Source organism: Cryptomeria japonica, chromosome 10 (assembly GCF_030272615.1).
Source record: "Cryptomeria japonica chromosome 10, Sugi_1.0, whole genome shotgun sequence".
NCBI classification, from domain to species: domain Eukaryota; kingdom Viridiplantae; phylum Streptophyta; class Pinopsida; order Cupressales; family Cupressaceae; genus Cryptomeria; species Cryptomeria japonica.
In genome coordinates, this window is record NC_081414.1 from 761,264,466 (window position 1) to 761,408,644 (window position 144,179).

At 36.9% G+C, this 144,179-nt stretch overlaps 2 protein-coding genes across 3 annotated transcripts; both read right to left on the reverse strand.

Moving 5' to 3' along the window:
- Positions 1–2,556: 2,556 nt before the first annotated feature.
- LOC131030720 (apyrase 2) lies at positions 2,557–53,119 on the reverse strand. Of its 2 annotated transcripts, none has more exons than XM_057961614.2 (9): positions 52,299–53,119; positions 10,825–10,953; positions 10,631–10,687; positions 10,314–10,406; positions 8,342–8,547; positions 7,886–7,977; positions 3,454–3,665; positions 3,118–3,307; positions 2,557–3,009 (listed from the first exon to the last, which is right to left on the reverse strand). In XM_057961614.2, exons 1-9 carry the CDS (start codon positions 52,614–52,616, stop codon positions 2,903–2,905), a joined length of 1,404 nt encoding a protein of 467 aa, XP_057817597.2. In that variant the 5' UTR covers positions 52,617–53,119; the 3' UTR covers positions 2,557–2,902. The 2 variants fall into 2 exon arrangements, with proteins under 2 accessions (XP_057817597.2, XP_057817596.1); XM_057961613.2 differs by lacking the exon at positions 52,299–53,119 and adding an exon at positions 15,353–16,145.
- LOC131030721 (uncharacterized) lies at positions 45,698–47,402 on the reverse strand. The gene is made up of 2 exons (XM_057961615.2): positions 46,549–47,402; positions 45,698–46,433 (listed from the first exon to the last, which is right to left on the reverse strand). The coding sequence occupies exons 1-2, from the start codon at positions 46,897–46,899 to the stop codon at positions 46,260–46,262; spliced, it is 525 nt and encodes a 174-aa protein (XP_057817598.2). The 5' UTR covers positions 46,900–47,402; the 3' UTR covers positions 45,698–46,259.
- Positions 53,120–144,179: the final 91,060 nt, after the last annotated feature.

A 144,179-nucleotide genomic window follows, 5' to 3' on the forward strand; every position in this document is an offset into this window, starting at 1 on the left:
TGAGACATAAAAAAATAAACATACAGATCATCCTAAATGTATAATCCAAGTTCCAATTGTCACTAGTCATATTGCCAAGTTTACATATAAGAACTCGAATGTTCTAAATTACACACTTTTAAAAGAGAACAATAGATAATTCACTCCAGCTACTACATCATAAGATCCTTGGACATGCTCTAATATATTCCAAAAAATTAGTGGGCTCATTTGGTGGTTCAACAACTCTGAACCATGTGAAAACCTAACCCTCTCGATTAAGAGACCGCTAACTAGGTAATCATTCAACAGACATCACACACAAGATAGTCTAAATATATACAAATCCACATAAATGAATCCAAAATACATTATCCATACACATCCATATGATCAAATGTAAGCATGATAATAGTATCAATATAAGATGAACCCAAATATATACAAATCCACAAGCATGAAGAAAAAATGTATTCATAACCCTTAAATATAAGATGAACCCAAACATATACAAATCCACAAGCATGAATAAATAATATATTCATAAACCTTAAATATAAGATGAACCCAAATATATACAAATCCACAAGCATGAATAAAAAATATATTCATTAGCCTTAATGGCATTCCACAAAAGATATTATCAATAAGTATAATCATAGTATCATTACAAAATGAGTCCAAATTTAATACCAATAACATAGATGAATCCAAAATACAATATGCATACATTTCAATGATAATCCACAAAAATATCAATAAATATGAAATATAAAATAAATTCAAATATATACAAATCCACATACATGAGTCCAACATACATTATCAATGGCTAATCCACAACAACATTTATGATAGTATCAATAAAAAATGAATACAAATTCCAAATAATTACATTATTCATACACCTTAATGGTAATCCCTGAGAACACCGTCAATAAATATGATAGTACATAATACAAAATGAACTCCAATACATATAAATCCTTCACATACATCAACGAGTAAGCATATACACCCAAGCCTTATCTAAGACAAGCAATCCATAACATCATCCTGGTTACAACATAACAAGATAAGAAAACACACATGCTTAATCAATTAAACTTTGAGAATGAATGGCAATACATACATTCTAACCTTTTGGCACCCTAATGACCATTTATGATAATAGTATCAATAAAAATGAATCAAAATTCAAAATATATTATCCATTTATCCGTACACTTTTAAGGATAATCCTCAAGAAAATCATCGATAAATATAAAAATAGTCCAACATACAAAATGACCTCCAATACATATAAATCCACATACATGAACAAAGAGGAACAAGATGAGGCATATAGACAAGTCCGTATATAAGACAAGCAATCCATATAATCATCCACACATAAGAATGTTACTACACGACAAGATAAGAATACTCACACGTGCCTAATCAATTAAACCTTCAGAATATGAGAAGCCATTAACTTAAACAAGTCAATGCATACATTCTAACCCTTTGGCACCCTAAGGTAATTCAATTTTAATAGCCATTAACTAGATGGTTGTGACCTTCCTTTAATGTCAAATAGTAAGGTCTTTTCTATACATTTCTATCGTTGAAGTAAAGCGAAAACAAAATCATCTCTGGATGATCTTTAAAATTCCAAGACTTCCATCAAAACAAAATGTAAGCATTGGCATCAGCCAAGCAGAAAAAAAAATGGCATTGAATGAAATAAAACAGTGAGTCCAACTACAATATGGGAAAATGATGGTCTGTGACGACCCTTTGAAGTCTGCTTTACACTACTTGGCAGGAAGTTACTGGAGCTTATGAGACCCTGATTGTGTGCGTGTTAACACTACTCAATAATTTATGAATAGGGACAATTCGAACAATTTGTTGTTCAACAAATAGATTCTTGGAGATTGCTTCTTTAAAGAACAAATTAACAATGCCAGACCACATCAGAAAGATGGGCAATAGAGAAACATAAAGTTCTGCTATGGCTACAAAGCAAGGTCTTTCTCCTTTTTATGACATATAAGGTTAAGAGGTCTCTTATCTCAATTTGGTTGAAAGAAATAAAAAGAGAACCTGGAGAGCTAATAAAACTCCTCCCAAAATATTTAGATGGCTTAAATTACTTCAAAACTGATATGGTCAGGAATGAATTGTAAACTATCCTCGGCATCAAGCCGTTTGGAAAAGAAAAATACTTTGATGATGAGGGATAATGCTCTCCAGTTCAGCTTGGAAAGCTTTTTTACGAAAAATTGACAATGCCTAGCTCTCTTGATGCTTGGGAGGAAGCGGATCACAAGTTATAACGTATATGTTTAGTACTTTTGTCTGCAGGGAAGCAATAATAGAGATGTGTGTGCATGTGTACATATGAAAATACAATCGTGTACATCTCTGCCAATACTTGCCCCAAAAATATTTGCCAGCATCCAGTGCCTTAGTTTACCCTGCTTTCACCAACACTTTGGTCTGCCACAGATGTGTGCGTGTGTGTGTGTGTACACAAATGATTCTGCAGAAAATCTTTATGACAGACAATCAATTCCAGTTTACAATCAAATATGTTGCACAATACCGAAGACAAGCTTTATGCCTTGCAAGCTTTGGAATTAAATAGATTAGAAAATACATGAGGTTTATCGAATTGTTTGGTAGGGCTCAATCTTGCTAACCAGCTAGTACAAATTGTTAGAAGAATGACTGAAATGGTCATGTATCAGACCTATCTTTGGCATATTGATTTGAATGAATATGATATGGAAGATTTGAATGAATATGATATGGAAACTGACATCACAGTAATAATGTCATTGTGTAGCTCAAAATTTGGGGGAAAGGATGTTTTGCTAGAAACTTGATGAGTGCTTTTAATTGCTCTGAGTAATTCGAGCATAATGCCATACATCAATCAGGAAACAAGTTCAATAGCACTACCAAGTGGCCATGCAGCTTCAACTAGGGAATTCTTGTACTTCACTTGTTTCACCAGAGTAATTTCATGTGCAGGACTAAGATCTGCAAATGAAAACAGGAGACAAATAAATAAGTTCAAACGAGACTTCCACATATTGAATTACCAAATAAGTTTCTCGATTGAAAACAATAAAAACATTAAAATCTTACCGAATCCATCAGTGAGCAGAGCATACTGGTATGCGAGGTCCATACAAAGATAGGGCAATTGAATTGGATCTACATTAGGGAATTTTTTCCCCGCATTTTCATAACTACTACTGCAAGCCTTTTTGGCTGCTTTCTTAAAATCTTCAGGTTTTACCTTTGCCACTGGTGCACTTGAATCAACAAAACCAGCCTGAAAATACAAACATATAAGGCACTGTAATAAATAGCTGCCTTAAGTATTCTAGATTTAGTGTACTTGAACACCTACAGACATCTTGGGTGAGATAATAGCTTTCAGATATATTGAATGAGAAACAATTTGAAGGATAATGTTACCTCTGCAGCCCTATCAAAGAAAAAAGATGCTACGAACAGATTCTTCTGTCCATCCCCCCCACCACCATTCCAGACACCTCCAAAGGTACATTTCATGTGGGTGCATGCTTGATCATGTTTTAGCGCATCAATAACAACCTTGTGGCATTCATTGAAATCAGCTGTAGATGTTGCTGATGCCTTGTATGTGGATCCACCATAAGTATAGGAACCTGTAAAATACATCTATTCAACCATTATACATGAAAATTTACAGAGCTATATATTCATTATGATTCTTAATTTGTAATAAAAACAGTTTCATGCAGTTCCTAAATCTAATTTTGACTGATTTGCATTGGATTTAAAAGCAATAAACTTAATCAGATGGAATACTCATGAAAATATTCGTGCAATTTATTAAAAGAGTATTATCAACTAGAACAGATATCTTGCTGAAACTTTGCACAGTTAATTATTGACTTCCTTAAAACTTATCGCCTAGAGAAGCTTATTTGATAAACATGTGGGTGTCATATGCACTAAGAAATCAAAATCTTCACTTGAAGGTTGCATTTAAGAGTACAAATAAAATAGTATTACAGCAGTCTTTGTCAAGCCCAATTTCATCTATTTCATTAGTCCTTATGTATTGTTCAAAGTTCAAACTATACTCCCCTGTTTATTATGTCTCTATCTGTAACAAGTAACTTCAAAAGTTAAGTATTTAGCCCTATGGTATATATAAGTTTTTCAACTTTTTCCTACATATGAATTTCTCCATTTGGAATGCTGATTTCCATCTCTCCAATTCTATACCACCATGACAATGGTAATCAAAACCTTGACATAGTCTGCATCTAGTTTTCCACAACTCTAGAGTCTATATCAATGCATCTCTATACCCAACACATTTTAACCAACTTTGTAATACAATGTTCGTTTTCATGATTGTTCCTAGATGCTAAATTGCATTTTCAGTTGCACTTGGCATGAATAAAAGTAAAAGAACCACTCATCTCTACAGCCCCCTGGGCATTCCTGGGATTCATTTGTTTCTTTCCAATGCCCAACTAAAATTTAAAAACAAAACTTCTTTAATCACAGTTTAGCAACAAGGATCTGCAAACCCTAAATGAGCCTTACACACTGCTATCAAAATGATATATAAAATTTGGATCTTGGATCTTGGTGGTGTAGGAGCACCCATGGCGTAAGGAGAATATATGGTCAAATTCATCATTTGAAATATAATTTATATTTGAAGGTCATTTATAATGTATTTGAATCCATTTGGAATGATTTGTAAGACTTGGAAGCCTAAAAATGTAAGCAAGTCCTAATTATGTCCTAGTTGTCCATATAGGCCCTTATAGGTCAAGATGGTCAAAATTGTATAAAAGGCCATGAGAAGGCTATCAAGTATGTAAAAGGTATTAAATAGATTATTTGGACATGTTTATGAGGTTTTTACAATTTGGAGAGTCATTAGGAAAAAGTGTCAAAGTTGCAAGAAAATTGCAAAAGTGCAACATTTGCAAAAATGTAAAAGTGCAATAATTGCACATAAAGTTGTAAAAGGGAAGATGAAGGGTCATAAAGGTAGTTGGATGGTTTATAACTACCAAAGAGTCTATAAATATGTTGTATTGGTCGAACCAAATCATGATTGGAAGAATAGAGAAGAAAGGAGAACATTTTGAATACATTTTGGTGCATTCTACTATTGTTATTTTGGTTGGCTTTCCAGTTTTTGTGTTGGTTCCAGGCCTTGTACGACCATGTATGGCCTGGAAACCTTTGTATATGTATAATGGATAGTTAGATATGTCAATTACCTTTCTTTTCCTTTTTTGTTTGGAGTTATTATGTTTAGAAATGAAGAAGATATGGAAGTTTTGGTGAAAGTTGTTAATTGCAGATTTGATACTTCCTGAGAACAGTCACATTGCAACGTATGGTATGAACTCATATGATATTATTAAGACCTCTAAATAGACTTATTGGAAAGATATGTGAATCATCTTTCTTTTCCCTTTGGTTTGAGGCATTTTTGTTTATATTTGTGGAAGTTATGAAGATTTTGGTGAAAACTGGTTTTAAACTGTCTTAAATGGAGTTGTTGGAAAGAGTTTGTACTTATCTTGTGATTTCACCATTGGAAAAATTAATGAATTGAATATTATGAAAGTAGACTCAGAGGGCTTTTATTTGAGTATGGTATTGTTTTAGTTTGGTTAAGTATTTGTTGTGAAATATGATGCCTTAGCAGGCAGCAAGCATACATTTTCCAGATTTATGACAGTCAAAATTGGTCTCGGTGCAGAGATGATAACTTTTTATTGCACCGTTGGATCGTTCTCAATTTTGGATATGGTTTTAGAAACCTAGTTTTCTACAGCCTCACCGAAGCGATCTTCCAAATATGCTCAGGTTTTAAAGTTATTAATAACTGAGTGCGGGTATATCAAACTGTCATTAACCGGGACAGCATAATGCATTGTTCTGGTCTTGATTAATGTTCAAAGGGTTGTAAAATGATATGATGGATTTGATATTGTATTGGTTGGTTGATATTAATATTGTTTTGGACTGTAGAATAATGATTATGATCAGATTATGCCTCTAATACAAGTGAAGATGTTGTGTTGAGATTGAAACTCCATGTTGATTTGGGGTTCTTGAAGGGTTTTTCATGATGCTCCGCATCACTTGGATCTTGGAAAAACTATTATTGCGCCTTTAACTTTACCAAGGATTCACTTCCCTTATGAGGACACCTGGTAGAAATCGTTAGTGATATGTATGTGGGGGCATTGTGTACTTGACCCAAATCCAACCCAAAGCATACATTTCAACCTTGAGTCTACAGAGGATATGCCATCTTTGTCTTTCTCCACAAGATGTCTCCAGGATGTTCAGTAAAACATGAAGCTCTTGGACTCTCTCTCATAATAAACAATAACTCTCTATGGATCAGATATTTGTGTTCCTAGTCTTGGACACACAGATGAAGCTCATATTTAAAGGTTTCAAGCTATCATGCTACAGAGGATTATCAAAGCTATTGCGAACATAGAATTTGAGGCCTACAAATACTTTTTAGTTTGCTACTTACCTATACATGTAATAGCTAATACATGATGAGAAATAGTTCTTGGGCAGCACAATGTTCATTCTTGACTGTTCGGTCCTCATAGAGATAACTATAAGCACCCTTAGATCAACCACCAAAGACATTGTTGATATGCTGAGGTTTGTTTGCCTCTATTGGATGCATTCCATTATACAGAACCTCTTTTAATGCCCTTCTCCTTCAGCAAATACGGGAGAATTCAATGCTGTTGTCCAGGATGACTCTGAGCTTCATTGAGATCTTTTTGACTGAGTTGTTAAGCCTATTACAACTCACATGAACTTTAAATTAACCAGTTTCTCTGGATTTCTGATGGCCTTGTTACCTGACCAGGCCATAATCACACCATTGTAGATTCCAGATATCTATATCAGATCCAAGTATGTACTTGCCAATTAAGAGATGAGATAAACCATCAAATTGCACAAGAAGATCAAATGTGCATGCTTTGTTTCTTTCAGGAGATGGGAAAAGAAGATCATACCATTCTTTCTCTATAACAAGGTATAGTTGGTTATATACAAGCATCACACTGTGTATGGTGTCTCCATTAGGTGATTCAGATCTGTTTTATCTCCCATGAACATGAATGTTCTCTAGAAAAATCTTTCAATACTGCTATTGATTCAAATTATATAAAACAATGGGGATCTCTCTCTCCTTGTATTCTTTAAATATCCTGATTGGATATGTCTCTCTTTAGTCTTTAGGGTGATAGTTTTCAAACAAATCACCCAGCTCTCTCACCACTATGTTTCAAACAAATCACCCAGTTCTCTCACCACATCCCTATTTCATCACCATCCCAAGCATAATCCCAAGTGCCCTACAATAGGTTATGATTCTCAGCATAATTGTTTCAATTTACAAAAATGTAAAACACTGCTAATTGACTTGGTTACAAGGGAACAGATGTACCTTTATCTCCCTTCAGAAAACATTACTTTGAGTTTGATTTTATTGAGGACTCTCCCCTTTCAATCTAAACCATTGTTAAATGGATATTCCTCAAGAGATATTTAAAAAATTTCCTCTTCATAAAGCGATATCATAAAAGATTTATAAAATTATCTTAAACCAAAGGATCCTAAAAGTGAACGGTATCTGAAATGCATATTATGAGATCCTCAAAAGTAGTAACATTTATTTCATGAGAAGATCAAAATAAATAATGACTAGTAACACAAACATTAACAATTTCACACTTAGCATAAACAAGGAAGAAATACAAAAACAAACTTTCAGCAAATATTTCATATTGATTTAAAAACAAGTCCTTTGGGACCTTTAGGCCTTTGGGAAGTATTTTATGATTACCTTGATAACCCTTTAAAATGCAAGGGGAATTTCCATTCCCTGTGACTTTCAGAATTTCAACACGAGCTGCCAACAGACCGTAATGTAAATAGCTGCAATTGAAAAGCATAACACCACAAACTGCAATTTATTTCTGGTCTTGACGTTAAATAAAGGAGATTTAAACCAAAACAATGCAATGCGATCTAGACCAAAACAATGCAATGCACATGCTTTCTTGCATCCATAAATGCCCATTTTTAAGATATACAGGTACTAATTCTAAAAACAACACTAACTCGCTTCATGGAACTGAGAAAAACAATCAGTGATGTCAAGGATAAACCAACAAATGAAATTTATGAAGATTTACCAAAGTATCAAAAAAAAAAACAGATGATCATCTATTATGTTGATTGTTCTCACCATTTCTTCTACTTAATATGATTCAGAAATTCTAGAAAGAGTTGAGAATACCTATGAACATAAAGATGGTATCTTTTACCCTTGAGGGTCAATTCCTTTATATATGAATCTTCTCCTTTAGGGGGCTTTGGTGCATTTTTGACATCGTCGTCTGAGACTGCATATGCCATCTGAACGGAACCACCTCCAAGGTCAACAATTCCAACTGTATCTGAATAGTCGTTACCTATGTTTCCTAGCAGGTAGTTTATAGTAACCTACACCACAAACAAACATCAAGTAACTTAGTAGCTCAAAGTTTTACTGACCATCTAAATAACAAAAACTAAGAATATATGAACGAATGAAGAAATAGCAAAACCCAGATATAATTATTTAGCCACAAAAATTTCCCTATTATCACATCTTCATAGGTAACAACCTGTACCAACACTAAATGCCTCAACATCTAAAATCAAAAGATCACTACGCAATGCAGGAAAAAACATCCAGAATATTCTTTCGGAAATTTTATCACTCCAACACAACAAGACATTTCAATATTACCCTATAAAATATAAATTGGTTATGAGCAGATGTTTAAAAATACGAAGATAAGATGATTGTAACGAAGGGTCTAAGATTATTTAAGACTAAAAATATCAAAAAGAATATGGAGGCTTTACTACTTATCACAACCATGTGGTATGAAGATGACGGCAAATTTATTGAAAATTCTATCAAAAAAAAAAAAATCACATGGTGTCAACACTTACATAATCAGGACAGCATAGGGATATACCAAGAAATGCTCATATTGTGGCTTCTCTAGTATGCTGTAGCAGATTGGTTTGACCACTGACAGCTTTATCATAATATGCACGAATCAGACGGTTCTTTTTCCCCATCTACTACTGCAGATAGTATTTAGCCCGTACTACCTTGGTTTCAGATTGTGCACATAAAGTTACTCAATTGAAAACAAATACCAATCAAAGGTCATAAGAAGTAACAAAAGACAATGTCAATGACATCTCACACATGCAATCACAAAGCTTACAATGAACAAAATCAGACATATGATGCAACAGAAGATATGCCCCACACTGCAGATTGAATCCTAATATCAAGAAACCATACACTACCATCCCATGAATTTGTCTCAGAAAGTTCAATCTCTTGCATTTGTGCTATCAAAGGATGAACCGCTGTTTTAATTGTCCAATATCGTATTACAAGAGACAGGACCTTTGCATTGGCATATATTCTAGGAGAATAGCCTCAAAGCATATGGATATCTTCCTTTCTCATGCATTTCTTAGAAGCACTAAAGTATAAAACTTTTTAGTGAACCTGCTTCCCAAATATTTTGTATAATATTTAATGAAGATGTTAAAGTAAGGAAGAGCATACACTCTATCTAATCAACCACACAAAGCATACAAAGAAAGTTATTACACCATAAAATCTTACTGGCATGGAAAATAACACATCCATCCATGCTCCATACAGATAACCACATATACTTGTTGTAAATCTTCTAACATAACATGTACCAGGAAGTTTGACAAAAGTCAAGGACATCTTTCTTCCACGGAGAGCTCACATGCATACACGCCCTATCCTACATGCATATTCCTGTTGCAATCACACTAAATTGCCAATAAAGACAGCACAAAGAACTGAAGAAGGTATAGAAAGGGTAGAATACATTTGCAGATAATAGGGTCATACCTAACACATTACTTTTTGATTAAAGAGGAATGTAAAGACACTGTGATTCCAAGGATTTATAAAATGACATGACTTACGTAGATGATGTTTAATAGTGCTTGACTAGTTTATGCTTATAGGTCTGGATGGATTGTTGGTTACAATTACATATGATTCTATATTTTTCTATGTTTATCTCATGTGCATTTCAGGTTTCATTTATGTATCTTTCTTGAAACTAAGAGCAAAATGTTGTAGAACGGCTAACAGTAATATATGATCATCTCCAAAAGGGAAGATCTATCAATAAGGCAGATAAGTAGAAGTATACCCATTGAAACGATCCTTCTTGAGCTCCATCTAAAACAGTAACCCACTCTGGTTTAAATTCCAATGAGCTTTTGTCAGTCAAAAAATCCTTCACCTGCAGTTAAAATAATACTCGAAGAATTGTAAAGTGCTTCAAATTTATATTTGAGTGAACATGAAATATTAACAACCTGAAAGGCACAAGAATAATTTTGATGAGCTTTTTCATAATAGTCTTGTTAAAATCACAAACTGACAATACATGCAGAAAGTAACTTTGTTGACTTATGAAAAGAAATCATTTTTTACTGTATGGTGCATGCAGGCAGAAATGCTTACCTCTTGTAGAATTTTGTCAGCAGAGTCACCAGGCAATTGTCTTAAACCTGCTGTTGCCTGAAATATATATATAAATGAAATTAGGCTTTTCTTTGAACTATTACACTAGTGAGGATTAATCTAACTTTACAAATCACTTCATCAATTTGCATAAAAGACAATCTAGAGTTAGACTGTAGAAAGGCTGCCTTTACCCCAACTCTAACAGGTGTACTCTTGAGCAGTGTTTCAGGCACAACTGCCTCAGCTGCCTCTAAAAGGGATTTCAGAGAATTTGCAGCCTCCTTTGGATTTGCTGCATAGGCACTCAAACCAGGCTTTTTCTGCAATTCAAACACAAGAATTCACAAGAATGAAAACACAAACATGCTAATTGGCTAAAATGATGTTAAATTTTCATTATGTATTAAACAATTACTTTTACAAATGCCAGTTTCCTAGAGCACAGGAAGAGTTGCCAAGATGCAAATTGTACTGAATTTTGGGTTAATAGTACACTTAGACACTACATAGACTATATAGATATAAGTACAGATCACATCAATAGTTTTGTTTTGCAACCTTATGTTTGAATGACACATACAGAAGATCATACAACTCAAATGTTTATGCCAGAAGGCAGTCACATGGCATGAACTTACAATCCACATTCTCAAAATTGTTGACATAACTTACTCAGGATGCATGATAGATAACTTAAAGAAAATGCACAAATAGCTAAAGACATACGAGAGATATACCACCAAAACTGGTAGGTTTACAGTCTCAATTAGCACAATAGATAAGATTAACGGGCCATTATGAAGGCTTGTGCTTGCTGGACAAATACATGTGAAATGCTAAATACTGATAACTAACTGTAATTAATGAATTTTTGCACGAGTAAACCTCATTTTTTTCTCCCTGCTTAAAGGGCATTATTCTATGAATATATTGGAATCTCCTGTAGCTTCCTAGATGATATAAAAATAAATCTGGCAAATTATAGAGTAAATGCAGTCCACAAACAGTGATGATGTAGTATCAAGATGGATAAATTTTAAATGTAAAAGGAGAAGATTTGAATCAGATGGGAATCATATATACTGGAGAGCAATATGCATTTTCAAGACCAAGTGGACTCTTATAATAAAATTCATGATCCAGAAATTGATGACCTGCATGTAAAATCTTCATCCTAGGGAGCTAGCAATGTAAAGGCAGGAGGTTTTCTCCAAGGCGTAGAAATCCCATCACATGTAGAGTTGTCACATGTTAATCTGCCAGGTATCCTCTCTCTTTATGTAGGCAATGGATCAGTAGGAGAAGTTGAAGTTCAAGCCATTAGGCCTCTAAACAGGGACTCAAAAACTGTGGTTGTGGAACTATCAAGTGCAGACCTGAATTTAGCTCTGAAGCAGCTAATATAAGCCCCTTGCACAAAAGAAACTGAATATGCATAAACAACCCATAAAATGAGCAACGTGCAAGTAATATTGTTATGTTTACTCTCTTCATTGACATTGATTAAATAGATGTAAGTGATGAAGGTGAGTGCTGGCTGGATGAAGGCTTAAGCTTATTAATATATTTTGGTCTTGAAAATGCTTATAGACAATGTTTAAGCATGGGATTGGTCCCCCCCACCACCGCAAAGGGGGGCCTTCCCCAAGATGGCCCTAGAGCACAGTTAACATCCTGGGGAATAGTATCCTCAAGGGGGTGAAGTGGGGAGAAAGGCAAGGCAGCGTGGGGCATGGAAGGGCTCTCTGGAGTTAAAAACATTGCAAAATGACATCCCAGAGACTGCTATTGTCTTCCCACAGAAAATGTATTATAATGATTCTAAAACATATTTTAAAGAAAAATAGTAAATTGTACAAGTTTATTGGATTAACAATAAAAAGACAATCAAAGTGAATGCTACCGAAAATTGTAGTTTGTTTTAAAATGCATATTGCACATGGTATTGTGGGGGCATATGATGATTATTTAAAACTCCTGTTGGAGGACTCACAAATTTCTGTTGACGCCATCTCAACCTAGATGCAGAGATCTTCCAATATAAGTGGTGTTCAATTTGAACTAGGCAGTGATTGTGTTCTTGAATAGTGCTAATATCTCATTTAACATTTAAAATCTCATAATTTCCATTAGATTAGGATTGATAACTTAGCAACGATTTCAATTGCTTTAATGATTAATACCAAAACATCTTTTCACCTTGGACACATCTACCATTTTGACCTTGAGGGACTGTGGCAAGATCTTAACTTGGACCCAAAATGACAAAATAAATTCATTTGAACTAAAGTCAATAATATAATCAACTTCATTATTTTATTATTTAATAATTGACAAGAAAGTGGGTTTCAACTTGTACAAATCTTCTGTTTGATTCTTAAAGAGTCATGCGAAGATTATATCATGCAATCAAAATGTCACTATTTCAGTGAGATCGGAGATAATAACCTAGAAACAATTTCAATTGTTATTATTATTAACTGAATAATGTGTTTCACAGTGAACAATAAAACTATCTAATTATTGAAGACTTTTGACAAGATCTCATTTTGCACTCAGAACAAACAATTTTGGAATGTTAATTTTGATACCTTGCAAAGTTGCAAACATTTCATTCTTTTTACAATTGCTTACAATATGGATTCACCTTGAAAAGGAGTTTCAATCATAAACATAAGCTTTTCACAGTTTGTTAAAATGATTGAAATGTTTCTGAAATCAATTGTGTGAGTTTTGTTTGCATCGACATTTAAGATCACATTCCATAATCTACAATCACAATGAGGAAATGTAATAAAATGGACTGATTCTTGAGTGTCATAACGAGATCTCATCTCAGATCAGATTGAAAAACAAACAGAAAACACTGAGAAGGGGAGCGATGAATCATTGTTTTAACACAATTAACAACTTAAACAAAAATTAAAAGCTTGAAACTAGAGAGACTGAGACACAGATATTTATCTCATGGAAAACCCAACAGGGTAAAAAACAACAGTTCTCACTAACAAAAATGGGCTCCAACCCAGTTACATCAAAGAGCACCCACTCTTACTGCCTAAGGCTTCAACCTTTACAAACAAATTTTTAAAAATGAAACACACTGGTAAGCTCAGTGTTTTATACTGAAATGTATAAAAGTCATAACAGCAACGAACTCAATGAAAGACGCATTCCACAAATCAGAACTTGTACAAGAACTTAAGACTGATTAAATTATCTGCTCATTTCTTTCTCTAATTACCAAAGACCTGAACATTAAGAAATATAACTGGAAAACTTGGTCTCAGTATGACAGCATTTAAACAAAGGACAAGACAGCGGCTGTTGTGCACATAGTTGTTTCTGAGAACACTTGCAGACAGACATAACTTCTTCCACACCAACTCTCCCCACACTTCCTTTACACACAGGTTCAAAAATTGATCACTATTCAGCAGCAACAAAAGGAATAATCAGAAGAACGTATTGATCATTATGCCTTAAGAATTTGACTCAGAAATCTGATCATATCATGAAGAATCCAATGCCACGTTCAAGATACAAGTCATGCCTCTGTAGAAGACTAGCAGCACATACAAAACTCTGCCTTAAAAAATTGAGACTAATGACTGATGAAACGTCCAACATGTACTCCTTACGCTTCAGCACTCTTTGCCTTAATAATGCTTTCAGAATTTTACGACACTCCCAAAACTTCATGAAGCGATAATCACCCTACACACACACACTCAACAATAGATGAAAAAACACGCCCAGCTATCAAGAAGAAAATGCAAGATACTCATCTTCCTATATCACGACCTTAGCATCAGTTACAAACGCCCAACCACCAAATGAAGAGCACACAAATCGAGAGGAGAGAAAAAAACGTCTCTGTGCAGCACTCTGAACACGCACAGGATACTTGGCCAACAAACACAGCAAACATCATATTAACAGAAAAAACGTCTTCTAACACATTTGCCAACTGTCAATCATCTGGGAAAGCTTTGCCAGAAATGCAGAGAAAGCAAACAGTCATAAAAAAATCTTGATCTGCAAATACTGAAAATATGATTCCACCTGGTCTTGCACAAACAGTGTAACTGCCCTGACAAGATGAAGAATAAACGGTTCTAAACACACCACCCAAACAGAACAACTGAAAACGCAGAGGAATTTCAGACATCTCTGCCATTACAAACCGACACAAATAAACTGAAATGGTATTGCCACATGGAATCATACGAACTAGGAGAAAAGATACCGACACTTGGAGTCATACGAACTGCAAGAACAAACTGAGCAAAAAGATCTCAGATCAAAGAGCATTGGAAACATGCTGACATAAAAACAACGCTCAGCTGAGGGATGTCAAAAAGCATCAATGACAAAATATTGTCTACACAGATCACATTCTGTGATACAATATCAAGATGAGGAAATTTTTTTCCTATATTGATAACAACAAGGGCTGAAGAGTGAGCGTTGAAACAAGATCTCATCTCACACTCAGAAGGTCCCATCTGTTCCTGCTAGAGGTGATAACACCTAAACACTTTCATTATCTTTTTAAGATTTTAAATGAAATGGGATTCACATTGCAGTGTTGAGCAGTTCAAATCCCAGTCAGTCAATGCGTAACCATAACACGTATCAAAGCCTGATTTGTTCCATTTATACTAAAAAATAAATTTTCAAAGCCTAAGTTGTTCCAACCATACTAAGCAAACTTACTTGCACAAATAATTCGAGGCCGTTTCCAATTGGCATGAGCTTGAGATTGTGGTCAAAACAGTAAACATGGACTCTACTTCCAGAGCTCCCGGCATCAAAAACAACAGCATAGCTCTTGGATCGGGCTGATAACTTTTTCTCGACACTGTGATGATACGTAATTTCCTCTTGAATCATAGGATTCGTTTCAGCAGAAACTCTAGGCATGAGTAACGGCAAAAAACAAATCAACAGAAGAGGAACAGACACCACAAATATCGCGCCCCTGACCCTGTATATCTTCTCCATCAGCGTCTCCTGCTGCATTCTCAAAGTCATCTTCTCCTACTCTAAATCTCCGTCAATTGCCGGATTCAGGCCTTACAGCTCTACACGCGAGCTTGATCGATAGCGTATTCGGCTTTATCTGGCGACGTCGTGAAAGCCTAATAATCCACGTAAGCGACGGCAGGAACATGCTAATAATCCACTTCTCTTTAACATGGTTTTTTTGTTACATTGGGATTAGCAGCTAAAAACCAACGGCTCTGTTTTAGTGTCAGAGCGTAAAGTAAGTAAAAGCATATTCTCGCGGATACACGCAAAACATGCCAGAGGATACACCGAAAAAAAGCATGTTCTCGCGGATACACGAAAAACGTGCCACAGCAGGAATATAATTTGAATCCCCCAATATAAGAATATAATATTTTTTATTGTTTTTTTAAAATATGTTTACGACTCCTGATGTTTCTTCAGGATTCACGTGTTTTAATTCATGATGTTAATATCCAGGCACCTACATGTGCTCACAATTCTAAATAATAGCTTGGAATTCAATATACCTATATCCTCTTCCCTATAGAAATAATTTTTACTTGAAGAGTGATCTTCACCTTGGAGGTTAAAAATAGTTAGATTAATATCTTAGAAATAGTGTATATAACATTTATAGTGCAAATATAATTTAATGTTTTAGGGTTAGGAATGGTGAATATAATTCAATATTTGGATTTTTTCTACCATTAACATTTGTTTATAGAGAATAAGAATAGTGACATGAGCTGTGAGAATTTTTAGTTGAGTAGTAATTTAAAAAGGCAAATTTTTAGGTGAAAAGACATATTTGAAAAGTTTGTAGTTAGAGTTTTTATTACTTCAACTTTTTTTATTGAGAAGGTTTAAAATTTGTAGAGGTGACATCACTAGTGGTTTTTCTCATTCATTTTTGATAAACTTTGACTTCATCCCTAAAACAATAGTATGGTGTCTAAATGACATATTTGTGTACATAAATTGGAATTTGACTAGTCAACAATAACTAATACTTTGGATATTCTAGAGCTGGCGTGCACAATATCAAGGTCCAAATTGGCTATGCACACGACCAAATACGTCATGACTCGGCCTTCTGCTACCCCTCCTTGGATTCCTAAGGATTGGAGGGAAATTAAACATGGTTGCCCCTTTGGCATTAGAGTGTCTATTAAGGACATGTGGAGTTAGTTCATGGCCAAAATAAATAAAAAGTTTTTACATTGGTCCAATCGTTTTCTTTCAATGGCAGGACGTATCCAGGTGGCCAACAAGATTCTTCTTGCTAGCCATGTCTTTAGTTTGTCTTATTGGCTCCCTTCCATGAATTGTTAAAATCAACTTACCCAGCTAGTTAGAAACTCCAATTGGGCCAAATGGGGCAATTAAAAAGGCTCCCTTGCCACCTCCTAGCTACATTATATTCAACCAAAAGATAAACATGGTTTGGGTATCATAGACCCTTTTACACAAGGGATTTGCCTCACTACGAAATGGTTGGTGACAGCGATGGAAGGAAACTCACCATGGAAGTAATTGAATAGACATTGCATTCATACTAGTACAACAAGAGGCCCTTGGAAATCAATCAATTGGCAAGATAAAATTCTTATGGCCCCATTTTTTATAACCAATGGTTCTACCTCTTTTAAGACCATATGGAGAGCTTGACAAATTACTTCCAAAAAACTTGTTTGGTATGACCAGTCTCTTAGACATCCCTGAGTTTTGCAAGGTATTCCATCTAGTGGAATAGACTAATTCAACTTGAAAGTAAGCACTTGGGGCTTATCCAACAAGTCAAAGGTAAAAAACTTTCCAAAATAGGAATCCAAACTTTCAAAGACCTTTCGGAACCCACAAGCTTCAACTGGAAAGCTTGGCAGCTTCTTAAATTCCAATACAACTTGGCCTCGTCTAATAAACAAAGAATAGAGGGTATTCAACAACTTGTGTCCCCACAATTATTTAGTCTCATTTCCATCCTTTGTTATGACAACTTTTGTTGTGATTAGAGATGGACTTCTATGCATAACCTTCATTCTTTCCCCCTCAAGACTATTTAAGACAACTTCTACCACCTCTCACCACTTAAACTCAATTTAGAAATGTTGTTTTAGTAAAGAGTAAATGGAATAAACTCCATCAACAAATATGGATATTGAAGGCCAATGCTCAAGCCCAACTTTTGACTTGGAGGACCCTTCATGTGCAGCTCCCCATTTGTAGTCATCTCACCTTCATCCATCCCTCGCCTCCTTGTCAGTTCTACGCCCAAACTAAGTCCATTATGCATGCTTTTAGATATTGCTACCACTCTAAATAATTGTGGTTTTCTCTTTTCTTCACTCTCCCTACTCTTTTCTCCTTTAGATAGTCTTGGAAAACTGCTCTCTTGGGGTCCTCTAAAGCTCATAATATAATCACTCGAACCTACAGGCAAGTGATCCTTAAGCATCTTTGGGACTTTAGATGTTTGGCCTTGTTCTCCAACACTCATTACCCTACTTCCATTGAGCTTTAACCATTTTGCTCCAACTTGAGTCTCCATATGGTCCACTGACACTCCTTAATAGGCCCCACTTCTGAGATTGTCAATCTCCATAATCTTCGTATTCAACTCCAAAACTTTGAAGACCCTATTGTGATCTCTCAACACCCCTGGAAGAACATGCTACCACCATTTCCCCCATGAATTTTTCCCATTGGTCATTTGTGATTCCTCCAACGAGCTAGAGTTGTTCTTTTTGTTTTGTTGATTGGTTCATGATCTGCTCTTATAGTGGCTACAACTATTTCAAGTCACGCATACTGGGAAGACTGTGGGCTTCGATTTGTATCAATGATTGGCTAACGTGGTTGAGGCTGCTCACTCCTTCAGATTAATAAAATGTGTAATGTTCCTTTTCTAGATTACCTTGTAATTTGCCCTAAATTCACAAATCCAAATGAAACAAGGAACATAATATAGTTAGAGATATAACCCTTACTCATGAATAAAATGAGATAAGTTTGCCTTGGAAACCTACAACCAAGTCCAATAATGATGTAGATATAATTCATAGAATATTTCCATCTTTAGGGCTAAGGAATATATATATACTTATAACACATAACAAATCTAAATGATTACATGGGGGTTCAACCATAATGAGGGCAGAGTTGGGAGACATGATAAGCTGCCCCAAATATCCCCTACCCTAGGCCCATGGGCAGAAATTATATCCCCCTTGGCCTCATGTAGTCCTTGACCATTCTCATGAGGTGGTGTATCCAGTCGTGTTTGTACGTCGCTTCCCTCTATTGTGCCATCCTTCTCTCCTCTTATGATTGAGTATCCCTTCTAGCTCATGTCAACAATTGATCAATATGGGGTTCGTAGGGGAGACATGCAATAGGGTGCCCCTAAACTGACCCTCAACACTCAGCCCAAGGGCGAAAACTATGTCCCCCTTGGCTTCATGCAGTCCTTAATCATTCTCATGAGATGGCATGCCTAGTGAGGTATCCCTCACCGTTCCCCCTCCTTGCATTCCCTACCTTTCCCACAACATGATCAATTATTGCAAAGAAAAATTCACATTATTAAATACATAGATATTTATGTTAAATTCAAATATTCAGATCACAATAATAGGGGCCATTTTCTTGTGCCCTAGTCAGCCCTTTTCTTTTCAAATCACTACCATCACTATTAATAGGGGCTGCGATCAAGGGTCATGACAAAATGAACTTGCTACAACAATATACTCCTGCAGCTCCAGTTCTGATCAAGTCACTATGCAAATACAATCTACTTTTCATGATAAGTGTAGCTTCTTTGACCTGTTATTTGGTGGACTGCTCTTTTGAAATGATCTACTGTTTCAAAACAGCCTCCACAATAATCATTGTATATTTTTAAATTTGGGATTTGAGTTCCTTTTGCCATTCTGTTGTGGTAGTTTTGGACTGAGTACACCATTGCTTCTTTGTCTCAGCCCTTGTGTATGCTGTAGTAATTTTTTTTTCTGCTGTTGCTTGTAAGTTTTTTCTTTCTTCAATAAAAAAAATATATATTTGTGTACGAGGGATGATATTCAGCTTGTGTCATGTCAAAATTTAAATCATTATTCACTAATGGTTTAGACTCGTTAAATATGTTGTTTTTAGTCCTAATTCAAGATAGTAGGTATTGTTCTAAAAGTATTCAACATTGCATGTGTTGGCTTGACTCTTGCTTTCCTAATTTAAATTTAATTATGGACCCAAGCCAACTTGCCTCTTACTAGTCCTTGCTAGTCAACTCAAGCACAAAATATTCAAATGTGTATATGAGGTCTTATGTAAAAGGGCATATCCCTAGTTTATTTTTAGATTTTTATTCAATTTTTTAATTTTATTCTAATCCACTATCTTGGTTTAGGTATCAAACCATTGGTTGGGATTAAAGAATCAGTGGAGAGGAATAAAACCCCATGGTGCTTTGTATTGAGCAAAAGACAGTTTAGTATTTGTTTGGGTTGAATAGAAATAAATGCGAGCCTGTATGACACATTATTGAATAAAGGTGAAATCAACAACTCCACCAACACACTGACTCAAAGAATATAACAAGTTGACATATAAGTGTTTGAATGGCATGTAAAGAAGGTAGAGGGGCAAGAGACACAACATGTGCTTGATCTCCACAACATTGATCTATGCTGATATTGGATTGTTATTGATGTGAATCTGATGTTTAGAGTTAATGAGATAGTAATTTGGTCTGAAAGACAACTGAATGACAAGCGACTATGGCAGCATATGAGGAGGCAAAAGGAATGGTTAACACGCCATCAGATGTGCTCATCACATACACATATTTAATGCATACTTAAAGCTCTTGTTCAAAATCTTGTCAAGGACGATGCATCTATACCATTTAGTTGGAGGACACCCACATAGTGGCAGTTTTGTCATGTCCCCTCTTTGAGATTAAAGGACTTAATCCAACCACCCGGGACTTGCATATTTTACACAAGGGATGCAAAGACATACACGAAAAGGATAATGAGTTCATGCATTAACTAAAGTAACGAAAAAAGCTATATAAACTAATATCAAAGGAAATATAGTCATACAAGAATGCTAATATCAAAGATATCGATTTCTTCATAAAACAGAAATGAGCAGGCAGTGTTACTAAAGGCAGCGATAAAGTAGTGTTTATTAATAATAAACACTAATAAGATCTGACTCACCAGTTATAATGAGCACCTAGCAAAACAGTAATTATAATTACTTTAGGACAGGAACTAAACATTGTTTAAAGCAGACCCATGCATATAGTATGGCCAGCGATTGTGATAAGTAAAACAAAGATTATGATGGCAGTATAAATGCAATGAATTTTATATTCATATTAAAGGCAGCGCTGATATAAAGAACAGAAAAGACAGCGATTAGTTTAAAGAGAGGTTATAAACTAAAGGTGATGTCCTCTGAAAGGATTGTTACTCTTCAAAGAGATGCCTCTCTTCATGGAAGCTTGAGGATATAAAAGAAATCAAGTGGGGAGGAATGAGGGGGAAGGAATTCAGAAATTCAGTAACAACTAATAAATAGAAATCAGATCATCAATCATCAGTCTGGAAATAATAATTATCTCAAAGGGCAGTAACGAAAAGTGATGACTCATTTCTTATGAAGAGGCGTGACTTTCCACAATTGAAGATATGCTAGAGCAGATCAATTCAATTGAGAAGTGGGAATTTTAGGAATCATCCATAAGAAATAAAAGGAATTCAGATCAGCAACTCAGAAGATAAATCCATGAAGGTTCAATGGCATCAAGGGAGGATCAGATTAGATTGAATATAAGATATCAACATTCAGGCAAAACAGCAGACTTGTGAATTAACAAGTATTTTGTATGCAATGTGGATAAATGTTATTACACATCTATACTCTTTAATATATCTTTGATCAAGATATTACTAAGCTTTGCCAATCTACTATGTTTCTTTAACTAATAAATTTATCTATTCCTTGTCTCCACACACAATCATATATGGAATGGAAGGAAATATGACAGTTCCCTCGAATTAAGTAGGCCACTCAAAGTGGATGGAATTGTCGTAGTTGGATGTTCCTGCCATTTGTGGGCCAAGTCGGATGCTCTGCACTCTTGGGCATTTAATTGGGTTGAACAGTCTTCGGGCACCCTTTCATGATTTTCCTCTCCAAACTATACTATGGTTGGTTATAGGGAATGAGCTAGGGTTTAGGTTCTAGTAGCAAACTTATTTGTCATTTCATATGAACATTAACTTTAGAATGCTATTGGTAAAATGAATTATATTGTTGGAATTGTTAATTTTGGGCAAAAATAGGCCAATCCCAATTTGGGGGCATTACAATTGGTATCAGAGCATTAATCATGCCAACCTACAAGATAAACCTACTTAACTGCCATACAATTAGGGTTAACTATTCAACCCCTCCTTAAGTGAATCAAAGAATAAAATCAAATAGGCCAACATTGAACTTCTATAGGTCTGTGCCTTTCAAATGTATATTGCATGCCTTACATGTATTCATGTGTATACTTAATGTTTTATGTGCATTGTGTATGCTTCATGCCTTGCATGTATTAATGTGTATGCTTCATGCCTTATACCTTATGTGTATTCATGTGAATGATTTGTGTGTATACTTCATACTTTACATGTATGCTTCATGCCTTGCATGTAATCATGTGTATACTTTATGCCTTATGCCTTGCATGTATTCATGTGTACGATTCATGCCTTACGTGCATTCATGTGTAAGATTTTGTCATGCACCTATCATGACGCTTACACTTGCACACTTAGGACAAAATTGTCATGGACACAAGACATCACAATTTTATCAAAAACCCCACTTTCGGACTAAGCAGAAAAAAATGGATGAACTGGTTGATGATAATTATGAGGAACAGATTTACTAAGGAATGTTCTCCATGAGACCCCGTGAGATGACAACAAGGGCAGCAATCTTACAAAAAAAGATAGTAATACTCAGTTAATATGTTAATTAATGTCTGACTGATATATCCATTGATTAGTTCCCAGATTGATGTATTAACTAATCACCAATTAGGTGTGAATAAACCAAGGAGCCGCTCGGTTACGAAAGGATGGGATACATGAGATATGGAGACGTCTTTTGAGGCGAGGGTTGTAACTTTATGAATGGGCAGACATGACTCTTCACCAACGAGGGAGAAGATATATATACAACAGTCTATCCCTCCAAGGAGGAGGGAAGCATCCAACTTGGCATTGGATAGTACATAAAACACTCAGAAGATTGATTGAACATTACAGTTTTGGTACGAGTCTCATATGCATAATATACTCAATAGTACACTGATATACATAAACCTCTGCATGCTAATAATTACAATGCACTGCTGTTACAATTATATATTATATCTGATTCATGATTTTTCTGCAGTTTACAGAGTATATGTAGAATGTCTATTAATACCGGATCTTTCATATGTTTTGAATGTTCTCAATCATGGTAGAGGTAATAAGGATTAAAAGAGGATTATGGTGATGAGGCACTCACCTAGGTACGCCACCTCAAGATGGGAACCTGATAGTCCCATGAGGCCAAGGGGATACAGAGGGTACTGCCTTTGGGCTTAGGAAGGATGGGTTTCCAGGGCACCCTGTTGTAACCTCATCCCCCTATCATGGTGAATCAACACAAGAAGTCCAATCATAGGGAGAGGGAAATGATTAGCAACATGAGGGGGAACAGAAAGTGGACACCTCACTGGGTAGACCACCTCATATGGATGGCATGGGCCACATGATGCCAAGAGGGATGGTATATCCACTCTTGGGCCTAGGACAGAGGATCCGAGACACCCCATCAAAGTCACTTTCTCCCATGCTCTCCTATGGTTGAGCCTTCCAAACATATTTAAATGCTTTAAGATTAGACTGATAAATCTGCCATTGATCTAATTATGATAATTTGCTTATTCAAGTTATTGTTGTAAATGGTTTCTAATTTGTTTGCAGGGTTTCAATCAGGTGAAAGGTATTTTCTAACCCCGCTTGTTTGTTTGGAAATTGGAAATTAGGGCATTCCCAATTAGGGGACATTACAGCTTCATGCTTTATGCCTTATGTGTATTCATGTGTATGATTCATGCCTTACGTGTGTGCTTCATGCTTTATGCCTTACATGTATTCATGTGTATGATTCATGCCTTACATGTATTCATGTGTATGCTTCATGCTTTGCGCCTTACATATATTTGTGTGTATGATTCATGCCTTGTGCATTCATGAGTATACGTCATGCTTTACCTGTTTGCTTCATACTGAATGTGTTTCAGCATGTTACTCCATGTGCATTTTATGTGTACCTTTCCCAAGTATGCTTTGTGTCTTGTATGTATGCTTCATATCCTACGTGTTTGCCCCATGTTTGTTGTGTTTTCAGCATGATTACTTCATGGATGTATGTGCCTTCCTAATGTATACAATATGTCTCAAATAGGCTTTGCGTCATATGTTGAACAAAGTTTATTCCATGAATGTTTTTATGAGTACTTACAAATATTTCAAGAGCCATATTATTGCAATCAAATTAAAAATGGGGTGCATGTTTTAGATTATCAAGACCCTTCTTTCTGCATGTCTCACAACCCCATATACAATGTTGGTAAGACACTAGTAAAAACAACATAGGGATTGTTGATCACAACAATGCCATGAAGATCTATAAGGTGTATGCCAAAGGTTGGGAAGGAAGAATGTATGAGAATATAGATGCTCAAACACCATAAAGTGAGGGTGTAAGAACTTAATGAGTATAGTTGATTTGCCTATAAACTGAGAAAGGACAAGTGTTGAGATTAATAACCACTCACAATATCCTTGACTGACAATAAGGCACTAAGTCATAAAATCATGTGAGGAGCAGTCTATAATAACAGTACCATCTTCTAGGGCACCCCTATGACAAGTTTACAACACAAGAAATCGTAGTACTCTTTTGAAATCCACCTGATTGAAACCTTATTACCCAAAATTCAAATACATAGCGCAGTAAGCTTATAGAATTTATTGTCATATAAAGCATATAGGGAAGTTATTGGGCATTTCCAAACTCTTGTAGTGCAAGGTTCCTAATGCAATCTGGATCTCTTCTTCATAGCCAGACATCTCAGTATCAAAGTTAAATGGTAATTCAGTCATGTCCTAGATATCAACATGACATTCAATAAGTATCAAACATTCTATATATAGAAAATATTGACATCAAGTTTTCACAGCATCTTCTAGACCTAATAGGATCAAACTTCTTTCTTAAATAATGCAACCCCTCACCAATTGTCATATGATCTCTTAACTATTGACTTCGAAATAATCATACAACAACTTATCATGAACAGCATGTAACGCATTAAAGCATCATTTAGGGTTTCCTCAAAATTACTGTTACAGTCACAAGTTGTACTTAATAACTCTTTGTACCAAAAGCTCTTCTATTCTCTACCTTCAAACAGTAATTATCATTTCACAAACTGCTTATCACACATTGTGAAACATCACTAAAACCATATTCAAAAATTGTACAGAGCATGATTGAACATAATAATCTGTCACTACGTCAAGCTTCCTTACAAATGTTATACAGACAATCTCATAACATTTTTACCCTCTCAAACAATCGTGTTAGGGTAATACTACCATACAAACAATGAGATTCAGTGAACTAATTCCTGGTCTCCATCTTATAATGTATAGTTAGCATGATCATTCCACAATTAAGGTCATAGATGTGTGGCATGCTTCTAGTCCTCATCTTAATATGTGGAAAGCTTGCCCTTGCTTTGACCCAAAGAGATATCCATGACAAATGACCTTGTTCCGAAAGATGAGAGAAAACTTATCTTAAACTGCCTTAGTTAAGTTAATCAAATTGACAACTTATGATAATATCAGAGTAGCACAGCGGAAGTGAATTGTGTGATAGATTTTGTAAAAAGGAAAACTACAAATTTCAAAAACCCAAGCCCTTTCATAATGGGAATTGTCTTGAACACTTACCCCATGATCATTGCTTGAGGACAAGCGATTTCAGGAAAGGCAGACTGACATGTCCCCTCTTTGAGATTAAGGACTTAATCCAACCGCCCATGGAACTTGCATATTTTACACAAGGGATACAAAGCATACACGAAAAGGATGATGAGTTCATGCATTAACTAAAGTGATGAATAAAGCTATACAAACTAATATCAAAGGAAATGTAGTCATACAAGCATGCTAATATCAAAGATATTGATTTCTTCATAAAACAGAAATGAGCAGGCAGCGATTTATTACCAAAGGCAGCAATTAAGTAATTTTATTAATTAGCCGATAGGCATATTGCGTGGGGTTTTTACTAAAACCTGTCTCACGCCAGTATATGGTATTTTTCTACTGGTTTACGGTTTAATTATCTGAAGTCATCAGAAAACAAGGTTAGAATATCTCTCTTTTGCCCGCTAAACTCCACAAAACACTCTGGGAAAATAAACTGGGAAATAGTATGCAGATTTCCAATCAAATCAAATTTCCTATAGATAAGAAATCAAATCAAATCTTGCAATCAAATCAAATCTTTAGCGATCAATACTTTAATTTAAAATTCTTGTCTATAGCTCAAGAATCCCATATAGATTTGCTTTTATCTTATTAGTTGATAGATTGAAGCAGCATATAAACAGAGATTAGTTTGGTTTAATCTGAAGATGGAAGCACAACACAGCTTTGAAGGCTGTGGTGGAGCACCTTCACACAACGCTCTGAAATCTGGATTCATGGCTAAGCTGCTTGCCTAAGAGAAGCATGAGGGCACTGAGAATGCGATTGGCCATCACTCACTATATGTACATTTTGTTCATGTTGTTGAGATGAAAGTATGCGTGTGGCCTCCCCATTAATTTTATATCTATCTGCTTTTGTAACGATCAAACAAATTTGTTTCCTTTCTTTTTTGGGTTTCATTTTTAGACCACCACCATGACAAGAATGGGTTCATCTTTTCCAGTAGTGGGGTAGTCGTACAGGTACTCACTGGTCCCAACTGGGTTCTTAATCTGCACCACCATATTTACATCTGTAAATCATTTTCGACTTGCCTAAACATTATATATCAAGGCCGCATAGTCTACAACATGGCTGCCACACATACTTGTCATTCCCTGCAAACATTCCCACCACATTTTCCTATTACTTTTGTTGCAACATGATCTGCTTGACTTCTGCCAACCTTTCAATCTTTAGTTTTTAGGTTTATTACACTGCAGTCGCTACAAACCCTGGTAAAGCAGATCCAACTCAGAAAATTAAAACGAGGTGGAACCTTCCAAGTCCAGGCATTACGGTGTGAAGGAAGAGGATTCCACAACACACATAAATTTTTTGTCATCATCTATGAATTAATATTTACCAATTTTAGGATCCAGATGAATGAAGGACGAATCTTCTGGCTTACTTTGCTCTCTTGTTTCCACGCCCTTAGAAATTGAAATTGCTTCTTCACATAATCAATTTTACATGGAATCTTCATTTGTATTTGCAAATCTTATGACTTCACACCGACAGATTACGAAATTCATAGTCCAGGTACATTTTGTTTGTCGAGGCAAACCAGTCAAATGCATAGCAATTCAATCTGCAAAAGATGTGTTTGCTTTATTGAGTTCAGAACCATAATATTACATATTTATTTTAATTGACTGTTTGATTACAATTTGTTGTCACCCTTCAGTGAAATTTTGTGGATTATACAAAGGTTTGATATGATGAGATATTACTTGTTTTTTTTTTGGTAAAAAGGTTCTTGAGCACATGATGTTTTTGATAGTCAAAGGGTTAGCACTTTCATTTTGTGTAGTTGATTTCGAGTGAATTTCTCATTGCATGACAGCATTAGTGGAAGATATATCTGCAATTATTGTTGGTGGGGGAAGTATCTCAGCATGACATAAAAATCAAGATAGTATAGCAACAATCAATATATCATGACAATAATATAGCAACAATAAATATGTCATGACAACCGTATAACATCAACAAAATTAATTGACTGCGGTAGAACATCAATATAAAGGAATAAGACTAATCATGACAACAATGACAATAGTATAAGGACAATCTACATTAAATCTATTAACATAAGATGGACAATGGCATGCTAAATTCGCCTCTAAAGTAATATGAGTAGGGTGACTAATATGACTTTACTATATGTGAGAAGTATGCATACCCAATGGTCTTTGGCTGGTGGATGGATGAGCGAAGTAATAGATTAATTTGTTTGCAAAATATATTCAAGGTGGATGGTTCTATTCTAAACAATTCCCAAAAAAGTAACATAAGCTTCACCTATTCCTATATGTGCTATGTAACTTGCAAGCACATTTCATTTGCTCTAGCATCAAGCCTAATTTTAAATATTTAGGATCTTATGACTTGCAATATATGGTAATTTTATATGGCAAGATTTTATTTTCTAATATAACACACACACACACATATCTTCTAGAATTTTAAAATAGAAAGGATGGAAAACTCATATAAGAACATCCATATTTTATGTCTTTCTCATCTTCACTATAGTAAATATCATGGTGGATGTTTTTAAAAAGTCTAAATCTAAATAAATTGTATAATTAATTATATTGTTTTGTACTTTTTATCTGTTCAAACAATTCCTTTATGGTTTCAAATATCAATAGGGAAATTTTATGAGTCATCCCTACAAGATTATGTAGGTGATATTCCAAGGATTGAAGTTTAAACTAAACTGTTTTGTCTTCATTATTCTTTTGATCTTCTTTTGTGCCCTCTCATTCTAAGCTTAGAGTTAAAACTAAAAGCAAAGTGTGAAAACATGACAACTCAAGCCCCACCATTAACAATTAGGATCTCAAATAACTAGCCCTAAAAAAATATTATATGAATTTTAAAATTTAATTTCAAAATTGTATATACAAAAAATGTTATTTTATATGTAAAATGTTGTACATTAAACATCTTCTATGCATATATCAAATTGTGCTCTCTAAAATATTAACTCATATATAATACTCTATCGGCGTAACCCTTGCACCTCCCTTGGGTGCAAGTGCTAGTAATAAACACTAATAAGATCTGACTCAATAAATATAATTAGCAGCGATCAAAACAGTAATTATAATTACTTTAGGACAACAACTAGACATTGTTTAGAGCAGACACATACATATAGTATGGCCAGCGACTGTGATTAGTAAAAAAAAGATTATGATGGCAGCATAAATGCAATGAATTGTATAGCCACTATATTCATGTTAAAGGCGGCGCTAATATAAAGAACAGCAAAGACAGTGATCGGTTTAAAGATAAGTTATAAACTAAAGGTGATGTCCTTTGAAAGGGTTGTCACTCTTCAAAGAGATGCCTCTCTTCATGGAGGCTTGAGGATATAAAAAGAGATCAAGTGGGGAGGAATACAGGGGAAGGAATTCAGAAATTCATTGAGTGACAACTAATAAATAGAAATCAGATTATCAATCATCAGTCAGCAATGAAAAGTGACGACTCATTTCTTAAGAAGAGGTGTGACTTCCCACAATTGAAGATATAATCATATACTAGAGAAGATCAATTCAATTAAGAAGGGGGAATTTTAGGAATCATCCATAAGAAAGAAAAGGAATTCAGATCAGCGACTCGGAAGATAAATCCATGAAGGATCAATGGCATCAAGGAAGGATCAGGTCAGATTGGATAAGATATTGACATTCAGGCAAAATAGCAGACTTGTGAATTAACAAGTATTTGGTATGCATTGTGGATAAACCTTTTGCTTCTAGTGCTCTCTTTCATCCTGATGATGGATCACGGAGTGTGATCCGAAACATTGATTCAAAAACTCGCACACAATCAATTCCAAAAGTTTGCTCACAAATGAATTCTATGGATTGCGGAAATCTCATATCATCGACATCTATAATCTTTAATATATCTTTGACCAAGATATTAATAAGTTTTGTCAATCTATTATCTTTCTTTAATTTATCTATTCCTTATCCCCACAAGCAACCATACGTGGAATGAAAGGAAATATGTTAGGGAGAGGCAGTAGACTGGTTCCCTCAAATTAAGTAGATCACCCCAAGTGGATGGAATTGTCTTAGTTGGATGTTCTTGCCATTTGGGGGCCAAGGGGCAAGTAGAGTGGTTCCCTCAAATTAAGTAGATCACCCCAAGTGGATGGAATTGTCTTAGTTGGATATTCTTGCCATTTGGGGGCCAAGGGGCGAGTTGTCTTAGTTGGATATTCCGCGCTCTTGGACTTAATTGGGTTGAACAATCTCTGGGCGCCCTTTCATGGTTTTCCTATCCAAACTCTACTATGGTTGGTTATGTGGAATAAGCTAGGGTTTAGGTTCTAGTAACAAACTTATTTATCATTTCATATGAACATTAACTTTAGAATGCTATTGGTAAAATGAATTATAATGTTGGAATTGTTAATTTTGAGCGAAAACAGATCTATCCTAAATTGGGGACATTACAAGTTTTTATTATTAAAATATTCGATGTTGTGATATATTAAACAATGGAGACAAAGTCTCCTTATATAGATTTACAAAGACGATGTTTCTAAAAGAAACAATCATGAACTAAAACCAGAAATATAAACTACCTAAGCAAACTAAACAACTAGATGACCATACCGAGCAAAAAAAAAAAAAAACAAGATGACCATTAAAGAAACAATACATTATTCTAACACCCTCCCTTAATGGTCATTGTAAAAACCAACCGAGAGAAAAACAAAGAAGGTTGCCCCCTTCTGCTCAGAACGTTTTGCAACAAGAGCCTGCCACTAACCCTCCCAGAATCTGCAAAACTTCTGGATATCTCCACAAATCAAAAATCATCACAAATCGTCCAACTTGATGTTGGGTAAAAAATGTTGTTTGTAACTAGGGCTATATATGGGTTCGGATTGCCTTAAGGCAACATCCGAACCCTTTTAGGTCTGGCCCTATCCTAAAGGGTGACGTGACCCCAAGTCTATGCCCAGCCCTATTCTTCACGCTATCCTAAATACACACGCCACAATAATATATATTGGTGCCAAAATTTAAAGGAGGCGGACTTGCAAATAAGAGTTAAAGGTGCATATAAATGAAAGACACTTTGCAAGTCAAACACACTCATTCAATTGCAAGTAAAGCGAATTAGCTCTGCCTGATAAGGTGCGAATTCACAAGGAGGAGTGCGAAATTATTCAGACTTGTGCGAAATTGTCCAAGAGGACTGTTGTGACGTTTTCACACATCGCCCCATTGCAAATGGGGACCCATGTTTTTTTTGCTTTTTAGGGTTTGTTTTCTAGGTCTTTTAGGGTTTTGTTAGTTAGCCTTTGTATTTTGAGTGTCGCCCAGGGGATCACATGGATAGCAAGTCCGGCTTGAGTGATGCCCTAGTCCTGAAATTTGGCTAAGTCTGGAATGTCCTGATCCTGAATTTGACTAAGTCTGGAAACTAAAAAAACCTCCAAAAACTAGATTTTGCAATATAACTCCTAGAGGTCTGAAACCACTCTCAAACATCCTGAAAGTATATATGGAATATAACTTAAAGTATAAGTGTCACTTATACTTAAATGTTATATTCCATAAAAATTATCCTGATAGAGAGTGCGAAAAGTCAAATTTCGCTCGTGTCCTTCTCCAAGGGTCCAGAGCGAAAAGCGCTCCTGTCCCTCTCCAAGGGACCAAGGTGAATCGCTCGTGTCCCTCACCAAGGGTCCAGAGCGAAAATGCTTAGTTGAGCCATTCCTGACCTTGTTTGGACGAATCGAGACATCAAAGGCATGGTGAAGGACGAAATGAGCATGATAGAGCATCCAGACTTGATCAAAAACAATGAAATGATGAAGTTTTTTGCCTAGAGGGTCAATTTCGCTCCTGTCCCTCACTGAAGGACCAGAGCGAAATTCTTCATAAGGTACGATCTGGGCAAAGATCAAGCAAGTTTTATGTTTGAAGGCAAGAAAGGAGATGAATTGAACCCATTGAAGATAAATTGAAGATTATGAAACATCAACAAGGGACCCAAATGCCCAAGTTCGCTCCTGTCCCTCAGGCAGGGACCAGAGCGATTTTTGTCTAAGACAAATTTCTTGCTAAATTACAATCAAACCCAAGGCATGGATGAATGGAATGGAACATTACGAGACCGTTGAAGATAAATTTGGAAGCTGGCGAAGTGTGATGGAGACTACGAGTACAAATTCGCTCTTGTCCCTCTCCAAGGGACCAGGGCGATATCTTAGTTATGTTGCCTTTTCCTCCAAATTCAAGACACTTCAAGGCGAAGTACAAGGTGGTGAAGACATTTTAAGACATCTCCATCAAGCGCAAAGTATCAAAAATTGCCAAAGATGAAGGATTTGCACCAAGACATCTAATTCGCTCCTGTCCCTCAGGAAGGGACCAGAGCGATATTTCCATAAAGGCATAGATTTCAAAAGTTAAGCAAGTGTCAAGCGACCAAGGGGATCAAAAAGACTACGTTTTACACGATGAGGACAATTGCAAGTTGGAGAACGCAAGCATGAACCCAAAGACTTGAAGTTCGCTCCTGTCCCTCTCCAAGGGCCCAGAGCGATGTTTATTATATTAGCCAAATCCCTCAAAAATCACGTAAGGTCAAGGTTTTGCAAGGTCGTATGAGGTCCAAGGCATGATTAGAAGGTGATATACAAAGACTTCAAACGTTAAAAGATCCTTAAATTGAACACAGAAGCTATATCGCTCCTGTCCCTCTCCAAGGGACCAGGGCGATTTGTATGGGATCCTTCATTTTCCTTCAAGTTCATGCCAAGTCAGGGTTTTTCGGGGTCACACAAGGTATAAGGTGTCATTTGAAGATGATATGCAAGAGTTTTGAACGTCAAAGTGTTACCAATTTGTGCAAGGAACTTATATCGCTCCTGTCCTTTGGACAAGGACCAAAGCGATTTTTATTAAAACACTTATGTTCCGTCAAAACCAAGACAAAGGCAAGGATAGGCAACGTCAAAGATGCTATTAGGAAGATGATGAACGTAGAGTTAAGATCAAGAACGAAGTAATTTGAGCCAAGACACATGGATCGCTCCTGTCCCTCTCCAAGGGACAAGGGCGATGATCCTTTCAATGTCTAAACGCCTTGTAGAATTCAAGTGGAACGAAAGGGGAACGAAAGAATAGCATTGTTTGTCCATCACAACAAAGATTAAAGTTCGAAGTCACAAAGATTAAGGAGAAATTATGAGGATCGCTCCTGTCCCTCTCCAAGGGACCAGGGCGATAATACATCCAAGGCACCCATTCACACATGCAAGTCGATCTAGCTCGAAGGACTCAACGAACATGGCAAATCCAACGTAGAGATGAAGACCTGGGACGTAAAAATTGCAAGAATCAAGACAAAAGTGATGAATCGCTCCTGTCCCTCAGTCAGGGACCAGGGCGATGAGGTTTGAATCTTCCCATTTTTTCAATTTTGGCGTTCAAACAAGTTTTTTTTGAATTTATTTTAAATGCTAAAATTCGATATGTTTTGAAAATTCAATTAAATGGCATTTAAATATTGCACTTAATATTAATTAATTGTTTTTGCCTTCTAAAAAAATCGAAATTGTTAAATCAAAAAACGTTGGCAAATAATAATTAATTATTTTAATTAAAATTGAATGAAGCGCTTGGTATTTTAAAGGTCGGCTTTGTTATTTGTTTTAAAATCGTTCAAATTGCCTTATTAATTACCAAGTCGGCCTTAATGAATTGATGGTGTAAGCGCTTATATAAGGAGGGTGAAAGATTTCATTTTTACATCACCATTTTATCATTCAAATGCGATTAAAGGGAGAAGTGCGAAGTTGTATTCAAAGGAGCGAATTTCAAAGGGAAGGTGCAAGCATTATCAAAGGAGTTCGAGTTTCAAGTTAGGCGAACTTGCCAAGGACATTGAAGAACACATCAAGAACATATCAAAGGTGGTGAAGTTGCTATTTTGAAGGAGAGATCACGTTGAAGACTATATAACATTAATTTTGCCTAGGCAAATTCCTTGTTTTGCATTCTAGAGTTAGCTCTCAAGTGAGGTATGGCGATATGGATTTATTGTTTTGATTTTGATCGTTGATCGTCATAGCTTAACTTTTGAATTTTGAAATTTTGAATTCCAGTAGCCCAATCGTTTTTTAGGAAATAATAACTCAAGGATTTATTATGAGGTTTCCTAAAATTAATTTAATCTATGTTATATATTGCAAAATCATGTTTCTAATTTTGAAATGTTGTGTAGGCATCAAATGGAGATCTCATCAAGGAAAATCAAGCCGGATCAAGGACGGTCTTCGCCAGGACGATCAAGCCAGGACAGGGGCGACCTTTTCCAATCCAGCGTTCCAAGGCGAGGTACATCATCTTCCTGCACATCAAGGACACAAGGAGTTAGAACAAGGGCTCGTTGAAGAAGCAAATAATTCCAGATGAATTAATTAAAGATAGCCTCTCAACGACATCAAATTGAATATCTAGCAAGCTACAAGTGTCAGATGAGGTGGCATCCCAGTCATCACTCCTCCAATCAGTGTGGTCCACCTCAGCATGCCCAGATTCAATGTACTTAACTCATGGAAGGTGGCACAAACTCCGATGTACCTACTCCGGCTATCCATTGGTCGATTTTTCTAGAAGGGACATGTGTCCAAGCAATACAATTTTGTCATTGGTCAAGCATTAAATGTTATGTAATGGTTGTAACAAACCCTAATTAGGGTTTTCATTGTAAAATCTTGGCCATTGATCTTGAATTGATCTAAGCCATCAAATTGTATTGTGGGCACTATATAAGCCCAGGCATTTCATTTGTAAAAGCTAATTAGCAATAGCTAGAGAGTTAGAAGATAGAAAGTAGTTAGAAGGTGATTAGAATAGCAATTAGAGTAGAATAGGAGGACAAGGCAAGAAATTGTTGCCATTGATTGTAAACAAACTCCATTTTCATTGAAGTAATGGTGAAATATGTCGTTTTCTTGCAATTTGCATGGTTTCTTGTTGAGTCTTCAATCCTAGATGGTAGATGATTAGATGAATGGAGGAAATGTGATTGATTGATGGTGGAATTCGTATATCCATACTACTAGCAGTTTGTTGATTGCAGACTTGCCTTGTGTAGTCAACTGGAATCGTTCAGTTTAAGCTCAATTTCAATTTGTCGCCTCTTCATTGATATGCATCAACTTGGATGGTATCTATGCCTGCGGTGATGATTTGAACATCATAAAGCTTCCCTTAGAAGATCGCACTAGCCTTGTGTAGATGTTCCATTGATGTCAAAACAAGATCTAGTTGAAGTTTCATCAAAAATCAAGTCATTGCTCCTACATTCTTAGTATTAGGATTAGATCCTCTCTTCGCCCTTATCCTTTTTTCATTTTTTTCAAATCCAAGTTAGTAAGAGCCTGTGTCCAGCAAAACAGATCGGAAGTTCAATCATCACATGTAAGTCCCCTTGTGATCCCAGCAAATCACATCATACCACTGGAGCTTGTCCACACGTAGAGACCCTACCAAAAAGAACCTTGGAGTCTTCCTAACTGATCCTTTTATGCGAATCTTCAGCAGTTAGAGACTATTTTCTCAAGAGAGGATAAGATGCCTATTGGTATTTTATTCTGTGTATGATTGTGTATAAAATACACGTCAACAGAATTGGCGCTAGAAGGAGGGCTTGATCGCGATGAATGCCTAACACCTGAAAATCCAGATTCTATCAATTCATAATTTACAAGGAGCAATCTTAAGGACCTTTTCACCCTCCTCCCGCGTCAACAGAATTGGCGCTAGAAGGAGGGCTGAGCATTTGAAAGTTCGATCCTGTCAAGTCACATAGCATTTGAAGAAATTTTCCAGAGCTTTTTACCCTCCTCCACGCTCGACAGAATTGAATTAGGAGTGCCTGACAGCGAACACGAACTCTTGAATCCAAGGAAGATCAGTGGAAAGCTTTTTCTCAAACACTCGAAGGAAGGTGACTGCTGGATCGTCAGTTGGACTTACGCAAGAAGGAATCAAGCTGGAACCAGTTGAACGTTCAAGTTGAATCCGAGATATTCAAGATCTCTCTTATTCCAGAAAATCAAAAAAAATCAAAAAATCAAAAAATCAAAAAAAGAAAGATTTCTCCATGGAGCGGCAACAGTTTCACGAGGAGCAACAAGTTGATTTTCCTGAACTTTGGTGGAGATTAGATACACAACTTTATCCACGCAGATTATCCGAGTTTGCAAGACCAGGGCAGTGTCGAGTTCACGAGACAGAAAAACATGATGAGATGCATTGCTTGAAGTACTTATCAAGGATGGAATCGGCAGCACAGGGAAAGATCTTCTTTTGGGATGTCCCCAGGCCAGAAATAGAAGAAGGCAACTTCAGTGTCCCAGAAACCAAAGATCCTCTTCTAAGCTTCATATGGATGATCGAGAGTCAACTCATTTTGGATGACGAAATGCGTCTTGAGAACATATTGCTACCATTGTGGTGTAGAATTCACAACTCACCTCACTCTGAATTTACTTGCTCAGTATGTGAAATGGCTATCAATCAAGTCAGAAACCAGTTTGGAATGCCAGCCTTGTCCGAGGAAGAGTGTATTATTAACAAATCTTGGGGTGCACATCTCACAGCCGAATTCAGAAGAACCTATGAACAAGACATTGCTCCAACATCTGAATATGAGAAGGATCAATTGTACGTTGACGACACAAATGCACCTGAGGAACAATGTATTACAGTGGATAGCTCGCCATGCCTTGCACCTGAAAAAGAATACCATGAAACAAAAGTTGAAGAATCAGTTGAGAATGCCCAAACAGTGATAAAGGAAGATCCAGGAGTTGAACAAGCAATTAAAGAAGAGGACGACTCATTCCTTGAAGAATTCTCACTTATGCTACAAAAGGAAATCCTTGAGGTTGAACTGCAGGAGTTTTCAAATGGCCTCATTGAAGAAGACAATCAAGTTGAGATGTTAAACAAAGAGATACAAATCATCATAAGTGAGCCCAGGTATGAAAAACAATTCGAAGGGGCGCTTGAAGATTTCATCACCATTATGCTATTTGAGGAAACATTGAAGGATCTTGTAGAGGAAATACAAATGGAATCACTGCCAAATTTTTTTCTAGATAAGCAAGTTACTGGGAGTGATATGATCCACCATCAGCTCCGACCTCCCGAGACTATACTTGAAGAAGAAAGGCCACCTGAGATTATCTTTGATCCACTGGAGAAAATGCGATTGATTAATGGTGGAATTCGTATATCCATACTACTAGCAGTTTGTTGATTGCAGACTTGCCTTGTGTAGTCAACTGGAATCATTCAGCTTAAGCTCAATTTCAATTTGTCGCTTCTTCATTGATATGCATCAACTTGATGGTGTCTATGCTTGCGGTGATGATTTGAACACCATAAAGCTTCCCTTAGAAGATCGCACTAGCCTTGTGGAGATGGTCCATTGATGTCAAAACAAGACCTAGTTAGAGTTTCATCAAAAATCAAATCATTGCTCCTACATTCTTAGTATTAGGATTAGATCTTCTCTTCGCCCTCATCCTTTTTCCATTTTTTCAAATCTAAGCCAGTAAGAGCCTGTGTTCCAGCAAAGTAGATCGGAAGTTCAATCATCAGATGTAAGTCCCCTTGTGATTCCAGCAAATCACATCATACCACTGGAGTTTATCCACACGTAGAGACCCTACTAACCAGAACATTGGAGTCATCCTAACTGATCCTTCATGCGAATCTTCAGCAGTTAGAGACTTTATTCAAGAGAGGATAAGATGCCTTTAGGTATTTTATTCTGTGTATGATGGTGTACAAAATACACGTCAACAAGGACATAGGCTGTTTTGGTACAGACTTGGAGAACTTAGAAGTACAGATCTGCCATACAAAAGGATCAGATCTGACAAAGAAGCTAAGAATTGTACTCGTGATTTTAGAGGAGAATATATAATCTGACCTGTGGGTCTTTAATGATGGATTTTTCCTCCTTGGAGGTTTTCCCAGGGTATGTGTGTTTGTCTCCTGTTTACTTACTTCATTTCTAATTTTTCTGAATGTTAACTTATTAAAATACTACAAATCTGATTAGAATCTAGGGCATAAACAAAGGATATAAATCTGATTAACAAACCTAGGGTATAAAATTACATGGTATCAGAGTCAAGGTGTCACTAACTTCTGATTTTAGCAAATCAATTGTTGCATATAGCTGTTGTTTGTTTTCAGATTAAAATGTCAAGTTTGAAGGCTGAAGATAGACTTGAGGGAGCCATTGATTTTGCTGCTTGGAAAGTCCGTATTCTATTGATCCTTGAAGAGAATGATTTGCTGAAATTTGTAGAAGAAGAAAGACCATCTCCTCCAGAAGATGCTGAAGAGCTGAAACAGTTCAAGAAAGATTCCCTCAAGGCTAGAAGGATCATAATTGAGTCTGTCAAGAATCATCTTGTCATTGTCATATCAAAGTTTGTGTCTACCAAGGAAATGATCAAACACTTGGAAGGGATGTATGAAGTCAACAACCTCAGCAGGGCCCTTGCTCTAAGACAGCAGCTTCTTCACATGAAAATGAAAGAAGAAGACTCAATCATAGCCTACTTCATGAAGATCAATGAACTAAAGGACAAGCTAAGCACTCTTGATTGCCAAATCTCGGATAAAGATCTTGTTATGATTGCATTAAATGGTCTACCTGATGAATGGGAACCATTCATTCGTAGCATTGGTGGAAGAACCGATCATCCCAACTTTGAGCGTCTTCAATCTGATTGCATCAAAGAGGAATCTCGAATTGAGGTAAGAGGAAAACTCAAGAACTCTCACAAAGATAATTATGTTCTCTTAGCTAAATCTAGGAAAGGTGGACATTGGAAGAAAGAAAAGAGAAGGAAAGATTTTAGATCCTCCTCCTCTGATCCAAGGAAAAAGTCAAGAGATTCCTCTCACATTCATTGCTTCAGATGTGATAAGTATGGTCACTATGCCAGAGATTGTCAGAATGACCCAAAGAAAGAGAAGCCAACTTAAATGAAGTTGCCGAACAAAGTGAAGATTACCTTCTTATCTCTGCTCTATCCAGCAATGTTCCTACGGACAGCAATGCGTGGATACTTGACAGTGGTGCCTCCAGACACATCTCAGGATTTCGTGAACATCTCTCAGATCTGATTGAAAAAGACACCAACCTTCATGTAGTAATCGGTGATGATGCTCAATACTCGGTAAAAGGTTCTGGCACTACCTCTTTAAAACTAGATTCTAGTATTTCCTTAAAACTCTGTGATATTCTCTTTGTACTGGTATTAAAAGAAATCTTATTTCCATTTCTGCCTTAGAAGATAAGGGTTTGCAAATAGCATTTTCTGAAGGGAAAGTACTCGCTTGGCCTAAGAAATCTAATTTCAAATCTACTCGTATTATTGGAAATAGATGTGATAGTTTATATAAGCTTGCAACTAATCCAATTCAAGCTCTCATTCATGAGACCCCTGAATCATGCGAGCTATGGCATAGAAGATTGGATCACCTACACTTCCAAGCTCTTCCCACTCTCGGTAAAATGGTTAAAGGTATGCCTAAACTCAGTTTATCTCATGATGATGCTTGTAAAGGTTGTACAATGGGTAAGAATGTAAAGAATCCTTTTCATAAAAGCGATAGTAGGGCTAAAGAAAGGTTAGAACTTATTCATTCAGATTTATGTGGTCCTATGTCTATAGCATCTCCTAGCGGTTTCCTATATTATGTTATCTTCATAGATGATTTCTCTAGGAAAACATGGATCTATTTTCTTAAATCTAAAGAGTCTGAAGAAGTCCTAAACATATTTAAAGAATTCAAAGCCTTATTTGAAAATACTACAAGAAATCGAATTAAATGTTTGAGGTCTGACAATGCAGGTGAATACACCTCAGGTAGTTTCTATGACTTTTGTGTTAAAGCAGGAATTAAGAGGGAGTTCTGCGTTCCCTACAATCCTCAGCAAAATGGAATTGCCGAAAGAAAGAACAAGACCATTGTTGAAGTTGCAAGAGCCATGATCCATGATCAAGACCTGCAACCTTTTCTATGGGCGGAAGCATCCAAAATAGCAGTTTACATTCAGAATAGATGTCCTCATCGCGCCCTAAAGGATGTGACTCTTGAAGAAGCCTTTACAGGAATCAAACCTGACATTAGTCACCTAAGGATACTCGGGAGCCCTGTGTATGTTCATGTGCCTAAAGAAAAACGAACCAAGTTGGATCCATCTGGAAAGAAAGACATCTTAGTGGGATACAACGAATCTTCCAAAGCCTTCAGGATCTACATTCCAAGTCAAAGGTATGTTGAGGTAAGTAGAGATGTAACTTTTGAAGAAGATATTGCTTTCAAAAGATCTAAAGGTTCATTAACCAACAATAATGATATGGTGATTGAAAATCAAGATTCAATAGTTGATGCTAACCCTGAGTTACAGGATGAGTCTACTGACCTTCCAAATCAGGAAGTTCAGAATGACCCATCAGAACCTATGCACTCTACCAATATACATCAGGATATTGTGGTCTACAAGAAGAGACCACTTTGGGTTAGAAACACGATTCAAGATGCTGAAGGATTTGTTGCTCCCAGAGGAACCTTTAGAGATAGCAAGAGATTCCAAAATCACGCCAACTACATTTCTATGATGTGCAATATCATTGAGTCTGAACCTCACAATGTCGAAGAAGCTATGTCCCATCATGCTTGGAAATTAGCCATAGATGAAGAGTATGGGTCTATCATCAAGAATGATGTTTGGGGCATTGTACCCAAACCCAAAGGTAAGTCTGTTGTTTCCTCTAAATGGTTGTTTAAAATTAAACATAATGCTGATGGTAGTATTGAAAAATATAAAGCTAGGTTTGTAGCTCGTAGTTTTTCTCAAAAAGAAGGAATAGATTATGAAGAAACCTTTGCCCCTGTTGCTAGATATACTTCTATTAGATCTATAATAGCTATTGCTGCAGCCAAAGGTTGGGAGCTGCATCAAATGGACGTTAAGACAGCCTTCCTCAATGGTGTCATTGAGGAGGAAGTCTATATTGAGCAACCAGAAGGTTATGTAATCCATAAAAGAGATTCTCATGTTTGCAGGTTGAAGAAAGCCTTATCTAGGCTCAAACAAGCTCCTCGTGCTTGGTATGAAAGAATTGATAAGTACTTACTAAGCTTAGGATTTTGCAAGAATGATGTTGATGCTAACATTTACTTGAAAGTTTATAATGATGAGATGCTTATTTTAGTTTTGTATGTGGATGATTTATTTCTCATTGGTGAAAGTAAATTAATCATACGATGTAAGAAGGAATTAGCCTCAGAATTTGAAATGAAGGACTTAGGTTTAATGCATTACTTCCTAGGGCTAGAAGTATGGCAAAGATCCAATGAAATTTTTCTAAGTCAAGGAAAATATACTATTGATATTTTGAAAAGATTTAGGATGATAGATTGTAAACCTATGCATACTCCTATGGAATCTAACTTAAAGAAGTTAAATGTTTCTGCAGCTAACTCTGGTTTTGCAGATCCATCTGAGTACAGGCAGTTGATTGGCTCCCTGATGTACCTAGTCAATACTAGGCCAGATATATGTTATGCTGTGAATGCTCTCAGTCAATTCATGAGCTTACCTAAACTTGTTCACCTGGTTGCTGCCAAGCACATTCTAAGATACCTGCGTGGCACGATTGGTTATGGGCTAAAGTATTCACTTAATACCTCAATCCTCTTGGAAGGCTACTCAAATTCAGATTGGGCAAGAAGTGTCAAAGACAGGAAAAGTACTTCAGGTATCTGCTTCAACTTGGGCTCTACAGTGATCTCTTGCGCATGTAGAAAGCAATCTTCAGTAGCATTAAGCACTGCAAAAGCTAAGTACATTGCCGCATCTATTGCATCCAAAGAAGCAGTGTGGCTTCGTAAGCTCCTTGTTGGATTATTTGGTCAAGCTAGTGGTCCTACCACCATTCATTGTGATAATCAAAGCTGTATAAAAATGTCAGTAAATCCTGTATTCCATGATCGGTCCAAACATGTGGAAACACACTATCATTTCATTCAGGACATGGTGCAAAGAGGCGCCATTCATCTAAAGTACATTAGCACAGATGAACAGATTGCAGACATCCTTACCAAACCTTTATCCAGAGTGAAGTTCGAATACTTCAGAGACAGACTTGGTGTTGTGGAAAATGGAACCCTGATTGAGAGGGAGCTTCAATCTCAATGACTCTATCTGCAGCACTTTGAATCATTCTATGCTTGTGTGCAAGAATGAATTATATCCAATCTATGCTTGTGTGCTAGATGGATAATTGTACTTATGTAAAGACCCACTGGTGTATTACACTTTCTATGCTTGTGTACTAGAACCATCCTATGCTTGTGTGCTAGGTGGAAGATGTAATTCTATGCTTGTGTGCTAGATGGAACTCTAAAGGTTCATATTATGTATTCTCCTCTTCCCTAGTTAAGAGGGAGTGTTGTTTGTAACTAGGGCTATATATGGGTTCGGATTGCCTTAAGGCAACATCCGAACCCTTTTAGGTCTGGGCCCTATCCTAAAGGGTGACGTGACCCCAAGTCTATGCCCAGCCCTATTCTTCACGCTATCCTAAATACACACGCCACAATAATATATATTGGCGCCAAAATTTAAAGGAGGCCGACTTGCAAATAAGAGTTAAAGGTGCATATAAATGAAAGACACTTTGCAAGTCAAACACACTCATTCAATTGCAAGTAAAGCGAATTAGCTCTGCCTGATAAGGTGCGAATTCACAAGGAGGAGTGCGAAATTATTCAGACTTGTGTGAAATTGTCCAAGAGGACATAGGCTGTTTTGGTACAGACTTGGAGAACTTAGAAGTGCAGATCTGCCATACAAAAGGATCAGATCTGACAAAGAAGCTAAGAATTGTACTTGTGATTTTAGAGGAGAATATATAATCTGACCTGTGGGTCTTTAATGATGGGTTTTTCCTCCTTGGAGGTTTTCCCAGGGTATGTGTGTTTGTCTCCTGTTTACTTACTTCATTTCTGATTTTATTGAATGTTAACTTATTAAAATACTACAAATCTGATTACAATCTAGGGCATAAACAAAGGATATAAATCTGATTAACAAACCTAGGGTATAAAATTACAAAAAAGGTATTACTCCCTGTAGCCAGAGACATCGAGATGAAGATGAAACTGAAACCACGATTTTGAGGAAAAATCAGCAAACCCTCAACCTTTGCAGATGAGCACGACGCCCCAAAACAAACTGCAAGAAGCCACAACTTTTGAGGAAAAAATTGTCATGTCTAATTAAATAAATATCTTTATTTATTTAATTATTTTTAGCCTAATTCTTCTATTAATTAAATAAATCTTTATTTATTTAATTAATTCGTTTACCCACTTCTAGCCTTATTTCTTATTTAAATAAATACGTTTATTTATTTAAATTATCCTTTTCCTAAATTAAATAAATACTTTTATTTATTTAATTGATCCTCCTCCTTCTATTAATTAAATAAATCTTTATTTATTTAATTAATTCATTAACCTTTTCTACCCATGACACATGTCATTCATCTCTTAATTCATACACTACCTACCCTCTCATTATTTTCTTATTTCCTCTACCTACCCTTTAATCATAGCCGACCATTTATCTTTTACACCTCTCAATCTTATCCCTCCATTTCTTATAGTGTCCTTTATATAAGGAGATGCTTCATTCATTATCAAACCCCCGCTAACTAATCAAGCATCCTAGCATTCGAACTTTCTTATGCGATCAAGTCTACTTGCAACCACATTTCCGTTCTTTGTTGAGCTCTTGTGCACACATAAAATCTGAGAGCAAATAAATCAAGCAAGATCAATGGAGATAGGAAGAATGGAGATCCAAAACCTATTGGACATGTGATGGTATAATCTTTGTGATTTCATTTGATTTGCATTGTCTTAGGTAATCTTCATATGTTATGGTGGATCTTTGTTGTTATTAGGCTAGGGTTTTGTGGTTGAATTCATTTAGTCTTTCAATATTGTTTTATCCATTTTCACTATAAACAGGTATTACTCCCTGTAGCCAGAGACATCGAGATGAAGATGAAACCGAAACCACGATTTTGAAGAAAAATCAGCAAACCCTCAACCTTTGCAGATGAGCACGATGCCCCAAAACAGACTGCAAGAAGCCACAACTTTTGAGGAAAAAATTGCCAAACCCTAAAACCGAAGATTACAAAGCATCATTTTTTTGGAAAAAACAGTAAAAGCCCTAAGACAGAAACACTTGTAAACCATGATTTTGAGGAAAAAATCAAGCAAAACCCAGAATCCCATGCGAACATCGCAAATTACAGATGACCAAACATGATTTTTGAGGTGAAAAAACGATCAAAACCAAACACGGTTTTTTAGGTTAAAAATCGATCAAAACCCAAGACACAAAATCCGAGACATAGATCAGAATACAAAACTTCGTTTTTTGAGGAAAAATGGTAAAACCCAACATAGTTTCCCATCACAAATTTTTTCAGGAAAAAAATTTATAAAAACCCCACCAATAATTTTTTTAGGGGCAAAATCATAAACCCATCAAATAATTTTTTATGGGAAACCCTTCAAATTGTAAAAATCAAGAATCTGGAAACCCTAGCCGTAGTGTAGAACAACAACAAATCGACGAAATCCAGAAGAAGCCGCCGCCGTCGAGAATAGAAAAATCCCGAGTCGAAACCAAACATAGATCTGCCACCAAGAACCACTCTGTGGATGGGTAAAAACCCTTCATGGGTTTGAACACAAAAACCCGCCCCCCTTTTTTTCACACAGATCACACTGAAACCCTAGAAAAATGGTTTTCCCAAACTCCTGAGCTCTCCCATGAGGGAGACAGGCTCAGACCCACTCTGATACCATATTATTAAAATATTTGATGTTCTGATATATTAAACAATGGAGACGAAGTCTCCTTATATAGATTTACAAAGACGATGTTTCTAAAAGAAACAATCATGAACTAAAACGAGAAATAGACACTACCTAAGCAAACTAGACAGCTAGATGACCAATAAAGAAAGAATAAATTATTCTAACAATTTTGAGCTAAGTTGCCGATACGGGTACGTGGGTACGGTACGCTGGTATGGCAATTTTGGGGGGGGGTTGGGTACATATGGGTACGTTGGTACAAAAAAATGTAAAAATCATAAATATATACATATATGAAATCTAATAAATAAATAGAAACAAAAATTAAATTTAGAATCCCACATATCATCCATATGCTAAACAAAACTTGGAACTATCATATATGATTCATATAACTATAACAAAATTACAAATTTACTATAAGTCTAATCTAATATGAAATATCCATTTGTCAAACTTTGAATGTTATGATAGATATCGAATTCATTGTTCATTGGTTCAACAATAAAATAACACAACTAATAATCAGCAATAGCATCGTATGGGTCACTAGAAAGATCAAGATCAACATCATCATTGACATTAGATGATGTAGGTAGAGTACAGGAACCACATGCAGCCTCACTGCCACTTGCACTAGCAACAAATTGGCTATCAAACTCCCTAGAAAGTAAAGATTGTGTGGCAGCTGAAAAATCCAAATCAGTTCGCTCTGGATCTACATCCCAAAACTTTGTGCTCCCATCCTTGTACTCATTTTGTTTATGAGTAAGAAGGCGCAAGTTTGAATGCACATAAACGAGCTCTTCCGCCTTACTTGTTGCCAGTCGGTTGCGTTTCACTGAGTGGATAAAGGAGTATGTGCTCCATTTTCGCTCAGATGAAGAGGAACTAGCAACCTATTGAATAAATGACACAAAGTGAGAGGGCGACAATTATAAATTAGTAAAAAATATAAATTTAGAGACCAATAAAAATTAAGAAACTTACTTGCGATAAAACTTTGATTGCAAGAGTTTGAAGGTTTGGTGATGTATGGCCATTGAGGTACCACCAAGCATGAGAATCCTTTTTATACTTGTCACGGAGAGCGGAAACACTTTGACCATTGGAGGCTACAAAATCAGCAAACTCACTTGTCATTAAATCCTCCATTTTAGAATCGAGGAAGAGTTTAGTAAGTGTTGTCCTACACCCTTCACTGACTTCTGAATCTCTATATGGTGGTACCTTTGATGGCTTAGCAAGCATTTCATCACTATAAAATTTGGGAGTCAATGCAAATGCAAGAAGATGTAGTGGGGTGGTCATTTTGTTCCACCGCTCAACACAAATTGTCTAAACCTCTTTGAAGAAAGTTTCTTCGGGATCTTGCTCTTTTGCATTGATACTGGCTTTCATTTTCTCAATCATCGAGTCAATGCCATCATATACCTCTCCCAAACATGGGTGATTCATGTCAATATAACGGATCATACTCATGAAGGGCTCAGTGAAACTCAAAAGATATTACACTCAATCCCACCAAGTGTCATCTAGGATCATGTGCTTTACATTTGTTGCCCTTTCAGTATTGGATTGCCTCCATAGGGACCACCTTTGACTAATTACCATGCTAGCAAGTGGCTCCCGCACCTTCACAAGTCGCCTCAAGACGATTGTGTTGGATGCAAATCGAGTCTCAGCAACCTATTCAAAAATTAAAAATAAAATTTAGAATACAAAGAAGACATGATTAAAAAAAATAAAAATAATGATTAACAAAGTGAAATGTAGATTTTAAAAATTGAAGTGTTTCAATTACCTTTAGCAACTCCAACTGTGAAAATGATCTGAAAATGGCCTGTGACATGTTATGGTTTGTGATGAACATTTGGATCTCTTCAGCCTCAACATAAATTTGTTTGATCCAATGTATTTTCCTACCCATCTTTTGTAGCATGAGGTTGAGAGAGTGGACAGCACAAGGTGTCCAAAATATGTGTTCAAACTGTGTCTCAATCAACATACCTGCAGCTCTACAATTCTTTGCATTGTCTGTTATTACTTGGACAACATTTTGAGGTCCCACATCCTGAATGCATTGTATAAGGATGTTAGCAATAAATTGTGCATCCTTCACCTGTCCCTCACAATCCACAGCTTTCAGAAACATTGCCCCTTTAGGGCACACTGCAATTACATTAATTACTGGCCGATTTTTGGTATCCTTTCATCCATCTGAAATGATGGACACACCTGTTTGTTTCCATGAATTTCTAATGGGAGCCAATGCATTGTCTGTGTTTTTTACCTCCTTTGCCAATAAGGTGCTACGCACCTTCTCATAACCAGGCCCTGTGTACCCTTCTGGAGCCTCATTTACCTTTCTCAACATATCCTGCCAATATGGTGATCGTACCACATTAAATGACAAACCGTTTGCATATAGACATCTTCCAACGGATTGATCTGCAATCTCTCTAGCATCATTCTGAAATGCTCTCTCTAATGGTCCCCTGCTTCTCTTCACAATTAAAATAGACAAATATGATTTTAGATTTTAAATATAAACATTTAACAAACATTTGAAAACAATTAACAAACTATAGAAAAAGTCTAAAAGAGTTAAATTTTTTTTATTTCTTACCTCCTTAGCCCCTATGTCGTCACTGGTCGTGCTGGTCATATTGCCTCCCGCCGCGCCTCCCGTCGTGCTAGTCGTTGCGTCTCCCGTCGCGCCTCCCGTAACGCCTTCTGGCCTTCTCCCATCACACCTTCTGACCTTCTCTGTGTCGACGTTGCGTGCCTTCTTTGTGCCCTCGCGCCGTCACAAGAATGGGTTTTCACTGCCCCTTCTCTGTGCCCTCGCGCCTGTCGTTTTCACTGCATTTTTAACTTCGCCTTTACGGTTTAAAACTTATTCGCCACGATTACATCCCGTGAAAAGTCAGTAAAAACCCCTTGAAATTCATGCACGACGCGGATTCGTGTAAAAAACCCAATGGAATCGTCACGTCTACAGCGGATGCGTCAGAATTCGTGACTCAAAATGTAGATTCGTTTCAGTAGGGAAAAACAAAACCCTGTCCGAATCCACAGGGATTCTAGGTCGAATCCGAATCGGATACGTACTGTACCCGGATTTGGGGGAAAAAGGTGACGTACCAGTAACTTAGGTTTTGAGCTATAGTCATAGAAGAAATGTATGATTTGTAATTTCTATTAATATTGAAACTTGAAGTTTTAATGTATTGACCCTGTTTTTTTATGTATGATGTGTGTTGAACTCTAATTGTCATTTACAAATGAAGAAAATTAGTAATATATTCTAGGAGTTCAATAATATACATGTTTTTGAAAAATATTTTTAGAAATTTGTGTTGTTATTGTTTAATCGATATGCCAACCCTTTTTTTAAATTTTCCTAAGTCCCAAATTCAAAATAAAATTAATCAATCAAATTATTGCGGAAATTGAGTTTTTAAACTTTAGACACAAGTTCCTCAACTACCTCTTAAGCACCTCCTTTGGATTTGCCACATAGACTCCATCAAATTCAAACTGGAAGAAAACACACACATGTCAATTGGCTAACATGATGTTAAATTTGCATCATCTATTAAACAGTAAATTTTACCAATTCCAGTTTCCTAAAGCATAGGAAGAGTTGTCAAGGTTCAAATTTTACTGTAATTAGGTTAACGGTACGTTTTAAGTACAGATCATATCAACAGTTTTATTTTGCAACCTTAAGCCTGAACAACACAGACGAAAAGATCATTCATCTCAACTGTCTAAGTTGGCAGGCAGTCACATGGCATGAACAAACAATCGACCCTCCAAAAATTGATGGCATAACTCACTCAGAATGCACAATAGAAACTAAGAAAAAAAATACACAAATAGATAAGAACACATGAGATATATCAGCAAAACTGTTATGTCTGCAATCTCAATTAACATCTAAATAAAACATATGTACCATCTCAAGTAATATCTAAATAAAACATATGTACCATGATGAGAGTGTGAGCTCGCAGGACAAAGCCTAGCATATGTGAAAAGCTAAAAGCTGATAACAAATTAGCAAAAATTTGTATCAGTGAACCTCATCATTTCCTCCCAGCTTAAAGGATATTGTTGGCAATTTTTGTGAACAAATTAGAATATATTGTAGCTTCCCAAGATAACCTAGCAGAGAATAGAACCTAACATTATATAGAGTAAATGCAACCCACAAACAATGATGATGTGACTTGAGATGGATTTTATATGTCAAATGACAAAATTCGAATGAGATAGGAATGATATATATTGGGTTGTTATATGCATGACTGATGCCAAGAGGATTTTATGCTCCAGAAATTGATGGCCTGCGTGAAAGATCTTCATACAAGGGAGATAGTATTGTAGTTTACACTCTTTGTTGATGTTGATTAATACATGTGAAATGACAAAGTCACATGTTGGCTAGATGAAGGCTTTGAGTGTAGTAGAGCCTTAAAAATGTTTGTAGAAATGTGTAAGTATGGGATTGGGATGAGGAACAAATTACATTGATCCACGGTGATGCATCCCCAGCAAAATCCCTTCCCTTTTAGGGATGGGAACATCTGAGGTTTGGTGGAAAGGATACAAAAAAAACCCTCTGCCATCCCCAAAGGTGTCGTTCCCTGAGATGGCTTTATAGAGCAAGGAACATCCTCGGGAATGTTCTCCTCTTAGGGGACGAAATGGGAAGCAGGGCAGGGTGTTGTGGGGTGTGGCGTGGTGGAGTGAGGGATACCCTGCCTACCTTAGGATAACCAGAGATGTCAAGACATCCCACAACATTTCAAGGAAAGCAAGCCATTCACATGCCCTTGCAAAACAAATAATAGTAATTTTAAAAGGAAGAGGGTGGGGAAAAGGAAGTCCTTTGCATATTGTAAAACAATAATCATTTAACATATCAAAAGTTTAAAAAAAAAATTGAAAAGTGCCATGAAGGGTCCAATTGCCTCCAAAGCTTTAATTTGGGTTTGTGGTAGAGGCTCTGCCTCTTGACCCTACCAAAATCATGACAAAAGACATGGCAGGGGCACTACCCTTGTCCATGTTGAAGCTTCTTAACGATATTATAAAATGGCCCATTGAAAATTTAGTTGGAATTGATGTATCTACTTTTATTTATTTAATTACTAATGTTGAAGCCTGGCAATCCTTTTTCAAATGATGAATGGTAACAGGTTTTATCTTTTTTAAAATAACAGTTGCAGAAATAGTGCCAGAATTTTCTCAAATTGTTTACAGCATGACTGACACATTATCTCACTAATTCTAACAGTAGAGTCTTGGTCAATGGTACAATTTCTGCTCAAGGTAGGGATGAAGACATTAAAATTTCTTATCTCTACTGCAAAATGATATACATAAAAATAACTTTGTATAGATTTTAACTTCTTTTAATCATATTGTCAAATTTGTTTTCAAATTTTAGTTTTATATATTATTTTAATAACCACCCTTGTCCTCAAATTTTATAAAAATAAAGTTGTCCCAGAAACTTGTCCCCCTGTCCCCTAGACTCCATGAAACACTATATCACTAGTTGCATAAGGTAAAGAGACAAACTATCATGTCAAATTTCAGCCAAGCTTTCGCTAAGAAAATAAAGTAAATTGTGGGTGTTAATTTCTCGATTGAAGCCTAGAATTTTCTTCCACTAGCATCGGACTGCAAGCAAAATATTGGAAGGGAAAGATTTACTTCATGGAGTCCAAGGCTCTCTGGAATTAAAAACATTGCAAAACCACATCACATTGACCACTATTGTCTTCCCACAGAAAGTGTGTTCTGTTTGACAATTCTAAAGCATATTTTAAAGAAAACTAGTAAATTGTACAGTTTTATTGTAGTTACTTATAGCCAATTGCACATTGTTTAAATACTTATTGCACATGTCATTGTACAGTATTGCAGCGTCAAATGATTTTTGTTTAAAACTTCCATCTATTGGAGGACTCACATTCAAATATCTGTTGAGACCATCTCAACCTGGATGCAAACATCTTCCGATGGAAGTGGGGTTCACATTCCAATATCTGTTAAGACTTAAGACCATCTCGACCTGGATGCAAATATCTTCCAATGGAAGTGGGGTTCACCTTGAGCTAGTCAATGGTTGGATTCTTGGGGAGTCGTGATGAAATCTCATTTCACAATCAGAGAATCTTACAATTCCAATAGAATTAGGGTTAAAAAGCTAGAAACAATTTCAATTGTTTTTCTTTTTTAAATTGGGGGTAAACACTTCTGAACACTAAGCAACAACATCCCAGTAGAGGTTTGAACCTTAATGACAAAAATCACACCACCACAATTAAACCATCACCCTATGCCATTACGCATTTCAATTGTTTTAATGATCAATAAAAAATGAAAAAATCATCTTAATCATTTCTGCCATTTGATCCTTGAAGAACTGTGACAAAATCTCAATTCAGACTCAAATCACAAATTCAGTTGGATTAAAGTCAATAATCTAATCAACTTCATTTTTTAATGATTGCTGAGAAAGTGGGTTTCAATATGAACAAGTCAGCTGCTTGATTCTTGAAGAGTCATGGCAAGATCTCATTATGTGATCAACATGTCACTATTTCAGTGGGGTTAAGTCGATAACCTAGAAACAATTTCGACTGATATTATGATTAATAACTATACTATTTTAACATAATATGATTAATAACAATTTCAATTGATATGATTAACATTATATGAAATCTCAGGCTCTGCCGTTTACCGACCAAAAAACAAAAATAACAATACTATATTCACCATGAACAAGAAAACTATCTAATAATTGAGCACATGTGACAAGATCTCATTTTGCGCTCAGAACAAGCAATTTTGCAAGTCTTGAGCACATGTAACAAGATCTCATTGTACGATCAGAACAAACAATTTTGCAAGTGTTGAGGTTGATGATTTGGAAGAACATTTCATTCTTTTTACAATTGCTCACAAAATGGTTTTCACCTTGAACCAGCATCGAGATTTTCGCAGTCCATTAAAATGATTGAAATGTTTTTGAATAAAATTCTGTGACTTTTGTTTGTGTCAATGTTTTGAATTATCTTCTATGATCCATTATCATGGGAGGAATTGATCTGTCCAATGTAACAAAATGGGCCGATTCTTTGAATGTCACGACAAAATCTCATCTCCTCTTATAGATCACACTCCGTGATGGACTCTCTGATCCATCATTGAGAAGAAGAATTTTTTCCTAATATTAATAAGGAAATGGAGTGATTCTTGAGAGTCATTAAAGATCTCATCTCACATTTAGAATATCCCAATTGTTGCTGTTAGAGATGATAACACCTAAACAATTTCCAGGTTTCTTTATGATTTGCAACAAAATGGCATTCACATTACAGTGTTAAGGAGTTAAAATCCCAATCAGTCATGCCTATATCTCAAAGTGCAATGACATGTCACCATGGCACAGATCAAACCTAATTTGATCCAATTAAACAAAAAATACTTCAAAGCCCAAATTATTTCAACAATATTAAATAAACTTACTTGATCGAATAATTCGAGGTCCTTTCCAATTGGCATAAGCTCGAGATTGTGATCAAAGCAGTAGACATGGACTCTGCTTCCAGAGCTGCCAGCATCGAAAACAACCGCAAAACGCTGGGATCCGGACGATACTTTTTTGCCACCACTATGATGATCCATAAATTCCTCTTGCATCATAGTATTCAATTCAGAAGGAACTCTAGGCATGAGCAACAGCACAAAACAAATCAGCAAAAGAGGAACAGAGACCACAAATATCACGCCCCTGAACCTGTACATCTTCTCCGTCATCGTCTCCTGCCGCATTCTCAATTTCATCTTCTCCTGCTCTAAATCTTCGTCAATTGACGGATTCTGGCCTTCTAGCTCAGCACACGAGCTCGATCGATAGCGGATCTCGGCGTTATTTGATGGCGCCGTGAAAGCCTTCACCTCTATCGACTCCAGCTCGCCAGATCGTTCCAATCCCCACAGGAAATTTTCTCGTCTTTTGACGGTAGTTTCCTATATTGCATAGGGGTTCGTTAAGAATGCTTGTGGAGAACAGAGCCCCATTAGCTCGCATGTAAAATGGATTTGTTCTGCAGAAGCGACGCAGAAACAGCTAATAAGAGAATTTCCTGTTAAATGTTTTTGTCTGTAATTATGGCATTAACCACTAAAACCTAACAGAACCTAGCGCCCACATGTACAAAGAAAAATTGATTAATTTGAGGAAACCCTTAAACTCGCATCTAAACATGCAGAGGAGAAGTCATCTGCAGAATCTCTCTTCTGCAAGACGAAGTGGAGTCATGTTTTCGAGAAACCAAATTATAATTCTGTGTTTTTAATAAAACATGATTATAACTTGATGTTGTAGGATTATTATTTATAAAAAATTAAAAATAAATTAAGGTAGATTGAGGTGGATTATGGTAAAATAAAATTGAATGCTTTTAAGAGAGGTCATAAGTTTGAGTCTTCTACAATATAGGGTACCTATCCTTGAATTGAAGCAAGTTAAGTGTCTTTTTTGAAATAAAGCGAAGTCAAGTGTAATTTTTATTATTACGAGGTAGTTGTATATGTTGTGAGGTACTTATAAGCTAGGTTGGTTAGCATTGTTAACTATAAGGGTTAAGAATGATATTTGCCAACATTTGTTAGTAAAGAATAAGAATAACGAAGCTTGGGGTTTAAGAGTAACAATTGTTAGTATTTGTTAATAGAGAAAAAGAATAGTGAACCTTGGGGATTAAGAATAATATTTATATGTAATTGATAGTAGAGAATAAGAATAGTGATATGAGATATGGTACAAGGATTCTTTATTTGTAGAAATAATATCAAGGGAAAGGAAAATTAATCTATTATTAAAGTTTTTATTTTCTCTCCTCTCTTTTTTACCAGGCAAGGTTTTAGAATTGTAGGAATGGAAAGTGCATCACTCATGATTGATAGGGATTTTTTTATTATGCTTGGTGTGTCTTCAAACTTGTTAAGATTATTGAATCGCTTAAGGGGGCTTAAACAAGGTGCAAGATGTGAAGTTGGGACTTAACTTTCCTTCCATAAGATAGCAATTTTTAATGGTGCTTTTAAGCATCACCCTTTTAGACACACAAAGTTAAACATGAATCTAAAGACATGAAGTACACAAAATGTTACATAAACAAGTTAAAAGCACAGAATTGGGTTTCGGGTTGTAAGTGTCCACATTAGAATGACAAGTGTAGGATTGAACCAAAATAGGGTGCAAGTCATTTCTTAGGTTGTTGGGCACACATAGTTGCAAATTTGATAACAAAATGTTGAATTGGATTCTTTTTTTATTTAGTATTTATTTTATTTCTTATTTGGGCTCAAACCTTATCTAAGTTGATAGTAATTATGAATTATGTATTGTGTTAATTAGTTCTAGATATACTTAGATATTCATTTCCACTTTATATTTAGTGACATGACCTATCTTGCACCCCTTGAGATTGAACCGTAACATTCATCCTTCTACTTGTTGTTTCAATTATAGTATTTTGTATTTCTTTCATCTTTCATTTTAGATCTTATTTGTTGATTAGGGTTTGTATACATCCTTATGTGCATAGATTGTTAAATCCTTAATGCATGTATTTTTCCCTTCTTGTAACCAAGCACACTACTTATGCTACTATGTAACAATGATCTGATAATACTTCTTTTGTGGCTAATAGCGGTTTACCTCTTATCTCAAATTTTATTTATTTGATGCCTCTAGAGGGATGGTTCTTTAAATGATGATATTCTAGTTTTAATAACTACTCATGTTGTTTTATGCTTAATGACGCAACCATGACTCGGAGGATTCTCAAGGAGAACAATTTGGATCATGCAGCAAGAGTTACACAACGGAAGAAACAACATAGAATGTAGAAAATGCAAAATTAGTCATTCACAATATCATAGATTCATTACAAGCTAACCGACAACATCCGGTATACATATAGGCTTACAAGCCTAGAACAACATACATTCCTGATTACAATCCATTTGGACCTCTAGAGGAGTTCAAATTACAAATCATGAAACTAAATCATCATCTATCTTCACTCATGCCTCAAAGGATCGAATACAACAACATGTATAGCATTCAGAACACATCTGGGTTGCCCACTAAAGATTGCATTCTCCAATGACAGGAAAATGAAACGTGTAAAGTAGGTCACACCCAAAACGTGAAGATCTCCTCTGCCAAAGGCAACAATGAAGTGTGGACCACCAAGGAAGGTCAGCCAAGGGCCTAGGAACATCGTATGTGGTGCCCAATAGATCAACAAGTCAAGAGATCACTCCGCAAGAGAAGAAATCTCCAACTAGTCGTTAAGCTCAAAACTACTTCGAAAATCAAGAAACAACCAATCCAGAAGCGATAACTTGCTGGAAAAGGATCCAAATGAACTGAAAAATATGGAATATGAAATAAGAACATGCCTGGAAGTCGTGAATCTAATTCACAACAGAAAATAAACAACTACTAGAGAATGTCAAAAGAAACACAGAAACTGCAACACAGAACTGAACAGAAAATAAAACTAAAACAAATATTTTTGGTTGATGCAAGATTGCTCATCGACCGGGGATTCTCTTGCATCAAACACCCCAGGTATGAAAAGATGTTCCATGAGAGGAAGCTCATGAACATTGAAAAGGATTTAGAATACAGACCCCGTGCTCTTTTTTTATCCAAATGTCCTCTTTGTCTGCAAAGTTCTTCCTCCTTACATCTTCCAGTAACTCGGCTGAATTTTCCAACTTCTTTTCCACTTCTCCACTTTTATTTCCTTGCTTCATATTTGCACACTGTCTCTTATTACCACTCTCTTTCTTTTGCAAATCCGATTTACTTCTTCCATCGAAACTCTTCTTATCTGCCACCACAACTATAACCTTACTGTCATCTAGTACTATCTTGCTAACAGATTCATCCACAAGATCCATCTTCAAATCCACACCATCATCCGATATAACCTCTACAACCTACTTCTCAGCACTACAACTCTTCACAAGACTCACACTCTTCACTTCCTTCTCCTTCTCCTTCAAAGAAGCCGAAGTGAACTTTTTCCCATCCTTTTCAATAGTGATCAGGTTTCTTCTACAATCATAGATAGCTCCTCTATCATATTGCCAAGGTCTACCCAACAAAACATGGCAAGCACTCATAGGCAAAACATCACACAAGACTTCATCTTTGTAAGGTCCAATATTAAAACTCACTGAGCATTGCTCTCTCACCTCTGCCACATGATCATCTTGCAACCAACTCACCTTGTAAGGACAAGGACTCTCAAGCCTCTTCAAACCAAGCTTCTCTACCATCTCCTCTGATACCAAATTTTAAATACTACCACCATCTACAATAACCTTACAACACTTGCCACTTGATTTTCAAATAGTCCAAAAAAGTTTATTCCTTTGAGTAGGTCTGATTTTTTCTTCACTCTCCACCAAGATCTGATTTTTTCTTCACTCTCCACCAAGACTCTTCTAAACACAAGGGATTCTCCCTACCCCGGTGTTATCATGCTCTCATCTACAACTCCAGCATATGGTTCCTCACATGCCATGAAATTTCTTGCCATTCCTATGTTACCAATTCCCTGAGAACACTCATAAGATCTATGTCTGGTTTCTCCGCACTTGAAACATTTACCTAAGAACTCTTTGTTGCTACTGCCATTCCCTTTTCTTTGTGTCTTCTACTCCATTTAGATTTTGGTTCCTCATTAGTCTGTTTCTCCATACTTCTACTCATCTTCCCTCTATCCGCTACATATCTTTCTCTTCCCTTAGAGCTATTCTATTGTCTTCTCTTCACTTTATCTTTCACCTTCAGAGCATATTGGTAATCCCCCTTGACTGTAGAAATCTTCAACATACTCATCTCATCCTGAATGTTAAATCGGAGTCCATTTATGTATCTAACCACCTTCTCCCACCCTTCTCCCTATCCATCTCTTGATCTCTGGATCTAATCATCACTTTGTAGAATTCCTTATTATACTCTTTCACACTCATGTCAATCTGCTTTAGGTTTTACAACTTCTTGAACAACTCCAACTCATAGTCTCCCAAAATGAATTTAGCCTTCAACCTCACAACATTCTGCCTCCATCAGGTGATTTTCATCTTACCACTTCTCCACTCTATCTCTCAGCTACTCTTTCCATCATAAAGAAACATGCCCTTTCAACTTAGTTTGTGCTAACCAAACCCTTATGGGTCTTTAACATCTTCAAACTCAAAGTAGTCCTCCAATTCTCCGATCCAATCTATCAAGTCTTTCGGATTCAATGTACTTGAAAAGTTAGAAACCTCCACTTTATGAATTCTACTCACTTGTGTCACCGCTCTAAGAAATCTTTCTTCTCCCTCATCTACTGCTCCTTCAATCTCTTCGGCCTCAAGCTCTTCCCCTGCCTCTTCATACTCATCCTCTGATTTCGGATTCCTCCACAAACCAGCCAATGCATTCCAAATCTCATTCCTCATCTCATTCTTGAAATCCTCCATCATCTTCTCTACCCTTATAGGGTTCATCCTTCTTGATGACATCTCCTCCTTTGATCCAGTGCAACTACCTCAACTCGGCGATCTGACTACAAAGTTCTAATTGCCTCTCCATCAGTGATCTATTGAACACACTTGTAGCTTGCCTCAATTCAACGCTATGTTCACCCAAAGGAATGCCTCAAGGTTCGCAACCAACTCTGATACCATCTGATGCAGCCATGATCGGGAGGATCCTCAAGGAGAATAATCCAAATCATACAACAATAGTTACACAACAAAAGCAACAACACAAAATGTAGAAAATGCAAAATCAAACATCCACATTGATACATAGATTCATTACAAGCTAGCCGACAACATCCGGTATAAATACAGGCTTACAAGCCTAGAACAACATACATTCCTAATTACAATCCATTCGAACCTCCAAAAGAGTTCAAATTATAAATCACAAAACTAAATCATCATCTTTCACTCATGCCTGAAAGGATTGAATACAACAACATATATACCATCTGAAACACATCTGGGTCGGCCACAAAAAATTACATTCTCCAATGACAGGAAAATGAAACGTGTAAAGTAGGTCAGACCCAAAATGTGGAGATCTCCTTTGCCAAAGGCAACAACAAAGTGCAAACCACCAAGGAAGGTCGACCAAGGGCTTAGGAACATCGTATGTGGTGCCAAATAGATTCGCAAGTTGATAAATCACTCCGCAAGAGAAGAAATCTCCAACAAGTCGTTAAGCTCAAAACTACTCTAGGAATCAAGAAACAACCAATCCGAAAGCAATTACTTGCTAGAAAAGGATCCAAATGAACTGAAAATATGGAATAAGAACACGTTTGGAAGTGATGAATCTGATCCACAACAGAAAATAAAAAACTATTGGAGAATGTCGGAAGAAACATAAAAACTGCAACACGGAACTGAACAAAAACAAAACTAAAACAAATATTTTTGGTTGATGCAAGATTGCTCATCGGCCAGGGATGCTCCTACATCACTTAATGATGACATTCTTCCTATATTTTGTAATATTTTAAATTCATCCTTAGGGTTACATATTTTTTATGTTTCTTCTTATGATAAGCCTAGGGATATTTATGTAAGAGCTTCATTTTTTCTGTGTGAGCATCCATGGTTGATTGGAAATCCTCATCAAAAAAATAAAATAAATGAGAAAGAATAATAAGGTCTTGACTTTGTCTTCATATCATTCTCTTGCATTTATCCTGACTTTTATGATTCAAGGAGGGACTCAACTTTTTTGGAATCTAATAACAACATCAATAATTATGAATAAAAGATTTGCAACCTAGGAAACAAATATAGGCAAGCAACTAGGCTACACTAAAGATGGGTTAGAAAAAAGACGCTACTAGTCATATTCAAGGAGAGGAGTAAGTCTATACTAGGAAAAAATAGTGAAACTAAAATTTCCCCATTCTACATTGGTTTTGGGAGAAATTAAAAATGTTTGTAAATTTATTTGAAAGGGGATATATGCTAAACAAAACGGATTTGAATATCAAATATCCAAGGTTTTCTAGTGCTACTAAATTTTTATCCCTCCATGTTAAAATATATAAGCAATCTACCCTTATTATAATGGTCTAATGGTAATGTCTATGAATGTGCATGGCATTTAAAATATTGTATGTTAGTTTAATTCCTAAAAAACAGACAAGGTGCTAGAAAGAATCAAGACTAGAAAGGAGTTGAATATAGTACGTTACAAGACTAAAATTATCCACCAAGAGGAAGAGCAATGTATAATAGAGTATGAGGTAGATCATTTGGTGGCACATGTTTTATATGTGCTTAATATAGTCATAGAGAATTTGAAAATCCACAAGTACGAGATGATGTGAGATGATCAAGTGAAAGGCAACAATCATGTCATCCAGGCTGGTGAATGTTCAATTGCATTTTCTAGTCAGTATAGATAAAATATTATGATGAAGTGATTACTATTAAAGACAATAAATAAGGACAATGAGCCATTACAATGAAAATATCATTTTCAAAACTATTTATAAGTCAAGAGACAAATGTTGTAAATTTATAATTTATATTGGCTATAAATCATTTCCAATATCTAATGAGATGGTAGATAAATTGGGCCTAAAGATGGTAAAACACCCAAGTCAGGTTATAAGGCATATCGGTTTCAAAAAGGTCACCAAATACTACTAAATTAATAATACCTAACTAATATTTAGGTTAGTTCTTGTGAGGATGATATTTGGTGTGATGTAGTTCTTGTGGATGTGTCATGTTTTATTGGGTGGACCTTGGCAACTTGGTACAAAATCCATAAATGATGGGATGGCTAACACTTAAACACTTGAGAAGAATGAAAGTTCATATTGAGCCCTTTGAAGGAACCTAAAAAAGAAAGTGGACATAAAAAATAAAACTATATTAATCTCTAGCAAACAAATTTTTAGTATGATAAAGAGGGAGAAGAATGTTTCTCCACCATACCCAAGGCACTTTGAGTTAGGAAAATAGCAAATGTTACTGACATAACAACTAAAATAGATGAGTTACAAAAGGAATATGCCAAGATCATCTCTAATGATATTTTAAAAAGATTACTACCAATATAGAGTGTTAGGACCATCATACAGTCTTGCTATTGGGGCCAAGTCTTCCAAACAAGGCAACAAATTAGTTGACTTGAATGTAAAATAAAGAAGTAAATAAAAAATTGAAAGATCTTGACAAAGGTTAAATAAAGGAGATCCTTAGCATTTGTTGTTGTACCAATAATGTTGATGTAGAGAAGTTTAGTGCATTTTTAGTTTAGTTTGGGATAGAAAATTTACTCTCAATGAGAGAAAGTAATCTTAAATTGGAATCATATTTGTTGATTGGAGGATGTACACCAACTCTAGATCTTCGGTGAGAGAAAACCCAAATATTATTGTCCCTTTCTCATATGGATTACCTCATGAATTATCTAAGTGGTTCCAAGTACTTTGCCAACTTATATATATAAAAAGTAGATATTATCAAATCCAATTTTGGGAAGGTGATGAATGAAAGACAATCTTCAAAATAAAGGATGATTTTATGGGTGGTTAGTGTTGCCATTTTTACAATTCAAAGTACAAATTACCTCAATACGTGTCTTAATTAATGAAGGGTTAAAACCATTATCGAGTAATTTTTTGATTGTGTATATTGATGATATTCTCATATTTAGTCAAAAAATAGCATATATTGCATTTGAACTATGCATTTTAGACATTAAAGGAGGTAAATTGTTGGTTAAATTGTGTAGCGTCGTAAATTGTACGCACTTGCTAGGGTGGTACAATTTCACACCTAGTTTAGCACCTGCCTTGGCGCATTTTGCATTTTGCATTGCATTTCCCCTTTAGCACTTAATTAATTAAATTAATTAGGTCTAAGGTTCAATTTCATCATCTTCCATATCATAAAGTTGGGCCCTTTTCATTAAAGTGTGCCCCTTTCATTTTATTCCTCCAATACATCATTTAATCAAAAACCCTAATTAGGTCCTATTTTGAACTTGGGGGCTTGATTTCGAGGGTCAAAACATCTCGAAATCACCTGTAACTTCGGGATTCTCTCTAAAATCATCATATCCGACAGCCCTAAAAATTTGGTGAAAAGTTGTCGGGACCATGGCGCCCCGAGTGCACACGGTCCCGGACATTTTTCCCGAAATTTTAGGAGCGCGATCCAATCATAAAATAAAGCTTAACCCCAAGAAATTGGGGAGAGATTCAATCTCTAGGTCGGCCAAAAGTTGAAATTAAGACCTAGGGTTTCATATATAAGAGCTCTCTTTCTTCATTGGAAAGGATCGAATTTTGGCTTTCAAGGGACCTTCTATGCAGCGAAAGAGCAGATCTTTGAAGACTTCAACAACATTCAACATCCATCTATCAATCATTTATCAATTTCATTCATACATTTAGGGCTTTGAAGACATTGAAGAGCAATAGGGGATTACCGACTGAAGATTGGCTTGTACCCCTCCCTTGGGGTTGGGTATGATTTCATGTTGTTTTCATGTCTTTGCATAAGCCTCATTATATCATTTGTATTCATGCTTTAGATCACTTGGCATCTTGATTTGGAGCATTTATATTATCATTTACAAGAAATTAGGGTTTACTTTCTAGGTTGCTCTAGTTTGCTTACTTGCATTTTAGGATCTTGCACACACACAAGGTCTGCACACACAATACTTTTACAATACAACTTGGCTATTCGTGGAGGTGGAAACCACCGAAGCGGGGGTTTGACTAAGGCAAAACCCTATATAGCCGCCCACCACACTTTTCAGATATAAGTGCAGATTTCAGGATTCGGACGATGCCGCAAATTGCAGATCCAGAAGAAGCAGACGGAGACCAAACAACACACCAAATTTCAGAGCAAAAGACCAGGACAGGGGTGTGGGGGGCCCTGGTCCTGCCAGGACGGGGGCGCTGGGCGCCCTGGTCCCTGGGACAGGGGCGCTGGGCACCCTGGTCCTTCTGTCAGACAGCAGTTTTCAGCATTTTTGACAGCTTTCTAGGTTGCAAAACAGCAATTTTCGGAGCAGTTTCAAGGGCAGAATCAGGACAGTGGCGCCCGCGCCCCCATCTCAAACATTTTCACTCAGATTTTAACTGCGGGTACACATTTGCATTCTTGTTTTGTCCTTGTGTTTACAACTTTTCATTGTTTAATCTCAATTCTGCAATCTTGTTATTAGTTCATACTTGCATTTTGGGGTTAGGACTTGAACTTGCATCATTCTATCTATCATTTGCAACAAAGGAATAGAAATCCTAATAGGTAGCCCGTGGCTCTCTCTTCCACAAAAAGAAGTAGCCAATTGTGTGATACCTCTAGGCTCTTTCGTATTCCACAAGTGTGTGATTGAAAGTGAGGTTAGGGCATGTTTGCTTAGTGTCACTTTTTCCCCCACACATTTTGGTGAACCCGACATGAAATCCAATCTTCTCTAATTCTGATTTCAAATTTGAGTGTTTATGCTATTCCAAATTCAAATTTGTACTTACAAGTTTTAATTTCTTGCAAGATTCAAAAAAATTTAGAGGAAATTTTTGCTAAAACCCTAATTTTTCAATTCAAAGTTGAACTTGTGGATAGCTTAATTGGGATCAATAATTTCAAATCTGATTTAGGAACTCATTTGAATCATAAATTTCATTTTCTAAATCTATATTCTAAGTGCTTGCATTGAACATTTCCTTTTATTTTGCATGTGTTATCATTTGAAAGAGGAAAATTGTTGTCATGATGCATTCATTTCATAGATGTGATAATGGGTTAGCTTCCCTTGTTTCAATTTTTCCTTCTCCTAAAGAACCTCCCCCCATCTATAACAACATTTTAGTGCCTAAAAGAGTTGCTACCAATCCCTTTGAGACTCTCCCATGTTCTAAGGATGAAGACTTTAAGAGTGATCTTGACAATTCTCCTAAAATGTGCCCTTCCTATTTAGCTATCCTAGAGGAAGAGAATGATATCATAAACACCCTTCTTAATGTTACTTTACCTTCCCTACATGATGCCTCTCTAATTGAAAAGGTATTGATGGACATTGACTTATTTTCTCCTAAAGTTGGTCCTTCCAATGGGGGCATGTTAGTGCAACAAGAGGTTATGAACACTTCTTTCAAAGATCTCCTTCCTAAGCATGAATCTTTGAAGAAATATGTTCATGTTCCTCCTAAAAAACACTCCCTTCATGAGGATCCTTTTGTGCAAGAAGATGACATTATCCCTACATTTCCTAGTGATGGCATTTCCTTTTCCAACAAAATTCCCACTAGAGATGATGAATTAATGATAAATGCTTACCCTTCTCCTAAAGTTTGTCTTACCCATAAGCATCCCTTAGAGAAAGAAGATGAAATAATAAGCAATTTCCTTAATTCCCTCTCCCCTAAAGATCATATTGAACATATTTTGAGGAAAGAGGATGAGTTTAACACATCTATTGATGCTCTCCCTCCTAAGGATGAGGAATTAATAAACAATGTTATCTTCTCTCCCGAAATTAACAATACTTCAAACATTCCTTTCAACAACCTCACTATTTGGGATGAACCATTAGAAGAAGGTGTAGATTATTCTCTACCCCGTGAGAGAACCCTAGCCAAAGGGGATGAAATCAAGATTGAAAACTCCCTTGATAGCTTCTCACCTTCCTTGAATCTCAATTATTCTCCCTCTAAAAATAAGGCATCTCCCCCTCAACTTGGTTCTACTCATAAGGATACCCTAGTTCAAAGCAAGATGGTTAACATCTCTTTCAAAGATCTCCCTCTCAAAAGTGAGACTTTAGAGAGTAATGTTGATCCTTCTCCTAGAGAGTTTATTCCCCATGTAGATCCTTTGATGATAGAGGATGATATGACCTTTCCTAGTATCACTCTTCCTACTACAACATCAATGCCTATCCCTTGTCTCTCTCCTAAAATTGATTTGATCCGTGATAAGATTTTAGTGCAAGAGAAGACTATCAATAATTCTTCCAACACTTTTGTTCATTCCTCTAAACCATCCTCAATCAATTTGATACATGTGAATGAGACACCTAACAAAACCCTATTCACTGTCCAAGGTGCTTGTCCTTCTCAAAATTCTCAACCTTTAAATAAGCCTATCTTAGTGGTTCAAGGTGGTTATGCTAATGATTCTTTTTGCACTCCTAAGAAACCTATCATTACTGTGCAAGGAGGTTATTCTACTAAGAGCCCTTATGGGTATGCTAAGCAACTGACTAGAGAGAGTTATAATGCGGTTGCTCATACCTATAACACAAGAAACAATAGGCAACCTAATCCTCCTCCAGTTATCCCAACTTCACTTCCTCCTTCCCAACCTATTCTTCCTGAAGCTCCTCATATTTCACAAATGCTTAGTAAGGACTATGATCTTATAGAACAACTTAAAGCTACCCCTGCTAAGATATCCCTTTGGGATTTGATCCAAACTTCTTCCGTTCATCATGGAATGTTACAAGATGCCTTGAAAGATTTGAATGTTCCTCCACCTAATACATCTAGTAATATAGTATCTTTGGTTAACTCTGTGATGAATCCTAAAGCTCAAATTGTGTTTACTCAAGATGAATTGCCTACTAGTGAAATTCAACATCAATATGATCCCTTGATGATTGTGGTTATCATAAATGACACTGCTATAAGACGAACACTGGTAGATAATGGTTCTGGCCTTAATGTGTGTAGCTTTAATCTATTGCATAAGATGAATGTGGATACATCCCTTATTGAGCCTGACTCTCATCCCATTCGAGGCTTTGATAATGTGGCTAAGTCTTCATTAGGTATTATCACCTTACCCATCACAGTGGGACATGTTACTTTGCCTACTCCTATCCATGTTATGTCGGGAAATCTAACATACAACCTGTTATTAGGGAGACCTTGGATTCACGGTATGCAAGCTGTCCCCTCTACATTGCATAGACAAGTTAAATTCATTTATAACAATAAGACATATACCTTGATAGGTGATACTAATTTTCAAGCTTGTTTGCAAACATCTAAATCTTCCTCTTCTAATGATGACTCTTTAAACAAGATACCTATGGACAAATCATCATCCTCTGATAATCAAAATTCTTTGGATGAACTTGAAGTTCCTGAGGAAGATTCTTCTCAACTTGAATCTACACATGAAAAGGCTTTTGATCCTGAGAACGTTCTCGCAGAAGACGATTGGGGGTCTCTTGATTTTAATCCCACCTTTGTCGGTGAGTATAGGGTTCCTCCTAGAGCGCTTAAAGTTAAAGAGAAGGAAGAAACTAAAAATCAATCAGTCTTACCTGAACCTATGAGCAATAATATTGTGGCCGCTTCTCAAACTTCTTCTCCTCACATCTCTAGTTCTGAAGAATTTGATTCTTTGTCTTATGAAAAACCACCTTTTCTTTCTAAAATGGCTAATCGTTATGGTCGTGGTTTTCATATTTTGGCTAAGAGTGGCTATAGTGGAAATGGCTGTGGTGCAAATGAACAAGGAATTAAAGTTCCTTTAGAACATAACATGCATGAATATTCATTTGGACTTGGATATAATCTTTCTAAGCCCACCAAAGCATCCAAAAGACCATCTCTCAATGTGAATGCTATATTTAGTAGTGATGATGATCTCACTTCAACTAAATCATCTTCTACTTCTATCAACTCTCATTCCCCTCATAAGGAAATCTTGGTGATGAACAAATCTCTTTATGACTCCCCTCAAATTTCTAAATCCACTTATGAATCTTTATCTCCTATTCATCATAAAGTCCTTTCCCCCAGGGATAAGGCTCTAATAAATTACACTCATCTTTCTTCTAAGATTTCTCGTCACTTTCCTTCTTCAATTTTTATCACTTTATACATGTTTTTGATCTCACTTATAGTTGAGTATTTAGCATGTCATATTCAAATACCTCATTCAATCTATCATATCTTTAAATAACATTAATGGCTATTATGTTGCTCATCATTATGTGACATTGGTAGCTCATTTACTGGGGGCTCATTGTCATTCATGATGGTACAATTTCAAGTGCAATCATATTTTTGAAGCAACATAATAGCCTAATTTTCTATGTTATCTCTTGTTCCTATGGGGACAAGAGTGATTTCAAACATCTCTTCTTTTTATGTTTAAAATTTCCCTTTGGGGTACTAGTGTGGAAATATTGATCATCTTTTCTTTAGAATCCTCTTTTCCTAGATATGGGAGAAGATATTCTCTTTCTTATCCTACCCACTTCTTGTGAGGAGCATTTTACATACACTAATGTCTTGCTTGCATGAACTCATGTGAGTATGTAGTACATTTTGCTTATGTCTAAATCTCTCCCTAGAAGATTGTGTAAGTCCTTCTCATTGTCCTTATCCTTGGGAGGCAATGATCTTTCCTTATTTTTATCTAAGGATCCACTTTTTCCTATTTCGTGGATGGTGTGAACTTTTGATGATATTCCTTGTATGCATTTGCTGTTGTTTGTTCAAGGATTCTCTGTTACAAGAGGTGTAAGTCCTTGACTATAACCTCTTTTGCACTTGGTCAAATACATCCATAATGAATTCACTCTCCCAATTGGGTTAAAAAGAGCGTCATCCTTCATTAAGAATCACTTTCACCTCGCAAAAGAAGGAAGTATTGCATTCTTATTCTCTTCTTTGTCTTATTCTAGAAGATGTTATATTTGTCTAAGACAGTTCCTCTCAGGGATAGGTGTCTTTTATACAAAGATCTCTTCTCCTTTAAGGATCTCCTTTACACATACTACAAGATATCCCTTTCCAACTATCTTATCCTTGCTTAAAGAGTGCAAAACTCTCTTGCTTGGATCTATGACATTGTTGCATTTTTGGGGTATCTTCTTTTGTGATGAAGGTAGGTATCCTTGTTCTACTTTGCTTATGACATAAACATTACACTTTTGAGCAATGGGTCATTCTCGGAACCAGAGCATAGACTCTTAGAGCGAGATGTCTCCATTTTTCTTTTATGCAAAGTGATTATTCTCGGAACCAGAGCATAGACTCTTAGAGCGAGGTGTCACGCTTTTGTACTATACATATACAGGTTGTAGCATACTCGGGCATAGACTCCTATGAGGTGCTTCTAACTTCCCTTACACACACATGCACGAGGTTGAGTGGAACTAGCGGCATAAGGCTAGACTTTCTCACTCTCCTCCCTTACATGGATCACCTAGACAGACTCTAGGGGCTAGTTTTCCATGTCCTTTTCCCATGGATCACCTAGACAAGATCTAGGGGCGAGAAGTCCATGTTTTCTCTCTCACTATTCTTCTCATGGATCACCAATGTGTGTATTCATGCTTTTTTCCTTTCTTTTCTTCTCTTTGCATTTTGTTTCCATTTACATCCTTCATCTTGTGTTAGAGAACTCTCAAATCCTCACACTCTTTGTTGTGTTGGAATTGAGATTTAGTCCTCTTTCTTACCAAACGATTCTCCATTAGTTTTTGATCTCATATCAAATATTCTTGTGAGCACTTGTCATCAATATTCTTTAACAATTCGAAGTGGTAAACATGATACCCTATTTCAACTCACTAAAATTAGCAAGCCGAAACAGGGGGGGGCATATATCTACCCTCGAATTTTCATCACCTTCCTTAGTAAGCATTAGGTGATTTTGTGATCTAACATGTGGTTTTGTAGGGTGTGGTTCCTAACTGTGTACTGTAGATACCGCTGGGGGCTTCGTTCGACAGACTTATGGATATATCCTTTTTCAAATAATGTTTACTTTTCTGTACTTTAGCTTGCATATGCACGTAGTGTTCATATGACCGCTAAAGTGGGGGCTAAATGTAGCGTCGTAAATTGTACGCACTTGCTAGGGTGGTACAATTTCACACCTAGTTTAGCACCCGCCTTGGCGCATTTTGCATTGCATTTCCCCTTTAGCACTTAATTAATTAAATTAATTAGGTCTAAGGTTCTATTTCATCATCTTCCATATCATAAAGTTGGGCCCTTTTCATTAAAGTGTGCCCCTTTCATTTTATTCCTCCAATACATCATTTAATCAAAAACCCTAATTAGGTCCTATTTTGAACTTGGGGGCTTGATTTCGAGGGTCAAAACATCTCGAAATCACCTGTAACTTCGGGATTCTCTCTAAAATCATCATATCCGACGGCCCTAAAAATTTGGTGAAAAGTTGTCGGGACCATGGCGCCCGGAGTGCACACGGTCCCGGACATTTTTCCCGAAATTTTAGGAGCGCGATCCAATCATAAAATAAAGCTTAACCCCAAGAAATTGGCGAGAGATTCAATCTCTAGGTCGGCCAAAAGTTGAAATTAAGACCTAGGGTTTCATATATAAGAGCTCTCTTTCTTCATTGGAAAGGATCGAATTTTGGCTTTCAAGGGACCTTCTATGCAGCGAAAGAACAGATCTTTGAAGACTTCAACAACATTCAACATCCATCTATCAAGCATTTATCAATTTCATTCATACATTTAGGGCTTTGAAGACATTGAAGAGCAATAGGGGATTACCAACTGAAGATTGGCTTGTACCCCTCCCTTGGGGTTGGGTATGATTTCATGTTGTTTTCATGTCTTTGCATAAGCCTCATTATATCATTTGTATTCATGCTTTAGATCACTTGGCATCTTGATTTGGAGCATTTATATTATCATTTACAAGCAATTAGGGTTTACTTTCTAGGTTGCTCTAGTTTACTTACTTGCATTTTAGGATCTTGCACACACACAAGGTCTGCACACACAATACTTTTACAATACAACTTGTCTATTCGTGGAGGTGGAAACCACCGAAGCGGGGGTTTGACTAAGGCAAAACCCTATATAGCCGCCCACCACACTTTTCAGATATAAGTGCAGATTTCGGGATTCGGACGACGCCGCAAATTGCAGATCCAGAAGAAGCAGACGGAGACCAAACAACACACCAAATTTCAGAGCAAAAGACCAGGACAGGGGCGCTGGGCGCCCTGGTCCTTCTGTCAGACAGCAGTTTTCAGCATTTTTGACAGCTTTCTAGGTTGCAAAACAGCAGTTTCCGGAGCAGTTTCAAGGGCAGAATCAGGACAGTGGTGCCCGCGCCCCCGTCTCGAACATTTTCACTCAGATTTTAACTCCGGGTACACATTTGCATTCTTGTTTTGTCCTTGTGTTTACAGCTTTTCATTGTTTAATCTCAATTCTGCAATCTTGTTATTAGTTCATACTTGCATTTTGGGGTTAGGACTTGAACTTGCATCATTCTATCTATCATTTGCAACAAAGGAATAGAAATCCTAATAGGTAGCCCGTGGCTCTCTCTTCCACAAAAAGAAGTAGCCAATTGTGTGATACCTCTAGGCTCTTTCGTATTCCACAAGTGTGTGATTGAAAGTGAGATTAGGGCATGTTTGCTTAGTGTCACTTTTTCCCCCACACAAATTGAATAAGTGTATTTTTTTGAAAGGGGAATTAATTAATTGGGGTTTCTTGTATCCCTAACTAAATTGAAGATGGACTAAGAAAAGTTAAAATACAAAATGGATATTCCTACCTTGAAAATTACCTTTAATGCAAGAAGTTTCCATGGTTTGATAAGCTTTGATAGAAAATTCATTCACAATTTCAATGCAATATGTGCACTAATCACAAAATCTATGAAGGGAAAAAAATGGGAATTTGTATGGACAACCTCATCACAAATGATTTTTGACATATTAAAATAAAATTTCATTGAATAAACCATACTTGCATTACTACATTATGACAAAGTGTTCCCAGTTGATTGTGATGCAATTGGGACAACAATAGGTGATATTATAAGTTAGGAAGATAATCTTATAACATATTTCAATTAGAACCTTGATGGTACTAAAATAAAAAATTCAATCTATGACTAAGAATTATATGTCATAGTTTAATCTCCTGAAAAACTTGGTGTCACTATTTATTTCCTAAGGAATATAAATATTTTGCACTAAACATGAAGCACTACAATAAATCATGAGGTAATCCATATGGCTATACTAAAATGATGTAGATTTTAACGAACCTTGAGTAATATGTAAGAGCCTAGTTAGCATGGATAATAATCCATGATTGGATTATTTCCTTTGGGGAGGTTTATTGTTTAGGAAATAACAATTTTATGTGCCTCAAGGTTCTATCTGAGAGAACTTAATCAAAGAGATGCTTAATGATGGGTTGACAAGATGCTTTGGAAATGATAAGATCTTCACATAACCAAATCAAACATATTTTTTGCCCAAAATGGTATTGAATATAAAATAATATGAAAAATGTTGTATAATATGGTAGCTTGAAAAAGAGAAGAGCCAATATAGCAATTTGTATATGCCATTATCTATTATAAGGAGACCACGGGAGCATGTAAGTATGGATTTCATCTTAGGACTAAAAAAGGGGAGTAAATCCACTTTTGTAATTGTGGATGGATCCTAAGAGGCTCATTTTGTTGCATGCAAGTGGAATAATGATGCTACAAATGTTAAAAATAAAAATAAAAATAATCAATGAAGTATCTAGAATTAAATGGGTTTCTATGGAGCATATTATTAGATAGAGAAACCAAATTTGCAATCCAGTTTTAGAGTACCTTGTGGAAGAAATTGAACACATATCTATACAATTTAGCTCAACCAACATTCATAGTTTGTTGGGAAAATAGAAATCGTAAATAGATTCCTTGGGAATTTAATGAGATGTCTTATAAGAGACAAACTAGGGAGTTGGGATTCAATCCTAGTACAAGTTGAATTTTCCCATTACAATTAATGACACGCTTTCAAATTATGCAAGGGAACACTCTTAGGTTTATAATTAAGTTTCAAGACATAGTAGATGTGATAAAACATAGTGTTGACAGATAATATTTTTAGATACATGAGAGAATCATATAAATCAAGTTCATGGAAAGCTCAAGCAAATAACTACCAAATAAAAGAAACATGTAGATGTTAAGAGGAGGGTTGTAAATTTATAGGTTAGTGACTTGTCACTTTTTCATTCAAGTAAATATAAGTTTTTGAAGGGGATATCTATCCAACTTAAGTGGAAAAGGATTAGATTGTACAAGATGATAAAGACATTTTATACAAACACATATGAAATAGAATTTCCAAATGGAGTGTACATTTCATCTATCTTCAATGAAAGGAGGAAGAAAAGTATGCAAAATTATTCCTATACCAATCTAAGGAGAGGAGATAGTGCAAATTTATGATTTCTTAACAACTATAGTGAGATGATGCATAACACAAAACATAAAAGATTATACCATAACATCAATGTACATTGGGAAAACCCTTTTAAAAGATAACCCCACACTCTAAAGCACAAAGTAATGTATTAATTTATAAATAATGAAGGTTATAATACACTTCCAGAGTTATGCTTTTTTTAAGAGTTGACCACTTGACAATTCTAGAGCAATCACAGTATCATAATAATACTTACAAATCAACCTATTAAGATCACTCCTAAAGAACCTTATTTGTAGAGATCATACAAGATTTTGGGAAGCTTCTAGAGAAAGGAACAAGACCTGGGTATCCAAATTCACGTGGAACACTTTGTTGGAAACTAGAGTAGTTGTGTTGTGTTGTCATTGATATCAACCTGTCTGGCATTGTCATTAATGTCACTATGTATTGCACATTGTCCAAAAGTGAGTGTTTTGATGTTTTTGAGTGGTCTAATGGTATTATTGAGGTGTTTCTGAAATGTTGGTGTAGTGAAAGTTTCGATATGCAAGAAACAATATTTATACATGAAAGAGTTTTTAATGTCCCAGTGGAATAATTCTTTGCATTCCTTTGATATGTGAACACTATAGTGTGTAAATATGGATATATTTTTTATGATCTGTGTATGTTACATTGTCAAATTTAGAGGCCCTTTGTTACTTAGATGTTAGAGTTAGCTATTGCTATTTTTTACGAAGGGGTGTCTATCAAAACTGGTCTAGAGAATGCTTGGTAGTTCTCTGATATGTAGTTTTTAGTGTTGTGGCTTGGAGGACATGTTTATTTGGTTCATGCAATGTTCCAATTTAGTTTTCTAGTGTTAGATTGTTTGGCAGGTAGAGTTTTGTTGTTTTGAGTTCCATGTTGTTAGTTGGATTGGTTTTTAGGACTAAGGTGGTGTATCCTATCTAGATCATGCTTTTTGGTATGGATATACTTTGGTGGTTGATTTTGGATGTTGATATGGGTATCACTATGGTGTGTGTAGATCCACATTCAATCTTGTACACTAGAGGATGTTTTTGGGTTGACCGGTTGGCGTGCTACATTGTTTATCTACACATTTCATTTGATGCCAACCTTGGAGGGCGTGTTAGCATGTGCAGTTCATTGGAATCATTTAGAAATGACGTGTTGTGATGTGTTTGGGTTCCTTTAAACTCTTGAAGTGGACCACAATGGACATTATAGGTCCTGGTGGATGAATTTATGTAATATTGTTTATTTTGTATGCGACCGACCCCCAACTAGGGTTTCAATGAATAATATTGTATTTAGAGGAGTGTGGATGTATGAGTTGAGTGTGAGATGTATTTGAATTGATGTGAAGTGGATGTGAATGACACACGAACATATTTGGTGTAGTAGAAGTTCAAAAGATAGTTTATGAAGAGTTTTGAGATAACATTTAATGTCAGATGTGTTTGCCATGATATTGGTTGCTTGACACAGTGGTTCAAGGATAATTTCATGATAAGAAAATCTTGTTTATTTCAATTAATTGATCCTCTGCAACTTCTGAAAGAAGTTGTGTTTTTTTTGGCAGTTTGTGCAATCATTTATATCTTTCCTCAAGTTATTGAGTCTCAGTAATGCAATTCCTTTTTATCTTGGCCTAAGGTTGTGCTCCTTAGTCTTGCAAGCCCTTTTAGGGCCAGTGAGCTCCTTGGACTTGAGCCTAAACATTATATTATGAGTGTTATTCTCACTGTGTTTTTTCCCCATTTAGGGTTTTCCATGTAAATCTGGCGTTCATGTGTTTGTTGTGCTTTGTGCTTTCATGTTTCATAATTACAATAACATGTTAATTTATGGTTTGAAGTATAATAGATCAAAAGTGAAGTGTTTTGAGTTTTGAACTGATTCACCCCACCTCTTAGTCCTATGGTGTGTTCAACAATTAGTTTTAGAGCCTAGTTCCTCTTAGAAAGGCTTGACCAATTGATGAAGACTTAGAATGATGTAGGAATTAAATTACAAAGCACCAAAGTTTGATGGAACACATTATTCTTATTGGAAGGAAAGGATGGAATGTCATTTGGAATCTTTATTGACTAAAATATGGGAGAGTATCCAAAATGGGTATATTGCTTTGATAAATGGTCCATAGACTTTGAATGAGATTATGGCACATGAGAACAATCAGAGGGCTAAAGTTGCAATTATTAGTTGTTTAAGTGAATTTGTATTTGCTAAAGTTATAGGGTTGCATTCTACTAAAGAGATCTAGGAGAAGATGAGTAGTGTATATGAAGGTGATCAAAAGACAAAGCAAGGCAAGTTTACAAATCCGAATCACAAGATGAGGACTTTCAATCCAATCCCAAGATGACAAATGTCAACAAGAGATGGGTTGAGAGGGGAGGGAATAAGCTTTAAATGCTTGACATGATTTGAGGGTTAACTTGGGAGGTAAGGTTAATGTTGAGTTGAATGAATAAATCCATTATCCAATAAATAATGCCTTTATCCAATGGATAAACTCTTGTGCAAGAGTTAGTGAGGATAATCATGGTCAAAGCAATAAATGCATGAAGAGACCCATGAGTCAAATGAGGGTTGAGTTAGAGGTAAAGTCTCCAACCATGTGGGTGAGTTGAGTTAACCATAAATGGTTATGTAAACCATTAATGGTCATGTAAGAGCCATTAGTGGTTTGGAAGACTTTAGGGGTTAGCTTGTTGAACACATAAAGCATTAAATGTTTTTCAAAGACTTTGAAGGCTTTGAGAAGTGACTTCAAGTTGCTTAGGAATGTGACAATACTTAGGAGATGGATTAGGCTAATTAGGAATGATTAGAAAGTGGTTAGAAGGGTCTAGAAGGGGATTTAGGATTGCAAGTGGGTTTGGTGGGTGAGGGAAAATAGGATTTTAATTAAAATAAAATTAATTTATTTCAATTGTGGTTGCAACTTGCATTTGTAGGAGAATGCAAGTGGGGGGGGGGGGGGGGGAGGGTAGTTTAATGATTTAAATAAATATTTTATTTATTTTTTTAAAAAGAGGAAAGGGAATTGAATTAAATAAATATGCTTTATTCATTTAATTGGTTTAGAGGTGTGGTTTAATGAATTAATTTAAATAAATTGGATAGTTTATTTAATTAATAGCATACGAGTGTAAGGATGAGTTAATTTAATTAACTGTTGGCTAGTGGATTTAATAATCAAATAAATAGTAAATATTCATTTAATTAAATGGATAGATTTATGTGACTACATTTGCCCCTCTTTGAGACAATGCAGTTTATCATGTCGTTTCAAAGAAAGAAAAATAGGTGTGAATAAATATGCCCCATAAATGTTAATTTAATGGGTGATATGCCCCCTTGAGAGATGGGCTGAAAAATTTCAAAAAATCAGGCAATCTCTCGAAAAAGAACGAGAATTGGAGGGGAGGTAGAAGAGAAGAAAATAGCAATAACGGTGAAAGAATGGAAGAAATCGGGATTAAAATGAAGAAATGAGAGGTGCTGGAAGTTCACGGGGACCACGGTGGTGAGCAGGGTAAAATTAGGTTTAGGGCTAAGGGTATATATGGAGGGGAAGGGGTAAAAACAAGGTCATTTGCATCCATCTCCACAGCGAATCAGAGCTCTGATAGTGACTTTGGTGAAAGAGTGAGCAGCAGTTAGCATGCCCGTACCTATAGCAGATCATCGACTAGAGCGGATCCGTCGATTCCAACGGGCAGATGACTATGGACCAGTGGTATGCAAATTTAATTTTTTTCTTTTTATGCATTTTTTATATGTTTTTGTAAGCATCCAAGTCCAACCAAGACAATAGTGCTAAAATTGTGTTTTAGCGCTCTTGTCACCTAGAATAGCGATTTTGTGCCGCTATAGTGTTATTGCCTAGTGGTTTTAGCGTTATCGGCTTGTGTAGCGCAGTCGTGTAGTAGTATTAGCTCTAATGTATTTTATCGCGATTGAGTCAATTTTATAGTGCTATCGTTATGTTATGGCACTTTTGTGTAAGTCTTGTAGCGCTTTTGTTGTTTTAGCACTAGTGTGCAGTGGTTTTAGCGCGATTATCAACAGAATAAGTCTATTGTCTAAAAAATAGATGCCCCAAGGTTAGGAAAAATGACCTCCCGATGCCTGTGTTGGGTGGATGAATGGATAAGTTGTTTTGAATCATAACATCCTCGTTGAGACTAGGTCATTATGATAAATGCCTATTGTAGTCTAAGTTTGTCATGATTACTTACCTGTTGAGACTCGAAGATGCTTGATCAAAGTATCTGTTGATAGTCTAGGTTTAAACTTAAGAAAGTTTGAAACAAAACAACTGATGATGATGTTGATGTGTGTATAGGAGGATCTTCCCATTTTACAGATGCGGGAGTGACATCCGGCCACACAGTAGCTGCGAGATCAGTTGACTGAGGCAGAGATTGATTGTGTCGCAGCGACTGGTTTATATGACATGATGTACATGCTCGTGATTTAGACAAATCACAGACTAGTGACGACATTAGCTGAGTGGTGGCACAATGAGACCTACACATTCCATTTATCTATGGGAGAGATGACCGTTACACTGGAGGATGTGTGGCGGAGTTTGCACATTTCTATCTGAGGGGAGCTGGTGATGTATGACCGAAGTGTAGGGACAACAATTGTATAGCGGATGTTCGCAAAGGATGTCTATATTCATGATGGCTCAATTGCATGGGAGGAGATAACGGCTTTATATGAGCCATTACCAACTGTATTATCAGGCATTGTCAGAGGTTTGTTGTGCCCCAAATGATGATCGCATGGACTGGTCGTGGGTTGGGGCTAGGTTATTGAGCGCATGGTGATGGATGGGACTCAGTATGCATGGGGACCATGTGTGTTGTCACAGTTATACATGGAGCTGCATGAGGTGGTATATTGGGATACAAGTTCTTTAGGGGTTGGCATTACTTTGCTACATATCTGGGCATGGGAGCACCTGCCAGTTACACGACCGGTGTGTTTGAGATTTAGGGCGGCAGAAAAGCCCTATGTGTACATGTACGGAGGTATGATGAGTCAGCCCCACTTGGGGAAGTTGGAGTGGTGGCGGCGGGCATTGGATGATTTGGATGCAGTGATATGGAGGCCATATATTGAGTGTGAGCCATGGGAGGATGATGTAGAGGCTTTACCGTATGTATTTATGACACGGTTTTTGATTGGTAGGACATCGTACAATGTAGAGAGATAGGTACCAAGTAGAGTGATGAGACCATTCAATTGGAGGCAGGGGTTGCCGAGGGGATCAAGGTAGTATGCACGGGCAATACGGGATAGATTCCAGTGGGGGCCAATGTTACCATATGATCAAGCCTTAGCCGAGTTCCAGACCTTACAGGCGAGACCATGGCATATGAGGCCGGGGATTGTGGATGCAGGAGTGACAGAGGAGTATACGTAGTATCATACCGTGCATCCTATTCCACATATTTTAGATCCAACTAAGTCGCTACCATCATTTGAGGATGATAGGAGACAACGACAGGGGAGAGGAGGCAAAGGAGTAGGAGGAAGAGGTAGAGGTGATGGAGGAGGAGGAGATGGATGTGGTGGAGGAGGTTTTGGAGGAGGAGGAGGAGGTGGAGGGGGTGGGTGTGGTACACACCTAATAGCTAATCAGAATACAGTCGTTGAGTCTCATGCAATGTATTCTCAACGCCATATTAACCAACTCCAAATGCTAATGGGGGCACGATATGGCAAGTGTCTTGGGAGAGTTACTATCTCTCTTGCACAAAGATTATCAACCTTTTGGAGGTGAATCAAGTAGCTTCTAATTTTAATTGGATCTAGTAAGGGTTCCGTTTGGCGCGTCAAGGTATAAACTCAATTAAGAGGTCTCCCAGCCTTGAAAACCAAGGTTCAATATACCCAAAGGTATTGAGGAGAGCTATTCTCGAGCACTATCGTTGACTTGATTTTCATCAAATCATGTTTATTTTATAGTGGGTTGGAGTACTTGGCGTTTAGCCATTCCCACTTAGGTTGTTCCCCTCACACCGCCCGTAACGACTTTAATAGTTTTTCAACCCCTCGGGAGGGCAGGCCTGCTAAAGATGTACAAATCTCAAACAAAGAAAATGCTTCAAGGGTCTAGATTTCTGATTGTCTTAAAAAAGACAAGAGCATACTCTCCTACCTCTCAGAATTTTCTAAAAACACAAAAGACATATTTGTTCATTAACTAGATAGCAAGTTAGGTGCCTAAAAAATTAAAGAATACACAATGTTTGATTGATTCTCTTTAGGCAACCTGCAAAAACAACGTATTAGTAGTCATGTTGTTTTTATTCTTTGACAGACGTATGTTTGATTGATAAATTCTTTGACAAGCGTCCTGCAAGAAACTGGTTAGGCTGTGAAAATATCAGGTAGACAAAAGACAATTCAAGGTTAGCGTTAGCGTAATCAAAATTTAATTCAAGAAAAACCCTGAAAAAGTGAAACTTGCTTTAATCCAACAAAAAATAGAATCGTACGACAATTCTCATAGAATGAAACGACAAAAGGATTTTGTCGTATGAGTTAGAAATAAGCATAGGACGACATAAGACAAAATCAAATATTCAGAATGGAATGTCGTACAACACCATTTTTTGATTCGTATGACAAATAAAAGGCTTCAATAGAATGTCGTATGACAAATAATAGGCTTCAATATAATGTCGTATGATGCAGTGAAACTACTCGTACGATATTTCACAGAGATTGTATGGACGAAACCTGCAGGATAAAAAAATGATTTTGAGGCCGAAAAATTAGTTTCTTGCCCCACGGTGGGCGCCAAAATGTGTGTGTGAAAAGTGGACCTATATCTGTATCTGGAATACACAACACTTCAATTAAGTCATTAGATGCCTGGTTAGTCAGTTATAAGCATGAATATGAAAACCATAACAAATCGACCCATTGCCTTCTAAAAGATGTGAGTATAAGATTGCTCTCAGATTTGTATAAGCAATCCAGTGACTAGACTACACCAATACGAAGGATTTTAATCTATATGAACATGATATTAAGCTAGATGGATGCAAGATTAATCTAACAAGATTTAAGCAATAAATGAGATAAATGATCTAAATATGTATGCAATAACTAATATATGAATATCTAAATGCACAAATATCAATGAACCTAGAGCAAAAATAGCATGATAACAATATATTCTCCATGATTTTTGAATGAGAGATGAGAGCCCGAATTTATAGAAAATTCAGAAAGAAACCAACAGCTGAGATCAAATGACGATGAGCGGTCAAGATTTTCTAAGAGGAAGCACAATCTAGGTGAATTGATGTGATTGGATGTTTTTCTCAGTTTTAAAGGAAATTAAACTAAAACTAAGATAAAATCAAGAAAAACTGATTTATTCTCTATTTCATTCAATTTTAATATTTAATTGTTTTAATTGATTTCTTTGAAATTATTTATCAATTATTAATTTGTTTTTTCAAGATTATTTCCAATTGATTTCTTTTCTCAATTTTCAATTCTTTTTTTGGTCAATTAATTCCTTTTTTGATTTATTTCCTTTTTTGAAGATTTGTGCTCATAATTTCCAATTCCTCTTTCTTGATTTGTTTCCTTTTTTGAAGATTTATAGCAATTTTTATTTATTTTTCAAATTAATTCCTCTTTTTGATGATTTAATGGAAAATTGATTTATTTAATTAAATATGCTAGGATATTTAATAAAATAAATAAGATAATTATTTAAAATGATTTACTTGGAATGATCAATTAATTAAATAAATATTTAATTAATATTGGCTGATTAATTTTGCCATGTGACATTTGATGATTTTAGAAATTAATTGTGTGCTCAAGATTGATTTAACTGCCTTTGGTTAGGACCTTGGTGACGTTGTCGAGATTAGGGGCTCATGGTTTAGATGACCATTTTTAGGGTATTACATTTGCCCCTCTTTGAATTAATGTGCGAGCAGCGCGTTGGTTCAAAGAAAATTTGATGTCTAGGAGATACTAGTTCTGAACTTGATTGATCACAAACTGAATGAAAAGCGAGGTGTTTAGCTTGATTCGAAGCAACGAAGTTGAATGAAGTCTGATTAAAAAGATACCGATCCCGAACTTGATTGAACTAGGAACAATAGAAAACAAAAGATACTGAACTTGAACTTGATTGATCAAGAAGCGGATCTTACTGATCTAGAACTTGATTGAACTTAGATATAGTGAGAGAAGATAAAAATCAATCTTGAACTTGATTGATCAAGATACGATGAGCGAAGATAAACTGTCCAGCTTGATCCAAAGTGATGAAACTGAACACATGCTTAGATTGAGTGTGATCAAAGATACTTTTTAAACCCTTGATTGAGTTTAAATGAATAATCAGTTTGATGAAAAGCGATGAAACTGATTAACGTTACGAGATTGATTCAGATAAAGGGAAATATCAGCTTGATTTGAAGTGATAAAACTGATATGCCCCTAGAGATTGATTTGATTCAGATGATCGAGAGATCTCAACTCGATATAAAGTGATAAAGTTAAGATGCCCCTAGCGATGAGGTCTTATTTGATTTTCTTTAGTTGAAAAAGATTTTTTTTTTCTTTACTTTCGATGAAGATTTGAAAATTTTCTCGACATTGAAGATGTGAGATCATAAGGTCACGAGTATGCCCCCTCGGGAGCGAACTCGAAAGATAGCGAGGGTACATAATGATTATAAGCAATTTTTAGCGATGATAAGTTGTTTAAGCACAAATTGATTTAGATGAATTTTTTGAAAATTTTGCGTTGATTGATAAGAAATTGAGTGCAAAGTTGATTTGTAGAAATTAAATTGAGATTCAACGTTGATTGATGAGAAATTGAGCGCAATTAGAAGAGAGAATGAGCAGTTGATGAAAGCGCTAAGTGTCAACGTCATGAAATTTCAATGAGAGAATTGACATCAGATTTTGATTTCGATCCCAAAAATAGATTTACGAGCTCTTGATTTGATTTCATCATACTTGTGTTGATTGATTATGAGATGTTGTTCTATATGCTTTATTCTATATGTATGCATATCTTTTTCAATATAGATGAATGAATGCAAATGGAATATGGATATTTATTTTTGTTTCTTTTTATGCAAATGAGGAGAATGGGTAACTACTAATGCAAATGTTTATTTTTCTTCATGCAATAATATGAATGCAAATAAGTATACAATGAAATGTATGGGTCTATGGAAGATGCTCATGTATACAACTAACATCTCAATACACAAGTACTCGATCGGAGAAACGATGATGAAAAAGAAACCACTTAGTTGAGAAATGATGAAGCTTCCAACTCTCATTTAGAAAATAAGGAGATCATTGTTACCATACGGAAATCACTTTAAATTCACAAGATGCAGAATGAAATGCAAAATGTGACCAAAAACCTAGTCACTGGATTTGAAAAGCTTAATTTTCATCATTGAGCATTTTAAAAACATAGCAGGCAAATTAGAGTTCCAATCTTTTCATGTGTAATATTAATTATCTTGTCCGCAATGACCCTTTTTCCTCGTTCATATCCTTGGACAAATTACGCATGGACTCGGACTGCACAATAAAGAAATTCCCTCAAAACAGACAAAGAAATGATGGGAACCTCCCTATAGCATGCAAATAAGCAGAGTCGAGGTATGTGAGGTGATTTCACCTTGATGTGAAGGCTCTTATCACAAACACCCAGCTAATTTAGATGTTTCTAGATCATCAGAATCATTCCTACAAGCAGAAAACAATGAAAATATTATGCCCCCAATCCTTGCTCCTCTTAGTCAAGATAGACTTCCTCGAGTTACTCAGAGGAATAATAATCAAAAACCAATATAAAAGATAGCACACAAAGAAAATTTTTATGCATAGCTCAAACTGTTTAGTGATTGTTTTCAGTTTTGTTGTTTTACTTGTTAACTCAGTGATAAAACTCTTCAGTAGTCAAGAGACAGGTAACTGACTTGGAATGGACGACCAGGTTTCATTGACGTAAGGTTGACTTGGTTGATACTGCTTAGGACATGTAATGTGCTCTTGTTGATTACCTAAGACTAGGACATTGATCGGTTTCAATCCATGAGGTTTCCAACGAACTCAGATGTCACAAAAGTGACTAAAATATGTACAAGCAAAAGCAAATATGCAGGAAAGCAGGAATGCCAACATTGCATTGATAGATGGAGTGCTTGAGTACAAGGGGCACTTGTTTACCATGTTTTCACCTGCTTGGCAGAGATTCTTTTTTTTTTTTTTACCAAGGTGCCTGTTTACCAGGTTTTCACCAAGGCATTTTTTCTCTTTCCCCCCCCTTTTTTTTGGATTTCTTCAGGACATTTTATGATTTTTAGGATTTTGTTTAGGACATTTTCTAATTTTTATGATTTTTTCAGGGCTTTTTCTGATTTTTATGACTTTTTCTGATTTTTAGTTGTATAGGCTGCTGGAGCAGAGAATATTTAAGTGAAGAATTTCTTCAGATGGATGGTGTTGATCAGTTCGCGAAGCTGTTATCCTTCCGATGTTGAGAGTTGATAGGCACCAGAGCTGAAAGTTGTAGTAATGATATAGGGACCCAGCCAGTTGGGTTCAAACTTCCCTTTGTTGTCTCGAAACTGTTGATTTTTAGGATTTTCTCTTAGAACTAGGTCACCAATATGAAATTCTCTGTGTCGAACCTTTTTGTTATATCCTCTTGACATTCTCTTTTGATACACTTTGAGATGATCAAACGCCACTTGCCGACGCTCATCCAACAATTTGAGCTCTTGCAATCTAGATATTTTATAGTCTTCATCAGTAACAAGACCTTGCAAAGAAACTCTTAGATATGGTATTTCCACTTCAATAGGTAATACTGCTTCAAACCCATACACGAAAGAAAAAAGGTGTAGCCCCAGTAGGTGTTCTGATACTTGTTCTATAAGCCCACAATGCAGGATTGAGCTGCAGATGTCAATCCTTCCCAGATTTGTTCACTGTTATGTGCAAGATAGTCAATAGGTTTTTGTTAGAAGCCTCTGCTTGTCCATTACCTTGAGGGTAATATACTAATGACTAGTGTTATTTTATTTTGAATTTATCACAGAGTTCATCTAGATCTTTGTTCTTGAACTGCCCTCCATTGTCAGTTATAATGGATGCAGGTATACCATACCTACAGATGAAATAATTAAGAATAAAGAGAGCTACTTGTTTGTCAGTTGTATTGATGAGTGGAACCGCTTCTACCCACTTAGTGAAGTACTCAGTGGCAGTGATAATAAATTTGTGCCCGTTAGATGATGCAGGATATATTTGGCCAATTAGATCAAACACCCACTGTTGAAAGGGCCAGTGTGTCACGAAAGGTATGACATCCCTTGCAGGAGCATGGATAAGGTGCCCATGTAGTTGACACTTTTCACAGGTTTTAGCAAATTTTATAGCTTCTTTCTCCATGTCTGGCCAATAGTAGCCAACCCTTAGTAGTTTTCATGTTAAAGTTAGACTGTTCGAATGGGATCCACAAACACCTTCATGAACCTTGGATAATGCGCATTGGGACTCCTCAATTTCTAGACATCTAAGCAAAGTATTATCTAAACCTTGCCTGAATAGGTCGTTAGCAATGATGATGTACCGTGACGCATTTCGGATTAGGTTCCTTTTTTCATTTCAGGAAAGATTGGCAGGAACAACTTGGTCACATAGGTAAGAGTAAATGTGGCTATAATGAGATGAGTCATGTCCAATAATAGAATAGACCATCTGGGACTCGGGAGAATCATAGGTAGGATAATGTAACTCTTCCACCAGGAATTCAAAGCGAAAATTAGATTCCTGTAGCTGTGGTATAGATGCCAAGGTGGCCATTGCATCCGCTGCTCTATTTGATGTTCTGGGGATCTGCTGAAATGATACAAAGGTAAAGTATTTCTTGAGATCATCCACCATTCTCTTATAAGGCATCAGTTTCTCATCTCTCATCTAATATAGGTAATTGATTTGGTTGATAATGACTTGAGAATATCCATAGATGTGTAATTCAACAATCTTCCACTCGATGGCCAACTTGATCCCATTTACCAAAGCTTCATATTCTGCAATGTTGTTTGTGCAAGGGAAGAGAATCTTGTAAGCTTTTAGAATTGAATATTTTTGAGGAGTAGTAAAAATTTCCGACACCAGAACCATGTTGAATGAAAGACCCATCAAAGAACATCTTCCATGATTGTTGAGTAAGGTGCATGATTGATTCATCTAGGAATTCTATATGCAGAGGTTGGTTGTCTTCAAGTGGAGCATCAACAAGTTGGTCTGCAATAACCTATCCTGTGATGGCTTTACGTTCCACATTTTCGATATCAAATTTTGTAAGAACCATAACCCATTTGGCCAGTCTCCCTGTAAGCGTTTCTTTACTGAGAAGATATTTGAGCGGATCAATCTTGGCTACCAACTTAATAGAGTGTGCTAACATTTAGTGCCTTAATTTTTGTGATGCAAAGACTAATGCCAAGCATACTTTCTCTATTATAGTGTAGTTCATTTCATATGATACCAATGTTCTGCTGATGTAATAGATAGCTCGTTCTTTTTTATTGTCATCTTGTTGTGCCAGAAGTGCCCCCAGTGAAGTATCTGTAGTTGATATGTCTAGGATCAGTGGCTTACCTTGAATCGGTGGCATTAATATGGGTGGATTAGAAAGATATTCTTTGATTTGTTGTAAATGTTGTTCACAATCCTTATCCCAGTTGTATTGAATTCCTTTCCTTAATACCTTAATGAAGGGTTGAGCTTTGCCTACTAGCTGAGATATAAAACACCTTATTGATTGAAGACGGCCCTGTAAACTTTTCATTTGACTGATATTCTTGGGTGGAGGCATTTCCATTATAGCTTGGACCTTTTCAGGATCAACCTGAATTCCTTTTTTTGAAATTATGTAACCAAGCAATTTTCCTGATGTTACCCCAAATGCACACTTTTTAGGATTTAACCAAAGCTTGAATCTTTCCATTCTATCTAGTATGAGGCCTAGTTCTTGAATATGCGTAGATCTCTTCATGGTTTTTACTAGGGTGTCATCAACATAATCTTCCATGTTTTTATGCATCATATCGTGGAAGATAGTAGTTACCACTCTTTGGTAAGTTGCTCCCGCGTTCTTTAGCCCAAACAACATAACATTCCAATAGAAGGTTCCCCATGCACACGTGAAAGCTGTCTTTTCTTGATCTTCAGGTGCTATCTTGATATGATTGTAACCAAAGAATCCATCCATTAATGAATACATCTCATATCCAACAGTCATATCTACTATCATGTCAATGTTGGGCAATAGAAAATCGTCTTTTAGACATGCTTTGTTGAGATCCCTGAAGTCTGTGCAAACTCTAATAGATTTGTCTGCCTTTGATACAGGTATTAGATTTGATATCCATTTTGCATAGTCTATAGCTCTGATAAATCCATCTTTTATCATTTTTTCTAGTTTAGCCTTGACTAGTAGTGCCACATGAGGATGCATCTTACGAAGTTTTTGCTTGACTGGTTTAACTCCTAGTGTAATAGAGAGATGATGCATGATGAGATCAGGATCTAGTCCTGACATATCTAAGTATGTCCAAGCAAAGTTGATCTTCTTTTCTAAAAAAAGGTTGTTGAAATCTTTTAACTCTTCTACTGATAGTGATTGGGCTAAATGAATGATGTATGGTGTCTCTTGACTCCCAATGTTCACTGGCTGAGTTGGCTCGATCAATATGGAAGATCTCTCCTGAAAATGACTTGGCAGTATATCAAGTATCTCACCTTCAGGCACCTCAAAGAGGTTTTCACCTTTAGGTACGTCCTTTATTTTCTCTTTTTTAGATTTTGATACCGCCACAATGTGGTTTTCGCTATCAGGTCTTTTATTTTTATTTTTCTTATTTTTTGCAACTAAGATACTTGATATCTATTTCAATCTTGTTTTCACTTTGTTCACTGGTGGAAGAGTTCATGGGTTCAACTGCATTGAGATAATAGGCTAATGTATAGTCATTGGAAAAAGTAGGTACATTCAAGGGTTGGTTATAAAGAGTACAATCAATCAGTTCAGGATGTATTAAGGATAAGGTTGGAATAGGCTCAAGGGAGTTCATAGTACTATCATCATGGCTTTGGACTGACCAGTCGAGTTCCAGAAAACTACCTTGCTTATGTGTCTTGAGACCAGGAAGAGTCACGACACGATTATCAAAATTCATGTTAGTATTTAGTGGACCTAACCCAACCGACCTACTTCAAGCATTGTCACCCACTTCAGACTAGACTACATACCGTAGTGTGACAATAACAGGGTCAGCGAACAACATCTCAACATTCATGACAAAGTAGTCATAATGTGTTGTTGAATAATTGTTGTTATAAATAGAGCTCCTGTCTGAGTTATTAGAGTCATAAGATAAAGTTTTTGACTCGTCTTCAAGTGGCTTAGTAAAAGTATATATAGTATCAATACCCACATCTTTGATGTTGCAAGTTCCTTCGTGATTTGGTTCATTGAGTACTTGTATTTGACACACTTGCAGACATAAACTTGATGGTTCTATTAATCTCTGTCGTCTGTTCCATTCAGCTTCTTCTGGATTGATGACTGGTTCTATTTCTATAGCTTCTAATTCTTCTTTTATAGTTCCATACTTGATTTGTCCTATCTCGTTAGAGGGAGAGTTAGTAGGTGAAGAAATTGCTTGTGTCCTTTCTTCCTCCAACTATCGTTCATAGTCTTCTTGTATTTTTAGTCTGATTTCTTCCATTTCCTTTTGCATTTTTAGGCATATTAGCTCTTGTGCATCATATGTGATATCACTAGATTCTTCAGGGGTTTTTGTAGTAGAGGTATCTAAGAGATGGTTAGGACCCCATTCATACTCATTTGAATAAGTTTCTGAATCATCTACTTGTTGTCTACCAGTATATGTGACCGAAATGTTCAACAGTGCAAACAATTCTCTGATTCTGTATACTCTGTCTCTCATATCCTTTGGGACTTCTACTTCCTATGGTATTATAGCCGATATAATTGGAATTTGATTACCATCTGTTTCTTCTCTGTGGGTGGGCAATTCTTTCTGTTAATCGTCACACTCTTCCTGAGTTTGTTGAGTATTAATTTCTTGTGTTGTTAAAGGTAGTACCTTTTTCTTCCACTTAAGTTGATGGTGAGACGTGTGCTTCTGATCTGATGTCTTTCTTGGATTATATCCCAGTCTAGCTTTATCATTGGCAGACTTAGTTTGTAACTGAATAGGTTCAACAATACCTTTTTGACGTTTTCCTAGAGGACCAGTACCTAAATATCCCATGCGTTGAAGCATCTTATAGCTTGGACCCTATTGTGTCAGGGAAATCTCACAATGTCATATTTCTTTATTTGCACTATCTTCTTTGAAAAGCAATTTGAGAACATCATCCTCTTCTATTTCACCTGCAAGAGAAGTAGAGGACTGTATAAAGAGATCATCATAAATGACTTTTGGAGTTGAAGTTTGTGGCTTCATAACCTCTGATGGTTTTCTTGACTGTCTTGGTGATGGAGGAAGAGACATTAGTGAGAGTATAGGCTCTATTTTGTAGCCATCTATGCCAGTGTTTGTGATTTTCAATTTCTTTTCTAAATCTTTCAGCAAAGATTCTGAACTTTTAGCTGTAGAGGTTACTCTATTACGAGGAACAAAAGCATCAACACTCTGCATTAATGCATTGCAGGCATAGCTTGTATCGGCAAGAATACTGACTTCAACTCCATTATAAGGAAATTTCAGGCATTGATGATACGTAGATGGTACTTCTTTCATTTCATGAATCCATGGCCTGCCTAGTAAGATGTTGTATGAAAGATGAAGATCCAGGACTTGAAAAATGACATCTCTTTCTATAGGTCCTACCTTGATTGGTAATAGTACCAGACCCTTAGAAGTTTTTTCTTCTTCATCATAAGCCTTGATTGTTATTTTCTTTGTTGGGTCAATAATGTTTTCAGAAAATCCCAGTTGTGTTAGTAGATTGTAGGTACAAATATTCAACCTAGCGCCTCCATCTATCAAAACATGTTTAACTCGGTGTTTATGGATTATGGCGTCAATGTGCAATGGCTGGTTATGTGGGTGACTCAGTGAGTTATCATCTTCTTCAGAGAAAGTGAGGTAATGAGGTGAGGTCAGGTGACCCACCATAGATTGAAATTGATCTACGTCTAAATCTTTAGGGACACTGGTGGTAAGTAGAGCCTTGTCTAGGACCTCTCTATGAGCAGAAGAGATCTTAAGCAGTTCCAAAATGGAGATTTGAGCATTGGTTCTCTTTAATTGTTCGATAATACTATAACCAAGAGAAGATAATAAAGCCAGTTGTTTTGATTTGGCCGTGATTGTATCTGTTTGTCTATTTGGTAGATTTGATGTTGTTTGATCGAAAGTTGAGGAACTAGCTATTGGGAGAGTAATCTTCCTTTGAGCGCGAGTCACAACATTAGCAGTTTGTGCTTGACTTTGGTGATCCTGGACTATGATCATATTGCAATATTCAGGTTGAGTAGATTCAATCATGTTGATCATATTATCGTTGTTAGTGTAGGTATAATTGACTCTAGCTCCTCCCTTGGGTTTTGAGGAATCTCCTTGTTGATAAGTCGGTAAGGGATCTTTAAAGGCCTTATGATCAACATTTGTCACGTGATTTCCAACAATGATCTTGCCTATGTCAATGAGATCTTGGATTTCATGTCGGAGTTTCATGAAGTTGTTTATGTTATGTCCCTTGTTCCGATGGTAGTCACAGTATTCGTTTTCTCTCCACCATTTGGGTCTAATTTTTGGGTCATATGGTCTAGAATTGTCTGGCAATGTTATTAGATTATTTGCCAATAAAGTTTTAAAAGTTGATTCATATGACTCATCTAGAGGAGTAAAATCATGCTTTGGTTTTGAAAGCCAAGGATTTTCTTTAAACCATTCTCTTGTTTTCTTTGGAGGATTTTCTGTCGCAGTTTCAGCTCCCTTGAGTGCCACTGGCCAAGTTAAATATTGTGGATTTTGTTTTTTCTTGGACAATATCTACCACTCCATCACTAACAATGTTTCTATTGTTATCTTTGTCGTATTTCCAGTACTTGTTGTTTTCTTTAGAACTAGAACCTTGCAATGTTTCTTTCCAAAGCGATATATCTCTCTTTTTTATAAGCACATCTTCCATTATGAGGGTGTTATCTACCATTTTGTTGAATGAAGGTTGTACTTGCATCTGGATGTTGTACTTCAATTCAGGGATTAAGTTGTTGACAAAGATATCCATTTTCTCAAGGTCTGGGATAGTCTGTGAATACCTAGAGAACATCTTTCTCCATCGTTGGAGAAAAATGAGAAAGGGTTCTCCTGTCTTTTGTCTGGTATTGCAAAGTTCTATCATGGTGACCAGGTGATGAATGTTGTAGGAGTATTGTTGTAGGAATAGTTGGATTAATTCTTCGAAAGTTTTTATTCCTGTGGGTAAACTTGAGAACCATTCTATAGCTTGCCCTCCTAAACTTCTCGGGAAAAGGTGCATGAGATATGTTTGGTTATGCATGAACTCCATAAATAAAGCACAAAATTCTATGATATGATCTTGGGGGTCCGTATTCCCATCATATTTGTCAAACTTAGGCATTTCTACTCTTCAGGGAAATGGAGGCATGTAAAGGTTGTTGTCAAATGGGAATGGGCATATTGTGTCCAGAGAATATTGTTTTGGTGTTTTATCTTTGTTTTTTAGTTTTGTGACCTCTGTTTCTAATGTTTGCATTTGTTTTCTTATCTTTCCCCATGGTGTCTCTTCCTCTTTAGTGATGAGGTACTCTACATTATAACCAGTAGGGAGTTTGGCGCCTTGCTTTGCTAATTCTAGGAAATAGTCTTCTTTTTCCCTAGCCATGATGACCTTCATCATTTTTTGAAACTCTTTATCATTCTGACATCTATGTACTTCGACCTCAGGAGGTTCAGGAAGCTCAGATTCAGTCGATGAGGAATCACTATCAGTGGCATGATTGTTGAAGTTGTTGTGAGTGTCTCATTTACTAGCTTCTCTTTCTTGTCTTTCCCCAGACATGGTGGGAGATAAGGGCCGACCAAAGATTGGTAGATCGTAAACTAGTATTTGTGACGAGGATAGTTTATTTTGAAAGGGGTTTTCTACAAAGAATGGATTGTCGTTTGACGAAAAGGGTGTTTCTTTTTCTTTGTTTGTTTTGCTGCGAGAGTTTCTGGTTTGAATAGGCATTTGTAACTGTAAAGCGGAAAATCGCAATCGAACCCTAGTTGCTCTCCCCTCTTCCAACTCCGAGGAGAGAGAAGGGAGGTTCGCTAGGGTTGATGGTTTTCACTTAGGGGAAAGACTTTACATTCAAAAGAGGGGTTGAAACGCACAAGATCCAATCCCACACAATGCAAGATTGGATGCTAAATGAGTTTCAAGGGTTAAGACAACAAGGCTACCCTCTTTTGTAAAGAATGTTGATAGAAGAATTAAGCTAGGCATGCATAGAAAGTGATAAAGATTCGCTTATAAACTGAGTTAGGGATATAGTATGAAGCTGCGGACCTGGAATTAGCAGTAGAATGTCGATACGACGCTGTCCTGCAAATTTGAGCAAAAGTTGTCGGGACAATGGCGCCCGGCGCCACGGTCCTCCGAAAAATCCGCGAAACGAAGGGGGATCTGTTCGTCTCTGTACAAGGATTCCAAATCTTCAATTTCAGCCGTGTACCTGCAACCTACACACAGAAAAGCGAAGACGATTGGGGGGTTAGGGATTAGGGGTTTGCCTTTAGGTCAAACCCCGGTTTTGGAATTAACCAAGTAATGAGAAATGCTGTAAATGTAAATGTCTGTAATGTAAAACAAGTACTAATACCTTGTTCTAAGGATGTTTGTATCCTTATGTGCAAAGGTTTAGATGTTGTTGTTTGTTGTATTGTTGTATGTTGTATGTAGCTTGTAGTAAGTGATCTCCTCTTCAATGGTTGAATCCTTGACTTGAATGCAACACTTAGCCTTGAATGGAGACTTAGAAGGAATGCTTGAATGCTTGAATGCTTGAGTGCTTGAATGTTTGAATCTTGCTTTTGCTTTTTTTTTTCGTCCTGTATGTATATATGTCTCATGTCCAAATGAGAGAGGAAAATGTAGTTTATATACTTGCCAATTAGGGTTAATAGACTGATTTTCCCGACCTTAGGCCGACCAGGAAAGTTTAATTTCCAATTTGCAAACGAAAAGACCCGAGACCCCTTAGGAGACCGGGCCCAAAATAGGCCCAGGGACCAGGACGCTGGGCGCCATGGTCCTGGGGGACCAGGGCGCTGGGCGCTCTGGTCCCACCTCCCGGGACAACGGGGTGCAAGGAGGTTCAGGCTAGGGTGCTTGAAAAATGCAATTTTTGGTGTCGTAATCAGGTTTCGGGGTCTCCATTCAGGTTGCGTGTTGCGTCGCCATCGTGAAGACCGAAATGCAGTCAAAATTGCAAGTGTCGCAATTTTAGGACGCTACATTTAGCCCCCACTTTAGCGGGAGTATGTATGCTCATACTTCCAGTAAAGTACAAGGAAACAATATTGAAAGACTTTCACCACGTCAAGGAGGCAAGATACACCAAGCCCCCAGTGGACTAAGGATCTTACAACTTCGATTGACAAAGTAAAAGGGAAGATCACGAGGGAGAACCATGACTGTCAGTAGTAAGGTTCCCTCACTATGAGTCATGCAAAAGAAATACCAAAAATTTTCAAGGCAAAGCTAAGTTCGCCAAGAAATTTTCAAGTATCCTGAAGGGATAGACAGGGTGTATGCCCCCCTACGTTAAAGCGATCGCACACGCCTCAATGGGGGTGATTGTTTTAACGTAGTGATACACATAAGAAATGAGAAGGGAAAGGAGCACGTTATCACAAAGATTTAACGTAGTGATACACATAAGAAATGAGAAGGGAAAGGAGCACGTTATCACAAAGATTTAGCCCCCAAGTGTGAGATAAACCCAAGGATAATAGACACAAAACACAAAGCACAAGATGACTTCGCTTTCCTCGGGGTCAGTATGCTATATGATAATTCATGTATATATATCATATGTATGTATGCATAATTGTTCTTCATTCCCCAATCAAGGAAGGTCACCTAGAAGAAGGGAACACATGTGTCTTTTGAGTCAACATGAGAGAGACCAAAAGAGATCTCAATGCTTTGCATCGTCCTCAAGTAGACAACACTAAGGACAACAAATAGAAGAATGAGAATAACATATAGAAGAAGTAACAAAAGAGAGGGGGAGAGAATCTGCTATGCTAATGTAACTAGTCTAACACGTCATCTACCCCCCGATCTTGCTGATCAATGTTTCGGGAAGGCAGGGAACACGCTAGAGGAGGAACATCCAACACAGCAGATGGAGCTATCACAAGATCCAAACAAGGGCTATGTTCGTGTTCCAAGCCACGTTGTTCTTGTCTAGGAGCTAGGATAAGTGCTTTAGAAAATTCGTTAGATAAATGGTTATCAACATCAACAAGTTCATATTCACTATCAGAAGCAAGAGGAGTAACATTTTCATCTATATCATCATCAAGATTTATAAAAATAGGATCTTTAACTCGCACAGGATCAAGACCATCATGCATCTTATGTTTAGGAGATTTAGGCTCAATTTCCGGATGAGGAGAAAATGGAATAATGCTTGTTGAAGGTGTTTTTGGAGATTGCAAAGTTTGAGAAGCAGCTGCTTGAGCCCTAAGATGACGCTTTCGTCGGCGTTCACGTGCAGAACGATTTGGTCTAGTCTTAGTAGGAAGTGGAGAAGATTGAGGAGGAGGAATGTTCTCATCCTTATCACTTGGATGTTTAGGTTGTGGTCTCTTAGGTTGGATAATAGGAGAAGAAGAAGGTCTCTTCTCTCTATAAAAAGGAGGAGGAGGAACTGCTCCATATAAAGGAGGAATTTTTGGTTTAGGAAGAAGACCAAGTCCATCATGACGAGGAGGTATAGGTCTACTTTTAGAAGGTTTATTAGGCATAGACATAGTCGCATCCATGGGGATGGGTTGGGAATCTTCTTGAGGAAAGACATTAGTTTTATCTTTCAAAGGAAGAACTTCCTTCTCAAGAATGATAGGAATGTCAAGTTTAGGTGTTCTAGGTTCACTTAGAGATAGGATCATATCTGTTTTCCACTTTTGATAAGATTTGAAAAGATGATCACTTTGTGGAGGAAGGGATTGGAATTGTTTAGGCCAAAAGTAATCAATAGGAACACTAGAAGTTCTTTCAGCTGGTTTAAAGAGACTATGATTGACAGTAACAACTTCACCATTATGGGGAAATTTCAAACACTTATGAATAGGAGAAGCAATAGCTTTCATGGAAGATAGCCAAGGATAGCCAAGCTTCACACGAAATTGTTCGGATGAAGGAATAATAGCAAAGTTTACATCAAGGGATTTGTTATGGACCTCAATAGGCAATGTAATAGAACCAATTGCAGGAGAAGAAAATGCATCAAATAATTTCACAATCACATCTGTTTTGTCATAGATCACTTGATTCAATTGCAAAGTAAAAAGAAATTCTTCAGTAATAACATTAACCATGCACGGAGGATCAATAAGCACTCCACGACAAGGTGTATTTTTGACTTTTGCAACTATGTATAAAGGACCATCAGGTGCTCTAATGGTTTCACTAGAATCAAATGTGATGGAAGGTTCTTTAGGGTTCTCTTGCTGCTCTACAAAGTTAATCACATTCGGAGTCATAGACACAAGACCATCAGATGATAAAGAAGAATCATTAGTCTCAATCGCATTAGAGGTATGAGAAGGTAATGGATCAGTAAAAATTTGAAGATTTTGGTTAGGAGGAGCTACAGATGTGTTGCCTTTATCATTCACTCCGGAAATAGAGATAGTATTATTATCAATCAAATCTTGAATTTTACCCTTTAAAGAAAAACATTTTTCAGTATCATGCCCAAGCTGACGATGAAATTGACAAAAAGCTTTGTTATCAAAATAAGGTGAAGTAATCTTTGCAGGATCAATTTGCCTTATAGGAGGAAGAGTAAGCACATTTTATTCCAATAACTTATTCATAATACTATGCAATGATTCATTCAAAGGAGTATACTTTCTTTCTTTCTTAAAAAACTTAGAAATAGGAGGCACACCTGATGCTGCATTCACATTGTTGTTGATGATGTTTTCATTGAATTTGGTGGAATCTCTGTTCGGTTTAAACTTCCCAAATGGTTGTTGACTGCTATCACCCTTATCACTCGGAGCCATAGGATGTGATTGTTCCATTTGACTCACAGTCAGTTGATAATTGTGAAGAGTGGCACACAACTGTTGGAAAGAAGTAAACTCAGAAAACAGAAGTTTGTCTCGAATATCTTTTTGCAAATTAGAAATAAACATTCTTTGAATATCATTGTTAGGCACTGGAAAAGAAATTTGAGCATACAAATGCTTATATCTACCAATGAAATCAGTCACCTTTTCTTTAACACCTTGTTTACAATGCATTAAATCAATCAAAGTAACTTTAGGACTTATATTGTTTTGAAATTGTTGAATGAAAGCATTTGCAAGTTGTTCAAAAGAAGTAATAGAATAAGAAGGCAACGAGCAATACCATTGTAGGGCTTTGTCTCTTAATGTTCTAGTAAACAGTTTCGCAAGCAACCTTGGGTCATAGGCAAAATCAGTACATATTGTTTGAAAAGTCTTAACATGTGTTAGAGGATCACCTTTACCATTATAAAGCTCCAAATGCGGGATTTCAACATGTTTAGGGGGAATAGCTCGAACAATGTCAAGAGAAAGTGGGCTCACAACATCAAATGTGGGCACACTAAACTTAGATTGATTCATAGAGGCAATTTGTTGCTGTAAAGAAGAGACAGTTTGTGCAAGATTGTTAATGGTCGCTTCAGTCGAAGAGTTCATATTAGGTGTGTTAGATTGAGATGGAGGTGTTATGTTATTGAAAGAAGGTAAAGAGTAAGGTGGTGGGACTCTATGATAGTCAATCATAGGGGATGATTGGACAAGAGGAACACTACAAGGAGGAATGGAATGGTTAAATGAATTGCCCCCTTGCGTCATGTTCATTTGTGAAGATATAATAGGAACACTCATTGAAGGGATGAATGAAGAAGTCGGATTGAATGAAGGAAGAGGGTTAATTGAAGAAGAAGGATTGCCCCCATGACTAGTGATCACGGGAGGAATATCTTGTATAGAAGTAGTCATTATGTTTGATGTAAAGGTAGGTATGCTAGCAATAGAAGTTGTCAAAGGAATAGAATGATTGACTTGAGTGGGAGGTTGTGTATAACCTAAAGATTCAGCACAACTCTTTATAGGCATCACATTCAAATTCACAATGTGTGAAATACCACGCAAAATATCAATTCCATTCTTATCACTTTGAAGCATGCATTTTAGACCCTCAATTAAAGGAAGAGCTTGACTATCGGGATACTCATGAGACATCCATTGGTGAAAATCATCAAATTGGTTATCCAATTTCGAAAGTTGTTCTACAGAAACCTCATGGAGAGCTTCTTCATCATTAGGAGGATTAGAGGAATTACCCATGTCCTCGTTAAAAAGACTACTCAAATTAGGTTCCATCTCCTCAGTAGTTAAACCTCGGAAAGACTTAATTCTACGGCTTCATCTAACGGGAATAGTGTAAGTAGGGCTTGTTGTTGTAAAACTCATGCACTAGAAAGAGAGAGAAGGTTTTGAATTTAGAGGTAGCAATTTTCAGGAAAATCAGCCAATCTTCTAGATTTAAGCTGTTAAATGCAATCACGACAGTCTCCCGAAATTTCAGAAAAAATGTCCGGGACCGTGGCGCTCGGAGTGCAACACGGTCCTTGCAACTTTTTTCAAAATTTGCAGGGATGAAAGTTATGATGATTTTAGAGCTAATCTGAAAAAATTGAGTGATTTTACGATCTGTAGATAGGCCAAATTAAAGTTGCAATCTCAAAATTGAACACTATCAAGATTGTCGAAAAATGCAAAATTTTGAATTTTGAAAAAGAGAGGGAAATTGAAATTTTGAATTTTATGATTTTAGAGGGAATGTTAAGAGCAATGCAAGTTTTGAAATTTAAAAATTGACTCAATTTCACGCAAAATTCAATTTTGAAAGCGGAAATCAAAGTTGTTGTAATTAAGCACTTAATTTCAAAAGTCACAAATTGCAAGAATTTGAATAAAGCACTGAAATTTCGAATGAATGCAAACACACTTTTCAAATTTAGGACAGTAAGAACACAATTTTGACACAAAATTTCAATTTCAACAATTTTTGAATAATTAGAAGCCTTAATCCAAGCAATCACAAGACCAACTTTGACTTTAATTTTGAAAGTGTTAGAATTGATAAAATCAGCCAAAATTCTGGATTTTAGCAAGAAAATACAGTAAGATCTCGCTCCCGAAATTTCGGAAAAAATGTCGGGGACGATGGCGCTCGGAGTGCACACGGTCCTCGCAACTTTTTTCCAAATTTTCAGGGATGAAAGATATTGTGATTTTATTGCGGAATCCAAAGTTACAGCTGATTTGGAGATGTTTTGATCAGTGAAATTATCGGACAAAGGTTGAATCAAGAGGGTTTCAAAAATTAGGGTTTTGACACTTAACCACTTAATTTTCAAAATTAAAGCACAAATATGAATTGATAATTTGTAATAGAAGGGCAGATCTGAAACAAACATTAACAATTAAGCATTTCACAAGTTCAATTTTCAAAAAGAAAATTTAGGGTTTTTTATGCAATTAACCTCTAAAATTTGCAAAAGATCAAACATGGAAATGTAATCAAGGAATCAATTTTCAGATCTAAGCATGAAAAATCAGAAAGGATTTTCACGCCGGGTTCACCAAAATGTAAAGCGGAAAATTGCAATCGAACCCTAGTTGCTCTCCCCTCTTCCAACTCCGAGGAGAGAGAAGGGAGGTTCGCTAGGGTTGATGGTTTTCACTTAGGGGAAAGACTTTACATTCAAAAGAGGGGTTGAAACCCACAAGATCCAATCCCACACAATGCAAGATTGGATGCTAAATGAGTTTCAAGGGTTAAGACAACAAGGCTACCCTCTTTTGTAAAAAATGTTGATAGAAGAATTAAGCTAGGCATGCATAGAAAGTGATAAAGATTCGCTTATAAACTGAGTTAGGGATATAGTATGAAGCTGCGGACCTGGAATTAGCAGTAGAATGTCGATACGGCGCTATCTTGCAAATTTGAGCAAAAGTTGTCGGGACGATGGCGCCCGGTGCCACGGTCCTCCGAAAAATCCGCGAAACGAAGGGGGATTTGTTCGTCTCTGCACAAGGATTCCAGATCTTCAATTTCAGCCGCGTACCTACAACCTACACACAGAAAAGCGAAGACGATTGGGGGGTTAGGGATTAGGGGTTTGCCTTTAGGTCAAACCCCGGTTTTGGAATTAACCAAGTAATGAGAAATGCTGTAAATGTAAATGTCTGTAATGTAAAACAAGTACTAATACCTTGTTCTAAGGATGTTTGTATCCTTATGTGCGAAGGTTTAGATGTTGTTGTTTGTTGTATTGTTGTATGTTGTATGTAGCTTGTAGTAAGTGATCTCCTCTTCAATGGTTGAATCCTTGACTTGAATGCAACACTTAGCCTTGAATGGAGACTTAGAAGGAATGCTTGAATGCTTGAATGCTTGAGTGCTTGAATGTTTGAATCTTGCTTTTGCTTTTTTTTTTCGTCCTGTATGTATATATGTCTCATGTCCAAATGAGAGAGGAAAATGTAGTTTATATACTTGCCAATTAGGGTTAATAGACTGATTTTCCCGACCTTAGGCTGACCAGGAAAGTTTAATTTCCAATTTGCAAACGAAAAGACCTGAGACCCCTTAGGAGACCGGGCCCAAAATAGGCCCAGGGACCAGGGCGCTGGGCGCCATGGTCCTGGGGGACCAGGGCGCTGAGCGCTCTGGTCCTGAAGGACCAGGGCGCTGGGCGCTCTGGTCCCACCTCCCGGGACAGCGGGGTGCAAGGAGGTTCAGGCCAGGGTGCTTGAAAAATGCAGTTTTTGGTGTCGTAATCAGGTTTCGGGGTCTCCATTCAGGTTGCGTGTTGCGTCGCCATCATGAAGACCGAAATGCAGTCAAAATTGCAAGTGTCGCAATTTTAGGACGCTACAGTAACCGACAGAACCGAGAGCTACATGTGTTGCAAAAGTCAAGATCAAATTGTAGCTAGTAGTTCGTTTAACATAGTGATTGAGAGAAGTTCCTAAGATTTGGTCTAGTTTCAGGAATGATCTATCCTATGTAAGACGTTATCTAAGTTAACTTAGGTTTTATAAGATGTTGTTTGAACTAGCTGAGAGATGATCAACAAAATCATGCAATGCAATGACAAAGGTGCACTATCAAGGTTGTTTATGCTTAGGAGGATGATAACCAGTTTTAGGCTCGCTGTATATTGTTTTAGACAGGTTTGACTATTCTAGACTGGCAAAATCAGAGACTCGTATGACAAGATTTCTAAAACTGTACGACAGTATAACCGCTTCGGGATAATAACAATTATGTTTCGTATGAGTTGTTGCCTAGTACCGTACGACAAATGGGCATGTCCCGAATGATAAAGGATTCAGTGCAGTATTGTCTTGTACGACACAATATTTAGCTTTAAACGACAAACTACTAGATCTCGTATGACACAAGAGTGAGCCCCGTACGAAAAATTAGAAGACTCGTACGACATAGGATATGGTGCAGGACGACAAATGATCAGGCTCGCACGACTGTTAACAGGGCAGAGACAAAAATCCTGAGTATGACAGCTGAGTATGACCAATTCTGAGGTGGGCTGATTTTTGACCAGGATAGACTAGTTTTGACACAGATAGAGTTTTATCACTGAGTTGTTGATTTGTTTTCTCCAGTTTTAGTATTTCAGTTTTAGTTTGAGGGATGAAAACACAGAAAACATGCAGTATGAATAGTAACTCCAATCACAACATGCAAACCCTATGGAAGTTGGCTTAGAGAAGAAAACCTTTGCTTGCCAACTTAGGTACACACCCAATAGCTAATCAGAATACGGCTGTTGAGTCTCACGCAATGGATTCTCAACGCCGTATTAGCCGACTCCAAACACTAATGGGGGCATGATAAGGCAAGTGTCTTGGGAGAGTTACTATCTCTCTTGCACAAAGATTATCAACCTTTCGGAGGTGAATCAAGTAGCTTCTAATTTTAATTGGATCTAGTAAGGGTTCCGTTCGGCGCATCGAGGTATAAACTCAATTAAGAGGTCTCCCAACCTTGAAAACCAAGATTCAATATACCCGAAGGTACTGAGGAGAGCTATTCCCGATCATTGTCGTTGACTTGATTTTCATCAAATCATATTTATTTTATAGTGGGTTGGAGTACTTGGCGTTTAGCCATTCCCACTTAGGTCGTTCCCCTCACACCGATCGTAACGACTTTAAGAGTTTTTCAACCCCTTCGAAGGGCAAGCCTGCTAAAGATGTACAAATCTCAAACAAAGAAAATGTCTCAAGGGTCTAGATTTCTGATTGTCTAAAAAAAGACAAGAGCATACTCTCCTACCTCTCAGAATTTTCTAAAAACACAAAAGACATATTTGTTCATTAACCAGATAGCAAGTTAGGTGCCTAAAAAATTAAAGAATACACAATGTTTGATTGATTCTCTTTAGGCAACCTACAAAAACAACGTATTAGTAGTCATGTTGTTTTTTTTTCTTTGATAGGAATATGTTTGATTGATAAATTCTTTAACAAGCGTCCTGCAGGAAACTGATTAGGCTGTGAAAATACTAGGCAGACAAAAGACAATTTAGGGTTAGTGTCAGCATAATCAAAATTTAATTCAAGAAAAACCCTGAAAAAGTGAAGCTTGCTTTAATCCAACAAAAAATAGAATCATACGACAATTCTCATAGAATGAAACGACAAAAGGATTTTGTCGTACAAGTTAGAAATAAGCATAGGACGACAGAAGACAGAATCAAATATTCATAATAGAATGTCATACGACACCATTTTCTGATTCGTACGAGGCTTCAATAGAATGTCGTACGACAAATAATAGGCTTCAATAGAATATTGTATGGTGTAGTGAAACTACTCGTACGATATTTCATAGAGGTTGTACGAACGAAATGTTACTTGAGATGAGAGGGGGGGGGGTGAATCATAAAAACTTACAATCCAATCTATTCAACAGATTCAACCTCGATAGCCTTTAATGATATGCAATAATAACTATAAATCATTCAAACAAATAATCATCAAACATCAAAACACATATAACACTAGATTTTACGTGGAAACCCAAATAGGGAAAAACCATTGTGGGATTTCAGACCCACTAAGAAATATACCCTTCTAGAGTATGCTTGGTTAAAAGCAAATCCTGTTAAAGATTACAAACACATTGCTAGATGTGACCCGATTAAGGGATTTCCCTTAGACTTGTTAGAGTCTTGCACTTTGTTAGAAGTGACCTTGTCAAAGGATTTCAAACACTCATTTAGAATGTTACCTTGCTAGAGGGTTTACAAATAAGACTGTTAAGTCCACTCGGTTAAGAGATTTTTGTCACTTACAAAATAAACAATAGTAATAAAATATATCTACAACTTCACATCTGAAATGCTAAAGCAGATTCTATTTGCTCAAAACAATCTTGTCATATGACTTATCTTGTCCCTTGTTGGGCTTGTTGGGCTTCTCAATTTGTTCTTCAACCAGATCTTCAAGCTTCTATGCTCGGTAAACATTACTATAGCATCATTTTGCATACATTTGCCCGCATACATTGTTCATCAACAATTCCTTATTTATAAACAGTTCCCAACTGCTTAATCTCCTTGATCACATTTCCCATGATCAATCTTAGCCTTCAGATCTTCAAACTTGACTAGGTTCATTGTATCCTTTGATCTGAAAAATGTTTTACCTTGCCTTGGAACTTGCATTCCTTCCTTGGAACTTGTGCTAGGTTATTGCGGTTCAATCTGCACTGTAGATCTTCCTCTTGATTTTCCATGTCGTTGATCCTTAACAAACTTTATGCACGACATACCAATCACTTATTCATTTCCAGCTCATCAACATCCTTCATTAAATAATGCTTTTATCCATCCAATGCATTTTGTTATAACTCGGTTGTTACTCGGTAAATACTGAGCTTTACTCGATTTACATTTTGCCTTCTTTAACCGATAGCGATAACCTTAGGGTTTACTGACTAGGTTCTTAGGGTTTACCGACTAGGTTCTTTGCTCGGTGACTTAGTACAACATTAAACTTATAATCAACAACATATGTAGGATATCAAAACAATCAAAACAACATGATCTCATCATTGTCTAACTCGGTAACAGTTGCCCATTGAATATCTTATTATTCTCCTTCATTATCACATCCTTTTTGTGTCACTTACCGACCTCTTAATTTTCATAAAAACATACTTCTTAAGATATGGCAACATCATACTGAATCAGAAAATCAATTGCTTGACATCAATGACAAAATAATATTATGAAGATAGTAATCATCCTTCTTCAGTTATATCAGTGATCTTCAACAACCTTCTCAATATCCTTATTGAAATGCCAACAATCTCCTTTTCTGTTGTAATGCCAACACAAAACCTGCAGGATGAAAAAAATGATTTTGAGGCCGAAAAATTAGTTTCCTCCCCCACGATGGGCACCAAAAATGTGTGTGTGAAAAGTGGATCTGTATCTGTATCTGGAATACACAACACTTCAATTAAGTCATTAGATGCATGGTTAGTCAGTTATAAGCATGAATATGAAAACCATAACAAATCAACCCATTGCCTTCTAAAAGATGCGAGTATAAGATTGCTCTCAGATTTGTATAGGCAATCCAGTGACTAGACTACACCAAGGCAAAGGATTTTAATCTATATGAGCATGATATTAAGCTAGATGGATGCAAGATTAATCTAACAAGATTTAAGCAATAAATGAGATAAATGATCTAAATATGTATGCAATAACTAATATATGAATATTTGAATGCACAAATATCAATGAACCTAGAGCAAAAACAACATGATAACAATATGTTCTCTAGGATTTTTGAATGAGAGATGAGAGCCTGAATTTATAGAAAAATTCAGAAAGAAACCAACGGTTGAGATCAAATGACGATGAGCGGTCAAGATTTTCCAAGAGGAAACACAATCCAGGTAAATTGATGTGATTGGATGCTTTTCTCAGTTTTAAAGGAAATTAAACTAAAATTAAGATAAAATCAAGAAAAACTGATTTATTCTCTATTTCATTCAATTTTAATATTTAATTGTTTTAATTGCTTTCTTTGAGATTATTTATCAATTTTTAATTTGCTTTTTCAAGATTATCTCCAATTGATTTCTTTTCTCAATTTTCAATTCTTTTTTTGGTCAATTAATTCCTTTTTTGATTTATTTCCTTTTTTGAAGATGTGTGCTCATAATTTCCAATTCATCTTTCTTGATTTGTTTCCTTTTTTGAAGATTTATGGTAATTTTTATTTATTTTTCAAATTAATTCCTCTTTTTGATGATTTAATGATAAATTGATTTATTTAATTAAATATGCTAGGATATTTAATAAAATAAATAAGAAAAATGTTTAAAATGATTTACTTGGAATGATCAATTAATTAAATAAACATTTAATTAATATTGGTTGATTAATTTTGCCATGTGACATTTGATGATTTTAAAAATTAATTGTGTGCTCAAGATTGATTTAATTGTCTTTGGCTAGGACCTTGGTGACGTTGTCTAGATGACCATTTTTAGGGTATTGCATATATGAGATGTTTTTACTTGTTAGATGTATATGTTGATGAGATGATTTCTATATGTATGTTTTATGGATGAGCTGCTGACATGTGTATGCAGGCTAGATAATTCGAATATGTGTATGTAGGTGACGTGTATATTTTATGGATGATTTCGTATTTTGTTATGCATATGATGTAATGATAATGATGTATATGAATCTAGATGAATGCATTTATGTATGTTTCAAGATGAATGTGTTGTAAATGGATGAACAAATGTTAATGCATATGGAATGTATGTTTCTAGATGAAGGCAACTAATAATTAGAATGTGCTTTTTAAGGAATAAATGCATGTTTAAATGACTCCTAACATGTATGGAAGTAAGCAACTAAATGATGGAAATGATCGAGAATGTGAAAATGAATCTAAACACATGATCATGATTTTAAATGCAAGATAATAAAATAAATGTATCTAATGGAAAATGAGTAACTGCACCTTAATGCAATTAAAAGGAAAATAGACGCATCTTAATGAATCCAGATGAAACTTTAAGATGAGAATGAAATGAATGAGTATAAGAATACACTGGATGGATAGATGAATGTACTTGACTAATAGATAAATAAATACAAATGAATGCAACTAAATAAATCTAAATGAATGTACTTTAAACAAACTTAAATGATGATGAGTGATAGTTAATGATTTAAGATACAACTAACTGTACCTAGATGACTAAATGAATGTACGTTAATGTCTAACAATGGAATTAAATGAAATGATTGGAAATTTATCCAAATTAATCTAAATGCCCTTATTGCAACGATGAAATGATGTAATGATGATAATATAAGTAAATGATAATGAATGCAACTAAATGATATTAGATGCACTCAAATGAATATCTAAAATGGATGTAATGAACCTACATGCAAGTAAATGATAATGAACTAGACGCATTTAAATGCAACTAAATGTAATGGAATGATAATGTCATGCGTTCATGATATATAAATGCAAGTTGGTGAGAATTTGCATGATGCAATGATGATGTATCAGAGAACTCTGTCAAGATTGTATCCAAGATCAATTCATATTTAAATAACATCTCGTATTTTAACTTGTTCACATTTGCATAATGAATGATAAATGGATGGGCGATATGCAACAAAATGCAATATAAACAGATGAGATGAAATGATGATCCATAGTGCTTTATTTTTCATCATTGAGCATGGTAGTATCAATGTTGGACGAGGTAGTAGGAACCAAGTTTGGAGCATTCTACCTATAAGCAAGTAGTATAGATAAAAAATGATGGACCCTCCATTCTGGTTCATGTGCAGATGGTCGAGGTATACACTGTAGTCAGTAAGCCATAGTGATCCATGATTAGATTTTTGCATATGATCACGTAGCTTAGTGAACTTCTCACGTAGACACCATTAGTACATGCCCCAAAACTTCATTGGAACAAATCGTAGACAATAAAACAAACGATACTTAGGAACCATCTCGACTACTCTAATCACTTGTGGATATCCCAGAGTAGTGTAGGAACCTGATATAAATGAATAAATAACTCATCAAATTGACCAAGTACTTGATAGCTTAAACATAATTTTCTTATCAAAGAAATTGTTAGCTTGTCTTTGTTTTGGTAAGGAAGGATGCATCCTTGTTAAGAGATTTATGCGTACTTGTGTTGATTGTTTGGTTGATGTAATAAGTGATCATCATTTAAGTAGCTCAAAATGTCTGTTTGATGTTTGTTTCGATGCGTATGTACAAAGGATTTTATGTGTTGCCATGTTTTTGATTGATTTTTGATGTTTTATCATGTTTTTGGATTTTGTGTGAGTGTTTTTGAATGTTTTTGGTATTTTGTGAGTTATTTTTGAATGTTTTTGAATTTTGTGAGACAATTTAGAATAATAACTCAATGAATCACAAGTAATGCAGAATCCACTTCCATCAATAGGTTAAGAGTATTGCCCCCAGTTTAGATATTACTATGAAAAGCAAGATGCAGGAAGCATGAAGTACTATCCCTGATTGCAGATCAATAACAAGCCATGGTTTGACTGATGGATGAATGGATGCAATGAATGTGTTCGCAACAAGTCTAAAAGACAATGGAACCATAAATTTTATGAATGGCGCCTGTTTGCCAGGTTTTCACCATCGCACTTACCCAAGGTGCCACTGGAGTGGTTGCTCATTGTTTGGATGCATGATTTTTCTTTTATTTTTGTATTTTCTTAAGGACATTTTCTGAATGTTTTTGGTGTTTTTCTAGTATGTGATGGATCCTGATGCTCTGTACAACTTATGTATGAAACCATTTGAGGTGCATGTTGTTGATCAAACCTACTAGTGGTTCTCCTTCTGAAGTAGCCAACTGATATGCCCAGAACCTGAATACAATAGTGATAACATATGGACCCAGCCAGTTTGATTCAAACTTTCCTTGATGTTCTCTGTTTGGTTGGTTATGAGGATTCTCTTTGAGAACAAGATCATCTATCTCAAATGTATGAAGTCTAACTCGATGATTATAGCTTTTGCTCATGAGCTACTGATAGGCCTTGGGGTGGTTGTATGTAGCTTGTCGCCTTTCATCAAGTAGTTCCAAGTCTTGAAGATGAGAGACTCGGTATACTTCATCATCTATCAGATTATGCAAAGAAACCCGTAGAGATGGTATCTCAACCTCAATAGGAAGAGGCTTTTGCACCATAGACCAGTGAGTAGGGAGTTGCACCTGTAGGGGTTCGAATGCTAGTTCGATACGCCCATAGTGCTAGATTTAATCGAACATGCCAATCACAACCAACATCATTGACTGTCTTCTTGAGGATTCTCAATATGTTCTTGTTCGATGCTTCAACCTGACCATCGCCTTGTGGTAATAAGGAGTGGAAAAGTGGTGTTGGATGTGAAAATTCTCATAGAGCTCATGGACATCCTGATTTTTGAAAGGAAGTCCGTTATCTGTGATGATGGACTTGGGTACACCATACCGACATATGATGTAATTAAGGATGAATGAGGCGATCTGCTTGCCGGTAACTTGGGTAAGTGGAACAACTTCAATCCACTTTGTAAAGTATTCGATGGCGGTGATGATGAATTTGTGGCCGTTGGATGAAGATGGATGAATTTTACCCACAAGGTCAAGCCCATATTGACAAAAGGGCCATGGTGTTGTGATTGGTTGCAATTCCTATGCTAGTGCATGTATCAGGTCTCTGTGAACTTGATATTTCTTGCATTTTCTGACAAAATAGTAGGAATCTTTTTCCATGGATGACCAATAATAGCCTGCTCGCATGATCTTCTTTGCTAAGGAAGGACTGCTTGAGTGAGTCCCACAAATTCCTTCATGTACCTCTTCCAAGGCCTTTGTTGTCTCATCATGTTCTAAACATCGAAGGAGAGTACCATCAAGACTACGTCGGTATAGGGTTTCAGCAATGATAGTGTATCAAGTGGTTTGGAGAATGAAGGTTTTGCGTTGGTTATTTGATTGGTTAGGAGGAAGTGTGTGATCACGCGGGTAGATGTAAAGTTCACTGTACCATGGGGATTCGGAACTGACAAGGTGACATATCATCTCAGATTCGGGGATATCATAAGTTGGAATCCAAAGCTGTTCTACCAAGAACTCATAGCATGTTGAATTCTGTGGAAGATCTAAGAGAGATGCAATTGTAGCCATGGCGTCAACAACTCGGTTCTTGATCTCTAGGTATCTGCTCGAAGGTGATAGTTGTAAATGATGTTTTTAAACTATCCACCATTTGCTTTTATGACATAAGCTTATCATCCTTGGTCTGATATTCATCTGTGACTTATCGGATGACTAGTTGGGAGTCACTATATATTTGTAGCTCTTTCAGTTTCCATTGTATGGCTATTTTGTGTCCTATGATCAAGGCCTCATATTCAACTATGTTGTTTGTACATGGAAAAGTTTGCCTGTAAGACTTTGGGATGATGTCACCTTGAGGTGTGATAAATAGAATGCCTACCCCCGAGCCATGCCTAGTATATGAACCATCAAAGTAGAACTTTCATGGCTGTGTTGCTGTGATCATGAAGATCTCTTCATATAGAAAATTAGAAACAAGAGGATGATCGCCTATGAGGGGTGCATCGGCCAAGTGATCTGCAATAACTTGCCCCTTGATAGCCTTACGGTCCACATACTCAATGCCAAATTCACTCAAAATCATCACCCATTTGGCCAAGTGGCCTGTCAATGCTGCTTTGCTGAGTCAGTACTTTAGTGGATCGATCTTGGCAATGATTTGTACTTTATGTGTTAACAGGTAGTGCCTCGGTTTAGTGGCTGCCAAGATTACTGCTAGGCAAGCTCGCTCAATAGGTGTGTAATTGAGTTCATAGCTGATCAGTGTGCAAGACATGTAGTAAACAACACACTCTTTCCCTTCTAGATTGTGTTGTGCTAGTAGTACTCCCAATGACGTATTGGTAGCTGAAATATAGAGCAATAGAGGTCTACTTGGATCTAGTGGGACTAGCAACAGTGTATTCATGAGATAGTCCTTAGGCATCTGGAATGCTTGTTGGAATCTGGCATCCCATTGAAAGAGGATGTTTTTGTGTAATAGGTATGTAAAGTGATGGCACTTATCTGCCAATTGTGCAATGAATCTTCGAATTGATTATAGCTGCCCTTATAGTGTCCTTAACTGACTGATGTTCTTGGGAGGTGGCATGTCCATGATTGCTTTGACCTTTGTCGGATCGACCTCCATGCCTTTGCTTGAGACAATGTATCCTAGAAGCTTCCCTGAGGTTACTCCAAAGACACATTTCATTGGATTGAGTCGAACAAGATATTGTTCTAGTCTGTCAAAAATTTTCTCTAATATTGCAAGATGACCTTCTCTTGTTAATGATTTTGCCAGTAAGTCATCAACATAATCCTCCATTATGGTATGCATCATATCATGAAAGATGGCGGTCATTACTCTTTGATAGGTCACCCCTGCATTCTTTAGACCAAAAAGCATCACATTCCAATAGTATGTTCCCCATGGACATGTGAAGGCAATCTTATGTTGATCTTTTGGCACTATCTTTATCTGATTGTAACCTGAAAAGCCATCCATAAGAGAAAGCATGGCATGTCCTGTTGTTAGGTCCACGATCATGTCAATGTTTGGTAGGGGAAAGTCATCCTTAGGACATGCCTTGTTTAGATCTCTGAAGTTAGTAAAGATACAAATGCCCCCATTTGGTTTGCCGACAGGTACAATGTTGGAGATCCAATCTGCATAATCGATTGGTCAGATGAAACCAACATCCAGGAGTTTCTTAACTTCTACTTTGAATAGTACAATAATCTGGGGGTGCATCTTGTGAAGCTTTTGTTTTATAGGTTTAGCTCCTTCAGCCACGATGAGGTGATGCATGACCAAACTAGGATCTAGACTAGGAATGTTTGTATATGACCATGCAAAGTTGATCTGATGCTTCTAGAATAATTCTACAAACTTAGGTTGTTCCTCTGGACTTAAAGGAGATGCCAGATGTATTTGGTGAGGAGTCTCAGGGGTCCCCGCATTGAATTCTTTTGTTTCCTCAATGAGGATCGTTGATCATTCCTGATTTGTATTGGAGGGGAGGATGTCAAACCTTTCATCCTCAGGCCCCTCAAAGAGGTTTTTACCATTGGATAGGCTCTTTCTTTTTACTTTTTTGGGATCAAACAGTGCCACAGTGTGGTTCTCACTAGAAGATCCATGTTTAATTATGATATTTTTGCAGGTGAAAGGTTTGGCATCTGCCCCAAAGTATGCTGCGCTGTTAATTTCAATGGTAAATCCAACTTTGTGATCCCTACTTGGTATGTTATCCTGTAGCTCCAAAAAGTCAATGATCGCCTCATCATTTTGGAATTGATCAAGGTATGGGGGATTTGGTTGGTTCCATTCGATGAGTTCAGGATGTATAATGGGCATTACCTCATCGATCAGGTTAAGTTCATGGGATGTGTCAGTGAGGGTTAAGACATTATGGTGAAGGTCATTGATGGTACTCTCCTTGTCAGAATCAGGTGCAAGATGTGACGTAGGGTCTGTGGAAGGTGTTTCCAGTTCAGGAACCCAAGAGGTTTTAATATGTGCTTCTCCGTAAATAAGGATTTCTTTTCGAGGTGGAGGTGGTGATGTTTCTTCCTCATCTGAAGTATTGAGATGTACAAAATAAAATTCCCACTCATGTGAGTTAGTCTCTGAGTCACTTTCTAGTATCCGATTACTATACCAAACCGGGATATCTTTTGAGTTGAACACTGCAGTTGTAATCGGCTGATGTACTGCTGATGATGGAATTGCTGGTACTACGGGTGTCACTAATGTTGTTGATGGGTCTACCAGTTCTGTCGATGTTGTTGGGGGTACAAATACTACTATTGGTGTCGTTGATGCAGTTGTTGCTGCTGATGGGGTTGTTGGTTTGATTAGTGGGATGATTGGTGCTGCAGGTAGGATTATCGGTGTTGTAGGTAGTATTATCAGTGCTGCTAGTGGGATAATGGGTCTTACAGGTATTTTTAGCGGTGTGAGTAGTGTTGTGGATGGTATTGATGGGATTCTCAACCTTGTTGGGGCAGTTGGTGCAGTTCTTGGTGTTGCTGATATAATCAAGGGTGGCCTCTTTAGAGTAGTAGACTGATATAGAGGTTTGTTGGGTTTCCCTTTGAATATGAGCTCAGGAAGAGCCTCCTTTTGAAAACCTAATCTAGTGTTATCTTTAGGTTTTAATTTTGGCTGCAACAATTTGTGTCGTCCTTGCTTGCAAGGTGCCAAAGCACTCTGACCATCATAGCCCATTCTTTGCATAATGGTAAGGCCTTTGCCATATTGATCTGTAGGAAGCTTAGCCTGTGGGATTTCCGTGGTGATAGGGTCTTTATAGATCCATTCTGCTAGGTCCTCATCTTTGGTCTCCTCTTCCTAACTTTTTCCAAGGATAAAAGGTGCCAAAGTGCATGCTGGCTTGACTAGTGGTGGTTGAACTAACCTTTGAGGTTTTCCATAAGTTCTAGGAGAAGTGGGTAACTGCCCAACATAAAAGAGTTGGCTTAGATTATATTCCCCAAGTCCTTCCTCTGCCATCTTTATTTTTAGCTTCTCTTGCTTTTGTATAGGGGTGTTTGAGCTGGAAAGAGAGGTTGGACTAACATATGATGTGGACGGGATAGCTTATTTGTTGTTAAGAATGGTAATCTCTGGTTGATGGTTAATATTGTTACAATATGCAAATGGATTTACATCATCTAGGATTGTGATTTCTACACCGTTATGGGGAACTTGATACATTGATGATAGGTAGATGGAATGGCTTGCATGGAATGTATCCAAGGTCTTCATAACAACAAATTATATGGAAAAGGAAGGTCCATAACTTTACATATGATGTGCTTCACCACTAGGCCCACTCGGATTGGTAACACAACTGCTCCTTTTGAAGAACGCTCCGCATCATCATAGGCTTTTATGGTTATCTTTTTGCGGGGGTCCATTGATTCTATTGTATATCCCAATGTTGTGACCAACTGTAATGTACATATATTCAGACTGACGCCATTTCCAATCAAGACTCACTTGATCCTGTGTTGGTTGATAAATCCTTCAATATGGAATGAGGCGTTGTGCAGTTGTTGGAAGGATGTATTGTCACTTTCAAAGAAAGTGAGACATGGTGATGACTTCATATTACCAACCATAGCTTGAAATTGATTTGTATTAAGATTGGCAAGGGCTGACGCCTCTTGGAGAGCTTGATCCAAGATTTTTTTATGAGATGGGGATAGGCACAAAATCTCTAAGATGGATATAAGTTCGGGCGTCTTATCTAACTGTTCCACAAGGTTATACTACTTTGGGATGAATGTTGTGCCTTGTGGAGCTGCTTTAATAGTGATCTTGCTATGATGCGTAACAACATTGCAGGTGGGGTTGGGATCTTTGATGGTGAGGGTTGCAATTTGTTCATCGACATCATATAGGCAATTTATAGTTGTAGCATCCTAAAATTGCAACACTTGCAATTTCGACTGCATTTGGGTCTTCACAATGGTGCGCAACATTGAACCTGAATGGAGACCCCGAAACCTGTTTACGACACCCAAAACTGCATCTTTTTACACCTTGGCCTGATCCTTCCTTGCACTCTGCTGTCCCAGGAGGTGGGACCATGGTGCCCAGTGCCCTAGTCCCTGGCCCTATTTTGGGCCCGGTCTCTTTTGGGCATCGGGTCTTTAAGTTTGCAATTCGGAAAATCATGCTTCTAGGTCAGCCTAAGGTCGGAAAAATTAGTATATCAGCCCTAATTGACAAGTATATAAACTACATTTCCCCTTCCATTTGAGAGGGCAAGAAAAAAAGGGAAAAATATATGCAAGCAAGAGGCGGAAGCGATATTCAAACATTCAAACATTCAAGCATTCAAGCATTCCTTCAAGCAATTGAGCATTCTAAGTCTCCATTCAAGGCTAAGTGTTGCATTCAAGACAAGGATTCAACCATTGAAGAGGATATCACTTATAACATACAAAATACAACATTCATTACACCTTCGCATGTAAGAATACAAACATTCTTACAACAAGGTATCAGTACTTGTTTACATTACAAACATTTACATTTACAGCATTCTCATTTCTTGGTTAATTCCAAAACTGGGGTTTGACCTAAAGGCAAACCCCTAATCCCTAACCCCCCAATCATCCTCTCTTTTCTGTGTGTAGGTTGCAGGTACGCGACTGTAATTGAAGATCTAGAATCCTTGTGCAAAGACGAACAGATCCCCCTTCATTTCGTGGATTTTTCGGAGGACCGTGTGCACTCCAGGCGCCATCGTCCAGTCAACTTTCGCTTGAATTTGTAGAACAGCATCATCTCGACATTTTACTGCTAATTCCAGGTCCGCAGCTTCATCCCGTATCCCTATCTCTGTTTATAAGCGAATCTTTCTTACTTTACATGCATTCCTAGTTCAATCTTTCTATCTACATTCTTTACAAAAGAGGGTATCCTTGATGTCTCAACCCTTGAAACTCATTTAGAATCCAGTCTTGCATTGTGTGGGATTGGATCTTGTGGGTTTCAACCCCTCTTTTGAATGTAAAGTCCCTTCTAAGTGAAAACCGTCAATCCTAGTGACCCCCTTTCTCCTTGGAGTGGGGTAGAACACCTAGGGTTCGATTTTCTGCTTTACATTTTGGTGAACCCGACGTGAAAATCCTAATTCTGATTATTCATGGTTAGATCTGAAAAATTGGCTTCCTTGATTACATTTCCATGTTTGATCTTTTGCAAATTTTAGAGGTTAATTGCACAAAACCCTAAATTTTCTTTTTAGTAATTGAGCTTGTGAAATGTCTAATTGTTAATGCTTGTTTCAGATTTACCCTTCTATTGCAAATTGTCAATTCATATTTGTGCTTTAACTCTGAAAATTAAGTGGTTAAGTGTCAAAACCCTAATTTTTAAAACCCTCTTGATTCAGCCTTTGACTGATGATTTCACTGATCAAAACACCTCCAAATCGATTGTAACTTTGGATTCCGTAACAAAATCATAATATCTCTCATCCCTGAAAATTTGGAAAAAAGTTGCGAGGACCGTGTGCACCCTGAGCGCCATTGTCCCTGACATTTTTTCCGAAACTTCGGGAGCTAGATCTTACTGTATTTTTCTGCTAAAATCCAGAATTTTGGCTGATTTCATTAATTCTTACACTTTCAAAATTACAGTCAAAGTTGGTCTAGTGATTGCTTGGATTGAGGCTTCTAATCATTCAAAAATTGTTGAAATTGAAATTCATGTCAAAATTGTGTTTCTTACTATCCTAAATCTGAAAAGTGTGTTGGCATTCATTCAAAATTTCAGTGCTTTATTCAAATTTTTGCAGTTTGTGACTTTTGAAATTAAATGTTTAATTGCAACAACCTTGATTTCCACTCTCAAAATTGAATTTTGCATGAAATTGAGTCAATTTTTAAATTTCAAAACCTGCATTGCTTTCAGTATTCCCTATAAAATCATAAAATTCAAAATTTTAGTTTCCCTCTCTTTTTCAAAATTCAAATTTTGCATTTTTTCAACAATCTTGGTAGGGTTCAATTTTGAGATTGCAACTTTAATTTGGCCTATCTACAGATCTTAAAATCACTCAATTTTTTCAGATTAGCTTTAAAATCATCATAACTTTCATCCCTGAAAATTTCGAAAAAAGTTGCGAGGACCGTGTGCACTCCGTTCGCCACGGTCCCTGATATTTTTTTCGAAATTTTGGGAGATTGTCCTGATTGTATTTAACAGCTTGAATCTAGGAGATTGGCTGATTTTATTGAAATTTGCTACCTCTAAAATTCAAAATCTTCTCTCTCTCTTTAGTGCATGCGTTTTACAACAATAAGCCCTACTTACACTATTCTCGTTAGGCGAAGCCTTAGAATTAAGTCTTTCCAAGGTTTAATTACTGAGGAGATGGAACCTAATTTGAATGGCCTATTTAACAAGGACACAGGTAATTCCTCTAATCCTCTTAATGATGAAGAAGCTCTCCATGAGGTTTCCGTAGAACAACTTTCAAAATTAGATAACCAATTTGATGATTTTCGACAATGGATGTCTCAAGAATACCTCGATAGTCAAGCTCTTCCTTTAATTGAAGGTCTAAAACGTATGGTTCAAAATGATAAGAATGGAATTGATATTTTGCGTGGTATTGCACACATTGTGGATTCAAATGTGATGCCTATGAAGAGTTGTGCCAAAACTTTGGGTTATACACAACCTCCTACTCAAGTCAATCATTCTATCCCTTTGACAACTTTTATTGCTAGTATACCTACTTTTACATCAAACATAATGACTACTTCAGTACAAGACATTCCACCTATGATCACCAGTCATGGGGGCAACCCTTCTTCTTCAATTTACCCTCTTCCTTCATTCAATCTGACTTCTTCATTCATTCCTTCAATGAGTGTCCCTATTACATCTCCACAAATGAACATGATGCTAGGGGGCAATTCATTTAACCATTCCATTGCTCCTTGTAGTGTTCCTCCTTTCCAATCATCTCCTATGACTAACTAACATAGTGTCCCACCACCTTACTCTCAATCAATACCTTCTTTCAATAACATAATACCTCCATCACAATCTAACACGTCTAACATGAACTCTTCGACTGAAGCGACCATTAACAATCTTGCACAAACTGTCTCTTCTTTAGAGCAACAAATTGCCTCTATGAATCAATCTAAGTTTAGTGTGCCCACATTTGATGTTGCGAGCCCACTTTCTCTTGACATTGTTCGAGCTATTACCCCTAAGCATGTTGAAATCCCGCAATTGGAGCTTTACAATGGTAAAGGTGATCCTCTAACACATGTTAAGACTTTTCAAACAATATGTACTGATTTTGCTTATGACCAAAGGTTGCTTGCAAAACTGTTTACTAGAACATTAAGAGATAAGGCTCTACAATGGTATTGCTCGTTGCCTTCCTATTCTATTACTTCTTTTGAACAACTCGCAAATGCTTTTATTCAACAATTTCAAAACAATATAAGTCCTAAAGTTACTTTGATTGATTTAATGCATTGTAAACAAGGTGTTAAAGAAAAAGTGACTGATTTCATTGGTAGATATAAGCATTTGTATGCTCAAATTTCTTTTCCAGTACCTGACAATGATATTCAAAGAATCTTTATTTCTAATTTACAAAAAGATATTAGAGACAAACTTCTGTTTTCTGAGTTTACTTCTTTCCAATAGTTGTGCGCAACTCTTCACAATTATCAACTGACTGTGAGTCAAATGGAACAAGCAAATCCTATGGCTCCGAGTGATAAGGGTGATAGTAGTCAACAACCATTTGGGAAGTTTAAACCGAACAGAGAGTCCATTAAATTCAATGAAAACATCATCAACAACAATGTGAATGCAGCATCAGGTGTGCCTCCTATTTCTAAGTTTTTCAAGAAAGAAAGAAAGTTTACTCCTTTAAATGAATCATTGCATAGTATTATGAATAAGTTATTGGAACAAAATGTGCTTACTCTTCCTCCTATAAAGCAAATAGATCCTACAAAGATTAATTCACCCTATTTTGATACCAAATCTTTTTGTCAATTTCATCGTCAACCTGGGCATGATACTGAAAAATGTTTTGCTTTAAAGGGTAAAATTCAAGATTTGATTGATAATAATACTATCTCTGTTTCTGGTGTGAATGATAAAGGCAACACATCTATAGCTCCTCCTAACCAAAATCTTAAGATTTTTACTGATCCATTGCCTTCTCATACCTCTAATGCGATTGATACTAATGATTCCTCTGTCTCACCTGATGATCTTGTGTCTATGACTCTGAATGTTATTAACTTTGTAGAGCAGCAGAAAATCCCTAAAGAACCTTCCATCACCTTTGATTCCAGTGAAACTATCAGGGCACCTGATGGTCCTTTACATATAGTTGCAAAAGTCAAGAATACACCTTGCTGTGGAGTGCTTATTGATCCTTCTTGTATGGTTAATGTCATTACTGAAGAATTTCTTTTTACTTTGCAATTGAATCAAGTGATCTATGACAAAACAAATGTGGTTGTGAAACTATTTGATGCATTTTCTTCTCCTGCAATTGGTTCTATTACATTACCTATTGAGGTCCATAACAAATCCCTTGATGTGAGCTTTGCTATTATTCCATCGTCCGAACAATTTCATGTGAAGCTAGGCTATCCTTGGCTATCTTCCATGAAAGCTATTGCTTCTCCTATTCACAAGTGTTTGAAATTTCCCCATAATGGTGAAGTTGTTACTGTCAATCATAGTCTCTTTAAACCAGTTGAAAGAACTTCTAGCGTTCCTATTGATTATTTTTGGCCTAAACAATTCCAATCTCTTCCACCGTGAAGTGATCATCTTTTCAAATCTTATCAAAAGTGGAAAAAAGATATGATCTCATCTCTAAGTGAACATAGAACACCCAAACTTGATATTCCTATTGTTATTGAGAAGGAAGTTCTTCCTTTGAAAGATAAAACTAATGTCTTTCCTCAAGAATATTCCCAACCCATCACTATGGATGTGACTATGTCTATGCCTAATAAACTTTTTAAAAGTAGACCTATACCTCCTCGTCATGATGGACTTGGTCTCCTTCCTAAACCAAATATTCTTCCTTTATATGGAGCAGTTCCTCCTCCTTCCTCTTATAGAGAGAAGAGACCTTCTTCTTCTCCTATTGTCCAACCTAAGAGATCACAACCCAAACACCCAAGTGATAAGGATGAGAATATTCCTCCTCCTCAATCTTCTCAACTTCCTACTAAGACTAGATGAAATCGTTCTGCATGTGAACACCGACGAAAGTGTCATCTTAGAGCTCAGGCAGCTGCTTCTCAAACTTTGCAATCCCCCAAAACACCTTCAGCTAGCATTATTCCATTTTCTCCTCAGCCGAAAATTGAGCCAAAATCTCCTAAACATAAGATGCATGATGGTCTTGATCCTGTGCGAGTTAAAGATCCTATTTTTATAAATCTTGATGATGATATAGATGAAAATGTTAGTCATGATGAAAATGTTACTTCTTTTCATTCTGATAGTGAATATGAATATGTTGATGTTGATAACCATTTATCTAATGAATTTTCTAAAGCACTTATCCTAGCTCCTAGACAAGAACAACGTGGCTCGGAACATGAACATAGCCCTTGTTTGGATCTTGTGATAGCTCCATCTGCTGTGTTGAATGTTCCTCCTCTAGCATGTTTCCTGCCTTCCCGAAATATTGATCAGCAAGATCGGGGGGTAGATGACGTGCTAGACTAGTTCATTAGCATAGCAGACTCTCTCCTCCTCTCTTGATCTCTTTTGTTACTTCTTCTATGTGTTATTCTCATTCTTCTATTTGTTGTCCTTAGTGTTGTCTACTTGAGGATGATGCAAAGCATTGAGATTTCTTTTGGTCTCTCTCATGTTGACTCAAAAGACACGTGTTCCCTTCTTCTAGGTGACCTTCCTTGATTGGGGAATGAAGAACAATTATGCATACATACATATGATATACATGAATTATCATATAGCATACTGACCCCAAGGAAAGTGAAGTCACCTCGTGCTTTGTGTTTTGTGTCTATTATCCTTGGGTTTATCTCACACTTGGGGGCTAACTCCTTGTGATAACGTGCTCCTTTCCTTCTCATTTTTTATATGTATCACTACCTTAAAGCAATCACCCCCGATGAGGCGTGTGCGATTGCTTTAACGTAGGGGGGCATACACTTCGTTCATATCTCTTCAAGATACTTGAAAATTTCTTGGCAAATTTAGCTTTTCCTTGAAAATCTTTGATATTTTTCTTGCATGACTCATAGTGAGGGAACCTTACTACTGACAGTCATGGTTCTCCCTCGTGATCTTCCCTTTTACTTTTTCAATCGAAGTCGTAAGATCCTTAGTCCACTGGGGGCTTGGTGTATCTTGCCTCCTTGACGTGGTGAAAGTCTTTCAATGTTGTTTCCTTGTACTTTACCGGAAGTATGGGCGTACGCTTATACTCCCGCTAAAGTGGGGGCTAAATGTAGCGTCCTAAAATTGCGACACTTGCAATTTTGACTGCATTTGGGTCTTCACGATGGCGCGCAACATTGAACCTGAATGGAGACCCCGAAACCTGTTTACGACACCCAAAACTGCATCTTTTTGCACCTTGGCCTGATCCTTCCTTGCACTTTGCTGTCTCGGGAGGTGGGACCATGGCGCCCAGCGCCTTGGTCCCTGGCCCTATTTTGGGCGCGGTCTCTTTTGGGCATCGGGTCTTTAAGTTTGCAATTCGGAAAATCATGCTTCTAGGTCAGCCTAAGGTCGGAAAAATCAGTATATTAGCCCTAATTGACAAGTATATAAACTACATTTCCCCTCCCATTTGAGAGGGCAAGAAAAAAAGGGAAAAATATATGCAAGCAAGAGGCGGAAGCGATATTCAAACATTCAAACATTCAAGCATTCAAGCATTCCTTCAAGCAATTGAGCATTCTAAGTCTCCATTCAAGGCTAAGTGTTGCATTCAAGACAAGGATTCAACCATTGAAGAGGAGATCACTTACAACATACAAAATACAACATTCATTACACCTTCGCATGTAAGAATACAAACATTCTTACAACAAGGTATCAGTACTTATTTACATTACAAACATTTACATTTACAGCATTCTCATTTCTTGGTTAATTCCAAAACCGGGGTTTGACCTAAAGGCAAACCCCTAATCCCTAACCCCCCAATCGTCCTCTCTTTTTTGTGTGTAGGTTGCAGGTACGCGGTTGTAATTGAAGATCTGGAATCCTTGTGCAAAGACGAACAGATCCCCCTTCGTTTCGTTGATTTTTCGGAGGACCGTGTGCACTCTGGGCGCCATCGTCCCGTCAACTTTTGCTTGAATTTGCAGAATAGCATCATCTCGACATTTTATTGCTAATTCCAGGTCCACAACTTCATCCCGTATCCCTATCTCTATTTATAAGTGAATCTTTCTTACTTTACATGCATTCCTAGTTCAATCTTTCTATCTACATTCTTTACAAAAGAGGGTATCCTTGATGTCTCAACCCTTGAAACTCATTTAGAATCCAGTCTTGCATTGTGTGGGATTGGATCTTGTGGGTTTCAACCCCTCTTTTGAATGTAAAGTCTCTCCTAAGTGAAAACCGTCAATCCTAGTGACCCCCTTTCTCCTTGGAGTGGGGTAGAACACCTAGGGTTCGATTTTCCGCTTTGCAATAGTATAATTATAGGTGGCTTGCGTATAATCAGTTGTATTTGTGTTTTTCCTTGAAGTGGAAGGACCCCTTTGATCTTGTGATGGAAGCGGATTCTTAAACATGAGATGATCATTATTGGAGATTTTTGGGTCATGTCCTTCGATTTCAATCTCTCCTCGGTCAATAAGATCCTAAACAATATCTTTCAGTCTATGGAAGTTACTTGTTTTATGCCCTTTCCCTTGGTGGAATTCACAATGTTATCTCTCCACCATGGAGGTTTGACCTGAGATTCATACTTAGATGTCTTTGGTAAGGTCACCAGATTTGAAGAGAACAATTGATGCAATACTGTTTCGATAGGTTCCCCTAAGGGTGTGTATGTACATTTTGATTTATAATTTTTTTGTCGTTGTCTTGGTTCCTCTTGCAGTGCATTGCGCCCTTGATTTTGTGGAGGAGAAACCGTGTTGTTTTTAGGAGGGGGATTTTGCCCCGCAAATCGGACCACAGGTTGTGCACTTTTTATGGTCCTTGTATCTACGACCCCGTCATTGACGATGTTCTTGTTCTTATTCCAGAAGTTAGGTTTATCACTATTAAAACGCAGGCGAGGGCCATCTTTTGGTTCATTGTATATCTTGATAAGTCCCTTTTTGATAAGGGCTTGTTCACATTTTAATCCCTGGGTGATCATGTCATCAAAGGACTTTGTGCCCTTCATGTCTAGGTGGAATTCCATTTCATCATTCAAGTTGGAAATAAATATTTCCACTAGCTCTCGTTTAGGTAGATGAAGAGAACGTCTACTAGATAGTTGTGTCCACCATTGCAGGAAAGTTGAAAATAGATCCCCTGGCTTTTGCTTGGTATTGCACAAATTTTCCATGGTAACATCGCGTTCTATGTTGTGTGAATAATGTGCGATGAACTTTTGGACCAGGTCTTTGAATGTCGTAATGCCGCTTGGCAATCAGGAAAACCATTATGTGGTTGTCCCTCCCAAACTCTAAGGAAAGAGGCACATTAGATATGCATCTTCATATGCCACTTCTAGGCAAGTTGAGTGAAATTCCCTGACATGATCTCTAGGGTCTCCTTTTCCCTAATACTTTTCAAACTTAGGTGTTTCAAACCCTCGCGAAAAAGGTGGCATATGTAGATTCCTATCAAAGGGATAGGGACAAATATCATTGAGTGAGAACCGAGTAGTTTTCACACCACTGTGGAGTTGTTGGGCGAGATTATTGACTTGTTGCCTCAACATGTCTATGTCATTAGGAGGAGGAGGTGGAGGATTTCCTTGATTAAGGTCATATCTGAAGTTATCTCGACCTCTTCCACCCTCGTTATGACTATGGTTCTTTGATGCTTGTCGTATTTGCGTGGTATCAAAATCAGAGGGTAATTTAGCTCCTTCTTGAGCAAGTTTTAGAAAATGAGCATCCACGTTGTTTTTGAGGATTTCATTGAAAAGTCGATTGAATCTGGGGTTATGTTGTGCTCTTTCTATTGCTTTAGGAGTTGGGGTACTAGGATATTCATCATTTGTACCTCCTCCAATGGCCTCATGGTAATCATTGAGGTTTTCTTCCTCCTCTTCAATCTCTAGTTGTCTAGTTCTCGATCTGGTGTGAGCCATTTTGTTTGAAAGTTGGTTTTGAAGTTTTGTGAAAGTGATTATGAGTTGGCGATGGAATAAGATAAATATTTTATGAAGTGTTTAGAAGATGGATCTCTAACACTGAAGGTTTGATGTTACCAAAGTCCTTTTATGAATTGCTTGTTGTGTTTGTTAACAATGTTGATATGATAATGCATAGCAAGGTTTGAGATGTGTTACAAACCAAGCTACTTAGTAATGAGAGGATGCACTCATAGACTAGTTTTAACCTGCGTAGAAATGCCTCTTAGGATGAGTTTATCCTAGATCTAGAAGTGATGTGTTGTTTTGATTTAAGCAATATCTAAAAAGAACTTAGGACAAGACCTTTTTATGTTTTGAGAGTTGAAATGGATTGATGATGTATGAATGTGAGAGTGGATGGGAACTTCAATAAAAACTTTGTGTTACATATGGGACAAATTCTTCCTCTTCTCTCTCAGGGGTTGGTGGTTCTTCCCGAGCTATGTTATATGTAATGCAAATGTTTGGAAAAAAAACAGGGTTGATTTTGCCTCCTTTGTTTTTATGATAACTCAAAGCTCTATACTCAGTAAAAGCTCTATTGTTCAAGGGCTCTTTATCAAACTCGTTGGATTTTCCTTGAAGATATAGATGCATATGATGCAAGAAGGCTCCGTGTGAGACAAAAATTTGCCTATTGAGATAGAAAAAATTCCTTCTTTTGATGAAAGCCTTTGAACTTAATGGTCTTCTCTTCAAATTGATATGTTGATGAAGATTCCTTTTTATCAAGATTTGAAGGATGGTCATATAATTTGATATCTTGTTTGCACTTTGTTGATGTTTGTGATGAATACTAAGAGGGGGGGGGGGGTGAATTAGTATGCCAAAAATCTCTGTACTTAAACACTTACATAGTTTGAAGATAAACTGGTAAAATAGTCTAACAAACAAACCGGTTATCACACATGCAAACCAAAATGCGAATAAAGAATTCACCCACAAAAGCAATACAACCATAACACAAGATATTTGACGTGGAAACCCAATTGGGAAAAACCACGGTGAGATGGAACTCACAAGTCACTATCTGCAAAATAGAAACCAGACTAGTTAAGGTTAGTCCGGTTAAGGTCTTACAATGTTCTTCACCATAACAGATCCTATTAGGAATCTCAATCTCTGTTAGGAGATAAGTCCGATTAAAGACTACCTTGTTAGAGGATTTTAGATTCACAGAAGTGAACCACCTTGTTAGAGGATTTTACAAAGGCTTTTGGACCTACCCGGTTAAGGGCTACAGACTTGTCAAAGATGTGAGTAATCAACAAGTGTTTGATCTATCTAATAGCACAAACTGCTTGGTTAGATCCAATATAGCTCACTGCTAATGCGTTTCAGCATTACTTCAGTCTTCTCTATCTCTTTTTGTTACAACTTGATCTTATCTTATAAGATCACTCTTACAACAACTCAACAACCACCTTAAACCCTAGCCACAAACATAAACCCTTTCAGCAATAACAACTACAACAACTCAAAACCCTAGACATGATGTCCTTTTAAAGGAATCTGATTTCATGTCGGTCCAATAGGATTACATTACAATTTCCTAGGTTTAATGAATCTAGACATACTCAGTAACATGACACAAAAAGCACCATCAGTGTGTCGGCACCGTCAATCAATCAATGGGTTGGTAACTCATCACAAAATGTCGGTTGGTAACTCATCACAGAGTATTACCAGTTCATACAAAATACCAGTTGCCTGTTTGACAAAATGAAGACTGGTAAGAATGTGTTATGTTGCTTTGCTCCTTCATACCGGTTGAGATCTACAAACCGCTTGAGGTCGATATGTCGCTTCAGACCGGGAAACACATTCTGCAAAATCACCAATAGTCTAAAGACTAGAATACAACATACCGGTTGGAACAAATACCAGTTGAGCTCTAGCTCATACATATAAAGGGGATCTCTATACAAGTGTGTGTCCATCAATGACAATCACAACATAAACATAAAAAATGCCAACAATCTCCCCCTTTGGCATTGATGGCAACACTTAGGAAAATAAAATTTTGACATCTAAGTGTTTTACAACAAAAACATGCCATTAACAAAATTGCTCCCCCTAAGCATATACACTATCCCTTAATCAACACAATGTATAGCAATTTTGCATACAATGCATAAACATTGAGATATCAGAGCACATAGCATATATCAAAAACATATATCAAAATTTTAAAATCAGATACTTCTCCCTATTTGTCTCCAAAATAGATAGAGTACTTCTCCCCCTTTTCCAACAATGACAAAGTACCGCTGAACAACCCTGTTTCCATTTGATATAAATAAAAAGTTTATGACAACAATGAATAATACTTGTCAAAAATTGATTTATAGTCCTGCAAAAATTGTTTCATGGATGGAGACCAGGACTCAAGTAAGGAGGTGGCTACTTCTTTTTCTGTTTGCATTTGGTATACCTGTTCCTCCATGGCATCAACTGTGCTCAGCTCTTGCGTAACTGTCAAGGCATCCAGGTTCGGATAACACTTCTGAAGAATTTGCAGACGTGGAAGTAAAACCAGTTGTAGCTCTTGAAAATCTCTAGATTGTGTACTGATCTCTTGCTCCATTTTGGCTGACTGGATCTGGAACCGGTGAACAGTTTGCCCATATGTTGCAAAGGAATCATAAGGTGGCTTAAATGTGCTCAAGTAGGATTGTAAGTCCATTTGAAGCTTTTGCTTCTTTGCTAGCACATCATCGCAAAACATATGAGGTTGACAAATTTTGCTTAGTAGCAAGTTTCCCTCATCCAAAGCATTCCTTATATCCTTTTGGTCTTTCAGCAGTTCAGACCGAAGCTCATTCAACTTTTTCACCAGAGCAATGTTAAGAGCCTTTTGATGCTCTTTCTTGACATTTGCCTCAGCTGCTTCTTCCAGGCTCTGCACTTGATCATCCACTACAGTACATAGTAGTTTGAGTTGTGCTAGTGATGATTCAGTGTTAGGAAGATTGGTATTGAGGATTAAACTGGTAAGGGTGTCTACAGCCGCCTGAATTATGTCCTGCTCCTTTTTCCTACGAATGATCTCAAGGCACTCTTGAGCAACCTTGATTCTTTGCATAAGCTCCGACTCACTTGCAAACTGGAGATCGATAGGACTGGAGATATCAACCGGTTTGGCTTGACTCCCTGTTGCCTTCAGAGTCTCCATCTGTGTGCTCTCCATTGCTTTCACTGCCTTGTCTGCTTCTTCCTTCTTCCTTTTCTCTGCTTCTTTCTTCTATTCTTGTTCCTTGTCTTCCTCTTCTTTCTTTCTCCTCTCTGCTTCCTTCCTCTTCTCCTCTTCTTTCTCTTCCTCTTCCTTCTTTTTCTTCTCTTCCTCTTCCTTTTTCTTTTCTTCCTCTTCCTTCTTCTTCTTTTCTTCCTCTTCTTTCTTCTTCTTTTCTTCCTTGTCCTCTTCTTCTTTCTTCTTCCTTTCATCTTCTCGCTTCTTCTTCTCTTCATCTTTTCGTTTCTCCTCTTCCTCTTTTCTCTTCTCTTCCTCTTTTCTCTTTTTCTCATCTTCATCCTTCTTCTTCTTCTCTTCCTGTTCCTTAGCTGCTTCCTGTGTGTCCTTAGCTTGCTCACTGCCCTGCTCAACTTGTTGCCCCTGTTCTGTTCCCTTAGAAGGTATGTCCTGAGTGACATCTTCTACATCTAGGGCATCGACATCAATAGTGTCGATTGGTTCTTCAACCGGGTTTCCTTCTTCATCAAAAACTTCATACGGTTTGGATATGACCGGTTCTTTTTCTGCTAGCCGATTGACCATTCGTGCTTTGTGAGCTTGAATAGCATGATTCATATACTGATGAGTGTCTTTTTCAACATCATCAACTCTTCCTTCCAATAGCCAGAGTCTTCTTCTCCTTATGAAGAAGAGCCCTTTGTTTTGATCCAAAACATCAAATAATTCTGAATTTGAGAGGTTGGGAAAGTACTGTGCAAAGAATTTCTCCCTAATCTCCTGTTCTTTTTCAATGGAAATGCGCCATTTATTATCTAATGCTTTAAATAAAGAATCCGGTTTCTAAGATTTAATCTCTGATGGCGACCGGTCATTTTTACACAAATAAATAATGATTTCCTATAATACTTCTTCCTTCTCCTCATCACTAAAATCACCATAATAATCTACTAAATCATGAAGTAATTTTTCCTAATATTCTTAACTGTCCTTTGAAAATGTGTCAAAGGTTTGTATGAGGAGATATCGATATTTACCGGTGCGGATGCTGCCGGTTCATTCTTCTTCATTTTCTTTGTCTGTCTGGCCTTCTTTGGCTTTTCATCAGACTCGGTCTCTTTAGAGTCTAGTTCATTTGTCTTAGTCTTCCTTTTTCTTTCAAATACTTTTGTCGATGTCACCTCCAGTTTCTTCTTTGTAGGTGACCGCTTGGTCACTCTTGGAGTTGCAGTGGTAGCTGGTGCCGATGCTGCAGGCACTGCCTTGGCTTTCTTTGCTGCCGGTTCTTTTCCTTTCTTAGCAGATGGTTCCTCGACTGGTGCAATCCTCTCCAAGTAGGTTCCGGTCCTTTTAGCCTTAGGATCAAGAGGCGAGGCAATAAGGGTTGAGGCATACCCTTCCAGCATATCATACATAACCTCATAGCCCATTGGCTCCACTTCCTCCATTCTAGGCTCAACAACCTCCATTAAGCATTTGTCCACCTGAATGGTGAAACAGATGTCATCTTTGTATTTCTTAATGATATCACCTGAGATCCTTACTGTAGTGTCGTAAATTGTACGCACTTGCTAGGGTGGTACAATTTCACACCTAGTTTAGCACCCGCCTTGGCGCATTTTGCATTTTGCATTGCATTTCCCCTTTAGCACTTAATTAATTAAATTAATTAGGTCTAAGGTTCTATTTTATCATCTCCCATATCATAAAGTTGGGCCCTTTTCATTAAAGTGTGCCCCTTTCATTTTATTCTTCCAATACATCATTTAATCTAAAACCCTAATTAGGTCCTATTTTGAACTTTAAGGCCTGATTTCGGGGGTCAAAACATCTTGAAATCAGCTGTAACTTTAGGATTCTCTCTAAAATCATCATATCCAATGGCCCTAAAAATTTGGTGAAAAGTTCTTGGGACCATGGCGCCCGGAGAGGACCATGGCACCCGGAGTGCACATGGTCCCGGACATTTTTCCCAAAATTTTAGGAGCGCGATCCAATCATAAAATAAAGCTTAACCCAAGAAATTGGTGGGAGATTCAATCTCTAAGTCGGCCTAAAGTGAAATTAAGACCTAGGGTTTCCTATATAAAGACTCTCTTTTCTCAATTGAAAGCATAATAGACATATAAGGAAGAATCATGAATGGAGACAACAACAACAAGCAACAAGAAGGAAGGCATTGTAGCAAAAGAGAAAGTCTTGTGGGATCTTCAACAACACTCAACATCCATTAATCAAGCATTCAATTTCATTCATCAACTTAGGGCTTTGAAGACATAGAAGAACAATAAGAGATCACCAACTGAAGATTGGCTTGTACCCCTCCCTTGGGGTTGGGTATGGTTTCATGTTGTTTTCATGTCTTTGCACAAGCTTCATTACATCTTTTCCACTCATGCTTTAGATCACTTTGCATCTTGATTTAGAGCATTTTACTTTGTCAATTACAAGCAATTAGGGTTTACCTTGTAGGTTGCTCTAGTTTGCTTACTTTCATTTTAGGATCTTGCACACACACAAGGTCCGCACACAAAACTTTTACTATATAACTTGGCTATTCGTGGAGGTGGAAATCACCAAAGTAGGGGTTTGACTAAGGCAAAACCCTATATAGCCACCTACAACCCTTTTCAGATAGAAGTGTAGATTTCCGAATTTGAAGGACGCCGCAAGTTGCAGATCCGACGGAAGCGGACCGAGACAAAACTTCACACCAAATTCCAACCCAGAAGCTAGGATAGAGGCGTGGGGCACCCTGGTCTTGCCGGGACAGGGGTGCTGGGCGCCCTGGTCCCTGTCCATTTCAGTGAATTTTGGCAGTTTCAGAGGTAGCAGCTTCAGTATTTCAGGCTTCCGGCTTCAACGGCAGATCTTGTAGAATCAAATCCATTCAAGGTACACATTTACATTTCTCCTCTTATCCTTACAATTGTTCATCATTAAATCTCAATTCTACAATCTTGTGCTCAAAGTTACTAGTTCATACTTACACTTTAGGGTTAATAGTTGAACTTACATCATTCTATCTATCATTTGCAACAAAGGAATAGAAATCCTAATAGGTAGCCCATGGCTCTCTCTTCCACAAAAAGAAGTAGCCAATTGTGTGATACCTCTAGGCTCTTTCGTATTCCACAAGTGTGTGATTGAAAGTGAGATTAGGGCATGTTTGCTTAGTGTCACTTTTTCCCCCACACATTTTTGCTAAACCTGATGTGAACTCCAATTCTGATTTATAATTTGAGTGTTTATGCTATTTCAAATTCAAATATTTATTTACAAGTTTTAATTTCTTGCAAGATTCAAAAATTTAGAGGAAATTTTTGCTAAAACCCTAATTTTTCAATTCAAAGTTGAACTTGTGGATAGCTTAATTGGGATCAATAATCTCAAATCTGATTTAGGAACTCATTTGAATCATAAATTTCATTTTCTAAATCTACATTCTAAGTTCTTGCATTGAACATTTCCTTCTATTTTGCATGTGTTATCATTTGAAAGAGGAAAATTGTTGTCATGATGCATTCATTTCATAGATGTGATAATGGGTTAGCTTCCCTTGTTTCAATTTTTCCTTCTCCTAAAGAACCTCCCCCCATCTATAACAACATTTTAGTGCCTAAAAGAGTTGCTACCAATCCCTTTGAGACTCTCCCATGCTCTAAGGATGAAGACTTTAAGAGTGATCTTGACAATTCTCCTAAAATGTGCCCTTCCTATTTAGCTATCCTAGAGGAAGAGAATGATATCATAAACACCTTTCTTAATGTTACTTCACCTTCCCTACAGGATGCCTCTCTAAGTGAAAAGGTATTGATGGACATTGACTTATTTTCTCCTAAAGTTGGTCCTTCCAATGGGGGCATGTTAGTGCAACAAGAGGTTATGAACACTTCTTTCAAAGATCTCCTTCCTAAGCGTGAATCGTTGGAGAAATATGTTCATGTTCCTCCTAAAAAACACTCCCTTCATGAGGATCGTTTTGTGCAAGAAGATGACATTATCCCTACATTTCCTAGTGATGGCATTTCCTTTTCCAACAAAATTCCCACTAGAAATGATGAATTAATGATAAATGCTTACCCTTCTCCTAAAGTTTGTCTTACCCATAAGCATCCCTTAGAGAAAGAAGATGAAATAATAAGCAATTTCCTTAATTCTCTCTCCCCTAAAGATCATATTGAACATATTTTGAGGAAAGAGGATGAGTTTAACACATCTATTGATGCTCTCTCTCCTAAGGATGAGGAATTAATAAACAATGTTATCTCCTCTCCCGAAATTGACAATACTTCAAACATTCCTTTCAACAACCTCACTATTTGGGATGAACCATTAGAAGAAGGTGTAGATTATTCTCTACCCCATGAGAGAACCCTAGCCAAAGGGGATGAAATCAATATTGAAAACTCCCTTGATAGTTTCTCACCTTCCTTGAATCTCAATTATTCTCCCTCTAAAAATAAAGCATCTCCCTCTCCTCGACTTGGTTCTACTCATAAGGATACCCTAGTTCAAAGCAAGATGGTTAACATCTCTTTCAAAGATATCCCTCTCAAAAGTGAGACTTTAGAGAGTAATGTTGATCCTTCTCCTAGAGAGTTTATTCCCCATGTAGATCCTTTGATGATAGAGGATGATATGACCTTTCCTAGTATTACTCTTCCTACTAGAACATCAATTCCTACCCCTTGTCTCTCTCCTAAAATTGATTTAATCCGTGATAAGATTTTAGTGCAAGAGAAGACTATCAATAATTATTCCAAAACTTTTGTTCATTCCTCTAAACCATCCTCAATCAATTTGATACATGTGAATGAAACACCTAACAAACCTCTCTTCACTGTCCAAGGTGCTTGTCCTTCTCAAAATTCTCAACCTTTAAATAAGCCTATCTTAGTGGTTCAAGGTGGTTATGCTAATGATTCTTTTTGCACTCCTAAGAAACCTATTATTACTGTGCAAGGAGGTTATTATACTAAGAGCCCTTATGAGTATGCTAAGCAACTGACTAGAGAGAGTTATAATGTGGTTGCTCATACCTATAACACAAGAAACAATAGGCAACCTAATCCTCCTCCAGTTGTCCCAACTTCACTTCCTCCTTCCCAACCTATTCTTCCTCAAGCTCCTCGTATTTCACAAATGCTTAGTAAGGACTATGATCTTTTTGAACAACTTAAAACTACTCCGGCTAAGATTTCTATTTGGGATTTAGTTCAAACTTCACCTGCCTATCATGGGATGTTACAAGATGCTTTAAAAAATTTAGATGTCCCACCTGCAGTGACACCTAATAATAATAATAATAACATGGCTTCCCTGATTGATTCTACAAGCAAACCCAAAGCTCAAATTGTGTTCACACAAGATGAGTTACCTTCTCATGAAATTCAAAATCAATATGATCCTCTTATGATTGTAGTTATTATCAATGAAAGTTCTATAAGACGAACCCTTGTGGACAATGGATCTGGCCTTAATGTTTGTAGTATTGATTTATTGGACAAGCTTAATGTGGATCATTCTCTCATTAAAAATTCTTCTATTTCTATTCGGGGCTTTGATAATGTTGGTAAAGAATGTTTGGGTATCATAACCTTACCTATTATAGTAGGTCCTGTTACTTTACCTACACCTAGTCATGTCATCTCTGGTAATTTGACTTACAATCTTCTATTAGGGAGACCTTGGCTTCATAGTATGCAAGTTGTCCCCTCAACTTTGCATGGGTGAGTCAAATTCATTTATGACAATATAACATACACCTTGCTAGCTGATACTAATCTTCAAGAACCATTACGAACTGGATCTTCTTGTTCAACTACTTCCAATCCTTCTACCACTTCAAATGCATCTACTTCCTTTAAGGATTTTGTCCCCTCTAGTACTCTTGATCCTTCTACTCAATCAGAATCTTCTCCCAAAGATATCTTTTCTCCCGAAAAGGCTCTCTTAGATGATGATTGGGGATCTTTAGACTTTAACCCTACTTTTGTAGGAGAATATAGTGTGCCTAAGATTGAGAAGGGAAAATCTAAGGAAGAAACTAAAGAGAAGCCCACTTTGTCTAAGCAATTCAGTAACAACTTTGTGGCTACCTCCGAGTCAAATAACTCTTCAACATCTTCCTCTAATACAAATAGCACTGAGACCTATGGGGCATCACCATCTCTCTCTGATTTAGCATCCCTTTATGGTCGTGGTTTTCACATTTTGGCTAAGAGTGGCTATAGTGGAAATGGTTGTGGCACAAATGAACAAGGAATTAAAGTTCCTTTAGAACATAACATGCATGAATATTCATTTGGACTTGGATATAATCTTTCTAAGCCCACCAAAGCATCTAAAAGACCATCTCTCAATGTGAATGCTATATTTAGTAGTGATGATGATCTCACTTCAACTAAATCATCTTCTACTTCTATCAACTCTCATTCCCCTCATAAGGAAATCTTGGCGATGAACAAATCTCTTTATGAATCCCCTCAAATTTCTAAATCCACTTATGAATCTTTATCTCCTATTCATCATAAAGTCCTTTCCTCCAGGGATAAGGCTCTAATAAATTACACTCATCCCTCTTCTAAGATTTCTTGTGACTTTTCTTCTTCAATTTTTATAATTTTATACATGTTTTTGATCTCACATATAGTTGAGCATTTAGCATGTCATATTCAAATACCTCATTCAATCTATCATGTCTTTAAATAACATTAATGGCTGTTATGTTGCTCATCATTATGTGACATTGGTAGCTCATTTACTGGGGGCTCATTGTCATTCATGATGGTACAATTTCAAGTGCAATCATATTTTTGAAGCAACATAATAGCCTAATTTTCTATGTTATCTCTTGTTCCTATGGGGACAAGAGTGATTTCATACATCTCTTCTTTTTATGATTAAAATTTCCCTTTGGGGTAATAGTGTGGAAATATTGATCATCTTTTCTTTAGAATCCTCTTTTCCTAGATATGGGAGAAGATGTGCCTTCTCTTTCTTATCCTACCCACTTCTTGTGAGGAGAATTTTACATACACTAATGTCTTGCTTGCATGAACTCATGTGAGTATGTAGTACATTTTTCTTATGTCTAAATCTCTCTCTAGAAGATTGTGTAAGTCCTTCTCATTGTCCTTATCCTTGGGAGGCAATGATCTTTCCTTATTTTTATCTAAGGATCCACTTTTTCCTATTTCGTGGATGGTGTGAACTTTATTACTTGATGTTATTCCTTGTATGCATTTGTTGTTGTTTGTTCAAGGATTCTCTCTTACAAGAGGTGTAAGTCCTTGACTACAACCTCTTTTGCACTTGGTAAAATACATCCATAATGAATTCACTCTCCCAATTGGGTTAAAAAGAGCATCATCCTTCATTAAGAATCACTTTCACCTCGCAAAAGAAGGAAGTATTGCATTCTTATTCTCTTCTTTGTCTTATTCTAGAAGATGTTATATTTGTCTAAGGCAATTCCTCTCGGGGATAGGTGTCTTTTGTACAAAGATCTCTTCTCCTCTAAGGATCTCCTTTACACATACTACAAGATATCCCTTTTCAACTATCTTATCCTTGCTTAAAGAGTACAAAACTCTCTTGCTTGGATCTATGACATTGTTGCATTTTTGGGATATCTTCTTTTGTGATGAAGGTAGGTATCCTTGTTCTACTTTGCTTATGACATAAACATTACACTTTTTGAGCAATGGGTCATTCTTGGAACTAGAGCACAGACTCTTAGAGCGAGATGTCTCCATTTTTCTTTTATGCAAGGTGATTATTCTCGGAACCAGAGCACAGACTCTTAAAGCGAGATGTCACGCTTTTGTACTATACATATACAGGTTGTAGCATACTCGGGCATAGACTCCTATGAGGTTCTTCTAACCTCACTTACACACACATGCACGAGGTTGAGTGGAACTAGCGGCATAAGGCTAGACTTTCTCACTCTCCTCCCTTACATGGATCACCTAGATAGACTCTAGGGGCTAGTTTTCCGTGTCCTTTTTCCCATGGATCACCTAGACAAGATCTAGGGGTGAGAAGTCCATGTTTTCTCTCTCACTATTCTTCTCATGGATCACCAATGTGTGTATTCATGCTTTTTTCCTTTCTTTTCTTCTCTTTGCATTTTGTTTCCATTTACATCCTTCATCTTGTGTTAGAGAACTCTCAAATCCTCACACTCTTTGTTGTGTTGGAATTGAGATTTAGTCCTCTTTCTTACCAAATGATTCTCCATTAGTTTCTGATCTCATATCAAATCTTCTTGTGAGCATTTGTCATCAATATTCTTTAACAATTCGAAGTGGTAAACATGATACCCTATTTCAACTCACTAAAATTAGCAAGTTGAAACAGGGGGGGGCATATAGCTACCCTCGAATTTTCATCACCTTCCTTAGTAAGCATTAGGTGATTTTGTGATCTAACATGTGGTTTTGTAGGTTGTGGTTCCCAACTGAGTACTGCAGATGCCACTGGGGGCTTCATCCGACAACTTATGGATATATCCTTTTTCAAATAATGTTTACTTTTATGTACTTTAGCTTGCATATGCACGTAGTGTTCATATGACCGCTAAAGTGGGGGCTAAATGTAGTGTGGTAAATTGTACGCACTTGCTAGGGTGGTACAATTTCACACCTAGTTTAGCACCCGCCTTGGCGCATTTTGCATTTTGCATTGCATTTCCCCTTTAGCACTTACTTAATTAAATTAATTAGGTCTAAGGTTCTATTTTATCATCTCCCATATCATAAAGTTGGGCCCTTTTCATTAAAGTGTGCCCCTTTCATTTTATTCTTCCAATACATCATTTAATCTAAAACCCTAATTAGGTCCTATTTTGAACTTTAAGGCCTGATTTCGGGGGTCAAAACATCTTGAAATCAGCTGTAACTTCGGGATTCTCTCTAAAATAATCATATCCGACGGCCCTGAAAATTTGGTGAAAAGTTGTCAGGACCATGGCGCCCAGAGAGGACCATGGCGCCCGGAGTGCACACTGTCCTAGATATTTTTCCCAAAATTTTAGGAGCGTGATCCAATCATAAAATAAAGCTTAACCCCAAGAAATTGGTGGGAGATTCAATCTCTAAGTCGGCATAAAGTGAAATTAAGACCTAGGGTTTCCTATATAAAGACTCTCTTTTCTCAATTGAAAGCATAAGAGACATATAAGGAAGAATCATGAATGGAGACAACAACAACAAGCAACAAGAAGGAAGGCATTGTAGCAAAAGAGAAAGTCTTGTGGGATCTTCAACAACACTCAACATCCATTAATCAAGCATTCAATTTCATTCATCAACTTAGGGCTTTGAAGACATAGAAGAATAATAAGAGATCATCGACTGAAGATTGGCTTGTACCCCTCCCTTGGGGTTGGGTATGGTTTCATGTTGTTTTCATGTCTTTGCACAAGCTTCATTACATCCTTTGCACTCATGCTTTAGATCACTTTGCATCTTGATTTAGAGCATTTTACTTTGTCAATTACAAGCAATTAGGGTTTACTTTATAGGTTGCTCTAGTTTGCTTACTTTCATTTTAGGATCTTGCACACACACAAGGTCTACACACACAACTTTTACTATACAACTTGGCTATTCATGGAGGTGGAAATCACCAAAGCGGGGGTTTGACTAAGGCAAAACCCTATATAGCCACCTACAACCCTTTTCAGATATAAGTGCAGATTTTCGAAGTCGAAGGATGCCACAAGTTGCAGATCCGACGGAAGCGGACCGAGACAGAACTTCACACCAAATTCTAACTCAGAAAGCTAGGACAGGGGTGTGGGGTGCCCTAGTCCTGCCAGGACAGGGGCGCTGGGCGCCCTGGTCCTTGTCCATTTCAGTGAATTTTTGCAGTTTCAGAGGTAGCAACTTCAGTATTTCAGGCTTCCGGCTTCAGCAACAGATCTTGTAGAATCAAATCCATTCAAGGTACACATTTACATTTCTCCTCTTATCCTTACAATTGTTCATCATTAAATCTCAATTCTACAATCTTGTGCTCAAAGTTACTAGTTCATACTTACACTTTAGGGTTAATAGTTGAACTTGCATCATTCTATCTATCATTTGCAACAAAGGAATAGAAATCCTAATAGGTAGCCCGTGGCTCTCTCTTCCACAAAAAGAAGTAGCCAATTGTGTGATACCTCTAGGCTCTTTCGTATTCCACAAGTGTGTGATTGAAAGTGAGATTAGGGCATGTTTGCTTAGTGTCACTTTTTCCCCCACACACTTACCCTTTGACTCATCTTTCTTCTGAACTCATCAAAATATTTGTTTAGTACTTCAGGGTAACTGGTTTCAATGGCTTGTATGCTTTCCTTGATCTACTTGGTTACCGGTTGGTCAGGAGACCACTGGACATCTTTTACTCCAGGAAAGTAGCCTTGGAAATAGAAAAAAAACCCAGCCAATAGTTGTCCGAATTTGAATCTCAGTGCATTATCCTGTTTAATCGACTTCATATTAGACAGGAGTTGCCTTTGCATACCGGTGCATAGGTCAAATGATGCGTCTTCTTTAATCATGCGGTAAGCGGCATTTACCACTACAACAGATACAAAATTAATCTTGCTGGTTGAGAATGTTTTGTAGCCTATCACTATGCAGGTGTATTTCACCAGATCATCCTTGATAGGATTAACTGTCATACCCCGTGAGTCACTTGTTGAACTGGTGAGCTTGGCCATTTTGGTTTTACTTACCATTCTTAGGGCTGGCACTTCCCCTATGTTGCAAAAATAGGTTACTGCATGAATTGCCTGAGGCGTGATATCATGCGTCCTCTCCAGGTACATCTTGTCACCATGGACTCTGCTCAAAATGATCTTGATATGATCCTCCGTAAAATCTTCTAGAAAGTATGCTGCATTATGGAGTTTCTTCTTCTCTAAGATACTAAACTCCGGTTTGATCTTCTTGTCCTTGCCGCAAAATAAACCTAACTAGGTGTGAATAGATAAAGACCCTAGGTCTTCTATTTTGCAATCAATATAATCTGAAATTCCTTCTTCAACTATGACTCCAGCCGGAACTTGTGATAAGGCATTATATTTGGACTTCCTCTGAATAAAACTTTCTGACTCAATGGATGTACTAGAACTGGTATGAGATGCGGAAGCCATTGTTGAGTATTTCAAAACCATGAAAAATACCTTTACAACGCGAATTTAGGGCTTCCTGATTCTGCTTCACTCCACTCTCTGTCGGTTACCAAATCACCGCTTTGTGTTCTCCACGACTGCTTGCAAACTAGATTTGAATCTCCTTCAAGATTTATCAATTTCTTGAAATCTTAGCTCAAATCGCCTTTTCTTCGCTCAAAAATAGATAGTGAGAAATGATTTGAAATATGCTTTTATACATGTCTCTCACCTACCACCATTAATGCTCCTCTATTAGGGCGTAAACCCTAATTTGCCTCTTTTACCATTTTTGGTCTTCTGCCAAGCGACAGGTATCACATACCAGTTAAGGTCTTTTATCGGTGTAACCAGGTGTTCACAATCATTTTGCCATTTTCTCCCCCTAAGCTTCTTTGGAGCTTAGTTTGTCGGTTCTGATATTTCCACACTAGGTGCAGAAACCGGTTCCTCTTCCAACATTGTTGGTTTCTTCCTCCAGGTTTTGTTCATGTTCGTTTGAACTTTTTCAACATCAAATTCTCCTTTCTGAGTGATCAGTATATCATCAGATATACTCTTTTTGCTTCTGCAGAATCTTGCAATGTGACCCAGTTTGTTGTAGTGATAGCAAACCAATCCAGGTGCTCTCCAAGGTCCATTGTTCATATTTCCATTCTTTCTTCTGCATGTAGTAGCAGTGTGACCATGTCCATGACAAATCCAACAGTTTTCTCTCCATCTAGTTGTTGATTGATAACCACTGTTGCCTGACTGATAATTGTAGGTATTAAACCGGTTAGGGTTCCAGTTTACAAAAGATTCCAGACCAGCTCCTTGGGTCCTCTGAGGATATCTTTTGTTATTATTCATGACAGATCTGCATTCAGATGCTCTATGCCCAAACTTGTTGCATGCATAACAATGACCATTGAACTTACTAGATCTAGGTACATTGTTGATAAAATAAGGAAAATTATTGTAGGCTTTGCTCCTACATACATTAGCAATGTGTCCTTCTTTAAGACTGTTAAAGCAAACAGGTTTGAATTTTTGCTTACCTTTTCCTTTGAGTGTTGGTTGCTTCTTTGATGCTTCAACATTTGTTCCTGAGGATTCTCCTTCCTCATGTCCAGAGAAATCAAGACCATTGGTATTCTTTACCGGTCTAGATGACTCAAGCTTTTGCTCTAGCTTGATAGTACTTCTGCTAAACTTAGCAAGTATTTCCTTTGACTTAGAAAGTTCTTTGGAAATAGTAGTATTTGTCTCCATTAGGCTTGCATTTTCAGAGATGGCTATGTTCAGTTCTCCTTGCATGTCTTCCTTTTCCATCCTGTTCTCATGAAGGTGAGCAATCAGTGCACTAATCTCTTGTTTCAACTTGGAGATCTCATGATCTCTGTCCTTTACCCGATCTTCAGCTTTCTTCCGGTTCTCAAGCTCTTGACTAAACCGGATGGTCAGTCCTTCCAACTCCTTTCTCAGATTGGAGTTTGAATCATTCAACTTATTTACTTCTACAATCATGGCTTCCATATTTGCTTCATCTTCAGAGCTACTTTCAGATAGCTCCATCAGCTTCTCTGCATGTTCTCTCCTTTTTGCTTGAGATGCCTTGTATTTGACCATAAGATCATAATAGGCTTGCTCAGACTGAGTGAGCCGTTGAGTAAGTTCTCTCAAGGTGTATTCCTCCATATATCTTTCCAAGTGGTTAAACTTATAGAAAGGTTGGCTCTGATACCAATTGATGAATACTAAGAGGGGGGGTGAATTAGTATGCCAAAAATGTTTGTACTTAAACACTTACACAGTCTGAAGATAAACCAGTAAAACAGTCTAACAGATAAACAAGTTATCACACATGCAAACCAAAATGCGAATAAATCATTCACCCACAAAAGCAATACAACCATAACACAAGATATTTGACATGGAAACCTAACTAGGAAAAACCACGGTGAGATGGAACTCACAAGTCACTATCTACAAAATAGAAACCAGACCAGTTAAGGTCAGACCGGTTAAGGTCTTACAATGTTCTTCACCAGAACAGATCCTGTTAGGAATCTCAATCTCTGTTAGGAGATAAGTCCAATTAATGACTACCTTGTTAGAGGATTTTAGATTTACAGAAGTGAACCACCTTATTAGAGGATTTTACAAAGGCTTTTTGGCCTACCTAGTTAAGGACTACAAACTTGTCAAAGATGTGAGTAATCAACAAGTGTTTGATCTATCTAATAGCACAAATTCCTTGGTTAGATCTAGTATAGCTCACTGCTAATGCGTTTCAGCATTACTTCAGCCTTCTCTATCTCTTTCTATTACAACTTTATCTTCTCAGATAAGATCGCTATTACAACAACTCAATAACCACCTTAAACCCTAGCCACAACATAAACCCTTTCAGCAATAACAACTACAACAACTCAAAACCCTAGACATGATGTCCTTTTAAAGGAATCTGATTTCATGTCGGTCCAATAGGATTACATTACAATTTCTTAGGTTTAATGAATCTAGACATACTCAGTAACACGACACAAAAAGCACCGTCAGTGTGTCGACACTGTCAATCAATCAGTGGGTTGGTTAGTCATCACAAAATGCTAGTTGGTAACTCATCATAGAGTATTACTGGTTCATACAAAATACCGGTTGCCGGTTTGAAAAAAATGAAGACTGGTAAGAATGTGTTATGCCGCTTTGCTCCTTCGTACTGGTTGAGATCTATGAACTGCTTGAGCTCGATATGCCGCTTCAGACCGGGAAACACATTTTGCAAAATCACCAATAGTCTAAAGACTAGAATACAACATACCGGTTGGAACAAATGCCGGTTGAGCTCTAGCTCATACATATAAAGGGGATCTCTATACAAGTGTGTGTCCATCAATGAAAATCACAACATAAACATCAAAAATGCCAACAGTTTGTTGGTCAAATGTTGTATGGAAATTTTTGTTGGATGAATACTTATTTTTTGAATTGGTTTTGACTTTCTTTGACAAGAAAACAGAGCAAGCACACAAACACAATAATGTTGCCTCAAAAGGCACAAATAAGTGTGGGTCGAAATCAACCCAATCTTTGAAATTTTTTGACCCTTTTTCGAATGTTTTGTATGTTTTTCCAAAAGCCTAAAGTCGGCTCAATTTATCACTGGTCTGACACAAAACAAAGACACTTCAAACACATTTTATCCCTAAGTTCAAATGGCTAGTTGCGACAATTTCAGCCCACATCTTGATATTTCTTCAACTTTGGTACTACATACCTTATGAATCCCGTCGTAGCAGGTAAGGATGTGATATACTAAGTCTTGCACAAGCATAATAGATAGATGATCCCTATGATGGGAGAGTCACCACTTTTTATCAAGCTACAAGTAGCCTTTCAAAAATCCTTGTTTCTACTCAAGGAAATATGTATGGTGAGTATCTTGGGAGCAAAACCATCTATGCTCTTGCACTAAACTTCTCACAAATATCCTCAATCAATAGAATGGGTGGGTTTCTATATAAAAAGGTGTCTAGTAATGTTCGATGTTTTTGGACATAAGTTCATTTTATAGTGACTCACTTAAGAGCCTTGTAACTTGTGGTGGGTCCCATATGTCCTTTCGACAAGTTACACTGTAGGAACAACTATACCCAAGGCTTCAACTTTTGCTCACACCTGATTTCTATAGCGGCTCGAAGAATTTACCATACGAGGTCGTTCCCAAGAGTGATGTGTTTCTTGGCAGGCCTCTCTTAAAAAGATAAAATTTTGAGTGTTACTAACACTTTTCTCTTGCACCTAGGACTACGAAAGACAAGGGAGAGGATAGTGTGTGTTATAAGTAGGACCACTCAACAAACTTTGCACAAGTGTGCCAATCACCAATAACACTTGTTGTTTTTAACCAAGTTTATAGAAATGTGATCTAACTATTTGGAGATGTTGCTCCAACAAAAATGGTGTTCTTTTTAACTTCAATGGCAAAATGTTTTGTAATCTAGGAACTTAAAATCCTGGTCAACTGAATTTGAAACATGTTTTGCTTGAAGTAAATCGATTTGAACTTGAAGGGACAAATGGTTTGTTCTTTTTAAACTTGCCCAAAATGAAGTGTTGATTGTGATTTTTAATTTGATGCAAGAAATAAAAATTGTCTTGTTGATTTTAAGCACCAAATAAAAATTGTTCCTAACTTGTAAAAACAATTTTGTTTGTTTGAGTTTTTTTGGTTCTTTTTAGTTTGCAGAATGATGTTCTTTTTAGAGCTCCAAACTGAAAAGTGTGATTAATTTAAAAAACCCAAATTGAAGTGAAGTTGATTTTTAACCAATAAAAGAAAGTGAATTCATTTTATCCTAACTTTAACAAAGTTAGTAAAAAGATGAATAAAATATTTCTAATTTAAGTCGTCCAATCTTGCAATGAGATTTAGTCAAAACCTGCAAAAAAAGAAACTAGTTAGTAAAATCCAAATTTTTGGTGGGCTTTTACAAGCCTAACATTTTTTGATTTTTCGGTGACAAAGGAGTTTTTTTTTTTACAACTCTCTTTCACAATAGCGCTACTCTGTGTGAAAACAGAAGCGCTATTTAACACGAAAGCGCTAAATAACGAATAAACACGCTAAAAGAAGTACAACAACCTTATAAAAAGAGACATAAGCACTAAAATACTCTATCAAACAATATAAATTATGTCAAACAACGAGCTAAAAGCGCTAAAACTAGACACAATAGTGCTATTTAATGGTCAATAGCACTATAAGAAGGACGATAGCATGAGTTGGGAGATAATAGCACTACTATTGTGAACAATAGCGCTAAATCACTAACTTTCGAAGGCGTTGGAGCGTGAACAATGGCACTAAAGCGCGACCTGTGTGTCAATTAAAACATAAAAAGTTAGTAGTTTTCAAAAAACATTATCAGAAGGTTGCTTGTTCGATTCATGTCGGGTTCACCAAATGATACTCTGCAAAAAGGATGGTGGGATATTGTTAAGACAAACACAAACACAAACACACAAGCAACAAACCAAGTGTTAGTGTTAGAAATTACAAATCAAATATTATCCTAAGCAAGCATATCAAGAGAGACACAAAATACAAAATAGAAAGCTTAAAAAATATAAGAAATGCAATAAGACATCTCCAAATGCCCTCCACCATCTTTGTAGCTACTCCTCCCTTGTTCCTCTCATCTCCAAGTTCCCAAATGAGTGTAGCTCTTAGTAGCTTTTTGCACTATTCTAGATGTCTTATGGAGGTTCAAGATTGTAGAATAAAAGCTTATGAGAATGCAAATGTGAACAAGCTAAAATGAGATATTATCTAATTATCTAATTTCAATTTTAGCCAAAAAGACAAATGTAGATTATTATGCTAAATGCTCTCTAAATTTTACTATAAATTAGATGCATACAAGATTTCAAGATTTGGATTATGAAGAAATGAGCTCTATTTATAGGTAAAATGGAGCAATGGAAGGTTGAGATTGAGTAATCTCATCAAGGGCCAGGATTGATGGGTTTATGATCCATGTGAGGACGTTCAATCCAATCTCAAGATGACAAATGTCAACAAGAGATGGGTTGAGAGGGGAGGGAATAAGCATTAAATGCTTGACATGACTTGAGGGTTAAATTGGGAGGTAAGGTTAATGTTGAGTTGAATGAATAAAGCCATTATCCAATAAAGAATGCCTTTATCCAATGGATAAACTCTTGTGCAAGAGTTAGTGAGGATAACCATGGTCAAAGCAATAAATGCTTGAAGAGACCCATGAGGCAAATGAGGGTTGAGTTAGAGGTAAAGTCTCTAACCATGTGGGTGAGTTGAGTTAACCATAAATGGTAATGTAAGAGCCATTAATGGTCATGTAAGAGCCATTAGTGGTTTGGAAGACTCTAGGGGTTGGCTTGTTGAACACATAAAGCATTAAATGCTTTTCAAAGACTTTGAAGGCTTTGAGAAGTGACTTCAAGTTTCTTAGGAATGTGACGATATTTTGGAGATGGATTAGGCTAATTAGGAATGATTAGAAAGTGGTTAGAAGGGTCTAGAAGGGGATTTAGGATTGCAAGTGGGTTTGGTGGGTGAGAGAAAATAGGATTTTAATTAAAATAAAATTAATTAATTTCAATTGTGGTTGCAACTTGCATTTATAGGAGAATGCAAGTGGGGGGGGTGGGGGTAGTTTAATGATTTAAATAAATATTTTATTTATTTATTTAAAAAGAGGAAAGGGGATTGAATTAAATAAATATGCTTTATTCATTTAATTGGTTTAGAGGTGTGGTTTAATGAATTAATTTAAATAAATTAGATAATTTATTTAGTTAATAGCACAAGAGTGTAAGGATGAGTTAATTTAATTAACTGTTGGCTAGTAGATTTAATAATCAAATAAATAGTAAATATTCATCTAATTAAATGGATAGATTTATGTGACTACAGGTGCTATTTTAATTATTGGTAAGAATAAGACTGATGATGTTTATTATGTTAAGGGTTTGAGACATAATCTTTTGAGTGTGAGTGAGATGTGTAGTAATGGTCATAAGCTCATATTTCATGGGTTCAAATATGAAATTAGAAAAGGAAGTTTTGGTAGATTAGTTGTAAATGGAATAAAAACTAATGGCAATGTCTACTATGTGAAGGATAACAAAGGAATTAGTTGTATGTTGGCACATAGTAGTGAATGTTAGTTGTGGCACACAACAATGGGACATATGAATTTTGAAAATACAGTGAAGAGTTCTACTCATGTTGTGAGAGGTTTTCCAAAAAATATTAAACTTGCTGATACCATGTGCAGGGAATGTTAGTTGGGAAAGCAAATGAAGAGGAGATTCAAGAAGAAATAGTATTCAACTTCAAAATCTATAGAGTTGATTCATACAGATCTATGGAAACCTATAAGAACCAGAGGTTTTAATGGTGAAATCTATTTTATGTCGCTTATTTATGATTATTCTAAAATGACATGGGTTACTTTCTTGAAAGAAAAATATGAAACATTTGAAAATTTTAAAGTATTCAAGTCTATGATTGAGAATCAAGTTGATGCTAGGATCAAATGTTTAAGGTCTAATAGAGGAGTGTTATATTCAAATGAATTTCATAGATTTTGTGAAGAGCATGGTATTAGAAGATATTTTTTTACTCTTGGGAACCCTCAACAAAATGGAGTTGTAGAAAGAAAGAATATGACTATTGTTGAAATGGATAGAATTATGTTGAAGGGTGCTAACTTGTCTAATGTATATTGGAAAAAGGCTACACATATTGTTGTTTACATTCTTACTAGGGTACAAGTAAGTATGAATCACACAAAGACACCTTATGAGTTACGAAAAGGAAGGCCTACTATAGTTAAGTATTTCAAAATATTTGGAAGCAAGTGCTACATAAGGAGAGATGAGGAAGATCTAAGTTTTATGCAAGGTCAGATGAAGAAATATTTTTGGGATACTCTACAAGGATTAAGGCATATCGATGTTACAAGAAGATGTTAAACAAGACTGTGGAAAGTGCAAATGTCAAAGTGTGAAGAATGGAATTAGATTGAGATTGTACCTAAATTTGAAACTGAGATAGAAGTTTTTCAGATGGTTGTAGAAGAGAAGGGTGAATTGGAAGAAAAAGAAGAGACAAGTACTAAAGAAAGTGAAGTTAAACAAACACCTAAGACACTAGAAAAGTATGGGCAACAACACAAGCTCAGGTCATGGAGGTGGAAGATCATCTGATTCTTGCTAGAAAAATTAAGAAGGATCCAAATAAGGTGAAAGTAAGTTCTCTCAGTCACGATTGTGAATGATAGATTATAGTAGTGATTCATCAATTTTTTTCTTTTCTGTTGCAATGGCTAGGGTTGTGCCCTAGCCATCTCTTTCTATGTTCTTTTTGTCGCCTTTGTTTCTCTATGTTGTGGGTGTTTGGGTTGGTTTGCAACGTGTGGTGTGTGTGTTTTGGGGTTTTCGTTGGAGGTTTTTCTTTGGTGGTGGGCCAATTTTTATGGACAAGTTTTTGTTGGGGTTTGATTGTGATGTGGGGTTTAGTGGCTGCTATGTCAGGTATGGAGGAACAAAGGGTTTCTTGTAGCTTAGTGGTAGTTGGTTCTTTGAATCATGATGTCTCCTTGTTGGGTGTGCATGCAATGTCTATAGATTCATTTTATGTGGGTGACGACCCCAAATTGAAGAAGGTCAATGGTTTCTTTCCTCGAAGTCAAGATCATTCGGTTTTGGTTCTTTCTCTAGAGTCGGTTATAGAATATATATCATATTGGAGACATCATGCTCTCATTTGAAAATTTCTTGGGATATGAATTTTTATGTTGGTGTTGGATTCTTAGATCCGCCATTCGTAGCAGGTTGAGGGTGAGATGGAGATACTGATGGTCGCGAATAGTTACTTTATGATTATTTTTTCAAGCATAGCTGATAGGAATCGTGTTTTTGAGGGAGGGCCCTACTTTTATAGCCATGTGGGTCTATTTTTAAAGCCTTGGCATGTGGTTTTCAACTTGGCTAAAGAGTTACCCTCAAGGGTTCTTATTTGAGTTCATCTGCCTTGCCTTCCTTTAGGGTTTTGGAGAGAATATTTTGCAATGAATTGCTACTTTTCTTGGAAAACCAACTACAATTGCTCAATAAACCCTAGATAGAAAGGTAATTTCTTTTTCTAGGATTTGTGTGGGGATTGATCTGAACAATCCCTTTTTGGATTCTTTGGAAATTTGTCTTGGCTCTTTATCTTGGGTTCAATAGTTAGATTATGAGTCTATTCCTTTTGTTGTCAGGTTTGCCACGAGTATGGTCATCTCCAAAGGAAATTTCCTAGGGTTAATAAAGCTTCAAGTCTGAATAATTCTTCTTCTACACTAGCATCAAATTTGGATAAGGGGGATAAAGGAAAGTCCACTATGATGGGGGGTGGCTTAGTTAAGGCCCCTGTGATTGAGGATGACTCAGTTAAGGATGACTTTGTTCCTGTGAAGCCTCAGGAAAAGGGGTAGGGACAATTTATATCCTTTAAGGACAAACAAACAGATCAATGATTCAACCAAGCAAAGAGTCTTCTTAGAATTTAGGTTTGCAACATCCCGTTAAGAAGAGTTCCTTTGAGAACTCTTCTAAAAGTGGATGCAAGAAGGATTAGAAGAAAATTAAAATTGTTGGAGATTTGTCAGTAGAATCTAGGTCTGTCAAACCCATTGACGCTCACTTTTCCCAACCTCTTTCATGATTATTCTCTCTTGGAATGTATGAGGGTTTAATAACATCCCTTTACAAGAGGTTATTCATGATTTAGTTGCAGTCCACTCCCCGGATATCTTTTGTATCTAGGAGACTAAGCTTTCAATTGATTCTATGCTTCAATGTGCCTCTAGTATTCGGTATTATGGTCATTGTTAGTGCATTGATTAATTGGGGTGTTATGGAGGTTTGGCCCTTTTTGGGGATTCTAGGAAGATTGTTCCACTTTGGTGGATCTCATGTCAATATTCTCTCTCTGGTTTCCTCTAGTTTGGAATCTGGTGAGCTTATTATGGTTACTAATGTTTGTCAATTTATATTAGGGGCAAGAACCAACTTTGGTCTCATGTTAGGTACGTGAGATTATGTACTCCTTATCTTCCCTAGGTTTTAGTTGGTGATTTCAATTTAGTTTTGAGTTTGGAGGAGAAGCAAGGAGGATTGGATCGATTAGGTCCTTGTTTTGATCTCTTTCATGTGAATGTGGATTCCCTTACTTTAATTGATATCAAACCTTTTAATGGGGTATTTACTTGGAATAATAGGCAGTTGGGGAGGAAGCTATTTCTGAATGGCTGGAGAGGTTTCTTGTTTCTTGTTTTTGGGTGGGTGGAAATTTGTTTACAAGCTCTGAGATTCTTGATTAGAGGGGTTCTGATCATTGGCCAATTAAATTTGTTGCAACTTCTTGTACAACTCCTAAGAATCCCCCTTTTAAGTTTCAACTTATGTGGCTTCGAGATTCTTCTTTATCTTGTGGCTCAATGGTGGATTGATGGCGGCCCTAGTTATGGTACTACTATGTATTCCTTTGTTAAAAAAATGCAATATGTCAAATATCACCTTAAGAAATGGAATAGGCAGTGTTTTTGTAACCTTCAGGCTATGAAGAGGAATTCTCAGGAGCACCTGGATGTGATTACTCACTGAATATAGGATTATGGTTTTTCAAATGCTTTAGGTCAAGATGAATCTCATGCTATGAGAGAGGTGGAGGAATGGGA

Bases quoted from the DNA above. Each gene is read 5' to 3' on its own strand.
- LOC131030720 (XM_057961614.2), bottom strand. From the start codon at position 52,616: ATGAAATTGAGAATGCGGCAGGAGACGATGACGGAGAAGATGTACAGG. The intron at 10,954-52,298 runs GTAAGTTTATTT...TTTGAATTGCAG, and splicing joins ACCTCGAATTATTCGATCAA to AAAAAGCCTGGTTTGAGTGC. The intron at 10,407-10,630 runs GTAAGCATTTCT...TTTTAACTGCAG, and splicing joins CTGACAAAATTCTACAAGAG to GTGAAGGATTTTTTGACTGA.
- LOC131030721 (XM_057961615.2), bottom strand. From the start codon at position 46,899: ATGTTTCTGAAAGCTGTGGATTGTGAGGGACAGGTGAAGGATGCACAA. The intron at 46,434-46,548 runs GTAATTGAAACA...ATTTTTGAATAG, and splicing joins CACAGTTGGAGTTGCTAAAG to GTTGCTGAGACTCGATTTGC.